At 56.1% G+C, this 102,997-nt stretch overlaps 6 protein-coding genes across 10 annotated transcripts; 4 read left to right on the plus strand and 2 right to left on the minus strand.

The window, feature by feature from the left end:
• The first annotated feature begins 343 nt into the window (after positions 1-343).
• Syngr2 (synaptogyrin 2) lies at positions 344-4,116 on the plus strand. 2 transcript variants are annotated; one of them, XM_026408398.2, is made up of 4 exons: positions 351-508; positions 2,014-2,251; positions 2,783-2,922; positions 3,018-4,116. In XM_026408398.2, exons 1-4 carry the CDS (start codon positions 410-412, stop codon positions 3,213-3,215), a joined length of 675 nt encoding a protein of 224 aa, XP_026264183.2. In that variant the 5' UTR covers positions 351-409; the 3' UTR covers positions 3,216-4,116. The 2 variants fall into 2 exon arrangements, with proteins under 2 accessions (XP_026264184.2, XP_026264183.2); XM_026408399.2 differs by lacking the exon at positions 2,783-2,922 and having other exon boundaries at positions 344-508.
• Positions 4,117-5,120: 1,004 nt separating this feature from the next.
• Tk1 (thymidine kinase 1) lies at positions 5,121-14,454 on the minus strand. The gene is made up of 7 exons (XM_026408426.2): positions 14,233-14,454; positions 14,121-14,152; positions 13,159-13,269; positions 10,538-10,631; positions 6,311-6,400; positions 5,936-6,055; positions 5,121-5,840 (listed from the first exon to the last, which is right to left on the minus strand). Exons 1-7 carry the CDS (start codon positions 14,377-14,379, stop codon positions 5,649-5,651), a joined length of 786 nt encoding a protein of 261 aa, XP_026264211.2. The 5' UTR covers positions 14,380-14,454; the 3' UTR covers positions 5,121-5,648.
• Positions 14,455-14,514: 60 nt separating this feature from the next.
• Afmid (arylformamidase) lies at positions 14,515-25,401 on the plus strand. 3 transcript variants are annotated; one of them, XM_026408422.2, is made up of 11 exons: positions 14,531-14,659; positions 16,624-16,714; positions 21,335-21,439; positions 21,513-21,561; positions 22,717-22,802; positions 22,895-22,967; positions 23,132-23,229; positions 23,420-23,498; positions 23,577-23,718; positions 23,921-24,025; positions 24,393-25,399. In XM_026408422.2, the coding sequence occupies exons 1-11, from the start codon at positions 14,600-14,602 to the stop codon at positions 24,423-24,425; spliced, it is 921 nt and encodes a 306-aa protein (XP_026264207.2). In that variant the 5' UTR covers positions 14,531-14,599; the 3' UTR covers positions 24,426-25,399. The 3 variants fall into 3 exon arrangements, with proteins under 3 accessions (XP_026264208.2, XP_026264209.2, XP_026264207.2); XM_026408423.2 differs by lacking the exon at positions 16,624-16,714 and having other exon boundaries at positions 14,515-14,659; positions 21,331-21,439; positions 24,393-25,401; XM_026408424.2 differs by lacking the exons at positions 22,895-22,967; positions 23,132-23,229 and having other exon boundaries at positions 14,525-14,659.
• A 7,084-nt stretch (positions 25,402-32,485) lies between these two features.
• On the plus strand, positions 32,486-40,979 carry Birc5 (baculoviral IAP repeat containing 5). The gene is made up of 4 exons (XM_026408427.2): positions 32,486-32,638; positions 32,804-32,913; positions 34,811-34,928; positions 40,461-40,979. Exons 1-4 carry the CDS (start codon positions 32,528-32,530, stop codon positions 40,548-40,550), a joined length of 429 nt encoding a protein of 142 aa, XP_026264212.1. The 5' UTR covers positions 32,486-32,527; the 3' UTR covers positions 40,551-40,979.
• A 7,652-nt stretch (positions 40,980-48,631) lies between these two features.
• Tmem235 (transmembrane protein 235) lies at positions 48,632-53,289 on the plus strand. 2 transcript variants are annotated; one of them, XM_026408388.1, is made up of 4 exons: positions 48,632-48,812; positions 50,628-50,708; positions 51,348-51,485; positions 53,048-53,289. In XM_026408388.1, the coding sequence occupies exons 1-4, from the start codon at positions 48,632-48,634 to the stop codon at positions 53,287-53,289; spliced, it is 642 nt and encodes a 213-aa protein (XP_026264173.1). The 2 variants fall into 2 exon arrangements, with proteins under 2 accessions (XP_026264173.1, XP_077657479.1); XM_077801353.1 differs by lacking the exon at positions 50,628-50,708.
• Positions 53,290-58,848: 5,559 nt separating this feature from the next.
• Positions 58,849-64,599, minus strand: LOC113196482 (uncharacterized). Its single transcript, XM_026408430.2, has 7 exons — positions 64,265-64,599; positions 62,491-62,574; positions 61,830-61,918; positions 61,161-61,346; positions 60,257-60,394; positions 59,899-60,091; positions 58,849-59,406 (listed from the first exon to the last, which is right to left on the minus strand). Exons 1-7 carry the CDS (start codon positions 64,464-64,466, stop codon positions 59,123-59,125), a joined length of 1,176 nt encoding a protein of 391 aa, XP_026264215.2. The 5' UTR covers positions 64,467-64,599; the 3' UTR covers positions 58,849-59,122.
• Between the last annotated feature and the right edge of the window lie 38,398 nt (positions 64,600-102,997).

Genomic DNA, 102,997 nt, shown 5'->3' on the forward strand with positions numbered 1-102,997 from the left:
GGAGGGGTCCCGGGCTGTGGCTGCTTTTTGTTTTTTTTCTCGGTCGCGCAGCTGGGCACCGAGCCCGCCCCGCGAGCAACGGCGCGCGCTGTCCCCGCGCGGCGGCGGGGCCCGGGGCGGCGGGGGCGGGGGGGCGCTGGGCGGGGCCAGCGGCGTCCGGCGGGCGTCCTGGAGGAGGGCCCGGGAGGCCGGGGGCGGGCCCTCTTCCTCGGCACTGCGTCGCCTCCGACCCCCGGGGACGCACGGTCGCGCAGCACTCCTCGGCCGTCCAGCGCGCCGCCACCTGCCGCCGCCGCTCGCCGGGGCGGCACTTTGTCCTCGGTCCCCGGCGGCGCGGCCACGCCCCTCGGCCGGGCGGGGCGGGGCCCGGCTGGTTCCTGGCGTTCCGCGGCGCGGCGGCGGCGGCGACATGGAGAGCGGGGCCTACGGCGCGGCCAAGGCGGGCGGCTCCTTCGACCTACCGCGCTTCCTGGCGCAGCCGCAGGTGGTGGCGCGCGCCCTGAGCATGGTGAGCGGGAGCGGGCGGGCGTCGCGCGACCCCCGCCCGGGAGCGCGACAGGTGGCGGCGCCCGGCGTCCCGGGCCTGCGGCGCGCACGGGGCTGGCGTCCAGGGGCCAGCCGTGCCCTCCAGGTTCCCGCCCGCCGTCCCCTGGGGTCCCGGGCCCGTCGTCCCCTCAACCCCTGCCCCCGTCGCCGCGGCGCGGTGCCGGGGAGGCGCCGCGGGGAGCAGGCCTGTCGCCCTGCTGGCAGTGGGAGGGTCTTGGGGCAGCTCCAGAACAGGTGGCCGCGCGCGCGACTCCCAGCTTGGGAGTTCACGGGAGGGGACTTTCTGGAGCCACATGCGGGCAGGGAGGGGGCTGCCTGGTGCCTGGAAACAGTTTCCTCCCCACCCAGGAGCCGGCCCGAGTCCGCTGCCCTCCCCAAGACCCGGGGACTCAAATGTTCGCCCTCCCCGTGGGCCCGGCAGGGGGTCCTCGCCTATGGAACCCGAAGGTGGGAGGCCCCCGCCTGACTGTGAGGTCTGAGTGGTGCTGCGCTGGGAAGTGCCCAAGGAGCAGATGCTCTGCGGGTCGGGATGGCAGTGCCAGGAGGCCTGTGGGCACTCTGCTCCCAGCACCCGGAGATCCGCCTCCATCTCCAGCTGGGATAGGGCTGTGACTTCTAGCCGCAGACGCCTATTGAGAGCTCCCTGAGAGGACCTGCAGGGCTGGGCAGGCCAGGGCTGGGCCATAGGGGTCTCAGGGAGCCAGGTGCCCACTGACTGACCCACATTGTCCTGAGGTGGGGTGGGCATGGGCAGGGGCATTGAAGATTGAGAAGGAGATGGGGTGATGTGGGGCTATTCCCACTGGACTGGAGTCCCTCTGGCAGATCCAGCTGGTCCTTCCCCGTGCTGCCCAATTTCTCCAGAGCACAGGCCTGTGGGTCAGACCACCTGGAGCACCTGGTGCAGGCAAGGCACACTTTGGGGCGGGAGACCAGAGGGCCCCGGGAGGGGAGGGACCAGAATGCTGAAAGGCCAAGACCGGAAGTCCTTGTAGGGAGAAGCCCGCCCACTAGGGAGTTAAGTCTGGACCAGGAAAGAGTTAGAGGGGCCAGGGCTACTGCTGGAGGGGGGCTTAGGGAGGTGGGACCCCCAGGCACTCTGGTGTGGCTTTCCAGAGGTTGGGAGCCCAGGCAAGTTGGCCCAGTGGGGGTACAAGATGATGAGGGGAGGGGTTATGACTCTGTGGAAGTTTTGTTTAAGACTCATTCACAGCCGGGTGGGTGGACTGCCCTTCAGCTTCATTTCCGACTGTTTGAGATGACCCTGTAGGCAGGCAGCTGGGCATGGGTGTTCCCCAGTCCAGGAGTCCTGGGGCAGGGCTGGGGGTGCTAGCCTCAGGGGCCAGCTGTAGTGGGAGAGGCCTATGTCCACACACGCTGCCTGGGTCTCAGAATGGGTCCCCACTGGCTGTGCCCCCAGAGGGGCTCATTGGGGGCCACCCACCGGATGGCCTCTTTCTCCCCTAGGTCTTCGCCTTGATCGTGTTCTCCTGCATCTTCGGCGAGGGCTACAGCAACACCCCCGAGTCCCCGCAGCTGTACTGTGTGTTCAATCACAACGAGGACGCCTGCCGCTACGGCTGTGCCGTCGGTGTGCTGGCCTTCCTGGCCTCCGCCTTCTTCTTCGTGGTTGACATCTATTTTCCCCAGATCAGCAACGCCACTGACCGCAAGTACCTGGTCATTGGCGACCTGCTCTTCTCAGGTATCCGTCTGTAGGAGGGAGAGGCCGTGGTCCTAGGGCTTTAGGATTAAGGGACTTGGGAGAACTGGGCACAGTGGTATCTGCCTGGAATCCCAGCGACTAGGGGATGAGGCAGGGTGGCAAGTTTGAGGCCATAAGCTTCAATTTAGCAAGATCTTATCTCAAAATAAAAGGACTGGAGACAGCTCAGTGGTAGAGCACCCCAGGGTTCAATCTCCAGCACCAGAGAGAGAGACTGGGGAGGGAAAGAGTAGCTCAGGGCACCTAACCCCCCCCCCCCCCAGCAAGCAGGCTTTGCCTGTGTCCTGTGACCCTTGACCTGCACAGAAGGCTTCCAGACTGTCTGCTGAATCCTGTGGGTGATGGGTACAAGGCAGGACTCAGGCACCAGCCCTCGTCCTCTTAGCCCTGCCCCAGCTCCTGGCTCACAGGCCCTGAAGCTTGGGGAGATTCCTGCCTCGGCCTCCCCCTCCCCAGCTCCCTGGAAAGCCCCTGCCACTCCCTGGAGCTCACCCTCCGTCCTCTCCCTAGCTCTCTGGACCTTCCTGTGGTTTGTTGGTTTCTGCTTCCTGACCAACCAGTGGGCAGCCACCAAGCTGGCGGATGTGTTGGTGGGGGCGGACTCGGCTCGGGCAGCCATTGCCTTCAGCTTCTTCTCCATCTTCTCCTGGGTAGGTAGCTGGGCAGCGGGCGGGTCTGGGTCCTCAGTGAAGACTGAGGGGGATCAGGGCCCCCTGTCCTGCCTAAAACTCAGGTCTCCCTGCAGGGCGCACTGGCTTCCCTGGCCTACCAGCGCTACAAGGCCGGAGTAGACGCCTTCATCCAGAACTATGTGGACCCCACCCCAGACCCCAACACGGCCTACGCCTCCTACCCCAGCGCATCAGTGGATAACTACCAGCAGCCTCCCTTCACTCAGAGTGCGGAGACCACTGAAGGCTACCAGCCGCCGGCCGTGTACTGAGTGGCCGCAGGGAGGGCGCCCGGGGCCTCCCCCTGCCCTGGACTTTTCCTCCGGGCTGCCTCCTAGAGCTGCAGTTCCTCCTCTGGCCCACACCTGCTGCCGCTCTCCGGGCCTTCCCACGCCTGCCTGTGCTGGCAGAGCACACCCAAGTGCCTGTGCCCAAGGGCTTTGCAGCCACGCACCCCACGGGCATTTTTTAGGACAGGGTTTTTAGTTAGATGTTTTCTCATTGCTTTTTTTTTTTTGCCGATGCTGGGGCTTGAACCCAGGGCCTTGCTCTTGCTAGGCAAGTGCCCGACCACTGAGCTATACCCCAGCCCTCAATGCTTTTAATGACTTGCTAACCCTGCTAGAGTCGCCAGAAGCAGGAAGGTGTGGATGATGGGCCCTGTTGATAAGGGCCCAGCATCCCCCCATCCTGAAGGAGCCCAGCCCAGCCTAGGGCTGTAGTAGCCAGTGATTTGGGTTTTCTGCCAAAGATGGGTTGGGAGTCCTTATGTCTGTGTTTGGTGCTGGCTCAGGCTCCCTGCCTCCTCACTCAGGTCTGCCACTCTGGTCCCTTGCCTGGCCTCAGGCTGGGCCAAGCTCACTGCTGAACCCTCAGGGTCACCACTGTGCCAACCACTGGGCTGGCTCCCTCCCTGACAGCCGTGGGGTGGGGCTGCTGCCACCCAGGCATGACTGGTAGCACTTCCTGCTGGCCCTACCGGGGCAGCAGGGAGGGACTTTGCCTGATAACACCCAGCTTTATGTAAATATCCTGCAACTTTGGTTTTAAGAGTAGGGGGAGGGCAGGGGCACCCCACAATATTCGAATGTACTAAAAAAGCCTTGGGAGAAGATGCCCTTGCCCTGAGGTTGAGTCTGGATTGGAGATGGAATAAATGTTTTTCTTTCAGTTTCTACTGTCCTTGGTTGGATCTCAGCCTGGGGGAGAATCCCAGTGTGGCACCTGCCCTGGGGGCCTGGGCTGGCATTTTGAGTGAGGCCTGGCAGTGACTCCTGCATGCCTAGTGACACACCCCCTCCACACACTGCCTCCCCAGCACCCAAAATAGCACCTGTGCTCAGCTTGTAAACAAGACAGGTTTTTCTGGACTGCCTTGCCAGTGCTGGGGGTTACCTGGGAGCTGCCCCTTTCCTCCCCTAATCCATGGTGAGGGCTGCCCCAGAAGGGTGATGGACTAGGGCCTCCACTTTCCCACAGGTGAGGGCCGAGCCTCCAGACTCTCCTGGGGAGGGAGCAGGCCTGTCTCTGGCAGGAGACACACGATGCCTAGCTTCCCCTTTTGGGCTGTTAACAGAAGTCAGAAATGGGCCCTGAGAGTTTCAAAATCTCAAGCACAAACCGACAGGGCCCCACTAACAGGGTTTGAGCCACAAGTACTCATGAGCACCCTCACGGGTGGGGCAAAGCAAAGTCCCCTGACACTGGGGACTTGGGTAGAGGTGTGTGGCCCAGACCTAGTAAGAACATTCCAGCTCCAGTGGACCCTGGCCTCCAAAGGAGCCACCCACAGCCTGCTCTCCAGGCAGCTGAGCCACCTTCTTGGCTCCTGAACCGGCAAGTGTCTTGCCTCACAAAGGAAACCTGGCCTCTCAGCCCCAGCACATCACGCTTTCCCAACCTGGGACCCAGGGTCCTGCACCCATTTCTGTGCTGAAACCAGCCAGCCAGCCAGGCAGGCAGGCAGAGCACGAGGACACACTCTGCGGTCAGAGGTAAGCAGGACCGACCGCGGGGGACTCCCCTCCCTGTCATGTGAGAGCTTCTCCACAACCCTGGGGCCCAGGCAGAGATGACTTCAGCCACTGGTGACTTTCTTTGGCTGCGCTGGGTAAGCACCAGGGCCTTGGGCACTCCACCACTGAGCCACACCCAGCCCCCAACTGGTGGGTCTTCATGGTATTTATTTACACTCTGGAGAAAAAATGCGTGGCCCCCTCCCTCCCTCTCTAAGAAACAAGCCCCTGGGGTCTGAGCCCCAGCTGGCCCATGCCACCGTCATTCTGCAAAACATCGGAAGGGCTTTCAGCCCAAAGTGCCGCAGTGGTCAGCAGCGCAGGTGATCCTCAGGAGCAGCCCGGGCTCTGTGGGGTGGGCTGAAGTGTGGTGCAAACTTCCCAAGGAGAACAGAAACCCGCGGTGACGGCACCAAGGAGGAAGCCAGCCCGCAGCACCCATGTCACAACAGCATGCCACTCTGTCCCCAGCTGCAGCAGCCAGATCCCAAACCACCAGACACGCCGGCTCCAGCCCAGGGCAGGCCTTCCCAGCAGCTGGGAGAACTGAGAAAGGGCCCAAGGAGGGAAACCCAGCGAGGACTGTCGCATGGCCAGCCCCACAGGCAGACCCTCCTGCCCTCCCCAGGCTCCTCAGAAGGCCACTCCACGCGCAGGGGCAGCAGCAGGGCCGGGGGCAGGTCCTGGGCCTCAGTTGGTGGGGCTACTCTGCAGGACCAGCTGCGGGGCAAAGAGCTTCCGGACAGCGGCGGCCTCCCCTGCCCTCCCCAGTGCCAGGCAGTTCTCCTTGTTGTCCTGCCCTGCAGGCTGCACCGAGGACTTCTTGAAGTAGCAGAGGCGACACACGGAGTGGTACTTGTCTGCTCCTCCGATCACCTCCACCTGGCAGCAGGGACCAGAAAGGGGGCGAGAGGAGGGGCTGGGACAGGGAGGGGGCGGTCCCACGCCCCCCCCCCCGCAGCAGAGGGCGGGGCTACCTCCTTCTCCAGGCCCAGCCTCTTGGTGTAGGCGGCTTCCCGGAAGCACTCCATGCACACAGCGGTCAGCTTCACCACGCTCTCGGCCAGGGGCACCAGGTTCAGGATGGCACCAAACGCCTGCGACACGCGGACGGGAAGCGCTCAGCCACCTGCCAGGTGCGCGTCGAGGCTCCACCCTTTGACCCGCAGCACTGGGGCCAGGAACCTCGCCCTGACCTTTCTGTCCCCAAGTGCCACACCCCGCGGACCCTCTGCCCACGCAGGGCACCTGCGGCAGCAGAAGCACCACGGCTGGGCAGACCGGCTCTGTGCCCTGTGCCCGCCGAGGCCCTCTCCCCACTCGTCCCACCCGAGACCCGGGCCGGGCCGCACCTTCCTCTGGAAAGTCCCGTCCAGCGCGGCCACGATCACCGTCTTGCCGGCGTTGGCCATGGTCTCACAGAACTCCACGATGTCAGGGAACTGGGGGGACACGGAGAGTGAGCTCGGGCCAGCAGGGCCGCCTCAGCCAGCACTCTCTCCAGGGTCCCCAGGGCAGGGACCAGGTCACCCACACGCCCTCCCAGCTGGGGGTGACGGGCATGCCCACCCACTGCCCAGCCCCCTCCGCAGCAAAGCAGCAGCCGGGTACCAGTACCTGGCCCTGGACTGCTGCACCTGGAAGGGGCACCTCCACATGTCCTTCCCTCATGGCCCTCAGAAGGACCCAGCCCTGCCAACACCTTGCTCTTGGACTCCTGGCCTCCAGAACCACCAGAGAATCAAGCTACTGCGCTGTTTGATCCGGAGGGGCTCCAGGAGTGCAGGCCATGCTTACCGCGGACCTTCAAGGGATGAGCCAGTCGGGCAGCAAGGAGCCCGCCAGGGACAAGCCTGCCCCCTGGGTTCAGTTTCTGCATCTCTGGGGAACCTGCAGCCAGCCAGCCCTTCCTTATTTTTGATAATTCGGTCCTGAGCCCAGAAGGGCTTAACCACTGAGTCACATCCCCTGCCCTTTTATAATTTTTTATTTTGAGACAGGACCTCACTAAATTGCCTAGGGGCCTCACTAAGTTGTTGAGGCTGGCCTCAAACTTGGGATCCTCCTGCCTCAGCCTCCTGAGTCCCTGGGATCACAGGCGGATGGATCCCACCCAGCTCAGCCCACCATTTCTGAGAATCTTGATGGGGGAGGGATTAAGAGTCTGGAGGTGGGTTTTCATATTCTTCCACACCTGCCAAGAGTTGGGTGCTCACAGAAGGGCACTGGCACAGAAGGGCACTGGCACCCAAGGCTCAGGGCAAGGGCCACAAAGGATAGCAGTGGAGGACATGACAAAGAGAAAAAACCAAAAGTCCCCAAATGGCACAAGACTAAATGAAACGCCAGAGACAAAAACCAGGCAGGTGAACAGGAGAGACTCACGGTGGTCAGGAACCAGCCAGCTGCTGCACCTCCACCACCACTACCAATAGGAAAGCGAAATGGGGGGACCTAAAAAGGCACCTCCCGAGAGAAATAAATACAAATGACCAAGAAGCCCGGGAAGTGCCAGCCACGCTGGCCGTCAGCACTGGGAAGCACCGCCGGGGGCCTGCGCACACACCCAGAGGCCCGGCAGGTCCGCCTGTCCTCTGCTCTCCAGGCCACCCTCCAACTCTTGATTCTTTCCAGGTTTAAGGTCCAGGCCTTGGCCAGCAGCTGGCCTGCAGCCACCTAAGCTGCAGCTCCACCCTGATGGCTCTAGTCACACCTCGCTCCCCAGACAGCCCCAGGCTGGGCCTTCCCCAGGGCTGGGCGCCCGGGCTCCTTAGGCCCTCTCTGGCCATCCCCAGAGGGCATGTCCTGCCTTAACTCTCCATGCCCTGAAGGCCCTGTCCCCTTGCTTCCTCACCGCGGTCACCGTCTGACGAGTGTAAGCTCAGGCAGGGGCTGCGGCTTGTGTCCTCAGCACCCAGTGCTGCTGCCCACAGGACAAGCTTAGGAACCGAGTGACACTGGCGTCTTGGCCCAGCGACACACACAACGGGTCACAGCTTGTGATAGGAACCCACTCTGTAGAAACCCGTGCCCTAAAGATCAGAAGGATCTAGGGCAACATGTTTTCTTCTTTTCTGGGCGGTGAGAGAAAGAGCCCTCAGCAGCCAGAAACTGGCCTGGCACTTAGAGGACCCTGGTGGTGGCCACAATCAGTTGTTTTTTTGGGGACTGGGGATCGAACCCAGGGGCACTCCACTGCTGCGCCACACTTCAACCCTTTTTATTTTGAGACAGGATCTAGCTAAATTGCCCAGCCTGACCTGGAATTTGTGATCCTCCTGACTCAGCTTTCCAAGCTGCTGGCATCACAGGTGTGACCGCCCACCTAGCTAAACAGTTGATATTAGGAGCCAAAATTAGGCAAGGCCACTCTGCCCAGGATGAAAGAGACAGACAAGACCCCGCCCCAGCCCTGTCTGAGCAGACAAAACACTATCTAAGCCAGAAAGCAGTGGACGCCCAGCAACTCACCACACACCACAGCTTGGGATAGGAACCGCTCTGTAAAAACATGAACCCACAAAGATCAGAAGGGGACTGGGGCCAACCTAGCCACACAGTGGTGGCCTCCTTCCACACACCCTCACCTCAGCTTCCCGAGGGCACCTGCTCCAGAGGGACCCCGCGGGACCCCAGGTCCCCACCACAGCAGGCAGGAGAGCCAGGCTGTCAGCCCGAGCGCTGTTCCTGGTGGTCTCCGGCTGGAAGACACCCACACAGCAAACGACGGACTCCCATGTATGTGCTTCACTTTTCCTAGATTAAGCCTGTTGTGTGTGTGGCAAATAGAAATAAAACACACAGCGATGAGAAACAGACAGAAACGGTCTCCATATTGCCACGCGGAGCCACGGGCCCTGTGAGCGCAGCACCCTGGCCCTGTGAGCGCAGCACCCTGGCTGGGGCTTCAGCAGACTCACTGCCCTCCACAACCACGGGAAGGTCGCGGGCGGGGGGAGGGCCCTTTTGGTTCTGCTTCACCACAGGAAGCCCCTGGACTTCTGTGGAGAACAAGGGCCCAGCGCTGGGCAGTCTGGACATGTTTTTCTTTTGTTTGTTTATTTCTGTGGCCCTGTGCATGCTAGAGGAGCACTGAGCGGAGCTAGTCTCTGGCCCTGGTGATGGTTTTACACTGGGTGTAATAATTCCTCAAGAGCTGGAATCCAGGCTCTGGAACCCCAGGAGAGCTTCCCAGAGCTGACTCCCGGTCCTCAGCTCCATTCTGAGAACATGGCTGGAGGGGACAGGGAACGTCCACCCTCTGTCCAAACCCAGCTCACCTTCTTGCCGGGAATCACTGTGCTCAAAAGCACATCGAGGATCTGAAATGTGCCTGGCATGCCCAAGGCGGGTGGGCAGATGCCAGCTCCCAGAGGTCAGGAACCCAGAGTGGGCACCAGCAGCTCTGAGAGGCCCCACATGTGTGGGTAGGGAGCCTGTGACTTACCAACCAGCCCAGCTTCTCCCTCCAGGGGACAGAGCAGGCTCTGCCTGGTTGACGGGCCCTGCTCAAGCTGTAGGTCAGCAGAGGTGACATAAGTGACTTCTAGACTGACCCATGAAAACCCACACCCAAAGTGTGTTCTGGATTTTCCTTTCCATTCTGAATGGGACCCCCCTGTGACAGTGGCCAGCCCCACGGGCAGGTTCTCCATCAATCGAGTTGGAGTCACGTAGGACCACGTGAGAAATAAGTTCCGATTGTGTGTCACGCTTTTATCGATCACCATGTGGCATACCTTAAATATATTCCATCTTTACTGGGCGATTACAAAAGAAATGTGTGGGCTGGGGCTGGGGCTCAGTGGTAGAGCACTTGCCTAGAACACACGAGGCCCTGGGTTCAATTCCTCAGCACCTATAGAAATAAATAGTTAACTAAGCTCCATTGAGAGCGGGCTTCAGCTTCATTCATCCAAGATAAACCTGCAACAACAAAACCCCAAAGCACAGGTCAGGAACCGAGACCCAGGACAGCCTGCAAACTCCACCAGGGAACATGCTTCTGAAGCAACAGAAACGCAGTCAGCCGGAGAGACTAACCCAAGACTTTTCAGACAGACTATAGAAGAACAAGGGATTCAAGGCAAAACCAAAAGAGTAGATTGTTAAGCTTCCCCTGGACACCCTGTTCTCCAAGACCAGCCAGATGCCAGCAGCCTTCCCGCGGAACACGGCGGTGCCACGCCTTGCAAAGCAGCAAGGCTGACCGGCCAGGCGCTGGCCACCCAGCCCAAACCAGGAGGCAGGCACATTTTCACCTTCACACCCACACATCCTGGCTGCAAGAACTGCGAACCGACACGCTTCAGCGTCCGTTCAGCGAGGAGAAAGATCAACCCCCAGGAACAAGCAGAAGAGACAAGGAGCCAAACAACACTCCCCACACAGTGTTAGAAACCTAATCTGTTTTGTTCACTAAACTATTTTTAAGGGTTAAAAAAAACCGATATGACCGTGACGTGGAAGCCAGTGAGGGAATCCAAGGTATTCTGACACGAGTCGAGGCACGTTGGCCTCCTGACTGCAGAGAACCTCCAAGCCAGCGCGGGGAGGGGGGGCCAGGACAGGACACTTACGAACTGCCCCTCGTCGATGCCGATGACAGCCGCACCCAGGGCCTCCTGGGCCGTGTCCCGCAGCAGGCAGGCCGGCAGAGCATCCATGGTGTGCCTGGCAAGGGGAAGCCAGGGTGAGCCAGGCCAGGGAGGGGCCTGGGACCAGATGTGTGTGTGTGTGGCCCTCGTCTGGCACCCCCGCCTGCAGAGCAGCCCTGCCGCCTGGCAGAGCTCTAGAAAGCCAGTGATGAGGGGAACAGCTCTGGGAGAATACAGGACCCTGTTCAGAAGAGCATCTGTTTACACAAGTCATCTCAAGGTCCAAGATGAGCCTGCAAAGCTCTTCTCCCCAGTGCCCTGGGGTGGGGGGCAGACAAGGCCAACTTTGGTTTTTGTCTTTTTGCAGTACCGGGATGGAATCCAGGGCCTCATGCATGCTAGGCAAGCACTCTACCACTGAGCCAGCCCAGGGGAGACTTCTCCATCAGGGATAACACCCACAATAGCTTTGGGGCCAACAAGATGTTTTCATTTCTTTTAAAATTCAGAAGAGTCGGGTGTGGTGTCGCGGGCCTATGATCCCAGCCACTTGGGAGGCTGAGACAGGAGGATCTGAGTTCAAAGCCAGCCTCAGCAATAGCGAGGTGCTAAGCAACTCAGTGAGACCCTGTCTCTAATAAAATACAAAAAAGGGCTGGGGAAGTGGCTCAGTGGTTGAGTGTCCCTGAACTTCACTCCCTTGTACTGCCCTCCCCCCCCAAAAAAAAGAAAATAAAAAAGAAAATACAATTCAGATTTTCACATAGGAGCTAGGGGTGTAGTTCAGTGGCAGAGCACATGTCCAGCATATGCAAGACCTCAATCCACAGCACCCCCCCCCCAAAAAAAAAAAAAAGTATTTTCTTTTGGAGGAAAGGGCCTACAAATGCCATGTGGCCCTGGGCAGCCCATAAGCACCAACTCAGGCTAAGAGGTAAGCAGTAGGGCAGTGACCCACAGTTCCCTCCCTCTGGCACCTCCAGAAAACTAAGGAGCCCTCCAGGATCACATGGCTCCTCGCTGGCAGAGCCAGGCTGATCCCAGGCCTGGAGCGTGGACCTGCTGTCATCCGGCGGGGAGGATCCCACCCAGCCGTGCTATGAGAGGCATGTGTGGGAATGTTCCAGTGCCATCAGGCACTGTGCACCTCCCATCCCCCTAGCAGGCCATTTCAGGAATGGAAAGTGGGGCCCTGTCCTCTGCCTTTCCAAATAGTTTCTATGTTTTTCTACAATGTTGTTTTCTTCTGTTCCCATTTCTGCCTAATCTTCTGAACTAGACTTCAGAGAGGGTAGTTTCCTGAAGGCTCAGCAGTTTGTAGCTGTATTTGTAAAAAATAAAGCACTTCATGACTACTACTTAGTTATTATCTTTCAATAATAACAGTCAAGATCTGGGAAGAACATGAAACAACATTTTGTGCATTTCAAATTCCCTCTTCCTGGGCTGGGGTTAGGGTTCAGTGGTAGAGCACTTGCCTAGCATGTGTGAGGCACTGGGTTCAATTCTCAGCACCACACATGAATATGGAAAAAAAGTGAAAATAAATAAATCCCCTCTTCCCTCTCCAAGCACACAAGACCAGAGGGAGGACAGGAGCAAGCCAGCTATGGCTTCGACCAGGGTGGATTCTCTCCTGTGAGAGTGACTTGTGACCCCTGGCAGGGGTCACAAGTGCTTTCACTGTCCTTCTGGATGCTCACCCCATCCTGGCAGTGGACACCATGGTTACGAACCACCAGGAAACAAACATGGAGGAGTACGCGACCACATCAGCTAGCCTGGCCTGGCCAGAAGGGTTGCTTGAACCCTGGCACTGGCTCTAGGCTGGGCCACCGCTCCCTCCACGCCACCTCCCACCCCAGGCTGTGCCCTGGGCAGCTCTGTTCTTCAGACAGCCAAGAGCAACCTGGGGATGTAGGCCCGGGACGCACATGTGGCTCAGCTGTCACTGGGTCAGTTCCAGAGGACTGGGGAAAGGGAGCCTCTGGCTCACAGTACCAGCCCTGCTCTACACCAAGGAACTAAATTTAACCTCGGCCCTGAGGTTGCAGGCGGAAATGTTCACAGGATTTAGGCAGATAAACATAACACCCGGAAGTGTCAAGGCCACAAGATGATAGGGAGCCAGCGAAGGACAGATGACCAAAACACGAAACAAGAATCAATGCACAGGCCAAACAAGGTGTTCAGCCTCTGCACAGGTGCAAGCTCTAGAGCAGGGTTTCCCAATGTTGGGCACAATGGTCATTTGGGGGCCTGGTTTTTCTGGGTGGCAGGGGCTGTCCTGGACAACACAGGATGTTTGGCAGCATTCTTGACCTCTGCCCATCACAGGCTAGAAGCATCCTATCCCTCTTCAGCGGTGACAACTAAGGATGTCTCTAGATTTTGACAAACGGTCTGGGGGTGGGGCAGGAATCTCTTCACCACTGCTGAGAACTACTGGCCCCAGGCCTAGGCCACCTTGCCAGGCACCCTGGAGGGCATGCCAATTTGAAAGCCAAGAATCAGAGTTACTAACAATCCCTGCTAAACAAAGCTGCAGTGTGTTCTGCGCCTTGGGATTTTCCAGGACAGGATCAGAGGGAGCAGTGACTGACCGGTCATGAGTGGAGAAGCTGTTGCTGTAGCGGGTGTCTTTGGCATATTTGATGACAAGGCACTTGTACTGGGCGATCTGGAAGCGTCGGACTCGCCTCATCAGCTCCGTGCTGCAAGAGCAGAAGGTCAGGAAAGGCCAGCCTGCAAGGCAGCTCCCCATCGCCCTCTTGTGGTGCACAGCCTGAATCCCACCACTGTCCAAGAGCAGAGCGTGGGAAGAAAGGGCAGGGAGTCCACGGAGACACCGAGACCAGCCCACAGGGGGTGCTGGGCTTCACTTTGGAGCCCGGCTATCAGTAACACCCGCAGGGGGCTGGAGGCCAGAGTGCTCCGTGGGTGGGGTGGCCAGGAACGGTGCCCAGCCAAATGGTCCCAGGAAGGACTGGAGGTGCAAGGTTCTTAGGGATACTGTGGAGACTGTGGGCAGAGGCTGGCTGCATTCCAGGGTCATCTTACCCCAGAGCTATTCAGAGTGAACACAGGGCTTTTCTGAGTTAACTTTGCAAAGACGTTTTGTGCAACAGCTCTTGCTTCTGGGAAAGAATTCCGACCCCGGGCTCCACCCTCTAGCAAAAGCTTGGGAATGGTCCCTTGCCTGGGGGAGCAAGGCTCCTAGGCTTCCGATCACGCGGAGCAGGAAGTTTCTTTGGCCACATAAGGAAACAGCTATAGAGTGGGGGCGTCCAGACACTCATTGCCTGGCCACAACTGGACGCTCTTGTGAGGACATAGAGGGGTAGGTGCTAAGCTGTGGCCAGCTGTGGCCGGCTGCAGGAAGGCTTGACCTGGCGGGCGGGCACAGGCTTCCTCTGGGACCGGATTCCAGGGAGGACAGGAAAGCGGGCGGGAAGGTGCAGGCCAGGTGGTGCAAGCTGCTCTGGAGCGGACCTTCGAGAGGGGCGGCCGGCCGGGGTCGCGGGGGTCCCAGGGAAAAGGTCTGCCCACCCCGAAGGACTATTACCTTTTTCCCGAGAACATGGGCCCGAGAATCACCTAGGAGGTAAGGAGAAGTCATTGTGGCCCGCTTCACGCGGGCACCACCGCCCCGACCCCCGCATCCCCCGGCCCCGCACCTGGATCTGCCCCCGGGTCTTGCTGGGGGAGCCGGGCAGCACGGTGGGTAGGTTGACACAGCTCATGGCGGCTCGGAGACCCCTTCCACAGGCAGCTGCACTCCCACTACACCCCGCAGGTTCCCGCCGATTCGGCGCCCATACCATTAAACTGCGCACTGGCCAATGAGGAGCCTGCGCCACCAGCGCAGCCAATCAGCGCCCGGCGGAGCCGGCGGGAGAGAGAACCTCAGTAAGTAACTCAAGAATTGGGCCCCCGCGGGGCGGGAACGGGGCGGTGGGCGGGGAGGGGCGTGGCCTGGCCGGAGCCCCGCCCCTCTGCAGGGGGCACTCGCGGGCCGCCGGTCTTTCGTCTGCGGACTGCGGCATGGACCGGGCGGGCGTGGGTGGCGGCGGCGAGGCTGCGTGGAGGAAGCTGTCTGCGGAGGTAGGCGGTCTGAGGGGCGCCCGGGGCCGCGGGGTGCGCCCGGAGACGGGCTGGGAGTCCGAGGAGGGCCCGGGAAGCCGTCGGCAGGTAGCCCAGGCCCGGGTCCCGCCGGGTCAGACTCCTAGGCCGGCGGGAGGCGGGAGCGCCGTGTCGGACTTAGATCTGAGTCTGCGCAAGGGTCGGGTCGGGGTCGGGGTCAGTGCCTGTGAACCCCCAGAAGGGGCCGGGGGGCACCGCGGCTGGTGTGAGGTTAGAGGAGACCTGCCCAGCACGGTGAGTGGCTTTCCTGCAAAGTGTGCTCTTATACCAGTGCGGTAACCGAGGCCAGCGACTGTCCTGCCCAGGGAACAGTAGCCAGCACGTGATGAAGCTCAGATGGCGTTTGATGCTAGGTCCTTCTGTGAGGACACTGTCCTCAGGTTTCCCACGACTGTGGCTTTGAGCCCTTTCTCCAAACCTGGTTCCTTGTTACCTTCTGCATCAAGTCTGGACGTCTTGGCCCTATGGTCAAGACCCTCTGGCTTCTAGCCCCAGCTCTCCAGCCTCCCCTCTGCTCTAGTCTTCTGGCCAGGCAGCATCTACAAACTGACCTTTGTTTCCCTCCTCACCTCCGTCCCTTTGACTGCGGGTCAGCCTCCCACCAGCATTGCCCTCTGTGGCTCTGTCGCAGGCCGCCCTGAACAGGAGCTTTGCGCACATCTCTTGTGTAAAGAGGTACTGGAGTGGCATTGCACCCACTGCTGTGCATGTGGGCTTACCTCTGCGGCTACAAGAGGTGCAGCTCTGGGAGTGGGCGTCACCCTCCTGTTGAGTTACACCCTCCTGTTTGTTGTAATACTACCCCTTGCCCGTTTTTGGATGGAACATTCCATCAAATGGCTCCCCTCAATAAATTGGGCTTTGGAACGTGCTCCAGCGCACTCTCTCTCTCTCCTGCCTCTCTTGTTTTTCTCTTGCCCCCCTTGTGGGAGCTTACATCTGAAGGGGAGAAGGTACTTTCTCTGTATGTCTGTGTGATTATTTTGTGCCAGCCCAAGTTTACCCGAGTGACCCGGTTCAGTGGCCCAAGCTGGATGGGGAGGTGAGCTTCATTTCAGCAGTAGACACCCTGCTGCCTGGCCTCTGTGGTCTCAGTTGCTGGAGGGGTGTGCCAGTGTCTCGGCTGGCACTGAATCACGAGCCACCACACAGCTTTGTAGATTCAAACAGCAATACTTTATTCCCGAACTCACACTGGCCTCCAACAAACACATTCTGGGGCAATCCCAGTTCTGCCCGCACAGTTCACCTCACTCCACGAGGCTATTTCCAAATCCCATTTGACTCTCACGAGAACTCAACAGGAACAAGCAGCAGGAACACCCTAATCCCAGCAGCAATAATCTTCAACCTCCAACTTCCCTAAAACCCCTATTGTCTTAAACCGGGAAACGCCTTAAACCGGGAACACCCTAAACCCAAGGACCGGGATACTTCCTCAAACCTGCAGGATACTTCCTCAAACCTGGATCCACCCTCAATCACCTTGAGCAGGGTCATCTTTCTCAAACACACATGCAAGGTCGCAGCAAATTTCCAAGACAAGTCCATTTAACATGGGGTACGCTGGCAAGGAAATATCGATGCGTCATACCTACTTGGCAATGGCCCTCAGCAATGGTGCCATTAACTGGACACCTTTATGGGACTGCATCTCCCCATGGGGCTGTCAGCTGGCTAAAGGCACAGCTGTCCCCAGGGGATCCAGACCATGGATCCTAGGGTGTCTTCACTGCTTGAAGCACTAATGGGGCAGTAGTGGAGGAGTGAGGAACAGTGGCCAGGCAGAGGTTGGAGGGGCATGAAGGAAGCTGAGGCACCTTCGAGAGCCTGGGGGCTTCTCAAGGAGAGAGGAGCCGGAGGAGTGGGAGGGATAGGGGACACAGTTGAGAACAAGGGTCTCATGGAGTCTGTTTGTCCTATAGGAGCTGGAGAACCAGTATGCGCCCAGCAGATGGGTCATCCGAATGGGAGCAGAGGAAGCCCTGAGGACCTATAAGCAGATAGGAATTGAGGGTACCATATTGTCTCTCTATAGCTGCCTTGGGTGGCTGTTAGCATGTGGGCAGTGGTTTGGTATACTGGGGGAAGGGAGGAGCTGAACCCCAGAGTCTCGAGGGGCACTTCCCAAACACCAGGCATTGGATAGGGGGCAGGTGCCCAGACTCTCACTGCAGGGTGGGTGGAGGCAGGAGCAGCCCAGGTGAGGGCAATGGCTCTGTTGAGCATACTCCCTTCCTGCTCAGCCAACTGTCGTAGGCCCTAAAGTTCACATGCCATGGTTGGCACAGGGAGGTGAGGTGAAAAAAGGAAGGCTCCTACCCCACTGTTGGGCCGGTGGTGTTTATTTATAAAAAGCAACAAGCCTTTTTCTTCTTGAAAGAAATCAGGGTGTGTGGGCTGGGGTCGTTGCTCAGCAGCACAGCGCTTGCCTAGCATGTGAGGCCCTGGGTTTGATCCTCAGCACCACATAAAAACAAATAAATAAATAAAATAAAGGTATTGTGTCCAATTACAACTAAAAAATAAATATATTTAAAAAAAGAAATCAGGGTGTGTCAAAATGAAAAATAGAAAGGGCGGGGATGTGGCTCAGTGATAGCACAGCCCTAGGTTCAATCCCCAGTACTGCAAATCAATCAATAAATGAGGGTGCGGGAACCTGTACACACGTGAGTGTCCCCGTGGACCCTGTCTGCCCTGTGCCTGCATAGTGCTGGGCAGGGGCAGCCCAAGAGGAAGCGTGGCCCGGAGGCATGGCTGCTCAGTGCGGTAAACTGGACTTTGGCAAACCTGCCTGTTCCTGCAGCTGGCCGCAACCTTTCGCAGGATTCTCTCTGCCTTACGGAGGCAGCTATCTGGGATCCCAGGGTGAGTGGTTTTCCATACTGAAATAACCAGGCGGAGAATCGTGCTTCTGGGGAGTTTGTTCCGTACATTCCATCCTCCTCCCTGTCTGTCCTCAGCTTCCTGGGCACATCAGGGTCCTTCACTTCACCTCACACACACCAGCTCTGTGCTGTATGTACCTCAGTTTGCGCAGTAAGAGAGAGAGAGAGAGAGAGAGAGAGAGAGAGAGAGAGAGAGTGTGTGTGAGCTTGAGAAGACCTGTTCGCCTGTCTTAATGGCCTACAGGGATAAAAGAGTTGGCCCTACTGAGAATGGAGTAGGATGTCAAAAGCCAGAGCTAAGCGGAGTGCTGTGCCAGTGATCAGAAACAGCAGGTCTCTCCACAAGCCCTGGGGGGCTGTACCTTGACAAGCTCTTGCTCCCCTTCCTCTTCCAAGGCTCCAGTAGACCCCGCAGAGCTGTGGGTAGGACTAACCCACTTCACAGATGCAGATCCCGAGCCCATGAACAGGTGTGGCGTGTACAGCAGGCTTGTGCATGTGCTGGGTTGCAGCCTGTCTCTATTTTTAAAAAAGAAACAAGATCTTGCTGTGTTTCTCAAGCTGCTCTTGAACTCCTGGGCTCAAGGATCCCCGACTCAGTATCCTGAGTAGCTAGGACTCCAGATGTGGGCTATGCAGTGCTGGGGATGGAACTCAGGCCTTGCTCGTGTTAGGCAAGCACTCTACCTCTGAGCCACATCCTTGGCTCCTAAAATTTTGATAGGTTATTTGGTGTGGGGTTTCCTATTGCTAGGGATTGAACTTGGGGGCACTGTACCACTGAGATATATCTCCAGCCCTTTTTATTTTTTATTTTGAGACAGGGCCTCACTAAATTGCTGAGGCTAGCCTCAAATTTGGCAATCCTCTTGTCTTCACCTCTCCAATTGCTGTGATTACAAGTGTGTGCTCCTGTGCCTGACAAGGGACTTTTTGATTTTTAATAAGTATTTTATTAAGCCCATAATCCTAGTATGCTGAAGGCTAAGACAGGAGGATCACAAGTTCAAGCCCAGCCTGGGCAACTTAATGAGACCTTGTCTCAAAAATTTAAAAAGGGCTGAGGATATTGCTCAGTGGTGCAATACTCCTGGACTCAGTCTCCAGAACCTCACACACACAAAAAGTATTATATTAGAATATTGACCTTGATTACTGAGTTTGGTAGTCTCACCCCCTGCTTAAATTTGGTGCCTGAGACAGGAGGTTGAATGACTTACCCAAGCTGATACAGCCAGTGACGGGGGCCCCTTCCCCAAGCCAAGCTTCCCGTCAGAGTAGGGCACATAGACAAGGGGTGGTGTTGGTCAGGCATGTTAGCTGAGTGCCCAGCCCCAGAAATCAGGTTCCCAGATTGCAGTGCAGTCTGTGGGACGCAGAGACTGCCTCATTGGAATCAAACTTCCAGGAGACGGAAGGAGGATATAAAGCAGACGATATTGGGGAAATGGTGAAAAATAAAGTCTTCCGTCCCAGAAAAACCTCTCCACAAACACAGAAGAAAAGAAGAAGGTTTATTATTGAGTAAGGTTTCAACCCCACTTCACTAGGACTCCCCACAGGTGATCCACCAAAGAGACTGCAGATCCAGGGTGAAACCCCATCCTCCCAGAGCCAGGTAGTGGCACCTCATTGCCCTGCTTCAGAGCCCTGAAACACCATTTGCCGCACTAGTCCACCCTAAATCCACCTGGAAATTAGAGTGGCCATTGTTGTGTTTGCTGGTTGCCTTTATCCAAAGGTGGGGGGAATTCCCTATTTTCAGGAGGAGGAGGGTTTGCAACTTAGAGCTGGGTGCCAGCAGAGGGTGGCCTCCTCTCGCCTTCCCCTGGAGTCTGAGGGATAGACTTTATCCTCCTTGATGATTACAATCCCAAGAGATGGCTCCCAGGCCCTTGAGGTAATGAAACCAGCAAGACTCATTTAACTTTCAAAACTATTTGTATACATTTCAAAGGGGTAAAGATTTATAATGGTAGGTTTCCTAAAATAAATGCTCCACGAAAAGAGAGGGTTAAACTTTTTCTTTTTTGTACCAGGGAGAATTAACCTTTCTCCTCTGTTTATATCCACCCCCACTGCCTTGACCTAGACCTCCAGTGGGGTGTGTTCTTTCGTAATTAGTTGGTTGCCTTCATCCCTCTCCAAGTCCTGGCCTTCTTGGGGCTGGGCACCTGGAGGACAGAGTCAGCTGCCCTGTGACTTGCTAAGACCCCTCAGGGGCAGGAGACTGGCAGATGGGGCTTAAGAACTATTTCCTCACCGATGGTTTTTGAATTTGTTTTACCAGGACCTTCAGTAGAAACACATTTTATGCTAAACAAAACGCAGTATGTACATATTGTCCAGGTGCTAACGGACGCTTACAGCACAATTCCTCCTAAAGGCTCTAGGTTCACAGGACACGAGGGTGGTTGCCAGGCACTGGGGCAGGAAGGAGTGCGGAGGTCATGTTTAATGGGAACATTGTCAATTTAAGGAGGTGGAGAAGTTCCAGAGAGGGCTGCACGGTGTGGAGGAACTTAATGCCACTGAGCTCTGCACTTAGAAACGAAGGGCTGGGCTGGGGCTCAGCGGCAGAGCTCACCTAGTGTGTGTGAGGCACTGGGTTCCATCCTTGGCACCACATAAAATTAAATAAATGAAAAATAAAGGTATTCTGTCCATCTACTAAGAATAAAAAAATTGAAGTGGTAAAAATTATGTATATTTCACCACAATTTAAAAATATTTTACATCATTTTAATACATATGTATAAAAAAAATTACACAAAATACTTTTTGTGTATGTGTGTGTGTGGTTCTAGAGATTGAACCCAGGGCTGTTGTACCGCTGAGCCACAACCCCAGACCTTTTTATTTTTTGATACCAGGGATTGTACCCAGGGGCATTTAACCACTGAGCCACATCCCCAGCCCTTTTTATTTTTTATTTTGAGACAGGGTCTTGTTGAGTTGCCTAGGCAGACCTCTAATTTACAATCCTGCCTCAGCCTCCCCAGTAGCTGAGGTTATAGGTGTGAATCACCACACCTGGCATACAACACTAATTGATGTAGGATACACTGTTCCAAAAATCTGAAATCCAAAATGCTCTAAAACCTGAAGCTTTTTGAGCACCAACATGATGCCACAAGGGGAAAATTCCACACCCAACCTCACATGAGGTGTCACGGTCAAAATGTAGTCACCCTAAAAATACTGTAAAAATTACCTTCAGACTACATGTGTAAAATGCATATGAAACATCAGAGAATTTCGTGTTTAGACTTGGGTCTCGTCACTAAGAAATCTCTTAGTTTTGTCTCTAGTCTTGTTTCTCTATAGGCTTATTTTCCCAAAAGTTTGGGATACTTTGCGCCTCTTATGGTGCGTTGCAAAGCCCAGTGCCTGAGATCAGCACGCAGTACAGTAGAGGGAGAAAGGTGCCCGTCAGAGCCACAGGTCACGGCCAAGACTGGGGAATCCTCTTTCACGGAGGGACTCTCAGCTGATACTTGCTTGTCAACCCAGCCTGACATAGAAATTGCTGCTGCCCACCCAGTGGCATACCCTTGTAACCCTAGTAACTTTGGAGGCTGAGGCAGGAGGATCACAAGTTCAAGGCCAGCCTGGGCAACTCAGCAAGATCTTGTCTCAAAATAAAGAAGGGGCTGGGATATAGCTCCATGTAGGGCACAAATGAGATAGAGAAGAAATTGCTGTGATCTGAGCTTTACTGGCAACTGTCTATTTCCTGAGGCAGCCACTAGGAAAGCCCGTGACACCTGCAGGAACCAGCTGCATGTCCCCTATGGAGATGGTGACGGGGAGAAAATGGACATCTACTTTCCTGACCAGGCATCTGAAGGTGAGCCAGGTGGGCTGGCGGTCCTAAGCAGGCAGCGGTGCCTGGCCCTACCCTGCACTCTTTTGTGTTACAGCCTTGCCTTTCTTCGTGTTTTTTCACGGAGGGTACTGGCAGAGTGGAAGGTGAGTCGGGGATTTGGACAGGGGAGACTCATCTCTCTGGGGACCCAGGATTGCTGCAACAAACTGCTTTCAGCTTGCAGCTTCCAGCAGTGGAAATCCATTCTCAGGCTGCTGGAGGTGGAAGTTGGCATTCAGGGTGGCCCTGGAGTTGGGCGCTCTCTGAGGTTCTAGGGAGGGGAGGAGGATCCTTCCTGGCCTCTTCCCAGTTCTGGTGGCTCCAGGTGTCCCATGGCTTGTGGCTGTATCACCCCAGCCTCTGCCTGCAGCTTCACTTCATTGTTGGTATCCTGTCTCAAATCTCCCTCTGCTTGTTCTTAGAAGGATAACAGTCATTGGATTTAAGGCCCTTCCAGTTCTGTTTGCAAAGATCCTATTTCCAAATAAGGTCATATCTGCAAGTTTTGGGAGTTAGGATTGGTACATGTCTTTTTAGGAAACACAATCCAACCCACTATGCCCAGTGAGAAAAGCGTGTTTGGACAGCTCTCACATCAAGGGAAAATCCAGGGTGACTAACTGTCCCAATTGCTTAGGACAGAAAGATCTCCCAGGATCTGGAGCTTAAAGTGCTGGGGGGGGGGGGGGAGAATGTCCCAGGCCAGCTGGGACAGTGGGTCACCATGAGCTAAGAAGGGTATTTGGAGCTTGGAGCACACTGATGTTCCCTAGCGCCCTGTTACTGTTGTCTGCCAGGATCCACGCCCTTCGCGCCAGTTCTGACCTTCACCTCTCAAAAGCAGTTTAGCTACACGCAGTGGCACAGGCCTGTAATCCCAGCGGCTCTGGAGACTGAGGCAGAAGGATCTCAAGTTCAAGGCCAGCCTTGGCAATTTAGCCCAGCCTGTCTCAAGATAAAATATGAAAGGGCCGAGGGTGTGACTCAGTGGTAGAGGTGCCCTGAACTCAATCCTCAGCACCAAAAAAAAAAAAGAGAAAGAAAGAAAGGCAGCTGCAGCAGCCAAGAGGGAACATATTTGTCCCTATTTTATAGGTGAGGGAACCAGGCTTAGAGGGTGAAGTCCCCAGTTGCGCTCTTCCCCGTCACGCGACGCTCTGCTTGCATGGGACATCTGGCATGAGGTGTGTCCGGGACATAGGAGAAGCAGCGTGGGGGACGAGTGGCCTCCAAGTGTCGCTTTTTGTCTCTTTCTGCAGTAAAGACGAATCTGCCTTCATGGTCAACCCCCTGACAGCACAGGGAGTGGCTGTGGTGATAGTGGCATATGACATTGCCCCCAAAGGTAACAAGGGTGTCCCTGTAGCTCCAAGGCCAGTGGGCTTTGTGGGAGGAGAGCCCCCGATGGATGCTGACCCAGCCTGTGCCCCTGTTCAGGCACTCTGGACCAGATGGTAGACCAGGTGGCCCGCAGCGTTGCCTTTGTTGAGAAGCGGTATCCAAGCAATAAGTGGGTGTCGCTCTTGTTGGATCACACTGGGTGGGAGGACAGTGGATCCAGGCCCACTGGGCACGGCCAGGCTGCCTGCCCCTTTGGCCTATGGAGTGGAAGGCCAATTGGGATCCTGATGCTTTGAGGAAAATGAATGCAAACTCGGCTGTCTGGCACCCCAGGGGAATTTACCTGTGTGGACACTCTGCTGGGGCCCACCTGGCTGCCATGGTCCTCCTGACCAACTGGACCAAGCACGGAGTAACACCCAACCTTAGAGGTATCTGCAGGGACTGCAGCCTAACTGGGCAGCCTTCCCCATTGGTGCTGAGGGTTTGGGCCAGCTGCTCAGAATCCTAATGGCCAGGTGTGGCTTGACTTGGAGGGCTCTGTTCCCCTGGAGCAGGGCGTTCTCAGCTTCCTGTCCACCCCAACCCTGGTCTTGCCCCACCTGAATTCCTCCCTTGCAGGCTTCTTCTTGGTGAGTGGGGTCTATGACCTGCAGCCCCTCGTGTTCACCTCACAGAATGCTCCTCTCCTCATGACCCTGTGAGTTGCTTGCCCTCCTGCTGCCCTGCCAGCCTAGGGCCTGGCTGCCTGTCCTGACCCTGCCCCACCCTGCCCCAGGGAAGATGCTCAGAGGAACAGCCCTCAGCGGCACCTGGAGGTGGCTGGGACACAGCCTGTGGATCCAGCCTGCCCTGTGCTGGTGGCTGTGGGTCAGCATGACTCCCCCGAATTCCACCGCCAGTCCAGGGAGTTTCAACAGGTACTCAGCACCCAGTCTGTCTGGAGGTCATGGGTCACATGGTTCACTCGTTCTCTCTCTCTCTTCATTTTGCCCAAATGGATCCCAAGACCATGTCAATTACCTGACAAGTGTTTACTGAGTACTGCCATGTGCCAGGCGCCTATGTGTCCCCCTCCCCTCCTGCAGCCTCACACCTACTCCTCCTCACTCCCCCGCCCAGGCACTGTGCCGTGGTGGCTGGAGAGCCTCCTTTGAAGAACTGCGTGATGTGGACCACTTTGAAATCATTGAGAACCTAACCCAGAAGGACGATGCACTCACCCAGGTGGGCCACAGCCCTTCCCACTGCTTATACCTCGCTCACTGGGCTGTATGGGTACTGTTGAGGGAGTGGGAGGGGCTGCAGGCAGGAGCCACCTTGCCTGGGTCTCTAGCATCCAAAAGGAACTCCCACCCGAGGAGGGTACTATATTAGTCCCACTTTTTTTTTTTTTTTAAGACTTCTGGTGCTGGGGATGGAGCCCAGGGCCTCTGGCATGCTAGTGCTGTACCACTGAGCTGCTCCCCCAGCCTACTAGCTGCAGACAGAACACCCACCCACACAACCTAAGAAAGCCCACCTGTTTCTTTAATGGAATCCTACAGTAGCCACAACAGTCCTGAGGCTTTTGGGTCTTCTCTTCCTGCAACAGATCATTCTGAAAACCATCTTGCAGGAGTTCTGACCACATCTGGCCCCACCCGCAGAGAGCCCCTGGAGCCATGCTGTCTGCCTGCCGAGGCCCCTCCCTCCTCACTGCTGATAACACTGGCAAAACCCTCCAGGTCCTCCAGCCACCCAGCCTACATTAAGCCCCAGGGAAGTCCCCAGGTCAGTGCTGAGATACCCACAGCCACCTTGTAGCCAAGTCTGGCCCCTTACTTGCTGCAGGATATGACAAAAATGACTTGCCTCTGGCTCACTGTTTTGTACAGCTTGTGACAAGTGTGAGTATCAAATTGGGATAACTGGGACCAGGCGTGTGGCTTAGCTGTAGAGCACCTGCCTGGCATGGATGGGCAAGACCCTGGGTCCCACCCTCAGCACTTCACAAACAGAAACCAGAGTCACTAGGAAGGAACCCTCCCACACATGTGCCTCCAAGGCCACTGTGAGGAATCTCTCAAACTGCATCCTGCACAGGACACCTGTGACACGTGCCCACCACTGAGCAACCTAGCTCCTACAACAAGCCCTGTGGCCTGGGTGCCTCTTTCAGAACAGTCTATGCAGACCCGTCCTTTCTTACTTTTAAATGCTCCCTCACCTGATTCATCTCCAAATCCTAAAATGTGACCTGAAAAGTAGCCTCAACCAGAACCACTGGTGCCAAGATGGAGTGGTTTCTCTCGCCACTGCTTAGTCACTGGACTTTGCTGCAGAATTAAGAAATTTCTTGGGGCTGGGGATGTAGCTTGGTTGATAGAACGCTTGCTTGCCTCACATGCACAAGGCCCTGGGTTCAATACCCAGCATCTCACACACACACACACAAAAGAAATTTCTAAAGCAAAAACATAACCTACAATGAAAACAGCTTTTGCTTAAAGATGACAATAAAATGTTGCAATTTTAAAAAAATGCCTCCCTTCAACCTCTTCAGATGCACCTAGGGTCTACCACAGCCATGTGTCTGGGATTGTAATCCCCGTCTGTTCCCAAATAAACTCTGAAAAAATACTTTTCCTGGGCCTCATACCAAACCTGCAATCTCAGCAACTCTGGAGGCTGAGGTAGGATAACCAAAAGTATGAGGCCAGCCTCAGCAATTTTGTGAAATCCAGTCTCAAAAACAAATTTTAAAAGGGTTGGGGTGTAGCTCAGTGGTGAAGTACCCTGGGTTTAATCCAAACACCACCAAAAAAAAAAGGATGGTCTCTTGTCCCTTTTTTTTTTAAGGGGGGGAGAGAGAGAGAATTTTTTAATATTTTTCAGTTTTTGGCAGGCACAACATCTTTGTTTGTATGTGGTGCTGAGGATCAAACCCAGGCCGCACACATGCCAGGCAAGCGCGCTACCACTTGAGCCACATCCCCAGCCCTCTTGTCATTCATTTCAGACCCACAAAGTGAGAATGGTTTTACATTTTTAGAAGACTGAAAAAGAAAAATAATGAATATAATGCCATGAGATGTAAAAATCACAAAAAGCTTAAATTCCAGCATCCATAAATACATTTGTGTTGGGACCCAGCCCTGCCCATTTACTTTCCCATTGTCCATGGCAGAGTAGGGTGGCTGTGACAAGGAGCCACCTGGCCCTCAAGTCTCTCCCTGACCCCAGAGAGTCTGCAGAGCCCTGGGTAACAGCTTCCCAAACTGCCTTCTGCTCAGTTTTCACTCTGCCCCCAGGGGCCTGTGCAAGGGGCTGGCTAGGTCCCCAGCCACCCTGCACCCTGCCCCACTCCTCTCCTCTCCAAATATCTAGCAGTTCAGGAATGGCCATGTGATGATCTGCAGTTGTGTAGCACCGTGCCCAGCTAGTCTTCCAACTTTTCTTTAAAGTGGAATTGTAAGAGGGGTCCGGCGGAGCGTCGGAGGGAGAGACCACACAAGAGACTTACTCCATGCAATTGGCAAAAGGGGATTTATTGGGGATCCATTCCAGTGCGCTGGGGCCCCGTGCTCACTCAAGAAGGAAGAGCAGCCCGGAGCCCCGAGCTGAGGTCAAGCAGAGCTTAAGTACACTTTCTGGAGAGGGTGGTGGGCTTTGCATACATCAGAACAAATCATCATGAGACGTGGGGAAATTGAACAACATCTCTGAGACGTGATTGGCACATTCATTGGCGGGAACAGGTTGGGCGGGGGTGATTGGTCACTCCTAAGCAGGGTACACATTCAAACTGATTGGTTTGGGCCCTGTGACGAACTGCACAGGGCCCTAGGCTAAATGGCCAGTAGGGCTTTGTTTTAACTATCTCAGGAATCTGGGTGTAACAGAGGAATTTAATAATACCTAATCTTTTACATTCAAGCTTTCCAGCTTAGAAACTTTACCCTTTCAAAATGAAGTTGGTCATGGTAGTGCATGCCTATAATCCCAGTTTCGGGAGACTGAGGCAGGAGGACTGCAAGTTGAGAACCTAAAGCAACTTAGAGAGGCAGTGTCTCAAAATAAAAGAAAAAGCTGGGGATGTAGCTGAGTGGTAGAACTCTCCAAATTAAATCCCCAGTACTTTAATAAAGTGATATCAAAATTGGCTGGGGTGTACCTCAGTGGTAGAGTGTGTGCTTAGCATGTGCAAGGCCCTATGATCAACCCCAGCACCAAAATAATGAATTTTTTAAAAAATTCATAAAAGTTATTACCTTCAAAGAAGAGAAGTCAGCAGCCCAGTGTGGCGCTGGAAGTAACAAGATGTGAGCGGTATCGTCCTTTGCCCTTACTGGAAAATGACTCCCAGACTCCCTGTTCCTAACAGATGAGACAGTGATTTCTCTTTACAGCAGATTTTTTAAAAACTATTTAGTTTTTAGTTATAGGTGGACACAATATCTTTATTTTAATGTGGTGCTGAGGATTGAACCCAGTGCCTCAACACATGCTAGGCGAGTGCTGTACCTCTGAACCACAACCCCAGACCCCTTTACAGCACATTTTTTAAAGTAATGGCAGGATTTACCACTGCTATGAGTAGGGAAGGGGAGCTGGCCCTGTGGATGGGCCCCCATTTTGCCCTGGTCTTTCCCTGACTCTCAGAGCACTGGCCCAGCCCCCATCCCAGGGTCCCACAAGGTGGTCCTCCTGAAAATCCAGGCCTCAGCAGGCAGGGGTGTCTGCTGGGACTCAGGCCTCCACACATCTGGAGTTCTGTTGCAGAGTGGCCCTACAACTCTCCAAATCTGCTGCCAAGAGCTGGTCTGGAGTGACATCTGCACCCTTTCCGCTGCACCCTTCCAGTGCCACACTTCCCAGAGGAGTCAAGACTTCAACACAAAAACCCAAACCAGAAGAAACCTCAGGGAGTATCTTATAAAATCATCTTGGAGTAGAGCCTTTCCAAGCATGACAATAACAACCAACAGCAAAACAAACTAGTTAGAGGTAGAAAACAAAGATCAGACTGAAAGTGATTAATAGGAATGCCAACATTTTACATTTTTGTGGGGGAAAAACAAACATACTACCAAGTCAAAAGACAAACAACAAATGCAGGGATGGGGGCGGCCGTGACAGAACAAGTGAAGCCCAGTCCCTTACCACACAAGGAAACTACCAGGAATCTGGCAAAGGGCAGGCAGGACCTCAGAGTCCCAGAGAGGAAGTGGGGAAGAGGCCATCAGCCTCCCTCCAAGAGATACAAATCAAAAGAAGCACAAGCTGTCTGGGCTCTCAGAGGGCAAAGATCAGGATGCTGGAGGCTATGCCGAACTGTCTCAGCACCTCCAAGTGGCCTTGAGGACACCTGTAATCCCAGTGGCTGGGGAGGCTGATAGACAGGAAGATGGCAAGTTCAAAGCCAGCCTTAGCAAAGCAAGGTGCAAAGCAACTCAGTGAGACCCTGTCTCTAAATAAAATACAAAATAGTGCTGGGGATGTGGCTCAGTGGGCAAGTACCCCTGAGTTCAATCCCCAGTAAAAGTGGTCTTGACCTTTTCACATTAACCAGGGAGATCACTGACCCTGTGAACCCAGCAACCAATAGAAACCCAACAGAAACAACACAGCCTCACCCTTTCCTCCCAGCCATCTGCATCTCTTAATATTTTTTCTTCCAATTCTGTTTCATAAGATTGCTCACAATTTTCTTGTGAATTAAGCTGAGAGATAAATCCAGCCTATCAGTTTCTTTCCTAATTCATGATTGTTACTGGTAGAAATGGATAAAAAAAAAAATTTCTTTGCTAACAAACTGCACACGGTAAATATTTTTACTAAAAGTGGTTTAAACCTCAAAAGACTTTTTAGCTACTAAATTTTTATGTTAAAAAAGTTTTGAGAGGCTGAGGTTGTGGCTTAGTGGGAGAGTGTTTGCCTTGCACATTTGAGGCACTGGGTTCGATCCTCGGCACCACAAAAAAATATGTAAACAAAACAAAGATATATAAAGAAATGAACATTGGGCTTTAAAAAAAAAAAAAAGTTTTGAGCTGGATACAATGGCTTATACCACGTGGGTGTAATCCCAGCAGCTCCAGAAGCTGAGGTAGGAGGATCATTAGTTCAAAGCCAGTCTCAGCAACTCAGTGAGACCCTGTCTCTAAATAAAATATTTTTAAAAAGGGGTGGGGATGTGGCTCAGTAGTTAAGTACCCCTGGGTTCAATCCCAGTACCAGGAAAAAAAAAATTCTTTACTTGAGCTAGGTAGAAATAATGTAGAAAGTTGGAAATAGCAGAAGATATTACTGGTAAAATTTGGTATAATCAAAACCTGGTGATTTAGATACTTGTTATAAAGTCTTAGGGAAAGTGGGGAGTTGTCTAATGGATAGTTTCTGTGAGGAGATTTAAAATATATATTTATTTTTTAGTTGTAGGTGGACACACAATATCTTTATTTCATTGTTTTACACAGTGCTGAGGATTGAACCCAGTGCCTCACGCATGCTAGGCGAGCATTCTACCACTGAGACACAACCCCAGCCCCCTTTTTAATTCTTTTTTTTAAAATATTTTTTAGTTTTAGGTGGACACAGTATCTTTATCTTATTTTTATGTGGTGTTGAGAATCAAACTCAGTGCCTTATGCATGCCAGGCGAGCGTGCTACCACTTGAGCCACATCCCCAGCCCCCCCTTTTTAATTCTTTTTTTTTTTTTAAAGAGAGAGCAAATTTTTTTTTAATATTTATTTTTCAGTTTTCGGTGTACACAACATCATTATTTTTATGTGGTGCTGAGGATCAACCCAGAGCTCCGCACATGCCAGGCGAGCGCGTTACTACTTGAGCCATATCCCCAGCCCCTTTAATTCTTATTTTAAGACAGGGTCTTGCTGAGTTGTTGAAGCTTGCTTTGAGTTTGCAAACATCCGGTCTCAGTCTCTGAGTGGCTGGGATTACAAATATCACCACCACAGAAGTAACAATACAGTATTTTTGAAATCTTAGGGAAAGGATCTCAGCATATGAAGTTTTCAGTAAAATGAAAATTTACATTGAAAAAAGGCTGGAACTTGTTTGTGCTAAATAGAAAATGAATCACAAAAACACAATGGCCTGATGGAGAAGACACCAAAAGATAATGTTTCCTTCCTTTTTTTGGTGGTACTGGGGATTAAGCACAGGGCCTTTTGCCTGCTAGGCAAGTGCTCTCCCACTGAGCAGCTCTTCTTTTTTCTCTGAGATGGAGTCATGCTGTTGCCCAGTGTTATAGTTTGCATCTGAAATGTCTTCCAAAGTCTCAGGTGTTGCAATGCAGCAATGTCCAGAGGTGGAGCAATGTCCAGTTTGTAGAACTGATTAGATCAAGAGGCCTTTGATCTCACTAATGGGCTAAGCCACTGAGGCATCATAACTGAATGGACTGCAAGGTGATGGAAACTTGAGAGGTGGACCCTCACTGCAGAAAGGAGGTCCCCAGCCTAAGAAGTAAGCATCCTTGCTCTGCCACACCCTTACACCATGATGTTCTGCTCAGTCACAGGCCCAGAAACAATGGAAGTGGCTGTAATGGACTGAAACCATAAGCCAAAAAAAAAACAAAAACCCAAACTTTCCTTCATTGAGTTTTCCTAAAATATTCTGTCACAACAACAAAAAGCTGACAAACACACAGGCTAGCCTTGATCTCCTGGGCTCAAGTAAGCCTCCTCTCAGCCTCCCTAGCAGCTGGGACTATAGGTGCATGCCATCACAGCTGGCTGCTAGAGAATAGTTTTCAATGAATATCATCAATATTGGTGGAACTCAGATCCTTGGGGTATCCTAGGTAGGTTCCGTACCCACAGAGACAAAACCACAAATCAAACCATGTTCCCCCAATGACTGAGATGTTTGTGGTAGGGTAGGTTGGCTATGTACACATGTTCTCTGGGGGATCTCACTAGTAGGCACATATCCTACAGACAGAGCTTCACAGGAGCATGTGCCTGTTGGTTACTGTACAGTTCACAGTGGCAAAAAGAATTGAAGCTACCCAGTGGGAAAGTAGGAAAGATCAGGGTATACCATACAGAATACCATGTAGATACAACGGAAGTGTAAGGTCTCTGTGTGATATGCTGCCAGTTGAGAAGGAAGGGCATCAAACAGGGTGTGGGGAAGGTCCCACTTGTCTGCTTTTTAAAAAGGGTTTATAGACACACATGCACCTGGAAGGGCATTTAAGAAATGGCTAAAAAGCTTCCCTCTGAAGAGTACAGCTATGGGAAGACTTCACTGGACCTTTTTTTTTTTTTTTTCGCTTTTACATGCGGATGTGTAAACTTTGTAATACAGGAAAAAAGTGTTCATAAGATGTTTGGATGACTATGATAAGTGAGGTGATGTCTAACACAACCACCTCAAGACTGGTTTGATCAGAACTTGAATTTGTTGTCAACTACTTGAAAACCCAGAGTTCACAAGGATATGCAAATTTTTTCTTGAAAATCCATAGCCCACATGGCTGGGACTGGGTGGTGTACCCTTCAGGAGGCAGGCACTCTGCCTCTGCCTCGACAAAACTCTCCACCTTTATAGTCCCACTCCTGTAGGTGTTTAAGATCCAGAAAAGGCTGAAGGGCCTGCAGAGCCAGGACAAAGTGAGGGGCTTGAACTTCTTTCAGACATGGTGTTGGGGAAGCAAGAAATGCAAGCACAAGTCACCACCTGTGTCACTGGCCAGAGGAATCTCAGGAAACTCAGTCAAGTTGTGCAAACCAAAATAAAAACTTGAGTTAGGCCTTCCAGGTCACGCAGATGTTGCCTTATCATATTGGATGGTAACAGCACTGCCTTGTGCCCCTTAAAAAGCCCCCTGACCCAGTTGTTTGACCAGAGCCCTGCGCCTACCCACAGTCTATGAGACAGGCTTGCCCATATCCCAGCAGCAGGGGACTGATCTAGGAGAGTCGTCGCCCAACACAAGAGCCAGTGCATTTGCTCATAATGCCAACAGGGACATTTGCCCTGGGCCGTGACGCTGAATGCTCAGCGGGCTGCCTCCTGCAAGTGGCTGCTTTGGAGAAGTCACTGCAGACACAGAGGGTGGCCCGGTAGGAACGGACCCCTGGCAAGGGGGGTGGGCTGGAAGGTGCAGCACCTGCTTCAGGCCAAGCCAGCAGCCACACCAGGGCGCTGTGGCCCTGCTCTGGGCCTGGCCTCGTGGGCCACGGGAGTGCCTGCGCCCCTGGACTTCTCTCTGAGCCACTTACTTCTGCGGTCCTGCCTCCGAGACGCCCCCGGTCTACCTCTGTCTCCACAGGGTCCTCCCCCACCGCGGCCGCCCGCCTGCATTTCAGGAAGGGCTCTGAAGGCAGCCTGGGAGGCACGTCAGGGTGCCGGGCCTCCGGGTGGGCGCCGCACGGCACCGGCGAGGACCTACGGCGAGCCGGCAGGGCGTCAAGGCTCACCCGGAGGCGCCGGTAACCACCTGCACCCGCAATCCGGCCTCCGCCCATCCTCAGCTCCAGCAAGGCCTCGGGCAGGGATCCTGAGGCCGGGCGCTCCCGACATGCCCCGCGCCTCCCATTCCCACAAGGCCACGGGCGAGGGTTCCGGGGCGGGGCGTTCCCGGCTTGCCCTGCGCCTCCCACTCCCACAAGGCCGCGGGCAAGGACTGGGGGCGGGGAATTCCCGGCATGCCCCGCATAGCGCCGCTAACCGCGGAATTTGAATCGCGCAAGCAGGCGGCGCCGGCGCCATGGGGGCTCAGTTCTTGCCACCGACCTGGCAGCTCTATCTCAAGGACCACCGCGTCTCCACGTTCAAGAACTGGCCCTTCCTGGAGGGCTGCGCCTGCACCCCGGAGCGGGTAAGACCCCCGGCCTCTCGGCCGCCAGCCCGGCTCGCCCCGCCGCGTCCCTAGCCAGGCCTGTCTGTCCTGGGGCCCCGGAACGACCCCTCCCGGGGACTGCCGGACCTACCCGAGCCTGGGTGCGACCTCGTATCCGCTCACGAGCTGTCCCTGTTCTTGCAGATGGCCGAGGCCGGCTTCATCCATTGCCCCACTGACAACGAGCCCGACTTGGCCAAGTGTTTCTTCTGCTTCAAGGAGCTGGAAGGCTGGGAGCCAAGTGACAACCCCTTGTAAGTCCCTCCAGACGAGCCTCGATGTGGGGGGCGGGGTCTGAGATGCCCAGTTCCATCAGGACGCTTTGATTTGAATTGGGATCCTCCAAAACGGATTGAATAGAGCTGAGATTGTTAGTGCAGGAGCGATGGCCTTCCCAGCTTCATTTTGGCTTTAAACAGCTGTGTAAATGGTTGCGGCTCTGTCTGCTGACACCTTGGTGATACAAACCCTAACCAAATATTGTTTGACCAAAACGTTCTTTAGGGTGGATGTTGAAGGAAATTGGTGTAGGTTGCTTCATGCCTTCCAGGTTCAGCAGAATACAGGATTTGTTTCTGCCCTCAGTACTCCCAGGAATCTCCAAATGCTTTTACTACTTGGGATTTTTTTTAAAAACAGCTTTATAATCCACATACCACAAAAGACACCTTTTTAAAATTACACTTCAGTGTTTAGGAATTTGTTCTTCAAGACGCTGTTATTTTTTTTTTAATATTTATTTTAGTTGTAAATGGACCTTTATTTATATGCGGTTCTGAGACTTGAACCCAGGGCCTCACACATGCTAGGCAAGTGCTCTACCATTGAGCCACAATCCCAGCCCCAAGACACTTATTTTTTAAAAAGTTGTGTAAATATATGTGCCATATTTTTCAGGATTGTTTGTTTGCCATGCTGGGCATCAAACCCCAGGCCTTGTGTATGATAGGCATAGACTCTACTGCTGAGCTCTGTCTCCAGCCCTGGGTAATGTCTTTCCATGTTCTTTTCTCACATCTTCTTGTCAGGATCGATTGTTTCCACAACCTGAATTTTCTTCCCCAGAGAATTACTTGAGTTGTTTCTCTTCTGGGCAGAAGGGTGTTGCTGTTTTTTTCCTATTTCATTCTCTATTGTGACCAAGCATTGAATGAAATAGGCTAGTGGTGGTCACACTAGAGATCAGTGGGAAACATCAGCAGCATTATTCTTTTCTTTTCCTTTTTTTTTTGGGGGGGGGGTGCAGTGCTGTGGATTGAGCCCAGAATCTTGGCCATGCAAGCAAAACACTCTACAAATGAGCCACACACCCCCCACACCAACCCAAAATAACTAACTGTAGTGCCCCATCCCTGAAAAGCATTATTCTTTTAGGGGGGCACCAGGGATTGAACCTGGGCACTTAACCACTAAGCTACATCCCCAGCCCTATTTTGTATTTTATTTAGAGACAGGATCTCACTGAGTTGCTTAGTGACTTACCTTTGCTGAGGCTGACTTTGAACTTGTGATCCTCCTGCCTTAGCAGGGATTAAAGGCGTGCACCACTGTGCCTGACCCAGAATAGCATTATTCTTGAGAGGGGATTTCTTAGTGTTGTGATATTTTTACATTATGGTTACTGTTGACTGTCCTTTTGGACTCTGTGTGGCTGTGTTCTCCTAATCCTAAGCTGGCTACAGTGATTTCCACTTTCCAGGGATATTCCCATTGCAGAGAATGAGGGTGTGAGGAGAGGAGTCCCCCTGGGAAGTTTGGCTAATGCAGCCCTTATCCTGAACTGGTGGACTGTGTAAACATTTCTGTGAAATGAATTTACTTCCAGAAGTACCTTGAGAATTTCAGAGGGTTTTGACATATAATTCCTATGGACAGAAACTAGACAACACTTTTCCTACTAATTGTAAAGAATTCCAGATAAAATCCTCTAGCCACAAGGATGTGGGGCAGACCTCCACAGAGAGAGAAAAGGCAGTAAGCGAGCTGTGTGGTATGTGCCTGGGATGGCGATGGGCCCATCAGCTTTGGGCCCAACCCTTTGCTCTTGAAGCAGAGCAGGGCACATCCTAAGAGATGGCCGGTGGTGATGGGAAATGCTGTTGGTCACGAGGCATTGTTATTTGGTTGACATGCTTGTGTATTGACTTTTAGAGAGGAACATAAAAAGCATTCGTCTGGGTGTGCGTTCCTTTCTGTCAAGAAGAAGCTTGAAGAATTAACCCTTGGTGAATTTTTGAAACTGGACAAAGAGCGAGCCAAGAACAAAATTGTATGTATTGTTGGGAAAAGAACTAAGAGCAAACCCTGTTCAGCATTTGTAGGATTAAAGCAACCAGGTCCTCAGGAGCGTTAGAGGGACCCTCTTCCTCCGGAGGCTGTCCTGGAGTGTGGATCTGGGGTCGTACTGTAGGAAAGGTGTGTTCATTGTGTGCTCCTGAGTGGGTTAAGATTGCCTTTCTGGGGCTGGGGATGTGGCTCAAGCGGTAGCGCGCTCGCCTGGCATGCGTGCGGCCCGGGTTCGATCCTCAGCACCACATACCAACAAAGATGTTGTGTCCGCCAGGAACTGAAAAATAAATATTAAAAAAAAAAATTCTCTCTCTCTCTCTCTTAAAAAAAAAAAAACATTGACTGCGGCATTACAGTCAATTATTATAAAAAAAAAAAAAAAAAAGATTGCCTTCCTGCCCGATAACAGCCGCTGTGTGTAGTCCTTCATGTGGCTGTGTGCCCATGTGGTGGCAGGGGTATAGACAGGTTTCTGGGACTCATGGTGAATGTACAGGAGGAGGTGACAGTTCAGCTAGATGGAGAGGATTTCTACAGCTGAGCTTTGCCACTTAGGCACACACACACAGGGACATCTTGAGTTCACAAAGAGGTGGCTTCTAGCAGCCCAAGGTGTGGAGAATTTGATTTGCCAGAAACCAGGATTCCTAGTTAAATCTGAATTTCAGATAAACAAGGAATAATTTTTGAGTATAAGAATATCCTACATTTGGGTCAGCACTTACTAAAAATTATTATCTGAAGTTCAAATCTAACCAGGCAGCCTGTTTTCTTTTTTTTTTTTTTTTTTTTTTAAGTAAGAGTGAGAGAGAGTGAGAAAGAGGGAGAGAGAGAGAGAACTTTAATATTTATTTTTCAGTATTTGGCGGACACAGCATCTTTGTCTGTATGTGGTGCTGAGGATCGAACCCGGGCCGCACGCATGCCAGGCAAGCGCGCTACCACTTGAGCCACATCCCCAGCCCTTGCCTGTTTTCTTATATGCTGAATTTGGCAGTCCTATAGAGGATAAGTTTGGAGGGAGATTTACTATCCTTGCAGCAAAGTGCTGTCTGTGGTCTGGGAGTGTCCCTGCTGTGTCTACTGCCCAAAGACTTTGAATTTCAGCCAGTCCTGTTCCCACACCCTGCTGCAGGACCGAGGTGAGGCCCCTCCACCTGTGATCTCTTTTTAGCTTGAAAATCATCTGGGTTTTGTGAGTGTGTGTATGTGGTGCTGGGGATGAATCCAAAGCTGTGCACGGGCAGAGACCAGGATGAAATGATTCCTCCCATGTAATAGCTTTGACATGCTGAGGGCAGCAGCAGTTCTGACCTCAGGAAGAGGGAGGAAACCAGTGGTTGGCAAAACACTGATGCACTAGGCCTGGAGAACTGCAGGCTGGGTTGGAGGTGGGCTTAAGAGGCCCTCCTGGTCAGGGGCCAGCTTCCTTTCCGCAAAGTGACCATAGGTAGTAAGTGCCATCCTTCATGGCCACACATACATATTGTGACTCATATTGTTTTTGTTTTTTCCCCAACCATTTAAAAATGTAAAAATAATTCTTAGCTCCTGATGGGCTGACTGGACAGGCCTGCAGTCCTTGCTGTGCTGACCACTGTGGGTTCAAGACCAGCTTGTATTTAGGGACAGTTGGGGAGGACAAGGAGGCTCAGCTTGTCATAAGAATAAAATTATCAATCTATTCATACTTTCCCTTGTTGGTTTATAAAACAAAAATATAATAGGAATTTTTTTGTGTAAGCCAAGTGGCACACAACTATATTGCTGTGAGGTTCTGGAACTGTGCTGTCTAGTACTGTACCCTCTAGCCACCTGTGGCTATTAGACTTAGATTTAAAGTACAGTTCCTCAGTTGCACTCACCATTTGGGGTTCAGGAGAGTGGGGGTGTGACTCAGTGGCAGAACCTGTGTTTGGCAAGAGCAAGACCCTGGGTTCAGTCCCCATCACCACACACACAAAAAAAAGATGGTGGAGGACTTGGCCGATGCATGTGCCCAGTGGACAATGTGGGTAATAGAACCGTTTTTGTCACTGCAGAAAGTTCTATTGGATGGGGCTACTGCAGAGTGTCAGTTATGAGGTTTTTGCAAATAATTTATAGTTAATCCAAAGCCTGCTGTGCCTGCACACTCCTGTGTGAAGGGAAGGGGCTGGTGGGAGCTGCAGTGCAGGGGATGGGTGTGGTCAGTGGTCTGTTTTTTGCAGATCACCAGGCATCCCCCCTTTGGGTCCTGTCACTTGTGGAGGTTCAGTGGCGTAGAAGGGAGGTTGGGAGCATGGTCCTAAACTGCTTATAGCTCATCACATGACTGCAGTTCATAACTGAAGACAGCAGTGTTTTATCAGGTATCCTTTAAAAAAAAACAGATAGGAACTGGGGGTGCAGCTGAACCCTAGAGCACTTGCCTAGTGTGTGCACAGTCTTGGATTCATCCCCAGCACCACACACACACACAAAAAAAAAAAAAAAAACAGATAATGGTGTGTGGCAAGAGTGAGACCCTGGGTTCAGTCCCCATCACCACACACACACAAAAGATGGTGGACAGGTGAAGGGCTGGGGCTGCAGCTCAGTGGTAGAGCACTTGCCTGGCACGTGTGAGGCACTGGGTTTGATCTTCAGCACCACAAAAATAAAGATGTTGTACCAACCACAACTAAAAAAAAATAAAAAATAAATTTTTTAAGAAAAGGAGATAGGAGAAGATGCTGGGAATTTCTAAGGTCCCAGATTCCGGGTGAGGTTGCTGTTCTGGGCTTCTCAGGGTGTCAGCAGGTGCCCTGGAGGCAGAAAGCCAAGCCTACCCTGCCTGGAATGTTCAGCAGATGAATCAGTCCAGGGGGATAAATTTGAATGTGAACGTGTAGGGCAACCCCGACATGAAGGTAGACAGACTCTTCCTTCTTTGCAAGACCTTGAGCTTGTAAAAACCTGGGCTGAGGAAAGTGTTTTGTTTTCCTTCCGTATTGGGGATTGAACTCAGGGGCATTTGACCACTGAGCCATATTCCTAGCCCAATTTTGTATTTTATTTAGAGACAGGGTCTCACTGAGTTGCTTAGCACCTCACTTTCACTGAGGCTGGCTTTGAACTCGCAATCCTCCTGTCTCTGCCTCTCGAGCCACTAGGATTGCAGACGTGGCCACGGCACCTAGCAAGGATAAAGTGAAGCACTAAAAGAAGGGGCACAGCGTTTTAGCCCTGAGAAGTATTGTTTTCCAGTAGTCAATTTCTCGTTTTTCTTCACCCCTCCCTTTATTTTAAAAAAAGGTATAAAATAAGGCTGGGGTTGTGGCTCAGTGGTGGAATGCTCACCTAGCATGCATGAGGCACTGGGTTCAATCCTCAACACCACATAAATGTATAATAAAGATATTGGTCCACCTAAAATTAAAAAATAAATATTAAAAAAAAAGTATAAAGTGGGTATGGAGGTGGATGTCTGAAATCCTAGCCACTTGGGAGGATGACAGCTTGACAAGACCCTGTCTCAAAATTTTAAAAACTATTTAAAAGGGCTGGAGACATAGCTCAGTGGTAGGGCACTTGCATGCGGGAAGCCCTGGGTTCCATCCCCAGCTCTGCAAAGAGGAAAAAAAAGCATAAACATAAAATGCAGATAATGACCTCCCCGTTGTGGCAGTTAAGTTACAGCTGTACAGAAGGGCTTGATTAGTTTTAGGATTGGTTGGGGGGCAGCAAATAAACCATGTTTTTAAGGCCATGGTCACATTTGCATATCAGTAAAGGTGAGGTTCTTGGGGCTGTGGAGCTGTCCATTATAAGGTGGACAGACCATTATGTGTTTGATGCTTTTGTTTTTCTTGTCAGTGTATTTATTTTTGTGTTTATCGTGGTTTGAACTCAGGGGCTTGTGTGTGCTAGGCAAGTACTACACCACTAATCTGCATTCCCAGCTCTTTTTTTTTTTTAAGGGGTGCATGAGAAGAGGGGAATCTTTTATTTATTTATTTTTTGAATGTATATATTTTTAGTTGTAGTTGGACATAATGCCTTTATTTATTTATTTTTATGTGGTGTTGAGGATCGAACCCTAGGGCCTCTCGTGTGCTAGGCAAGGGCTCCAGTGCTGAGCCACAACCCCAGCCCCCACCCCAGCTCTTTTAATCTGGTTTTGTTTTACTTTATTTATTTATAATACTGGGAATTAAGTAAGGGAGCATTCTACCTTTGAGCTGTATTCCCAGCCCTTTTAAATTTTTGTTTGTTTACATTTTGGTACTGAGGATTGAACCCAAGAGCACTTTTTTTACTGAGCTACATCCCCAGCCCTTTTTGGATTCCGAGGTGTGTAGGCCCTTGCTAAGTTACCCAGGTTGGCCTCCAGCTTGCTATCTCCAGCCTTGGCCGCTCGAGCAGCTGGGATTACAAGTGTGTATCACTGAGCCTAGCGCAAAATTTTTAAGTAATTTTTCTTTTAATTAATAATTTTATACTGAGAAGGACTTATACATGAGACAAAGTTTAATATACATTAAAAAGTTATTTGGGGGCTGGGTGATAGAGCACTGGCCTAGCACGTGCAAGGCCCTGATTTCCATCCCCAGCACTGGAGAAAAAAGTCAACCTAAAGTTTAACTCTAAAAAAAGTTGACCTTTAGTCACTTATTCAAAAACAAGTTTAATCCAATAAAGATCTTTTGTTTTTGATATAGCAGAGAAATTAAGGAGAACACAAAACAGGCGAGGGGAAGGGGTCCCCAAACCTGGTACTGTGGTTGCCATTCGCCCCTTCAGAGATAGCAGTGTTGGCAGAATAGGAGGTCTGAAGCCAGATTTGAGGAGGGACTGCCGGTGAAAGGCCTTCCTTCTGGGGGTGAACTGGTGTTGACAGGGTCTGTTGTGGGAGCAGGCCGGGAGGCTCTGGACTCTGCCTGAGGCGTTGAGAAGCTGAGTGGAGGCTGGGCCTGGGGCTCAGAGGCAGAGCGCTTGCCTAGCGTGCATGGGGCACTGAGTTTGATTCTCAGCCCTGCATATAGATAAATACATAAAAATAGAGAAGCTGGAGGATGGTGTCTGGGGATAGAGGTCTGCCCAGGCTGGCCGGGTGGCCTCCACCTGCTTCCTTTCACAACAGATGTGATGGTCCCTGCTGCACTGGAGGACGGGAGGTATAAGCCACCAAGCAGTTCAGTGGCAAGTAGGTGGAAGGGTGCCTCGGTGCTTGCTGTTATAGACCCCATAGGAAGTGGCCTGAATCAGAGTCAGGGAGTTGAATCTGGATGCTGGTCCCCATGTGGCCTCCCCTGGGTGTCTCCCCGAGCAGGAGCCCAGTGCTGGTGGTGCTCGGTCAGAGTTCCCTTTCTGACCTTATCCACGGATGTGATTGAGAAGTGTTAGGTTCCTATGAATGTGCCTTTTCTCGCTTGCTCCCCTTTCTTTTTTTGTGATCCTGGGGCTAAACCCAGGAACTTGCAGGAGGAAAGCAAGTGCTCTACTGCTGAGCCCCAGCCCCCACTTGAGTGTATCTATTCTTTATTTCTAGGCAAAGGAAACCAACAGCAAGCAGAAAGAATTTGAAGACACTGCCAGGAAAGTCCGGCAAGCTATGGAGCAGCTGGCTGCCTTAGAGTGAACCTTGCTGTGGTCACCTGGTCCCAGGGTAACACGACTTTTCCCAGGCCTGGTCCCCCGTGTTACTGCCTTTCTGTGGAACTCCTAGAAGTACCTTAGGAAAGGAGAATGCCAAAATTTTGAAATTGGACGTTTAGACTGAGTTTTGTTTCTCCTGAAGTGGCATCAGCGCCTCTCTGCCTGTGTGGCGGTGCTGCCTGTGACAGTAGCTGTGCCTCTCCCTCGTAGGTGGCTCTTGCTCTGTTGAGCCCTGGCTTGGAGGCGAGAGTGGGGAGGAAGAGGGCAGAGTCCCTGTGACTAGACCTGATGGGCAGCGGAGGAGGGCACATGCCTGCACAGGAGTTGCTGATCTTGGTGTTCCCAATAACCTGTGAGCCTCTGGCTGCCCGTAACTCACCTGTCTTTCTGATGTGACTCCTCCTACAGGGTGATGGAATAAATTAATTTTTAAAAACTTCTCTCAAGGAAACTGGTTATGTTTGTTTTTTAAATAAGTAGCTTGTTTATATTTTTTATTGTAAGGGTCCGGCGAACGACGGAGGAAGAGACCACCAAGAAACCGACTCATGCAATAGCAAAAGGGGGTTTATTGAGGATCCAGCACGCTGGGGCTCCACGCTCACTCAAGAAGGGAGAGTGGCCAAGAGCCCCGAGCAGGGGTTGAGCAGTGCTTAAGTACACTTCTTTAGGGAGGGCAGGGACTTTACATACATCACAGTCCCCTTTAACCAATCACCATACACCTCGAGGGAAAATCAAACAACAATTCTCAAACATGATTAGTACATTCACTGGCGGGAACAGGTCGGGCTGGAGTGATAGGTCAGTCCTTTTTTTTTTTTTTTTTTTATAAAGTGTTTTTATTTAAAGAGAGAGTGAGAGAGGAGAGAGAGAGAGAGAGAGAGAATTTTTAATATTTATTTTTTAGTTTTCGCGGACACAACATCTTTGTTGGTATGTGGTGCTGAGGATCGAACCCGGGCCGCACGCATGCCAGGCGAGCGCGTTACCGCTTGAGCCACATCCCCAGCCCCAATAGGTCATTCCTAAGGAGGGGGATACATTCAAACTGATTGGTTTGGGCCCTGAGGTGCCTACGTGCCTAGCTGCACAGGGTCCAAGTTGTTAAACAACTAAGTGGTCAGGGGGGATTATTTAATGGGCAGTCCCAGGAATTGTCGTAACAGCTACAGGAATTTCAGGCTTTGAATGTAGCATAGAAACTTAACAATACCTGGTCCTTTACATTTTAACTCAGGCTTTGCAGCTTAGAAACTTTACAATACCTGGTCCTTTACATTTTAACTTCAATTTCTTTTATCCTTTCATTATGATCTTATAAGGTCATAATTCAGGGACGCTGGAGCTTCAACCCCAGCATGGACTAAGTGGAGTTTAGCCGATAGAAATAGAGCGTTTCTGGGGACCCTCCTGGCCTGGCTTGGAGCACTCCACTGGGCTGCTCCCAGCCTTCACTTTTTCTTTTTTCCCATAGATACATGCTTTTTGTTTGGTGAGATAAATCGAGACAAAGCCTCGCTCTTCCTAAAGTTTTACTGTGTATTTCTTTTTTAATTTATTTGAATTATTGTTTCACAGATCAAAAACTACAGTTAAAGGTAAGCCCAAGATGGGTGCAGTGGCCCAGGTCTATAATCCCAGCTCCTCAGGAGGCTGAGGCAAGAGGACTGGGCAACGTAGTGAAACTCTGTCTCAAAATAAAAAAATTTAAAAAGTGTTGGTGCCGCAGTCTGGCTGGGCACAAATCACCGAGCCGCCACAAAGTACTTGTATGTTCAAACAGGAAATTTTATTGCCTGAACTCCAACAGCACTCCACGCACACTCCCCAGAACTCTCCCAAATGCCACCCACGCGGCCCCCAGGAACACCACACACCAACCGGAACTCCCTCCGCACTCACTCGGAACCCGTGAGAACTCAAGGGAAACTCCAAAGTAGCGGGCACCTGAGGCCGCCCTATTACCTGACAGTAAAGGTCTAATATACAATTGAATACACAGCCTGTTTCAATCCAGCATCATCCAGTCACAGCAATTATAGACAGCTTAACTTAATATCATCATCTTAATGGCTCACCTCTCAACCATTACTTCTGGCAAAATGCCAGGGGCATTCCGACTTAGCTGTGGCTCTCAGCACGTTGGGGATGTAGCTCAGTGGTGGAACATTTGCCCAGCATGTTTGAGGCCCTGGATTTGATCCTTAGTGTTGTTTAAAAAAATGGAAGCCCAAAGCCATCCTAAGGCCCTGGAGAGACCAGCCTTGAAGAAAAGTGAGACAGACAGGCATGATAGTTTACACCTATAACCCCAGTCACTCGGGAGGCCAAGGCAGGAGGACTCCAAGTTCAAGGCCAGCCTAGGCAATGAGACCCTGTCTCAAAATAATAAAAGGGATAGGCTGTAGGTCAGTGGTAAAGTGCCTCTAGGTATCAAAGGGAAGAAGAAAAGGGACAGTAAGACACCATGTCCCTGAGTGTCGCTTTCTAATCCCAAACACCCAGCTAAACTAAGGGGAGAACAAGAGCAAGTCCGGGCTGCAGTGTGTGGATACGAGTTATCTTGAAGGACATGGGTTTTCTCAGGTGTGCTCAGAACAAAGGCAAGGTGGTACCTGTGGACAGCTGCTGCTTAGGATGCTGTCATACAAGGACCAAAGCTGATTAATGGTGTCCCTGCTTCTGCAGACTGACTTTTCATCTCCTGCCTCTGGTGCTGGGCTTGAACCCAGGGGCACTCCACCACTGAACTATATCCCCAGCCCTTTTTAAACAGGGTCTTGCTAACCTGCAGAGACTGGCCTTGAACTTGCCATCCTTCCTGCCTCAGCCTCCCGAGTTACTGGGATTACAGATGTGGCCACTGCACCCCAGCCTGTAGAGCCTCTCCCTGTGGTAATGAGTGTGGGTCAGAACCCTGTGGAGTGAAAAGTGCTCATTTGGGCAGCTATCCCTGGACAAAGCAACGTAAGGGATAGGAGGCGTGACCATCTGGAGGGGCACCAGACTGCCTGGAAAGCATCTGTCCAGCTGCCACCACTGACCCTCCCCATAAACATTTTTCAATAAACCTTGTTTCTCATCCCATCTCTGGGTGCCTCCCTGGTGTCTCAGCAAACTATCCCACTGCCTTGCACAACTGCAGTGAATATTACCCTGGTGAAACCTCTTTAGGTGGGTCTGGAGACGCCAGAGGCTTGTTCTAAAACTGTTGTCCCACGAGACAGCCGAGTGAACCAAGGGCACATGCTGCTATTCCACCAGCAAGAAAGGCCGCAGCCTGAATCTTTTTTTTTTTTTTTTTTTACTTTGAGTCTTTTTTTTTTTTTTTTTTTTTTGAGTTCTTACAAAAACTGGAACAACAAAACAGAAGCTATAACCAGAGGAATAGGCTTGGGGTCAGCAGAGACCAAGCGCATGGGCCTAGCACACCCTTGGCCTCACTGGGTCTGTGCAGCCTGAATCTTTTTAAGCTGCTTGGCTTAGTGCTCTGGCCCTGCTGGGCCACTGCCTCCCTGAAGCCTATAGTAAGATGCTGGGTTGGTTTCGCCCTCGTGAAACTAACCTGCAGGGTGGGTAGCTGCAATCCTACTGGAGACCTGGAGGTCTTCTTGGTTGTCATTCTAACTGCAGACCCTACTGGGCTTTTAAAATATTGTCTGCTTTTTTTGTGGTAATTCCTTCTTTGCCAACCAAGCTTCCCTGCTGCAGCAGAGGAATGGGCAGCCTGTGCTCTGTAAGAGCCACAGCCCCGCTGGCATGGTCCAGACCCATCCTGAGTGTTCACATGCAGCTATGAGAAAATGGCCCTGAGATTTAGTCATTTTTGCCCATTTCAGTAAGATAGAGGGGTCTGTTTTTCCCTGTAAACTTGGAGAATATTGTAGGGGTTTTTGTTAGAAGAAAAAAAAGCTCCCTTCTCATTCCCTGTTTCTGATATCTGTGCCGGTCTATAAAAGGAGATTTCAATGGGGTCAGTCCTGGCATCTGCTGCTGGTCCCCCGTCCGGCTCACCACACAGCTTCCCTCTGCTGGAAGCTTATTTTCTAAAGCACACTTACCACCAGACTTTAGTGACCACCAATGTCAGCATCTGTCAATAAAGCCTCGGGCCCTCAGAGCAGCCGCCTCAACTTCCAGTTGGGTGTTCACTTGGTTTGGAGTTGGTGGTGACTGGGGAGGTGTAAGGAAGCGTGGGTTGGTGCTGGGCAGGCTGATTCTCAGGTGCCAGGCTGTGGTTCCCACAGGCCCACTGGGCATCAGGGCCTCTACTGACTCCAGGGAGTGGAAACTGCAAGGCGCTGTGAAAAATAAAGTGCTGGCCCTCCCGCTGCGGAAGACTGACATGCCAAATGCAGAGGCGTGGCTCAGTGGGACAGCACTTGCCGGCATGTGTGAGGCCCTGGGTTCCATCTGCAGCACAGACAAAACCCGAAACCCTTGTCCAGGGGTTTGCACCCCCTAAGCACTAGGGCTGCGCTTGAACCCAGGCGGTTCCCCAGAGGTGGGCCCTCAAAGCCAGATGACACTGCCCAGGCTCAGGGGTATGGCTGAGGTCAAATGCCTGGCTCCAGGGAAGAGGAATGGCTAAAAAGTGTCCCCATCCACTTTCAGATGACTTCAATTGTCAGAGTGCTGTGATTACAGGGAACCGACGCCTGCCTCCCAAGGCTTTGCGGTATGATACTTTATTTTTAAATGAAGGTCTGCAGGAAGTTGCAAAGACGGTACAGAGGACTCTGGGGTACCGTTCCCTGCTTGCCCCATAGTAATGACAGGACAGTGTCTATCTGAGCTGAGAAGAGGGCAAGTTGGGTAGCCAGCCTTCTCCAAGCCAGTCTTCCCCCAGGAAGGGCTTCCTGCCTGACTCGGGGCGACTCTCACCCTGAACTGAGCCGAGGACCAGCTAGGCTGGGGGTTTTCTTCCCGCTGGGCTTAGTCCAGTATCTGCATATTTTCTGCTGGATGGGATCAAACCTGGGCCTTGGCCTGCAGAGCTGCTTCCACGTAATCCCCAAGTGGTGACATTTATTCATTCGGTCAGTCACTCAAATATTTGTCTGACACCTACTGAATGCCAGGCACCATTCCCAGGAATTGAGGCCAGAAACCTTTCTCCTAACTGGGGCCTACAGGGTTTCTCCTTGTTTTCTGAAGGTGGGAAGACTAGGGCGGGTGTGAGCCCGGACTCCAGGCAAGGGTGATTAACTGCCTCGGTGGCATCAGGAAAAGACGTCACTGAGCATTCTGTTGTCCAAGCCTAGTGGGAGGCTGCCCAAGGGACTGGGCAGGGACAGCTGCTGGGGGAAGAAACGGCAAGGGCACTGGGGCCCTGCAGGTGTGGGGCAAGGGTGCAGCCCCAGGAGGTCTGGCAACAGCCTCCCAGAGGAGAGCATTTCAATAGGAGGAGACCACCCTGCTATCAACTGCCAGTCACGGCCACGTCTCTCAAAGGACCCTGGCCATCCACGGGAAACACAAAGGCAAGTGTCTGCAACCTACTCCCCGTCATTTAAGAACCCTGTAGAATGTTCTGTGCTGATGAGAACAGAGCCTCCGCTCTGCCAGGATGAATGAGCTCAATTTTGCCCTGAGTGGGTGAGGTGACCTGTTGGGAGGGTGATTTAGGGAGGTTCATTTTCTGTCGCAGAATGCCTGCCAAGTGCCGCGAAATTGGTCTCTGTAGAGCTGATGCCAGGCTGCTCTGAGGGTAATTAGCCCGTGGTTTCAGCTGCTTCCTCAGTCCTGTGTTGGGGACAGTAGCTGGTCATTCTGGAGCCGGAGGCTTGCCTGCCAGCTGGCCATGGATGGGGCCAGCCCTCCCGCTGCTCCCCACAAAGGCCAGTGGTGCTAGGGAGTTGGATGTGGCCTAGAAGAACAGAAGCTTAGATGCAGCCTCATTTTTGTCATTGAAAAATGGAATGTCCCCATCATGAGCCTGCTCCTGCCCCTGATTTCAACCGTGGTGGTCTGACGCTGGCTTTGGAGAGCTGGGAGAGGCTTGGCATCTGCCAGAGTGGGGTCCAAGCTGAGGGAGGAAAGAGGAAAATGGGAGGTAAGGGTCCTTCTAAAGCAGCTCCTCTTCAGCTGGGCTGTAACTGAGTCCACTTCAAGGGAAGTACACTGGCAGGATTCATCAGGTGGCCCCTCAAGGTTGGGTGCCTGCTGTCCAGGGGACAGTCTAATCCAGCTGCTCATCGGGGTTTAAACCCAGAACCCAGGTCTGAAAGCAGAGTGTGTGTGGCCTGCTGACTGGCCACCTCCCAGCCCTGTAGCATGCGGGCGACAGACGTGTGGCTCGGGAACCTCCCTCTGGATCCCACCCTCCTGGCCCTGACAGCTGCTTCCCTTCTTGCCCAAGCTGTGGTAGGTGCAAGAACAGAGATCCTTTCAAACCTCCTCAGCTCAAGGTCGGAGGCTCACTGGGAGGAGGCCTGAAGAGACAAAACAGTTCCTCTAGCTCCCCCCAATCGTCAATTCACATCCACGCGGGCATGTGCGACGCATAGGTTTTGACTCAACCAAAGCCACATTGACTTGAACTGTTTTACTGTGACTGCTGGGGAGCCCCGAGGTAGCACTCTTCACCACTTTTTTTCCCTACTGTAATCAGAGTGGATGGAGGGCTTGAAGGAGGCCTTGGAGCAGGAGAGGCTGCCCCACTCCTCTCTCCTCCCCACTCCTGCTTTAGGAGGCTGCAGTCCTCTGAGCACCTGCTAAATTCTCTCATCTTCGGGGTCCAATTGGCTATGGGCTGCCACATGGCTCCAGAGCAGGGCTGCTCCAGTCTGAGGGGCTGTCAGCACAGTGGGCCCCTTGGCTGATGCAGTGGGTATCAGTCTGGTGGGGTGTGTGGAAGGATGAAGAGCCTACACAATCCCAGAACAATTCTATGCCACTCTGAATTCCTTGTGAAATACTGTTTCCATAACTTTGCTGGAATTGCTTTTACTTCCATGTTCATGTTCTACAAACCAGCAGGAGCCTAGTCAGAAAAAATGGCCCACACACTTGGAGTTGAGAGGCCTGGGCTGACTATAAGTCATGCAGCTGCTGCATTCAGGACGAGGCACAGTCAGTGAAGATGCCAAACTCAACCTCTCCCCTCTCTGCAAGCCCTGTCCAGCCCAGGGGTAGCCACCCAGGGAAAGCCACCCAATCTGTCCTGCCCTCTCAATAGTGCCAGTGCCCATGCCCGGGTTGGGGGACTCTGTGAGTCCTCTGCCTCCTGTGCCCTCTTTTTGCATGCTGAGTGAGTGGTTGAGTGGAGACTGGCTTGCCAGATGTGTCTGCAGCTAGGAGCCCGTCTGGAGCAAGCTACCCCTAGCACTCTCACCCTGGCCCCATTCCAACGATCCCATTTAGTTAGTCCTCAGGACTGATCAAGACCAGAACTCCAGGGCCAGCTGGGGCCAGTGCCCAGCTGAGGCATCTTCTTTTCCAGGCTCAGATGCTTCCAAGAACTTTGGGTGAGTAGTCCAGCAGCCCAGGGGCTTCCTGGGACAGGTCTCAGGCTGACCTGCATCCCTCAATGGCGGGGCAGCCGGGTCAAGCAGGCGTACGCCCACTGATTTGCCGGAAGAACCTGAGTTCAGAAATATGCCCGAGCACTTGTGGCCAGCTCCCCTCCTGGGGACGCTAGGATTTGAATCTGGGTCTGTGGCTCCGCTGCATCCTCAGGCTTTGCGACTTCTTCCTCCTTTCCCTTTGGGACAAACTTGGGGACCACAGAAATGTGGCATCAATTTCCTTGCAAAACTGAGGGCACCACGCGGCCAGCGGCACCGGGAAAGCAGTTCCTTGAAAAAGAGCCTCCAGCAGGGCGACGACCCTCCAGCTGAGTGCGCTGCCCCTGCCGGGTCTGGTCCTGCCCTGCTCCGCCCCCTCCACGCCCATCTGCGGCTCACGGACGCCCCCCACTCCGCCTCCATTTCCCCGACTCTCCCAGCCCCTGCCTGCCCTGTTGCCCTCTCCCAGCTTCCCTGCCCCGCCCCGGCCTCCAGACCCCCGCCCCGCTCCCCGCTGGGCTCGCCCCTGCCCGGCTCCCTCGGCTCCCTCTCCATGGCCCGACTGGCCGCGCTGCTGCTGGCCGCTGCCCTGGGCGCGCTGCTCAGCTTCGCGCTGCTGGCCGCCGCGGTCGCCAGCGACTACTGGTACATCCTGGAGGTGGCGGACGCCGGTGACCGCACCGGCCGCGCCGAGCGGCTGTCCTCGCACTCGGGGCTCTGGCGCACTTGCGAAGGTAAGCGGCGCCCCCGCCACTCCGCGCCCCTTCCCCTCCGAAGTCCCTTCCCCCGCTCGCCCCTCCTCCCAGACCCACCCGCAGAGCAGTCTGCCCCTCAGGGGGTCTCTCAACCCCCTCCCTGTCCCCCTCAAACTTGTGGTGACAGTTGGGCTGTGGAGAGGAAGGGACTGACTCCTCAGGGACACGGAGGGGCAGCGGGGCCAGAGCTGGGAAGAGGAAGGGGGGTTAGCACTCTGCGGCCCCACAAGGACCTCAAGTACCTTCCTCTGGAACCTGCCTTGGCTAGAGATGGGGTGGCACATCGTGTGGGAGATTGCAGGTCACCCCAAGGCACGCATGGTCCTTCGGGTCGCTGGGTAATTTGGGACCTGTCCCTATTCAACCTCCAAGTCTTGGAAACTCAGATGGGAGGAAGCTGAGGCCTCCTCGCGAAGGAGGAGGGAGAGCAGGGAGGCTGGCCCGCCCAGCCCCAGCCGCTGTCCCTGCTCTGTGACTTCTCTGCCAGGTGACCCCCACGGCCTTCCTGGAGGGGAGGGGTGGGGCTGGGTTGGGATGGGGGCCAGTGTGGGAAGCCTGGGTGTGGGTTGCTGGGGTCTCTGGAAAGGCTATGGGTCTAACCCCAAGTGACCAGGAGTTGCTTTTGTAGATGACTGCGCCGGGGCCCTCCCAGCCCCGCCTCACCACTCTGGGGCCAGCCTGGGGTCCCCCCCCCAGGATGAGCCCTGGGTGGCTGGGGCCTTGGGAGGCTGTGAAGCTTGTGTGTATGAATGTGACAGCACGCATCAGTGTATGAATGTGAGTGTATATGTGAGTGTGAGTGTGAGCTTGTGTGAGCACATGCTAGTATGAGCAGGCACATGGGTATGAAGGTGTGTGAATAGAGAGCTTGCGTGCTGTTTGCCCACGCGTGTGGCTGAGCGAGCACTGTGTGTAGGGGTATGTGTGTGTGATGAGGAGAAAGGGCTGAGCTGTGGTCATCCTCTTGACAATGGGTGTGTGTGCACACATACGTGCATTATGTGGGTGTGCATGTGTGTGAGTCAGCGCCCACAGGACCTGAGGAGTCTGGCCTTGTGTTTTTTTTTTTTAGTTGTAGTCGTACACAATATCTTTATTTATTTATTTTTACATGGTGTTGGGGATGGAACCCAGGGCCTTGCCCGTGCTAGGCAAGCGCTCTAAGGCTGAGCCACAACTCCAGCCCCAAGTCTGGCCTTGTTATTGCAGCGTCTCGCAGGAATCTTGCACTGGGCAGTCTGGAAGGGAGCCTGTCCAGATTTTTTTTTTTTTTTTTTGGTACCAGGAATTCAACTCAGGTGCACTTAACCACTGAGCCACATCCCCAGCACTATTTTTTTGTATTTTATTTAGAGACAGGGTCTCACTGACTTGCTTAGCGCCTTGCTTTTGCTGAGGCTGGCTTTGAACTTGCAATCCTCCTGCTTCAGTCTCCCACTGGGATTACAGGCGTGCACCACCGTGCCCCACTGGAGTGTTAGAGATTTAGCAGCTGTGACCTGTTCATTAAAAGAAATTAAATAAGGCTGGGGATATAGCTCAATTGGTAGAGTGCTTGCCTAGCATGCATGAGGCCCTGGGTTCCATTTCCAGCACCACATTAAAATAATAATAATAAAATAAAATAAACCAAACAAGGTCTTGGACCTCTAATCCCATTTAGAGTCCCAGCCCCAAGTTCCAGGGGAGAGATACCAATAGGGAGGGCCCCAGGGCCACAGTTTGTCCACATGGCTCTGGGGGCTGCTGGGTGCCCATTGTCCCCAGCTCCTGCTTTGCACTTTGGCTTTCCAGGGCAGAACAGCTGCATACCCCTGATCGACTCCTTCAGCAGCAAGGGCCTGGATGTCTCCCCCTCAGTGCAGCACCTTCTCTGTGAGTCCAGGCAGTGCCATCTCTGCCATCTCCCTGATTCTTTGAGCAGGGCTGGGACAGAAGCCACCCCACCCCAGCCCACCCAGAACTGCTTCCAATGGCCTGCTGTTACCAGGGGACTTTCCCATCCATAGCTCCTCTCTCTCCAGGTGGCTCCTGACATAGGCACAGCTCAGCCTGCTTGGCCTCCCTGTGCCCACTTCCCTTTCAGTGGTGACTGACACCCCTAGTTGTCGGGGGAAGCAGGCGGCTGTGGCATGACTGGAGCTGGTGAAGCCCGCGAGCTCCCCTTTTTGGACTCTCTGTTATCTTTCCAGATGGACAGTTGGTCAGCCTGGCAAGCATCTCCCACCTGGTGGGTTAGCGGGCACATGTCTGCTGCCCCAGAGAGACCTGAGAGTGGGGGTGGGGAGGGTACTCGGGAGTCTTCCTCACCCTGGCCTCAGGAAGGCTCCACAGGACCACAGGTGACCACTAGGAGGGTCCTGTGGTTGCCATGGAGACAGGCATCAGCTCAACCCACCCCCACCCTGGCCCAAGCTGGTGAAGCAGCATATCACTGTCCTCTGGGCAGGCTGGCCTCCACCTTCCTGGGGGCAGGGTCCCTGTCTGCCTGCCCCTGAGCCCCCTCTCTCACAGCGCTGCACCGAGCTGTCATGGTGGTCCTTCCGTTGAGCCTGATCCTCATTGTGTGCGGCTGGGTCTGCGGCCTGCTCAGCTCCCTGGCCCGGAGTGTCCCTCTGCTGCTACTCACCGGCTGCTACTTCTTGCTGGGGGGTGAGTCCAGGGTTTCTGGGCGAGCCAGCTGGGACTGCAGATGCTGGGATTGGGACTCTGCCTCCCTGCACCCTGCCCATCCTGTTCCCCTCTGGGCTACGCGGAGCCTGGGAACCCCAGGCCACAGAAGTGCAGCAGAGTCTCTGGCTGGGACCTGTATGCAGGGCCAACCAGAGTGGAGCTGGGCTGCTGGAGCCTCCTTACAGTGACTCCAGGACCTGCTTCCCCAGGACAGGTGGTGCTGGGGCTGTGGGATGCCCCCAGCTGCTGTCCTCACACCCAACCTGTCCGGTGGGAGGAGTAGGGGAGGGGGCGGGTTCTGACACAGGTGAGGCAAGGCCAGGCACCAGATGGGGTGAGCAAGGGCATCAGGGTCCTTGGCATTGACCCCAACCTAGGCCCAGATTATACTTTAGTAGTGCTGCAGCTGACAGGTGCTGGGCACTGGGCCCAGCACTCCCCCAGGACCCCCAATGCCACCTTAACAGCTAAGAGTCCTGAGGGTCTGAGAGGCCCCAGGATTCTCTAAGATGAGAAGGAAAATGGTCCTAGGCCCCCTTCACTGTTTTTGGTGTTGTCTGCCCCAGCCACCAAACTCCCCTCCTGCTAGGCTGGTTGTCACTGAAGGTGGCTTCTTGGGGTCAGCCCTCAGTGGCCCCTGTCAGAAGTGTGTTGGGTCTGGTGTCTTAGGCCAGCTCTACTGTCATGGTGACAAAGACCAGACCATATGAGGCTGGGGTTCCCTCCCGGGCAGGCCTGCTTCCCTCCCCAGGGGATGCTGGACTCTGGTGGACCTTTATCAGGAGCAGGTGGTGGGCCTCGCTTGGAGCTGAGGTTGGGGAATCATCAGCCTTGGTTTTGGCCACAGGACGGCAAGGTCTCCTTGACTTGAGAATAAAATTGGAAATAGTCAAAGTGTCAGCTGTGACCTTGACCAGGGTCAGAGTCTGCAAGGGTCCAAGATCCAATTTAGAGGACCTTGGGAACCCCAGAGAGGAGGAGTTGGCTTGGGACTGTACCCAGGAAGCCTTGTGCTGACAAGAAACCTCTGTGCTGTGCCTGGAACAGGGCGCGGGTGCAGGCCAGGCCCTGGAGGCAGCTCCGGCCTCCCAGGGCGGAGGGTGCGCCACTCCAAGGAGGGGGAGTCCAGAGGGGCAAGGGTTTGAGGCTGGATGGCTCCACGGACATCCCGCAGCCCCCTTGCTCAGGGCACTCCAGACTCGCTGCAGGTCTCTTCTGGGAGCCACCCTGAGTCTTGGCGCCAGCTCCTAGCCTGCAGGGCAGAGGATCAGCTATGGACAGCAGTGCTGGGGCTCTGAGACAGGAATGTGACACCATGGGGACCTCCCTGAGGCCAGCTCACCCCCTGCCACCCCATTAGCGCTGTAAGAAGGGGAGGGCAAGGTGGTATCTGGGAGAGAGGGCCCTGCTGAGTGTCCATCAGTGCTGACCAGGAGAGGGGTGGGGTGGTGAGCTGCCTGCTGGGCTCCGTTGACAGGACCTGTGGACCAGGGGTCCCCTAGGGATACCCTGAGCAGCCACCCCGCCCCTTCTCTCTCCAGGTGCCCTGACCCTGGCGGGGGTCAGCGTCTATATCAGCTACTCGCACCTGGCCTTCGCGGAGACTGCCCGCCAGTACGGCCTGCAGCACATGCAGGGCGTCCACATCAGCTTCGGCTGGTCAGTGGCCCTGGCCTGGGGCTCCTGTGCCCTGGAGGCACTCAGTGGCACCCTCCTGTTGGCAGCCGCCCGAACCCTCAGCCTGAGCAGGCTCCCAGGTGCTCCCCACTCTGTGGCCATCTGAGCTGGGGGAGGGGGGCAGTGCTTGGCATCTCCTGGGAGTCCGGTTCTGCAGGCCTGGCTAGAGCCTGGCGTGGAACACCCTGGATGGCACACTGGCCCTGGGCCAGTCATGCGGCTTTGCCCTTCAGATACAGATAGGATTTCCTCCTCTTAGAGACAAGGAAGTGTCTGGACAGAGGAGGCCAGGGCCCCAAGGCACATGGATTCTGGGTGGTACAGTCGGGTGGGGGTACCTTGGGCTCCTGCGTTCTCTGGGGGTGTTCTTGTCTCTTGGGCTATGGCTGGCCCTCCTCAGCTACCCACATTCCTAGTGTCTCGATGAGGGGTGGCTTCAGAGTGCACAGGTGTGTGTTAAATATGAGTACCCCCTGCTCCCTGGCCCTCACAGCCCTGTGCACCTTTCACCCTGTGTTGCTGGGGGAGACCAAGGCCCAGACCACTCAGGAGCCAAGGGCAGGACCCAATGTTCTAGAAGGTTGGTGGGACCCCAGGCCTCTGTTCTGTCCCCATCCTCCAGAGCAGGGTTGGTGGGGAGGAGAGCAAGGACAGGGCCGAGATCCTTTTAGTTTGTAGGCAGACTGGCTCCCACCCCATGTGCCCTGCCCCTCCCTTGTCTTCCCACCAGGTGGGTGGCTCTGCACCACCCAGGTGCGGCATATGCTGCAGGCCATCGCTCCTGCTGGCTCTGACCCTTCCCTTCTGCAGCAACTTGGGGATGCTTGTAACTGCCAAGGGCCCTGGGGCAGCTTGACTGACAGATGTGGAGGTCCCAGAAGGGCAGGGTGGGGATGGGGAACTCTGAGCCATGGTGGGGACATCTCCACCATGGGGTGCGATGTGGTGGGGTGAGCTGGAGCTGTGCCTAGCCCGCCCTGTGAGGGACCTGGATGAAGGGCCTACTCAGCCAGAAGGGCTGGGACTGCCCAGGTGGCAGGGGCCAGGCCTGGAGTTTGGGCTGCAGACTTGTTGAGCAATCGGTAGAGGCTTAGCGGGGTGGGGCCTGCTCACAGGCCCAGGCTGGTCCAAGGTCGAGATGTGAGGACAGGGCCATCCAGCCCCACCTGAGTTGTCTTGGGCCACAGGTAGGGGCAGGCATATTTTTATGTAGGTGGACAGCTGGGCAGATGCAGGAAAAGTGGCCCCAGGGAAGGTCCTGGAAGCCCCATCTCCTGTGCAGGGCCTTCCTGAGCTTTGGGCCATGTGCTAGGAAAGATGACACCTTTAGAGGCTTTGACCTCCTGCCCTATTTGTCCTTATTGCTCCTGAGGACATGGAGCTGGCACAGATTTGGCAGGGCCCACCGAGACAAAGAGCTGGGCAGTCGAGTGGGGCTTCTCTTCCTGCCGTGTTTGTACATTGGCCACTCCCTGTGGGAACACTGTGCCAATCTGTCCTTGAATAAACCAGCTTGTGCTCTGTGCAGACGGAGCTCTGTATTTTTTTTCTTCGAATTTTTCAAAATAGGCCCTATTTGTCCTTGCCTCACAGATATTGTGAAGGTGAACAAGCACTGTTACCAGTGGTGTGTGCATGTCTGTCCATCCAATGATGTCTGTGTGTCTGCTTGCACAGTTGTCAAACTGTCCAGCCAGAGTCCTGTGTGCACATTCGTGTGCATGTGTGTGCACATCCAGCCATGTCTCCTGCAGACCAGGGCCTCCTCCTCCCCAGGTCGGCATGGGCTGGAAGGAGCTGGGCCTGCAGCTGGGTCTGGGCAGCTGTCTTACTCAGTAGGAAAGGTTTCTGAGCCCGTGTTTGCTGGGGAGCTCAGGGCGTGAGTTCAGCCTCAGGCCCCTCTGGTTGCGGAAGGGCTTGGGCTCTGGGGCTAGGACTCTAGGAATACCCCCACAGGTGGCTGCAGGGACACCAGATTTGCTTAAGGATGTGCATGTGGCCTGTAGAGTGTGTGGGTGGGCATGGGGCTTAGCCAGGACACTTGAGCCCTCCACTCTGGAGGGCCAGTCTCTGTGGTGATTGGTTGCACTGTTTCATAGTTCAGTGGCCAAGGTGAGAAGGCAGGTAAATGCCACTAGGGAAGGTTCAGTGGTGCTTCAGGGCTGCTGAGGACAGGTAACCAGTGACAGTCACAGTGCATGTGACTCGGGGCAAGAAGCCAAGGAGGGCAGGAGAGCACACCTCAGTTCCCACAGCCCCGTGCCAGGCCTGACGAGGAAGCCCCTTGGAGGTTCCCCCTCCTCACACCCAGTGAAGCCCCGCCAGCGATGGTCCAGCTCTGCTTCCTTCCTGAGACACATTCGTCCACTCCATCTTGTAGCTGGCTCTGTTCCTCTGATGCCACTTATGCCCTGACCAGGGCCTGAGCTGGGCGTCTAGAGGGTGCCCTGAGCTCAGACCCACAGGTGTAAGAGCAGCCTCATAGTGGCGCCAGGGACCCTGGTGTGCCCCAGCCACACTGAGTCAGGGCTGACGTGTGTCACGTGTGAAGTCACAGTGCACTGCAGCTCCTGCCTCTGAGCTAGCCAGCTTTGCATCATTGTGATCACATACTCGACAAGAACAACTTAGAGGAGGAAACGTTTATTTTGGCCACAGTGTCAGAGGTTCCGTCCGTGGTCAGCTGACTCCATTGCTCTGGGCCCGAGGTGAACAGAGCAGAAGGGCAGCAACTGGGGGAGACTGCTCCACCCCTGGCAGCCAATAAGCAGAGGGAGGGAAGGGGCTGCAGGGAGGATGCACCCCTCCAGGGCACGCCCCAGTGAGCCACCTCCTCCAGCTGCCCCATCTGCCTGACAGGTCACGGCTCTCATAATCTAGTCACTTTACCTCTGAACGATCCTGTACTAACCCAGGAGGTCTTGGGTGGCACCTCATATCCAAACCATAACACTCCATCTCTTAGTTGCTGCTGGTGGTGGTGTTGGGGGGCAGCTGTTGTGTTGGGAGGGTGCTCCAGTAGTCCTGAGCAGATACCACCCACACAGGAACCCAGGACTCCACCAAAGCCAGCTGCAATGTGCCAGCCATGTGGGTGAGCCACCAGGGAAGCAGATTTGTCAGATAGTGTGGTCCAGGTGATGTCCTGCCTGCAGCCTCAGGAGAGCATCCAAGACAGGACCCATTGGCTCAGCTACTTCCCGATTCCTAACCCACAGAGACGGAGAAGTAGTGAATCATTGTACAGAAGGGGCTTCTGTGTTGGGGGGATTTGTTGCACAGCAATGGCGAGCTGACGCTCATCCCGGAGCAGTGCAGAGGTGCGCTGGAAGGCTGGGTGCTGGCTTTCTGTGATTCTCTGAGTTGCTTGTTCCTCAAGCACCAGCAAGCAGTTCGGGGCCCTGGAGAGCTCCAGACGCTGGCTGGGTCTCCAGAATGCAGATTTGGATCTGTCTGAGGGTGGCGGGGACGAGGGACAGTCCTCCGCCGCAGCCCCTGCTCTTCTCCCATTGCACATGCTCACTGCAGTCTAAGATGTGCACCATGCTGCTGTCTCCGGCATATGGGTCTTTGGCCACCTCCTGAGCACTGTGCCTATGTGTCTGGCAGCTTCCTGGCCACCTCCACTTGGGGTCTTGATTGAGCACTACTATTTTTTTTTCTGTGTAAAATGGGTTTATTCATTAGAGATAAGTAAAGGGGGGGACCACAGAAACCTAGGACTTATTACAGCCTGTCCCTCACCAGGGATCAAGGAGGATGGGGTTTCATCTGCACTTACTCCACTCACACCTCAGCTGAGGGACTTGAGAGAGGAGCCCGTACTGGGGTGACATGGGCTACAGTTCCAGAGGCCATCCTGTCTCTGGAGTGGACTGAAGCCTAGCACCAGCTGCTCTGGGTGGCAGTCCTTATCTCCTGTACATCCTCAGGTTGTTCTTGACAACTTGACAGACACCTTTGTCCTCATGAACTCTTGGGTGCAGCACTTCCTAAATGAGCCGCCCAAGGACGATCCTTCAGAGCAATAAGCAGCACACGGTGTAGTCAAGGCTTCAGTCTCATAGCCCAGGGTCTATTTTCTGGGGCATTTTTCCACAAAGAACCTGCAAAGAACACCAGTCCTAAAAACACCCCTACACTGAATTTCTGGCACCTTTATCTTGAACTTTCGGGCCTTCAGAATTTTAAGGAATAGATTTATGTTTACAAGCCACCAGTTTATGGCATTTTGTTATAGCAGCCTGAATGGACTAAGACAACTTTAAAATAAAAGTACTGACTCTAGGGAAGGGATCATTTGAAGGTGGTTTTGAGAAACCCACCCCACTGTTTTTCTCTGTGAAAACATTCCCTAGAGAATGGCCTTCCAGGTCACTGTTTCCATTTCAACATGGTGCTAGAATTTGGTGACTAGTTAATTTTTCTTCTTTAAATATATAATTTTGAAAAGGCTGTCCAAAATTATTTAAGCAGATCACATTTGGTACCTATTTCATACCTTTTTTGGGTGGTAGACTATTAAGAATAAACCATAACATAATTTACAAAAAAAATTCACTTTGCAATCAGCTGTATGTTTGGCATCTGAACAGCAAACTGGCACTCTGAAGCCAACATCACTACTTGATCTTTCCAAAGCCAGTCTCCTCCTGGGTTCCTACTAAGAGGAATGTTACAATTTGTAATGTTACCGTTTGGATCTGAGGTGTCCCCCAAAGATCCAGGTAGTAAAAGCTTCTGTTGCCATAGGTCCAGACAGTCAGGAACTAGAAGTGCAAAACTGGGCGTCAAAATAAACCTCTTCCCCTGATAAGTTGATGATCTCAGGTAACTGTTAGTGATGGGCAGCCAACCACAGATCTCCCTTCTCTCAACACACACACACAGATCCCAGAATGAAGCATGTACAAATATTAGAGGTAGTCATTCTTGGGTATAATACAAGCAATTTAAATTTTATCATTTTTATATTGTCAAAAACTCTCTGTGCTTCCCCCTCTCGTTCTTGGTCAGTTTTACCAGGGTTTTTGATTTGATTACTCTTCACAGAATGACTTTTGGGTCTGTTCACGCAGATATATATTTTTCCTGTTCTTTCTTTCTCTTCCATGCTCTCTCTTGAGCTATGTCTTACCTGCTATCCAACCTATCCACTGACTTTTTTTTTTTTTTTTTCAGGGAGTGAACCCAGGGATGCTTAACCACTGACCCACATCCCCAGCCCTTTTTATCTTTTTCTTATTATTTTTTTATTTTGAGACAGGTCTCGCTAAGTTGCTGAGGCTGGCCTCAAACTTGCAATCTTCCTGCCTCAGCCTCCCATGTTGCTGGGATTCCAGGCATGCGCCATCATGCGCGGCTGAGTTATTATATTTTTCAGTTTTAGAGTTTCCAGGTAGTCTTATGATTTCAAGTTGTCTGTCAAACTTTATGCTTTTAGGGGCTGGTGATGTGGCTCAAGCGGTAGCGCGCTCGCCTGGCATGCGTGCGGCCCGGGTTCGATCCTCAGCACCACATACCAACAAAGATGTTGTGTCCGCCGAGAACTAAAAAATAAATATTAAAAATTCTTTCTCTCTCTCTCTCTCTCCTCTCTCACTCTCTCTTAAAAAAAAACATTTAAAAAAAATAAAAAATAAAAAAACTTTATGCTTTTGCCTTTCTTAAATATTTTATTTTAAAGCCCGTGTATAACAAGTCCATTATTGTGATCCTGTGTCTGTTTCTTTTGTCTGTGTTTTTCTCTTGATTTTCAGTCACATCTTGTCCCATCCCTTGCCTGGTTGTCTCTGAGTGGGGACATCACTGAGAAAACCGTAGGCTCTGGGCGGAGTCATCTTCCCCCAGAGACTGGCCTGTACTTCTCTGCCAGAGGTTGGGGCACTTCCACGCCCCACTTCAATCCCAGCCGGGGCCCAGGACCCAGGGGCCCATCCTCAGGGTCCCAACTGCCTCAGCACAAACTCCCACTTCCTCAGTGCCAGCTCAGTGTCCTGGGTGGAGACATCACGGTGCCACACGGCACGCACAGACTGCTCTGTCCAGGGAAACAGCAGCACGCGCACAGCATGGCCTGTCTGGGCCACCTCGTCGGGGCTCACAGCCTGCAGGAGCCGGCACAGGTCCGCAGCGGGCAGCCCGGCCACCTTTACCAGCACCATGTTGGTCTCCACAGCAGCAGGATCCACAGAGCAGTGGGGCGATGCCAAGGCCTGGAGTCCTGTGCCAGGTCCCACCGTGAGAAAAGCCCCACCCCAGGACCCCGCCACAGCCCTACCACCCAGAATTGTCAGCTGGGGAAGGCGGAGGGGCAAGCAGCTGCCACAGAAGAGCACCAATCCTGACATGGCCTTGGGGATCACAGGGACCTGTTTACTCATGTGACCTTAGATCAGTGGGTCTCTCTGGGCCTGTTTCCTTATTGCTGAAGTGGGTCACCATGAGGACTCAGTTAATGGAGGAAAGACCCGAGTTAGAGGCCACTCTGTGATTCTGCAGAGAACCATGATCCCGGCTCCACCAAGCGCTTCCTAGCGTCAGGCGCCACGTGGAGCAGGGCTGGTGAGGCAACTTGGCCTGGGTCCCACCCTAGAGACTCAGTGGCAAAATCAGTATCCTGGAGGCTAGGGGGGTGCAGACCTGCTGGGGGCTTGGGCCTGCTGCAGGAGATCCCCCCACAGGTTGGAAGGAGTCAAAGGGGGGCACCGAGCACCTCTGGCAAACCTCCGTGCGTTCTCGTGGTCCCTCGGCAGCTCTTCCTCCGCCTCAGCCAGTCCCACGAGGGCGGCCGCGGCGAGCACCCCGGCTTGGCGCATGCCCCCACCCAGGGCTTTACGGAGGCGCCACGCTTCTTGGATGAAGTCCTTGGGCCCCCCGACCAGGGCCCCCACTGGTGCACCCAGGCCCTGTGGGAAGAGAGGAGCCTCCTACTGACCCATCGGTAGGCAGGGGCCATGCAGCATCTGGAGTCCAGGACCAGCTGCCAGGTCAGGAGCTCAGGGAAACTCAGCTCCTTCTGCAAGGCACCCCCACCCCCTCTGTCTGGAAGACCAGCCCAGGGGCTTCCCCACCTTGGAGAGACAGAAGGACACAGAGTCACAATGCTCCACAATGCGGGCGGGGGGGACACGCAGAGCCACAGCTGCATTCATCAGTCGAGCTCCGTCCAGGTGGACACGGGCCCCATGGGACTGGGCCAAGAGGTGTACCTGGGTGAAGTGCAGGCAGAGGTTAATGGGACAGGTGATAGGGCGGGTCTCTAGGAGGCCCCTGGGTATGGCTCTTGAGGAATTGAGGGGTCTGGAACCACCTGAGTGGTTCCGCCGTGCTGCCTGAGCCGCGGTGGTGCTTTAACTTGAGTGGTTTCGGTGCCCGGGATGGAACCCAGGGTGTGCCAGCTTCCTGCAGTACTGGGGACTGAACCCACTCAACTCTTCTTTTTGGAGCACTTGCCAAGGGCCAAGGACATACCGTCTCATTTTGGTTAAGCTGCATGACAGCAGCAGGAGGCCCCAAGGAGTGCAGGACATAGAGGTAGGTGGCGTGCCCGCGCAGTCACTTGGGGAGTAGAACTCAGCTGCGGCAGCCTCCTGGCCCCCTTGCTATTGCTAAGGACCAGGGGAAGTTGGAGGCGCACCCAACACCTGCTCACTCCGCAGCCTCACCAGGAGCGTGTTCCCGGGCCAGGGCAGCTGTCCTCAATGCTGCTTTGGAACTTGGCTCTCAGCAGAGTGAGTGTGTGTGCACATATGTTGATACCTACATGTGCACACAAGTGCAGGGACTAGGGCCCCTCAACTGGACAGTAATCCCCTTTGCATCTTTAGCCTAGGGCCGACACATGCTCCCCCATGATAGCCTGCCCACTAACAGGTGTGTACTAACAGGTACCTGTGACATGTCAGATAGGGGTTCAAAAGACACAGGAAGCCAGGAGCAGGCTGGTAGTGGGGGAAGTGGCGGGGCAGAGCCTACCTGGCGGAGGTAGTCGATAGGGAGGACCCGGCCCCCTGAGCTGCTATGTGTGTTCTCTAGGCATACAAGCTCACAGACTGGGTGATACGGGTTCCCAAGGCCCCGAGTGATCACCCTCTCCAGCTCATCCAGGTCCAGGGTCCCATGGGGCAGGTCTGGGAGCAAGTGAGAGTGCACCCCAGCAATCTGCAGGTGAGGAAAGGGGTGAAGGATCAGGCAGGTCCAGGGGTCCAGCTGTACCTCCTGGTGGATGGGAGGGGTCCTCTGGAATAGGGAGCCAGACCCCAATCTTGTGCCTGCTCCTTCCCATCTCGGGGTTTCAAGGACTTTCCCTTGCTCTGTGCATCCAGACACAGCATCCCAAGTGAGGAGGGTGTGAGGCCCGTTTTCATTTGAGATGTTTCCCCGTTTCCTCTGGCTCCTTCCTGGAGTGCCAGTGTTCCAAGTGCTCACTAGGGGGCAGCAGGGCACCAAGCACCAGGCAGGCAGCCGCTTCTGCCCCTACCTGCAAAGCTGAGACCTGGTTCTCCCTCCCACCTTCCCGCAGCTTCTGTCAGGCTCTCCCCTTTTCTCTGCAGGTTCCAGCCAGGTGCCTGGGAAGCAGCGCTTAGGCCACCTGTACTGGCTAGAGGATGTCCGGGCCCCAGGGGAGTGGTGTCTGGTCCTTACCTGAGCCACCCCGCCCTGCTCATAGACGTGGAGATGGCACTCCTGCCCAAGGAGGAGCTGGGAGCCCCGGCGCCGGCAGTGGCCCATCACTGAGACAAACGGAAGGAGGGTAGGACTTGGCTCTGAGTCCTCGGGTGCCCATGTGCTTCATCTGGGCTGAGCCCCAGGGCCACAGCATATGCCAATTAGGAAACAGCACCCCTTTGAGACACCTTACTGCCACGGGCGGGATAAACAGCTTGGGGATGGGACGCTGTCAATGCCAGGCCACACGTCCATGACCCCACCTGCAGAACCTCCCCTGCAGGGAGAAGCTGGCCACTCTGTTGTTCCTTGGAGACTGGCAGCTCAGGGCACTAGCAGCCACCAGGCCCTGTCAGCAAACTGAGGGCACATGCACACAGGGAACCGGGAGGGGTACCACAGGACAGCCTAAGGGGTGAGGATGGTGTGGTTACAGGAACTGTGGGGCCAGAGCACCCTGGGATGAGAAGCAGGGGAGGAACAGGGGTCAGCCCACCTCAGTCTCTTCTGCTCCCCTCCTCCGCCAGGACACCCCAATGTTGTACCCAGCAAAAATCCAGGAAAGTTGTTCATGAACGTCACAGCCCTGGATACAGAGGGGCAGTGGGTACATGGAGGACCTGGGAGTCAGACTCACCACAGATGAGGTTGGCCATGGTATTGGTGGGCACGAGCAGAGTCTGCTCCACCCCCAGCAGCTGGGCGGCCCTTTCCTGCAGCTCTGAGGAGGAAGGGGAGGGTGGGGCAAGGAAAACTATCAACAGTTACCACCGAGCAGTTGGGCTGGCTGCACAGGCACAGTTCAAAGTACTTTTGTTCAGATGTGAGCCCCTTTGCCGGAGGCCAAGGTGAGTGGCCAAGTGGGTGTGGCTGGAGCTCCAGTCTACCAGCTGCACAGTCTGTGGCCTGGGTAACCACACAGCTGGGTCTGGAGGCTCCTGAGTCAACCCACTGCACCTCACCTCCTCCTCAGCCATGGTTCCCCCCACCAGGCCACTGAAACTCTCTTGTGGTTTGAACCCTGTGTTCCACCCCAACCTCACACCTGTCTTGCTTCCTTTCCCATCAGTTCCAGCAGGTGGGGCCCTGTGGTTTCTTTGCTGACTTCCTCTACCCCTAGGCGGGGAGCCTCTAGGGAGCTGGAGGGGGAACAAAGGGTACAGCTGGAGGACAAGTGGGGCTCCTGCTCTAAAGCCCATGCTGGTTCTCTGACTGTGACATCAGGTCCAAAGCCCTTGGCATGACATTCAAGGCCTCTGCCCCATCGGAAAAAAAAAAAAAAAAAAGTGTGCATGTGCTTCTGAAGCCCTGTGCCTGGGAGTCAGAATTCCCTTCCCTGCCTGGGGCACAGGTGCCATCCTTAAGGAGCACCTCTGGAAAGTCCCCCTTCCCTGTGAACCATGCACTTGCCCCTAACCCCTGGCACCCAAGGAACGCTTCACAGGCTGCTGTCAACACAGCACCTCCCTGGCTCTGATGTGGTGACTGGTTTACACAGCAGGCTGCCTGCTGAGCTCAGCAGTGCCTTGCATCTTTGAAACTCCTGGTAACAGTAGGTGTCTGCCCGATGCATGACCAGTCCCAATTACCCAGTGACCCTACACACAAGCCCTGGGAGTTTAACTGGTGACTAGTTCCTGGCCCAGTGAAGGGCTGTACCCAGCCCAGCAGAACCAATGCAGTGGTTCACTATAAAACAACTCTCAGCTCAGGATGGGTTGTGGGCCCCTATATCCTTAAACCACCCTTTGGATTATTAGATCCCAATCCTAGGGAGGTGTAGCCTATGGAAAACCCCCCTTTCCAGATTGGTTTTGCTTGTCCTCATGGAGGCAGCAGAGGGTGCAGGAGAGTGGTTATGGATTTTAGAGTCAGAAGAACTATATTCAAGCCAGGCATGGTGGCATACACCTGTAATCCTAGCGACTTGGGAGGCTGAGGCAGGAGGATTGCAAGTTTGAGGCCAGCCTGGGCAACTTAGACCTATCTTAAAATAAGAAATAAAAAGGGCTGGGGACATAGCTCAGTGGCAAAGATCCCGGGGGTTCAATCCCCAGTACTGCAAACAAAAAAAAAAAAAAAAAAGAAGAAGAAGAAGAAGAAGAAGAAGAACTGGATTTAAACACTGGTTCTACCATTGACTAGAGATGGCAGCTGGGTGACAATGCACTGTGCAAACAAGTCACTGTGTTATCCTATTAAAATGCAGATTCTAGTTTAGCAGGCCCAGTGTGGGACCTGCATTTCCAACGGGCCGGGGGATGGGCCAACAAGCTCTCAGAGCGCGCAATGCTCCGTCTGAATGTCAGCTGAGGGCCCAGTCCTGGCCGCCCTCCCCGCCAAGCACCATGGACAGCGCCCTGGGGTCATCCAGAGACGACCCCCGCCGCGGGCCTGCATGCCCGGCTCACCGCGGACGGTGGGGTCCTCGCCGTAGTCGTCGTCCCCCACGACCGCCTCGGCCATGGCGCGCCTCATGGCCGGCCCGGGCCTGGTCACCGTGTCGCTACGCAGGTCCACCACGTGGGCTGGGACCCCCGCCCGGCTTCCCAACCATCGTGCGCAGGGCGCCCCGAGCCTCAGGGCTGCGGCCCGGGCCAGTCCGGAGAGCATGGCGGGGGCAGCGCCCGTCTCCCAGCCCGGCGGGAGTGGCTGCCCTCTCTCCTCCTGGGGAGACCGGCTAGGAGAAGCGAGCCGGCTAGCTCGGCGTCCAGACTGCGGCGGCTGGCTGACCCTGGCCCGACAGGCCGCTGGGCACGCTGGGAGTTGTAGTCCACGCTGCTCGCGGCGAGCCCGGGAGGGCCCCGTTGCATGCTGGGAGTTGTGGTTCGCCTCCGTCGCAGAGGAGACCAAAGGAATGGGGCTGCTCCTGTAATTGTCGCAGTGGGCCTGCACCGCTCCAGACACTAGGAGTTTAACTCAGTCAAACCTCCCAACAGCTCTGGGAAACACTTGCCCCCGTTTAACAGATGTGGACACTGAGACTCCAGAGGCTAACGAACATGTCTAAAGTCACTTAGGTCAATTGCTGGGATCCAGGGATCACCCGTCTTCAGAGGACAGCTCTGCAGCTTAGTGTTATGTGGCCCCTAAATAGAAGCCTCATAGGCTGGGGACATAGCTCAGTTGGTAGAGTACTTGCCTCATATGCACAAGGCCCTAGGTTCAATCACCAGCACCACACACACACACACACACACACACAAATAGCTTCTTCTGGTTTACTGTTTTCCATATAGATTTACTGAGCGCCTACTGTGTGCCAAGTACATCTAGGTAGGTGCCAAGCAGGGAACACAAGGGTGGTACTGGGTCCAGGCATACAACCTCACCAGGCATAATGGGTGATTGCCAATGCAATGTCTAGGAAAAAACCCTCTTCCACACACCCCTGCCCTGGGGGACAGGTGCCTCCACAGAGGCAGGGTAGTGCTGAAGGATACCAGTGGCTGTCTGACCGTGTGTGAAGATCAAATCCTTCACTCAGGTCTGGCGTGCAGCTCAGAAGTAGAGCACTTGCCTAGTACACGTGAGCCCTGGGTTCTGTCTCCAGCACTGCGACAAACAAATATCTAAAAACCAACTCGTCTGCCAGCTGTGGGACCTTGAACAAGTCATGCTTCTCTTTTCTCAGCTGAGAAATGGGCTGCTGTGGGTATCAGTGACTGTGTGTGTCTAGCCATGGCCCTTGTGCCGGCTCTTGGGAAGCTTTATGTCAGGAGTGTTCATTCTAGTGTTGTTGTGACTCTGAGACTGTCATTATTGATAATGCTCATGGTCTAGAAGCCCAAGGCTCTGGGGCTAGGTGCTGCTGTTGGGGGGTGCACCCTGACTCAGCTCAGACCATGGGTGACCTTCCCTCACAGGGAGGACAGGGCCCGTCCCGCTCAGCAGCTCCCCTTCCCAGGGCACAGGCCTCGGGTGTTGTCTGTCTCCAATGGGAGAAAGTCCGTCTGTCAGGAGCCCCAGCTGAGCAGAGGCCACACCAGCTGGGGAGCCCCCTCTGCCCCCAGGGTGAAGAGCAGGCTCATCTGCCAGTGGCCCACCAGGCCTCCTCCAAGCCAGGCCTGGAGACTTGAGGAGAGCAGACAGCCTGCCCTGCTCAGGCCCCTGGGGTGGAGGAGTGCCAGGAGGGAGCAGCTGGGGAGGCCTAGTCTTGGCCCTAGAGCAGGCCTCCTGGAGGGAGCAGCGACTCGGTCCAGTTTGAGGACAGAGCAGGGCATTCACCAGAAGAAGGAGGAGGGAGTTCTTTGGGCAGGGAACAGCATGGGCAAAGCCTTGGGCAGGCTGGTGCTGGCGAGACCAAGGCCCCAGAGCAGCTGGAGAGGTGAGAGGGACGGGAGATGGAGCCCAAACCCTACCTCCAGGTTGAGACCAACTCTCAGGGCTCAGGCCTGGCAGGGCCATCCTGAAAGGGTGGGATGGCAAGTCCCTGTGGGTCTGGGACCCCAAGGACCCCTGTAGAAGGAAAGGGATCACTGCCCTCCCTACAGCAGGAGTCCCCCTGGTCTGACCTTAGAAAATGAGGTCCTTATCTCATGGTCTGGCCCAGCCCTTCTGCTGGGAAGTAGGGGGTGGGGAGCAGGGGCCTCTGTGGGAAGGAAGGGAGGTGGATGGGCTGGAGCAGCTCTGCAGCAGCTCTCAGGGGAGCCGGGAGACAAAAGAGTGGGTCCCAGGCACCACCTAGCCAGGGCAGAACCACAGAGTGGCCTCCTGTCTGAAGGTCCTTCCCTGTTTGCAGAACCTTCTGGCTGGCAGCCTCCCTGCTTGCAGGCTTGGGAAAGGGACAGGGCAAGGAGGCAGAGTAATCCTTCCCTCGGACTAGTGGGGACAGAACAGCTTCCATCTGCCAGGTCCTCCAGGTCCCCAGGGCACCCACACCAGCCCCACTGTGGCCCAGTGGGGCCTACAGTGTGAAAGGAGCAGCAAGAGTGGACTGTCATGGGGGAAGGCAGGGGCCTGTGGCTTCCGTGAGGCCTACTGGGGAGGGCTTCCCAGGCTTTTCCCCAGGAGGCCACCTGGGCTCCTGTGGGTGTGTGTGTGTATGTGTATGGCGTGCATATCTGTGGGTTCATACGTGTGGGTTGTGTATATGTGCATGAATGTGGGTGTGGTATATATGTGTGTGCAAGGCATACATGTGTGTATCCCTCTATGTGTGTGTGTGTGTATGTGTGTGTGTCTGTGTGTGTGTGTGTGTGTCCCTGGCTGTACCTGAGATCTGAGTCAGGTTCCGGTGGCAGCTGGGGACAGGTCTCAGCTCCCAGGCTGGCATGAGAAGGCTCCACAGAGCCAGTCTTCTTGTCCTCTTGCTTTGGCTCTGTGCTGACCCCTTCCCCTGTCTCTGTAACTCTGTCCTGTCTTCAGTTCTCAGCAGGAGAATTCCCGCCACCAGAGGTCGAGGGGTCGCCTCCTGCCCCCAGGCACCAGCTGTCCCCTTCTCTCCCCACAGCCAGTGCTTGGCCAGGCCTCCTTGGGCTCTTGCTGGCCCAGCAGGTTCCTGGCCTCAGGGACTGGCCCTGCAGCCCAGCCCACTCCTGCCACTGTTTCTACCCCTTGAAGTTCCATGGCTGTCCCCGGGCCCTGGCCTGTGACATTTCTGTTCCACAGGTCTGCTAGCCTTTCCTCCACACATGGGTCTCTGCACCTGCGTTCCTTCTACCCAGAAACCCCTTCTCAGGCTTCAGGTCTCTGAGAGGCCTCTTCTTCCAGGAAGCTCCTGGCCCCAGCCCAGCAGGGGAGGGAGGTGGCCCACCTGGGGAGGCCTGCCGCTCCTTTGATTCCCACTGCTGGGGACACAGTTGTTGTGGGTTTACTCCTGGGTTTGCTGGGTGAGCTCATGCTCCAGGCACACAGGGCCCAGGGCTTCCATCCTTGAACACAGGGCCTGGCTCCAGGACGTGGTGACCATCAGCTGAGTGGTTGACAAGGGAGGGACACAGCGTCTGACATCCCTGACCCTGGGGGCCCTGCAGCATGAGTGGAGAACTGGTGCAGGCCCTGCTTTGGAGGAAGGTTGGGGACCTTGCGGGTGCTCCCTCGCTGGCCGTCTCCACCTGTTCCTCAGTCCCAGGGCTGGGGGAGACGGGCCCGGGCTCAAGGAGCCTTGAGATAGGAGTCCCGGGTGGGCTGCTTCCACAGCCCCCTGGCTCCCTGGCACCTGCACAGGCGGCCCTGGCTCTGGGGTATGGGCACGAGCGCGCGTGCGCGTGCGCACACACACACACACACACACACACACACACACACACACTCTCACAGGCTGAGTTCAGTGTGCATATTCCTGTAAGGCTGCTGGCAGGAAGTGAGCGGCAGGAGGCTGCTGCTGGGAACGGGGCTGGCCCTGTGGAGATAAGGAGGCAGCAGATGGAGCTGGAGATAGCGGGTCCTGGTAAACAGGGCCAGGGAAATGTCCTTTCCATCCCATCCCCTTGGCTCTGAGCCCTCTATAGGGTGCTGGCCTGCACCCAGACCTGATAGCCTGTGAGTCTGGGGACACTGTCTGTACCACTAGCATCACTTCCAGCCTGGGAGGCTGGCAGGAGGGCAGGGCCCTGGGCCTGGGGGCATGGCTGGGCATGGCGGTGGCATGTGCTGGTGCATGTGGGGGCCACCCCATGTCAAGGCCATCTGCGCTTTGGGAGGGTGGGAGGGGAAAGGACTGGCGCTCCCCAAGCCCCTGCATCTCCCCGCTGGTCAGGGAAGACTGACAGCAGGTCAGAGCGTCTGCCTTGCGCCACCTCGGGAAGTCCACAGAGAGGTGCTCTAAAGCTGGGGGGACTGCAGGGCGCGAGCCGCCGGGCACAGGGCAGGCAGACTACAGACTGGTCACAGCGGGCTTCTGCTCGTGGAGCTGGGGAGCCCCTGCCCCGCTAAGGATGATGACCCCCACCCCATCTGCTGGCGGCAGTGAACTCCAGGCACTGGGCCGGGGAGAGCGCCAGATCCCAGAGTTCTGCACAAACACACTTGTTATTCTTTCTAAATTATGAGATGCAGCACTCCTGCAGAAAAGTGCAGGAAGCATTTTTGTACGGTGTTACAAATAAACATAAATATCAGATGAGCTCCTACACGGTGGCCACTCATATCAAGAATAGACCAGGGCCGGGGTTCCAGAAACTTCCTTCCCATCCAACCCTCCCTCTGCCAGAGTAGCTGCTTGCTCTGATGGACATTCCCTGCCTTTCCCCTCGTGTGTGTGGAGTGTGGCTGGCTTTGAACTCTCTGGGAGCGTGGGTTCTTTTAGGTCTGGCTGCTCTGAGCAGACACTACTTCCCCAAGAGCCATCTGTCAGGGCTGAAGTTCCTGCTTTGCCACCACACGTACCTTTCCACTGTTGTTTGTGACACTCTATTTCTCCATTCTCTGGGCTGTGTCTACACTGGCTCTTTACAAACAATGCAGCCAGGAGCATTCTTTTTGTTTGTTTGTTTGTTTGTTTGTTTGTTTTTGGTACCAGGGATTGAACCCAAGGCCACTTAACCACTGAGCCACATCCCCAGCCCTTTTTATTTTTTATTTGGAGACAGAGTCTCGCTAAGTTGCTTAGGGCCTCACTAAATTGCTGAGACTGACCTTGAACTTGCAGTCCTCCTGCCTCAGCCTCCCAAATTGCTGGGATGACAGGAGTGCACCACCACACTTGGCCACGTTCTTATTCCTGATTCCTGGGCTCAGGTGCCTCAGCTTCTGCTGGGCGCATGCCTGAGGGTAGAACTGGTGTCACAGGACACCTCGTGAGCCATTTCCCAAGGGTAGAAGTGATCTCCTCTCCCACTTCCCCACTGCATGTCTATCTCAGCAACACTTAGCATCGTCAGACTCCTCAGCTCGGGTCAACCTGGTGAGTGTGTGGTCCTTGTTTGTGAAAACCTGTTCATGTCATGTCTCTCCTCTCTCCTGTCTTCTCTCTCTGAGGCTGGCCTTGAACTTTCGATCCTCCTGCCTCAGGCTCCAGGGTTACAGGGATCACAGGTGTGCGCCAGGGCCCGGCATCTTATTGACAAGCCAGACTGAAATCTGCTTATCGGCGCTGCTCACCGCCGCTGGGCCTGTCCTTTGGCTTCTCCAGCATCACTGATGAACAGGAAGCCTTCCTCTCACGTAGTCACAGTGAGCGTGCCCCTGCTCTGTGACCCGAGTCTTGTGAAGGTCGTTCTCCCCGCCTCAAGGTCATGGTGATTCTCTCCTGCGCTGGGGAACGTGTGCCCGACACATGGAGGAGCCATTGCTTGCCCACCTGACACTTCACTGTTGAAGTCTGGCAGCCCAGGAGGCCACCCTCTGTTCTGTGCTGCCCTGGTTCAGGCTGGGGTCACGGGATCAGGGCGGGGGTCAAGGGCGGACAGTCGAGGTCGGTCTGAAGAAGCGTCAGAGGCAATAGGGGTCCAGGGAAGCCAGGGATACCATGAAGACACCACCACCGAAGGGCACTCAGAGGTGGCCTCTGGTCAGCCTGGGGTCCCTGCCCCAGCCTCAGGAAGCCTGGTACGCGACAGGCACTGCCCTGCACCCTCCTCCCAAGAGGCTGGAGCTCTGCATACTGGGATTGGAGCAACTGGTCAGCGCCCACACTTTGGGGTCCAGGGGTGTAGCCACAGAGAGCTGTAGGCTTTGAGGGCCTGAGGGGTGGGGTGGGGCTGGGGGGCAGACTTGGAGCCTAGGAGCCCAGGCTGAAGGCCTGAGAGCAGGGTGGGCGGAGCAGGTGGAACCCTGGGAACCCTCTGGGACCACTGCCGCGGCTCCCCCTGAGCTGCCGGGAAGCAGCCAGCTTCCAGGAACCTGGGCTTTGGTGGGGGGCAGAGAAGACTTGAGGGAGCCCTGCAAGCCCCACAGCTGGGTCCCTGACTCAAGGGCCTCCCTGGGGGGCTGGGAGGCTGTGATGTGCATGGACCCTGGAGGCAGGGGCCTGGGGACTGAGTCCCAGGGGTTCCTGCCAAGCTCTGGAACAGACTGAAGCCCAGGGAGTGTCTAAGCCCCCTGTCCAGGGCCCAGGCTCCAGCTGAGTCCAGGGTACACCCGAGCCCCTGCACCTCACTCCACCTGCCCCGCCCCACAGCCTCAGGCCTGCTGCTGTCGGCTGGGGCCTGTGCTCAGTTTGACATTATTTACCGCCGCAGTTTCCTCCTCCTTCCAGTAACTTGTCCTCCAACTTCAGGCAGCTTCTGATTAGGCAGCAAGACCTCTAATCTCTCTCGGATCTCATTTACCGGCATCAGGGCTCTTGCTTCCTGTTACTGGGCCTGGACCCAGGCACAAGGGTCAGCTCCCTGCCTGCCTATGCCCTTGCCTGTGAGGGGCCCCTGTTCTGGCCCTTCAGCCCTCTGGTCAGGAGGACAGAGGGTCAGATGCTGGCACGTCCTGCGGCAGCCATCTAGGGGTAGATCCAGTTCCACAGGCACTGGCCCAGTGCTGGGCACAGGGGACTGAGGGTGAGTGGGCCACAAGCTCGAGGCCCAGCTCAGGGCAGTGCCTGCGTGGCAGAGTACCCGCGGAGAGCACCCTTCCCCTGAGGCCCTCCCCTTCACCCTCTTCTGCTCCTGCAGCCACAGGGCCAGAGTCTTTGTGGGAAAGAACAAGGAAGGTGCCCGAGACAGACATGAGTGGGATTCGTGTGGACAGAAGCCAAGGCTTTGGTTCTGCCCTGGAGATGCAGAATTCCAGGACTCGCTCACCTGTCACCCTGGGTGGGCTTCCCTGACTACTGCAGTAGGGTCCTGGCATCTCAGTGACAAGGGGTGTGGCAGGAATGGTGCCCAGCCCACAGAGGGCCTGAACCCCTGGACAGGCAGTTTCCCGACAGGGAATACAGGTGGTTCCCGACTTAGGAGTTCAGCTTAGGACTTTGGACTTTGCTGTGGTGTGAAAACATTGGGTAAGAACTGCACTTTGAATTTTATCTTTTCCTAGACTAGCAGTAGGGATGCACACTCTCTTGAGATGCTGGGCAGCAGCAGGGGCCTGAGATGGTGAGAGGAAACCATGGACTCCCCAGTGATGCAGCTCCCCTGTGAAGCTCCTTGGACAGTGTGTGTCTGACTCCCAACATTTCTGATCTATGAGGGGCACCACGACCCATTGTAAACCCGGGGGCACTCACGGCGACTCCGGTGTGCAACCCCAGGGGTGCCCTCCAGCCGCTGGCTCTCTGCTCAGAGAGGCTCTCTGGCTCCAGAGCCAGGATCCAAACCTCAGTTTCCCAGCTCTGCAGAGCGTCCTTCCACATCCCAACCCATCTGTCATCCCGTCCCCGCAGGCAGTTCTAGGTTATCTTCCCTGGAAGTCCTGCGGGGATGGACCATGCCATTGTTGGGGGACATCCTGGACATCCCAGGCCTGACCCCAGCAGCCAAAGAACAGCTGAGACCAGGAGAAGAACGTCTGTCATCGTAGTTTGGGAGGGGAGCTCTGGGAAGAAGGAAGGTTGGAACTCGAGGTGCCAGGAACTGCCATGGCTGGGAAGCACAAGGGGTGTCTCCTTCACATTGTTCTCCAAGACAGGGACGCACAGGGTGGTCCAAGGGGGTGGAGAGCAGTCTACACCTAGTAGTTATCCCTTTTCAAAGGCCTATCTTTTGCAAATAGTTTACAATACAAGTAATCTATATGTACTGCCATGGAAACTTGGGATCTTTAAATAGCTATGCATGTGTTGTCTGTCTGTCTGTATTTTAGTAGCAGGGATGGAACCCAGGGTGTTTTACCACTGAGCTAAATCCCAACTCTTTTTATTTTTTATTTTTAGACAAGGTCTCCCTAACTTGCCCAGGCTGGCCTTGAACTTGGGTCCTCCTGCCTCAGCCTCCTGAGCTGCTGGATGACAGGTGTGCACCCCACACCTGGTTTGTGTGTGTTTCTTATTGGCAGATGCACGATCCAAACTGTGAAGGCCTGCAGGTTGCTGTTTCCTGGCTCTAGGTTTCTTATCCTGAGCAGCTGCCCACTGAGCTTGCTGTCCAGGGGCAGAGGGAAGGAAGGCCCCTCTCTCAGGAGCCTGGAGGGCTGCCTGGAGGGGGAAGTCCCCAGATGGCTTGATGGAGGGTCAGGTGGAGATGAGGGCACAGAGGTACCATGGACATGTGTCCCCACTGGGAGGAGGGAGAAGTCGGGGCCCTGGGGTGTGAGAGAGGGGCAGCCTAGGGTGCAACTTCTGACCAGGACGCCAAGAATCCCTTACTGTGGGACAACATGCAGAACCAGCTGTAGCCTGACCCCTTCCCCAGCCCAGGACCCCTTTGGGAAGTTCATCTCTGGAGAGCTGAATTCCATGGACACACACCGTCCCACTCCTGCCAGGGCCCAGAATGTAGATTGTGCTGCCGAGCCTTCCTGACCTGGTGGGCCGTGGAACAAGACACCAGCAATCCCGGGAGTTCGGGCGCACACCTCGTGTGCCTGGTGAACCGCGGCTGGGGAGGGAGGGCCCTCCAGGGAGGCTGTGGGCCCTCAAGGTCTTGCCCACCCTCCGGGTGCTAGGGTTGGGATGTTTTGTTTCTGGCCAGGGCAGGATCTTGGGCAGACAGCCAGGAGCCAGTATGGCTGGGACCATGACCCCTATTTTACTGGTGAGAAAACTGAGGTCAGGGAGGTAGAGTAACTTGCCAGCAAACAGCACAGCCAAGATTGGAGCCCATGCTTCAGAGATCTCTGCAGGACCCCTGTGACTGCGAGGGCCCCGGTGCAGAGCCAGGAGGAGGCAGAGCCAGAGGACTGGAGGCAAGTGCAGCCCTCTTTCTCTTCTGCACCTGGAGAAGTCCAGTCTGGTTTCCAGCCTCTTCCTCCAGGAAGCCTCCCACTGCAGACCCACCCCTTGGCCAAGATACAACTCCCCTTCCTTTTTGTTTTTACTTTGGTACTGGGGATTTAATCCAGGGGCACTTTACCACTGAGCTACATCCCCAGTCCTTTTTGTTTTTTTTTTTAAGTTTTTATTCCGAGATAGGGTCTTGCTAAGTTGCTTAGAGCCTTGCTAAATTGCTGTGGCTCACCTCAAACTTACGATCCTCCTGTCTCAGCCTCCTGAGCACTGGGATCACAGGTGAATGCCATTGTGCCTGACTCACACTCCCCCTTCTTCCTGCCTCCTTGTACCTGCTTACCTTGGAGCAACCTCTGGTCACTTGCCAGAGTCCCTCACTGGGCTTCTGGGTCCTGAGGGCAGAAACTGTGTTTCTTCTCATTTTGGGATCCCTGACAGCCTGGGCATTCCGAAAATACCTGAATAAATGTGATGGGAAATCTGCCAGCAGAGAGTTGGGAGGAGCTCCCTTGAGAAGATGGGCAGGGAGCATGGGGGGAAGAAGAGGATGGACCCGCAGGGAGCCTGGTGGACCACCAGGGGCAGCTCCAGCAAGCCAGGACTTGGTGGGACAGTGGGTGGGACAGAGGACCATGAACAGGCAGAACGTGGGATTAGACACTGCTGTCAGCAGGACCCTGCCATGTCCTCTAGCAGGGACACGACAGATCAAGCCCTGCAGGGGCAATCTGGTGCTGACCCTGAGCAGAGGAGGAGCAGAGGAGGAGCGTGTGCTGACCGCTGACTCCTGGGTGCTGTGCCCTCATCAAGAGCTCAGGACAGCCTCGCCCCGGGAGCCTGGAGTTGAGTGTTTATTTGACAGTGCTTACTGGGAACCAACTGGCTGCCTAGGGGCTGTCCGGTGTTGGCTTCAGCAAACCCTGCTGGAGGCTGGGCCTGGGGGCTGGGCCTGGGTGCCTGAGGCCACCTCTTGTTGGTGCCAGCGTCCTCCGGGCCACCCCTGGGCTGGAAGTCCCTCTGCCACCCTCTATAGGCGCTCTCTAGGCCACGCAGGGAGGCAGGCCCCTGTCGCTGGGGAGGACCAGGCATCCTCCCCAGGAGCCAGTCGGTGAGGTGGGCCTTAGCAGCCCCGCCCCGGGCCACAGTGAGGCCGCAGTTCCCGGAATGGGGGTTTAAACTTTTTGTTGTTGCTGTTGGCGAGTGTGCATGTGGTCTTAATTATTTATACGCAGCACTTATCTCCCCCAAATGTTTTATCGGGCTTCGGCAGACCCGAGAGCAGGAGCGCAGGCGCGGGGCGGGGAGCAGCGGGTGCGGGAGCGACCCCAAGTCAGCCCCCTGGTGCGGGACCGGTGGTGATCACAGGTTGACTCCGCACCGCGGCCTTGGGAGGCCGCACCTGTGTCTTGGTCACCAGTGCCTCGGTCGCGGGAGTCAACACCGGGCAGGTTTAGTCCTCTCTCCGGCTCTGGTCTGCGCAGACACCGCCGGTAGGGGGCGCCATGGCCAGAGGCCAATGCTCGGGGTGCGTCCCTAGGGAACCGATCCTCCCTGTGCAGCCGCACGTATCAGCAAGAGGCCATAAGACCGGCCGGCTCTTTTCTGGCAGGAGAGGGAGGGAGAGGACGGGGGACTTTGGCATCCTGCGTCCATCGATTTCCCTAGCATCACCTAGTCTCATTTTAGTGACCACTTCCTGGAGACAGGAGTGGTCTTCTCGTGCCCATTTCCTAGATGAGGAAACCAACATTCAGAGGAGTTACCCGTCTAAGGATCTCCAGCAGAGCCGGGGTTGGCGATCACGGCCCTTCAGGGATGGGTGGTCATTCCAGGCGACTTCACAAGAAGCTGAGCACAGTGGACCCTCCTCCATCACTGCACACCCCCTCCCTGCCTGGTCCCCGAGTTTCGGCACCGCCCCCTGGAGATTCCTGGAAGTGTCTTCCGGACACTGTCACTGACACACACACACAGGCCTGACCCTCCCACCAGCCTGCAGGGTTTGCAGGGGCCCAAGTCCAGCCTGGGCCTCTCCTGGCAGGGTCTGCTCTGGTGCACACCATGCACACTTGGCCACATGCCTGGGTCCCATGCGCCCCACACCCAGTAAGCCTCAGGGGTCCGAGGCTGAATCAGCTGCTCTAGTGGGGTGTCGAAGGAGGTCCAGCCTGGGGGAGCCCACAACAGATAGGGCGCTGGGCAGGGTGGCCCCAGGTGCCCACAGCGGGCGTTGGGGTTTGGAGGTGCACCTGAGTCTCGGGTCCTCATCCCTCACCCCTTCCTGGGCACTAGAGGCCGGGGTCTCGCTCCCTGCCAGGGCTGTGCGTGCTGCTGGGGTGGGAAAGAACTTGCTCCTTGGCTGCCATCTGACCCCTCACCCCAGACCCTCGGGTGGGTCAGGCCGGCGCGGGACTCCTGCGGCATCGGCTGAACTTCACCCAGGCCGCGAGCCCAGCGCGGAGGGAAAGCTCTCCAGGAGGGAGACTCCCGCGGGCCCCGGCGGCCTGGTAATTGGCTCATCGATTGACAGATTGACAGCTCGGTGTAGGGGCTCCGATGGGGGCGGGGCGGCCGAGCCAGGGGCCCAGCCCTGGGGAGCCCTTACCGGGCGGGGAGAGCCTCGGCGGCGGCGAGGATCCCTGGGAGGCCTGCGTAGGGTCCCCCGGGCGCCCACGGCCTGCCGGGCCCCCTGGGGCCCCTGGAAGAATTGGTTCCCACTAGCCAACCTGTTCCCACAGCCAGAAGTTGCCATGGTGACCCCCTCCCACCTTCGGCTTCAGCTTTTCCAGTAAAACCACTGCAGAAATCCATACTTCCCGACAGGCACGCCCCCGCCCCCCACCCCCAGCGCGCGGTCGGGAGCGCCGAGTTAACCCTGCGCATGCCGGCCGCGGCTAGTTTGGGGGAGACAGGGGAGCCCCACTGGTGCTGGGGACCTTGGGCAGGAGAGAAGGTGGTCAGGGGACCAGGCCGCCTGCCCAGTCCCTCCGGGCTGTGGCCAAGTGACTTTAGCAACTCCAGGAAGTTGGAGGGGAGAATGGAAGCCCGCTCCGACTTAGCCGCCCGCCCTCCCGCCTGGGAGGAGGCCTTGCTGGGGCGCACGGAGCCTGGGCTCCAGCCCCGGGGAGGAAGAGCAGCGCCCGCAGTCTGTGGGGCACAGGTCCTGCCCAGCCTGGCCACCAGGGCTGCCCAGACTCCCCTGCTCCTCCTTTGCCCCTCCCGCACAGTTGTCCCCCTTTCCTGGGCGGAGTAGACCATGGCCGGGTCGGTGCTCCTGTGGACCACTCAGGGTTCCCTGTCCTCCCTGACAGGACCTGGGCTGCTCACAAGTCTGGGCAAGAGGCTCCTGGAAGGTGGGATCCCACTGGCCCCCAGGGCCAGGCTGCCAGGCTGTCAGGGGAGGGGCCCCTGGGGACACAGAGCAGCCCAGGCGGCTCAGTGCTCCTGCGGGTTGAGTGGGGTGTGCTCTAATTGCTTTTTCTGTAGCCAGGATGAATAATTGAGAGGTCTTTGAAGAGAATTAATTAGCTGCTTATTGACTGTAAATGCTTTGCTGAGATGATAAAGGAAGGCGGGTGGCCTGTGGGGTCCAGTTGGGGCACCACTACACATGTTATTCACAGTTCCCTCAGCCTGACCTGAGGCTCAGCCTCGGCTTGGCCCCTGGTCCCCTGGGGAGGGAGGGGTCTGGCACCCTGCTGTAGTTCTGCCTGGACTTCTGTTTGGGGACCAGCATCCCTGTTCCCTGCTCAGCCACAGCCTGCTCCATCTATCTTCCAGGGGGCAAGATTGGGCTCCCCGCCCCTAAGGAGTGAGTGGTACAGGACCGGTGTCACCTTTGCCAGACCTGGCCCCAGTAGGTCAGGCTCAAGTCCAGAGGCCTGGCTCTGGCAGGATCCCGGAACCTCAGAGAGAGGCAGCCACTCCTGGGGAGCCATCAGTCCCACCCACCTATTGTACCCCTACTCCTTTTTGGGAACTCAGGAATGACAGGAGAATAAGCAAGCGTTCTGCCCCCTGACCCTGGGCTGGGGGATGGGGTGTGTAAACACCCTGTCTTGGTGGGAGAGGGGTCTGCAGACAGGGCTGGCCATCTGGACAGGAAGCACTGCCTTGCGTGGCGGGTGCTCATAATACCAGCCGCTTCTGTCCCCACGGCTCTTCCTCCCTGCCAAGCCCAGCTCTAAGCAGGTCACCTGTGCTAACCAGTGGATCCTTCCACCAACCCCATGTGGACCCCGTGAAGCCAGGCAGGTGGACATGTCTCCAAGCAGGGGCTACAGAGCGCCTGGGTAAGGGTCTGTTGAATAAATGAGTGAGCGAGGGAAGGAGTGGGAGAGAGGAAGGCAAGGGCAAGGCTGGGCGCACCCACCTTCTCACCCGGCTTGAGGACCCACGCTCTGAAGGTCTGCCAGTCCCCAGGAGCGGCCGCCTGGAAGTCATGGGGGACTTGGGCCTGTGGAGGACACGAGGAGGTGGTCCTGAGGGCCATGCTCGAGGTCAGCCCCTGCCTGAAGAGAGAGAGCAGAAACCCCAGGCCTGAGCTGCGGGCGCAGGGGCTAGGGAGGGAGTCCTCGCCCAGGAGCCAGTTAGTGACCATTGCCCCAGAGAGCCCTGACGTGGCCCGGGCTGTGACCACTGCACAGGGGACAGAGAGGCTGTGAGGGGTCCGAGGTGTGTGGAGGAAGGGGGATGGAGCCACAGTGGAGGGGCAGAGGGATGGAGCCCCGTGCTGGCCTCCTGGCCCCCATGGTACTCAGGACACCGGCGTTCTGCTCGCCCTCCCTGCTGGTGCTCGAGGCCACTGCTCCCGGACCCAGGGAGGGCCGAGGCGGCGGGCATCCTTGCCCCGTCAGGCTCGTCGATCTCTGGGCACTGCCGGCATGGGAGGTGGAGAACAGTCGGGGTGCTTCTTCCCCCGCCCCTCCCTCCACGACCCACGTTCCTGGGGGCTAGCCCTCTCCCTGCCTCTCTTCCCAGGTGGCGGTCAGCATCGTGGGCACTCCACGTACCCTGTCCCCAGAGGTCCCCGTGCTCCTTGAGACGGGTCATCACGTGCCTGCCTGGGTTCACAGCTGGACTTAAACAGCTACCCCGAGTCGCCAAGTTAATAAACGTCAGGAGGGAAGACTCAAACCCATGTCTGGGGCTGGGGATGTGGCTCAAGCGGTAGCGCGCTCGCCTGGCATGCGTGCGGCCCGGGTTCGATCCTCAGCACCACATGCCAACAAAGATGTTGTGTCCGCCGAAAACAAACTAAAATAAATAAATAAATTCTCTCTCTCTCTCTCTCTCTCTCTTAAAAAAACAAAAACCAAAAAAAACCATGTCTGCACACTTCAGTGGGAACGGACAGGCTCCTCCCCTGTGGGCCTCTGTCTGGCTTCAGAAGTCAGAACTGGAGCTGAGGGAGGGAGGCCAGTCTCTCCAGGTGGGCGACTCTAGGCACACAGAGCAGCCACAGGAGGCACAGACCGGGAGCAGAGGAGGGTCTTGTTCCCGAGGTGGGGCGAGCCTAGAACTGAAGCCTGGCTTCCTTCCCTCCCTGCATTCCATCTGTCCTGATGGGTGCTTGTTGTCCACGTATCTTCTCTGGAGGAATCCCCAGAGAGCCGGGAGGCAAGACTCCTGCTCCCTCTGCCCGCTAACTCGTGGACATGTCACCAAAGTGACCAAGCAGATGCTTGCTGCTACCTTGAGATATTTGGGATCTGAAACATCTCCAAAGGCTCATGTATTGCAGCTTGGTCCCAAGCTGATGGCTCCATTAGAAGGTGGTGAAAATTCTAGGAGGCAGGGCCTAGTTGGAGGAAGAGGGCCACTGGGGGGCGTGTCCATGAAGGATATATCTTATAGCTGGCACCTTGCAGCTACCGTGGGGTGAGCAGCTCTGCTGCCCCATGCACTCCCTGTCACAATGCTCTGTCTTGCCATAGGCTTACAGCAATGGATCACTGACCGCAGACTGAGACTTCTGCAACCAAGCCAAAATGAATCTTTCCTCCTTTAAGTTGTTTTTCTCAGGTATTTCATCACAGGAACGAAAAGCTGACCGGTACAACCTGAAGTTTCAAATCTTGAGTAGAAATGCCAATAATTTGGGGACTAGAGGTACAGCTCAGTGATAGAGTTGTGTTTACCATGTGCAAGGGTGTGGATTCACTTTGTGAATTAGGAGTATTCACAGGGGCTGTGGCAGCAACTCTGAGTGACAATGAAGGTCCAGCAGTGATATCATATTTAGGTCGTTCTGGGCTAATTAATACACACTAAATTCTTTTTTCTGCCCAAGTCAACTACAGAATGCCTGTCATTTGCAATATTGACTAGTGACTTCCCTTGGATTCCATGTGAAACTTCCTGTATCAGTCAGCTATTGCCATGATTAGGCTGCGTAACAAACATAGCTTTTCCAAAAGGGAGTGAAGAGCAGAATTTAGTCCAATCCCCTCTTTTTTTAAAACTTCTTTTATATTTATTTTTTAGTCATAGGTGGACACAATATCTTTATTTTATGTTTATGTGGTGCTGAGGATAGAACCCAGTGCCTGTGAGATGAGTGCTGTCCCTCTGAGCCACAATCCCAGCCCTCTTTTTTTCTTTTTAATTTTAATCATGAAAATATTTTAATAGGCAGAAGGGTTTTATGAATTCACATAGAACATTGCCTGATTTCACAATTATTCATGTTATCCCATATTTTTTAATCAGTCTTTTTTTTTTTCTTGGTAAAGTATCTTTTAAACTTTGTCTTTCATGGTAAGATAAACATAACAAAATTTACCACTCTAACCATTTTCAAGTGTACAACAGTAAGTAATCCACACTGTTGAACAACGGTCCATGCATAGCCCGAACATCCTCATCTTCCACACCTGCGACCCTGTCCCCAGTGAGGCGGACTGTCCCCTTTGAGCTCTCTTCAGCCCTGGTGACCACTCTTCTACTTTCTGGCTGCTTGGAGGACCTCGGGTAAGAGGACTCGCACTGTGTTTTTTTCCCGTAGCCACTGGCTTGTCTTCCAGGGTCCCTCCACGTCTTAGTGGACGTCTGGATGTCCTTCCTTTCTAAGGCTGAATAAAATGCCATGGTGTGGCTGCCCCGTGTGCTGTGTGTCCACCCTCTGTTGATGGACATTGCTTACATGGCCTTGGGCTGTCGTAGATCATGCTGCTGGGGGGGCACTCAGCTGTACCTGCCTTAGCTCTTCTGGCCGGGACGCTGGCGATCGCTGGCCCTGTGGCAATCCTGTGTCTCCCACAGACTCCCCTCTGCCCTCCAGGGCTCGGGCCTGCCCCCCGACCCCCACCCTCGCAGGCAGGCTGTTTTGTTTTGCTCTTGAGGTCCCAGCTGCCGGGTGCCAGCGGTGGGTTCCTGTGGTTTTGATTTGCAAGTCAGCCTCCTCTTGACCTTGGCGGGTCACTGGGTTTCTGTTTCTCGTAACTGGCACTAGTCAGTGTAGCTGCGAGGCAGGCGCAGATCTGACGATAGCAGCTGTGGCTTATGACAAGTCTGATTCTCTCTGTCCCGGCCCAGGTGGGGGCTAATCTGCCATCTCGACCTGGAGTTTAAGGTGGCTCTGCTGGTCACTGCTCAGCCCCCAGGAGGGAGGCCAGGGCCAGGACGGGGCCCAGGGACAGTTCCTCAGCACACCTTCGGGAGGGTCATGCCCAGGCAGAGGGGCTGTGACAGCCAGTCCCTGGCCGGGCAGCCGCACTCCTTCATGCTTCAGTCTCAGAGGAGCCTGGAGGGGGACCGGCCAGCAGTCCTCCCACAGGACACAGAAGCTCCAGCTGCGAACCAGCGCGGGGTCTTCACTCTTCCACTCCCGCCTGCCCCTCCGGCTCCAGGAGGAGTGAGGACCCGGGACCACCGCTCAGAGTGGGCCCTCGGTGGAGGGAGGCTGGGCAGGGGTGTGGCTGGAGACCCTCCCTCCTGAGGCCCGCGTTGCTCTGGGTGGCTGCACCAGGGGGCAGGGGGACAAAGTGGGTGCCTGGCCCCTGCCTGGCCGTGAGCAGGTGCTGGGTGTTTGCATTTCTCTTTGGACATCGTTGTCCCCGGAGAGGGAAGAGCTGCCCGTGTGGCCACACAGTACCCCTGTAGGAGGAGAGTAGCCCCTGACAAACCAGGCTTTGGTGGCCCCTCTCCATCAAGGAGGTGGCCTCTGGCTCAGAAGGCTGCAGGGCAGTGCTGGTGGTCAGTAGAGTGACCAGCCACTGGGAACGCCAGCTCTGGAGAACGTGGGGCACAGCTCCTCGGGCCTGAGTCCTGGCCTGCCCCCGGACTTCCAGCAGAGCTTCGAGGCTTTTCCGTCTTGCCCATTCCCCACCTCCAGCGTCTGGCCCCGACCCCTACAGGGACCACCGTGACCTGGACCTTCAGTGGGCTCCAGGGTGGAGACAGCAGCCCCTCTGCTCTCTCTGGGGTTACCTGTGATCCTGCAGTGGGTGGCCTGGGGTGGAGGTGGGTGGGTGGACCAGCCCCGGCTGACCCTCGGGCTGGCCGGGGCAGAGCAGGACCACCCTTCTTTTCCCTTCCGTTCATGAAGTGCGTGCGCTTTTGTGCCAGGTCCTGTTCTGGGTGCTGGGGACACAACAGCGAGCCACTCAGAGGTGGGGTTCTTTGGAGCTTGCGGGATTGGGGGTCGGGCAGGTGGCTGGCCGTTAGCACGGGGACTCAGACCACAGCGCTGCCGAGTGACTGTGTCTGGGTTTCCTCTGTTGTTGTGACAAATTGCCACCAGCTTCAAAGGTTAACACAGCACACATTTATCACCTCAGGTGGCTGGGGCTCCGGAGCCCAGCGGGGTCTCCCTGCACTGAAATCAGGCTTCGGCAGGGCTGGTCCCTGGGCCCCCTCCTCCCGCCTCCTTGGCTTGCCAGTTTCTGGAGGCCGCCCGCGTTCCTTGGCTTGTGGCCCCTTCTTGCCTCTCGCAGGTAGGAGAGAGGGCAGGAAGACGATAGGTCAAGGAGACGGGAGGGGAAGGAGGTGGTCACCTCGTGTGAGAAGCTGGAGCCTGTCCTGCCTCTTCTCCCCAGGCTGGTCTTCCCCAGGCCGGTCCATCCCAACCTGCTGGGAAGTCCGCAGACGGTCCCTCACGACCTTAAAGTTACTGGAAATCCACTTCTTGTGAAAATCGCCCGAGGCCCATAACATAGGGTGCCGTCCACCGGTGTCTATTGATCCGGGAATGGAGATGACTTCAAAGATCCTGAGAAGAGCAACCACCAGTGACCCCCAGGGTGATGCCCACCCCCTCCGTTTCCTTGAAAGAGGAGGCCGAGACCCCAGCGCCGTCTCACTCTCCCGATGGCCGGCGTCCTCCCTTGACGGGGACTGTGTCCCAGTAAATCCCCGCTGGGCCCTTCCTGACGTGCCTGGAATCCCGTCTTTTCCTTCCTCTGTTTGCAGCTCTAGGGATGGGACCCCGGGGCCCTTTACACGTCCCCAGAGCTTGTCATTTTCATTTTCAGTCGGCGTCTCCCTATGTCCCCAAGGCTGCTCTTGAATTTTCAATCTCCCTGTTGCAGCCTCCCGAGTTGCTGGGGTTACAGGGTGGGCCATTGTTGTCCTGAGTTGAGGGACATCTCCAGGTCCTCCTCTGACCCTGTCCAGTGACAGGCGGACCAGGACTGCAGTATCTCCCTGTCCCCTCTGCCTGACCTCTGCCTCCGTCCCCTCCTCTAAGGACACTCGTGCCTGCACTGAGCCCACACTGAAAACCCAGGACACCTCCCCATCAAGATCCTTTGGAAAAAAGTTAAAATTAAAAAAAATTTAATTGCAGAGACTGAACCCAGGGCCTTGCACTCGCCGGGTTCTCCCGTCCTGCTGCGTCCCCAGCCCAAGACCTTCTTCATCACAGTGGCAGTCCCTTAGGCCGTGGAGGGGACTGTGGGGCCGTCCGTCTGCCTCTCACAGTTCTAGGGAGAAGTCCCAGGAGTGGGGAGACTGAGCAGGTTGGGGGTACAGGAGGGAGGTGACCCTAAGTCGTGAGGTTCATGGTGGGGCGGGTCTTCAGGGACGAGGGAGGGAGGTTTTGGTAAGGCTCACCCCCAGGGTCCCCCCCCCCCCCGGCTCTCTGTTCTTCTTCCACTGATCTTTCTGAGACTCTGCCCTGGGCCAGCAGAGGGAGAATCCTTACCTGGCCCTCGTGTTGTCCTGCCCGCAGCCAAGAACACAGGCACCTAGAGAGCACACGACCCCCGTGACATTCCTGTGGTGGGGACCGGGCTGTCTGACCCCAGTGACCCTGGGCTAACCACAGGCCCTGGTGGGACTGGTGGTGAGTGGGAGGAGGGGGCCGCGTCTTGTGGAGGGCAGCGCTGCCCTCCCATCCTGGCCCCCAGGGCCTGGGACTTCACGGAAAGTCCTTAGGATGCGCTTGAGCATGAAGCTGGCAGCTCTGGAAGCCGCTGCCCACTTCCCAAACCTCAATTCCCAGCCCTGAAGGGCGGCCTCTCCTGCGCTGGCTGTCCTCAGCTCCCCTCTGGCAGGGCCGGCCTGAGTCCTGCGCTCCAGGGCCTCCACAGCAGCTCCCCAACCAGCCCAGCGGGACCCGGCGCAGGCGTGTGGCCGCCCCCTCTGGGTCCCCGTGCCCCCCAGGACAGGAGTGCTGCTGGTGCTCCCAAACGCTGTTAGAGTGAGTGAACGTGGTGACCTGGGCCCACGTGGTGACGTGGCTCTGGGTTGGCAGGTCGGGAGCTGATCAGATGGGGGAGCCCCAGCGGCTCCCACCCCCACCCGGCCTCCTGACATCCCCGTCCTGGGGACCCTGGAGGGTCTCGGTTTTCACCACGGGCTCCAGCCCTCTGGAGGGCTGATGGGCTGGACAAGTCCACCTACCGGCTCCCCTGGGGTCCTGCCCCAGCCTGGCCCTGCATGTGGAGGAACCCCCCAGCTCTGGACGCCGGGTCCTCTCAGTCGGGCTGAAGGGTGCTGGAAGGTTGGGAAGGCCCAGCTCTGCACATCTGCCAGGGCCCTGACATCATGGGCCCGTGAGGCCCACCCGGGGTTGGGTCATGGAGGTCAGAGGGGACAGGTGGCCTGCCCAGAGGTACCTGCCAGGGTCATGGGGGCACTGCCAGGTCACTGCATGGAAAGACCTGTCCCTTCCCTCTGCCCCAGACTGGAAGGCTGATGTGGCGGGGAGGGCCCCAGGAGTGGGCAGCCCTGGACAGGCCAGTTGGGGAAGAGAGCATATTGGAAAGGCTGACCTTCTTGCCCCAAAGGGCTACTGTGGCACCCACGATAGGGCTCCTCACTTCTGGGAAGGAGTCCCCTCAGCCCCCCGCTGTCTCCGACTGTGGGTCCAGGGAGACTTCAGTGAAGCCTGCTCCTGGGCCTGAGCCCGCAGGGAGGCGGGGCCAGGATGCTGCAGCAGCCAGGCCAGGCTGTCTCCTGGCTTCTTGGACCCTTCTCAGCCAGCACGTGGACAGATTCATGTCCCCTTTCACAGGGAAGGACACTGAGACTCACAGGCTGAGCCACTTCCCAACAGACCTAGGTGACCATCTGCCCTGGCTGAGGGAGGCTGGCTGTGGCCCCCACTCCCGCCTCCTCCCCTGCACCCCACCTGGAGTCTTGCTCCTCCCCCAGGATCTGGTAAGACTGGGTTTGAGGGCAGGGGTGGGTCAGGGAGGAGGCCCCTTCCCCAGGAAGCCCAGGCAGCAGGAGGGCCCTGAGACAGAAGGGCAGAGCTAGCTGGGCATGGGTGCCTCCCTGGCCCACCCCCAGGGCCTCAGGAGGCCACCTGGAACAGGAGCAGGGGTGGGGCCAGGCTGGGCTGGGGCACAGCTGGGCCTGCAGGAGTTGCAGAGGGGCCGCTGGGGAAGGGACTTACCAGCAGGCAGCTCTGGGGACCCCAGGAGGCTTCCTCACTTCCAGGAACACAGGCCGGGTGGGGGAGGCGCTGCCGGGGTGCCAGCTGTGCCTGAGCCAGCCCTGGCCCCTCCCCTCAGCGCCTCCCACCTGCTCGCTCCCTCCCCAGCACCCCGGCCCCCTCCCCTTGCAGCCCAGGCCTTGACACCTCTTCCCCCAAAGGGCCTGAGGAGCTGGACTGATGCAGCTCAGGTGCAGAACTGCGGGGGCCCTGGCACAGCTGGACAGCACAATGGTCACTGCCGGCAGGGTTGGTGCGGCCCACAGAGGGGCTGGGGACACCTAACACCCCCTTCCCAACCTGGCTGCCAGCCCAGGCACCTTTCCAGCTGTCATGAGCATCTGCTGACTGCAGCCTGCTGGCCGGGAGCTGTGGCCCAGCTGCCCTGTTGGCTGGTTGGGGGTGGGGAAGCTGCACCCCACTTGCCTGGGTCCTCCGGAGGTTGATCCGGAGTACTGACAGGGCCTCTGGCCTCCATGCTGGGGGCAGGTTGGCCATCAAAGGTGACATCCCCACCCCACCCTCGGCTCCTCTCCCTGCTGTCACCCAGGGTGGAGGGTGCACTCCAGGGTGTGGGTGGCCTGTGTCCCCAACCCCAACCACTTAGATGCAGGGAGCTGGGGCCTGGGCTGGGAGAGGCCTTGGGCAGGTCCTGGGCCTGCAGGGTGGCCCAGCCTTTCCCAGAAGAAGGAAGGGGTGAGCACATCTGGGGAGTGAAGCCCCCATCCCCACCCTCTGAGCCAGAACTCCAGCCCTGCCCTGGCCTCTGCCAGACTCCAAGGTCCCCCAGGGAGGACACCAGCTGTGGGAGGTCAGCCCTGCCGGGGGCTCAGGGGTCAATCCCCTCTGCGCCTCACCTTCCCAGGCTCTGAGGAGCTTCTCTCCAGGGGCCTCCCAGTGGCCCTCTGCTCGCAATCTTGGGGTGCAGGCCTTGCCCATCTGTGCTTCCGCCCAAGCCCTCCTGCCCCGACTAGGGCCGCAGAAGAAGGCGTTTCCCTGATTTCCATGGGCTCCAAGCTCCTGCAGCAAGAGGAGGGGCCAGAGTGGTTGCAGGTGGGGCCTGGGGGCAAGAGCAAGGGTCTTTAGACCCCTGCTAGGGGCGTGGACTAGTTGAGTTTATGCAAAGAACATGTAGATGAAGTCCCACCCCAACCAGTTAGGGAGGATGAGGAGGATGAGGAGGATGAAGAAGAAGGAGGCTTCAGAGGGTTAATTCCCGTAGAGAGGTAAAAGCCGAGAGAGCTGCACCTCAGACCTGCACAGAAAGGAGAGATGGCTCATGGCAAACCCTACTGGTTCGTCTACTCGCTCATCCATCCACCTATTCATCCATTCATCCATGCATCATTCATTGGCCCATCCATCCATCATCCATCCATCATCCACCCATCACCCATCCACCCATCCATCCATCATCCACCCACCCACCCAGTACTTACTTGGCAAATCCTTGGCTGGTGCCTGTGATGGGCAGATGCTGTTCTGGGGTCTAAGGTAACAGTGCAGACAAGACTCCTGCTCTGTGGACCTGGAGCCCCCGAGGCGGAAGAGCAGAATTGCCGAAGACTCGGCTGCCAGAGCAGGAAGAAGGAAGGAGGATGGTGGCAGGTGAGGGCAGGAAGGGTGGCAGCATGCACCTGTGGAGGTGAGACTGGCACCAGCATGGGGAGGTGGAGGGGGCGAGGCTGCAGGGGCGGGGCCTCTGGTGCTTCCTGAGTGAAGAGGCTGGTGAGGGCCCCGGGTGCAGCCCAGGAGCTGGGGAGGTGGCGGGAGGAGTGGGAGGCCCTGGGCAGGGACTGTTGCCAGGTGGTGGGGCTTTGGCCACGGCAGGCCGTGGAGGTGCTGGGAAGTGGTTGGCTTCCGGGTATGTTTTGGGAATACCGTCACATTTCCATCTTATTTGCATGAAAGGAAGACGATCACCCGTGTGTTCTGTGTTTAGGGACAGGAGCCTGTGGTCACCTGAAAAGGGAGGTGGGAGGTGGTGGGAGAGGACCGAGAGGAGCGTCCTTGGGGCTCTCTGCAGACCCAGAGCTCACCTGTTCTCCTTCAGTGCTGCAGAGCCACCACCCCTTGGCCACCACGGGAACCAAGTGACCCCTTGAGGTGGGACTGTGGTGGGGTCGAGAGGTTGCCGTGGAAGCCATCACCCCCGGCTGGGCCATGGAGGAGGCCCCTGGTGGAGCCGACTCCCAGAGAGCTTCCCTCACCTCCTGGGTCCTTACCTGGTGCTGGGGGGCGGGGGGAAGCCACCCAGCTCTGACGGGGACTTTTTTGGGCAGCTGCAGACAGTCATTTGCCACTGGGCCCAGTGAATAGTGGGCCATCAAAGCAGGACCATGAGTCCTTGTTTGAAAGTCCCGAGCGGAGTTTCTGGGGTCATGGGGAGGCTGGCCAGGAAGCCAGGCCTCCCCGGTTCTGCAGCTGCAGCGGCCCTGACTGGAAGGCCCTCTGCAAACCTCTGCCTGGCCTCCCCTGCGGACAGGGGAGAATTTGGACTCTGCAGTTCCCAGGGCCTCTCCTTCGCCCGTGAGGCCCAGGGCCAGCCTTCCACCCCCTTCACGCCATCGTGATCCCCGTCCAGAGCCTCAGCTGCACTGCGGGCACCCATCTCGGGAGCCAACACCCAGGCAGCCCCACTGAACAGTGTGCACCAAGGCTGTGCAGCACCCGGGACCCCTTTCCCCTCCTCCTTCAAAGTCCTGATATGGGGTTTGATCTGGAGTGTCCCCGAGGTCCAGTATGAAAGCCTGGGTCCCCAGCCTGGTGCTCCTGGGAGGCTGTGGAAGCTCTAAAAGGTGGGCCTGGTGGGAAGTCTTCTGGTCCCTGGGGCGGGGGGTTGGGACAACACCAGCACCTTCCTTTCCGTTTTTTTTTTTTTCTTTTTCTTTTTCTTTCCTGCAGTCTGGCCATGACCGAAGCAGCATTGCTCCACCTCACATTCTAAAACTGTGAGACAAGACAAAATAAAACTTTTCACTCTATAACTTGATGATCTCTGGAGTTTGTTATAGTAATTGAAAGCTGACTAACACACTTGGGGATGTGGTCAAGCTAACTGAGACCACGAGTGCCCTGCCTAGCTGTCTCTGAGCCTGGGAACGTCCCCCAGAGTCCGAGCGGCTCCTCACTCTGAGTCCTCCTACAGGAGTGGGAGGTTTACCCTGGTCCCTCAGGCTTGCCCAATGTTGCCAAGTCTAACAAAGCCAACCAACCCATCTAAAACCAAGACACCCAGTCAAATGTGAATTTCAGATAAGCAATGAATAAAGTATTTAGTATAAGTAGGTCCCACTGAAAGGACCTACTCGTTGTCTATCTGAAATTTAAATTTAGCGGAGCATACTACATTCTGTGGGGCAGCCCTAGTCCTGCCCTCCCTGGTTTCCCATTTTTGCGCGGTACCAGGGACTGAGCTCAGAGGCACTTGACCACGGAGCCACATCCCCAGCCCTATTTCCTATTTTATTTAGAGACGGGTCTCACTGAGTTGTGCCCCACTGTGGCTGAGGCTGGCTTTGAACTCACAATCTTCCTGCCTCAGCCTCCAGAGCCACTGGGGGATAGAAGTGTGTGCCACGTGCCTGGCCTGGTTCCCATTGATGAGAACTGCTCTTCCGTCCCCGGTGTGGATGGGACATCTGCTTCTCCTAGAGGAGAAGGAGTGTTGATCCTTTCATCTCTCCCGGGCTGACGGTTCCTCTTCCTCCCGCATCTCCTCGCTATCGTCTGCAGCAGGTTATTCTCTGTCTATGCTGCAGTTCACTTTCCTGGGAGCAGGGTGGTTGGAAATGTAACTTCTGGGCTGAGGGTGCAGGTCAGTGGCAGGGCGTTTACCAGGACGCCAGGGGCCCTGGGTTCCATCCCTCGCCCTGCAAAAGGAAAAAAAAAAAAAAAAAAACCACCAAGGGAATCATCTGGTTTATTTGTGTCCTCATCAGCCACACAGATGGACTCCACGTCAGTTTTTGAGAACCACCTGAGTGTTTTGGGGTTCCTGACACCACCTATTTATGTTCACCGGCAGGGGACCCCTCTGCCGCCGTGAATGAAATGGTCACTCACGTCCGGGGCCTGGCAGGGACGTTGATCCTCAAGGATCCCGCCGTGGTGGGCTCGTGGGTTCGTGATACTTCACAGTGATTATTGCAGTTGAATTGATAGAGAATTACGACAGTACTCAGCTACTAATGGGATCATGATCCTTGGTTGTGTGTGTTTTCAAGCCATGGAAATAAAATTTGCTTCTAACAATACAGTTGCGATTTTATGTCCCTAAAACTGACCGTAAATAATGAGCGTCATCACAGAATGCCTGTAAACACATGGACGTCTTTCTCGGAAAAAGTGGGCGCCCCGCTTTCACCCTGACGGGACCAGTGGCAGGGCCCAGCCTCGGAGTCGGGGTTCCTGGGCCAACTTCAAAAGGGTGGAGTAACTTCCTGACAGGCCACCCGAGAGCCAGTGACTTAACCCTCCAGAGCCTCGCGGTCTGTGACGCGGGGACAGAGAGACAACTCGGAAGCCTGGACCTGAGTAGGGAAAGACGGTGGCTGCCGTGGTGCCCTCCCTAGATGGTCCCCATGTCCATCACCGGGGGCCACAGCCCAGGTGGCTCGAAACAGCAGAGAGGATTGTCCCGCGGATCTGGGGGCAAAGCCTGGAATCCAGGTGTCCTCGGCACCGCGTCCCTCTGTGGCTCCAGGAGTTGGAGGCTCCTTCCTGCCTCTTCCAGCTCCTGGTGGCCCCGGTGGCCCTTACTCGTGGCCACCTCACTGTGGTCTCTGCCTCTGACCCCAGGTGGGCCTCTTGGGTGTCCCTCAGCTCTGCTGTCTCCTAAAGGGAACCCCCTGGGACGCAGGGCCACCCCGATCCATCCTGCTCTCACTTCAAGACCCTTAACTTGGTTACATCGACAAAGGCCCTGGTCAGGGGTCTGGGGGCCAAGTCAACCCTCTGTGGCCGCTGGAAGGTGACATGGAAAAGTCAAGAAGCACAAGCCCCCGGATGGAACCCACAGGAGATGCCCACAGGGCCCGTCTGCCTCCTGTGGGGCGCTGGGGACACTGATAGAGCCTGGACATCTACTGCCCAGTCCCAGGCCTGCTTGCTGGGCCAGAAGAGCTGCTGCTGGACACTTCTCAGAGGGGCCTCGGGAGGGGTAGGCATGGCAAGGCAGAGACCCGTCGGGCACATTCCTCCCCCAGGGGCTCCGTGTCCTGTCCCCCGCCATCCAGCGCCTTCTCGAGTCAGCATTGACTGGGGAGAGGGACAGAATCCTCTGCCTCTTCCCTTGAGCTTGCTTTGTGCTGCCCCCACGTCCACCACGAAGTGTCGCAACCCTGAAACCAGAAAGACCACTGCGGGCACGTTAGGCAATCTCAGGGGGGACGGCCAGGGAGGGAGGCGCGGCAGCGGCTGCGGAGCACAGAGGAAACAGGACGGAGCCCCACTGATGGGGACACACCAAGGTACAGGCAGCGACGCAGCTAGAGTGGCCACCCTAAGGGCTGTACGTGGACCCCCGTGTTCAGCTCCCAGCTGGGCGTGGTGGGTTCTGCCGAAGCCAGGGGTGGAGCTGGTGGGTGTGGAGCTGGGATTTGAACCCGGTGCCTTCAACCTCCTGCTGCACTGGGACCCTGGGAGGCACGTGCCGAGTGACCAGTCAACAGCTGTGGGCAGGAAAGGACCCAGACCTGCTGCGGGCTGAATCGTGCCCCCAAAATGCCTGTGTTCACAGGAGCCCTGAACCCCCGTGGGATGCTCAGAGATGGGACCACGGGGAGGTGATGGAGTTTGGATGGGGTCGTGAGGGTGAGGCCCTCCTGGTGGGATCAGTGTCCTTCTAAGAAAGACCCAGAGAGCTCAGTGCCCCTCTGTCCTCCCTGTGAGCACATGGCAAGGAAGCACCTCGTGCGCCCAACTCACTGGGTCCCCGACCTTGGACTCCAGCCTCCAGAACTGGGAGAAGTAAGTGTCTGCTGTTCTCACCCGTGACAGAGCCACTGACTCCGACAGGGACCTTGGCAGGCCCGTCCCCTGTCTGGACCGCACACTCCCCTCTGGAGAGAGGACGTGGGCCAGGTCTGGGGGCCAGCGTTCGAGGAGGACGCGACCCGGGACCCTCTTCCCCGAGGAGGCTCAGTCCGACATCCCGCACCGTGGGCGGGTGGCAGTGTTGGGACAGAGCGTCTGGTTGGGACAGAGCGTCTGGTTGGGAAGATGGGGTTCTGGAGATGGACGACTGTGATGTTTGCAATGTCAACATGAGTGAGCTTAAGGCCACCAGGCAGGACACTTAAAAATGGCTAAAATGGCAAATTTCAGTTCTGGGTGTTGACTACGGTTGTTTAAAAATAAAACAGAACTTGGAGAACATGGACGCTGGCAGGCCCACCTGGTGACGCAGCCCCCCGAGCTGCCAGGACTGTGACAGCTGTAGGGCCACAGGTGCCACCCAGCTTCTCTCCAGGCAGCCTGGGGCAGGACGTCCCCTCCGCAGGGAGAGGGGGTCCTCAGTGCCAGGCCCTGACGTTCCCTCTGAGCCACACCCAGTGCGCGCATTGCAGAGGGTGGCAGGATCCGGGGTGCTTACTACACAGGGGGTCCCGGGGCTTACAGCAGCCCTCCCAGCTGCGTCTGGGGCCGGGGACCTGTTTTCCAGTCCCAAGGGTGCCACGGGGAGCCCAGGAAGCTTCCGGACTGGCACATCTCGAACGCCGCTTGTTAGAATGTAGGTTTCCTGGCTTCCCCTAGCTGAGTCCCCCTAGCGGGTCGTGGAGGGGCCCCTGGAACCTAGCGTTAGGAAGTGCCGGGCACTCCTGCCGTCCTTCCCTGGCCACTCACCCTGCACGTGGGACACAGCTAAGACTCCCCACACTGCACAAGCTGCCTGGGGTTGCCACACTTCCCCCCCACACCCCGGCTGCCCTTCTTCCCCACCTGTCCTACACCCGGCTGCAGGCCTTCCTGGCCCTCCCTGCAGCCCCGGCCAGGCCCTGTCCACCAGGACTCCCAGCTCTTGGGGCTCCCGGTCATCTCTGTGGTTTGAGCCTCTGGTTTGGGCTGCCGCGGGCAAGCGTCCAGCTCCTGCTGCTCAGGAGTGAGGGGACAAAGGCAGGTGTCCAGGTGCCATGCAGAGCTGGGGGGGACCCCTGGGACCGTGCTGCTGCCCCCAAGGAGCCTCCCTTGCTGGATCCCCAGGGTGAGTGGACTGCGGCACAGGGGAGCCACTCTACACCTGGGCCGCTAGAGGGCGACCTTGGCAGCTCAGCCCCAGGTTGAGGCTTGGCTAAGGCCACAGAAGCCACAGCACAGCACCAGGGCTGAGGTGGGCGTGTGCATGCGCACTTTCCTGTCCTACCTGGGCAGGGGGCGGGGCCGAGCCCTGCAACACTGCCCCGTGGCCTGGCTTTCTGGGGTGGAGATAACTTGCAGAACTGTAAGGCCAGGCTGAACAGTTCATCCTCAGGCTGAACTGAGACACACGCTACAGAAAGAGAGGCAGACTCCAGGGCCTTTTAGGAGCCTGGCCCCGAGGCCACAGGACCTTTGCATAAGTCATGTGCATGTCAAGGTGCCCATCACGGAGTTCTTGCTCCCCTTTCCATGCCCTTTTCTCCTTTTTCTTCCCTGCTGTAGGGCCAGGTGCAGCAGGCAAGGAGCTGCCCCCTGGGGAAGGAGCCCAGGGGCTGGATGGGCCCAGCCGCTGGTGCCACCTCAGAGGGGACAGACTGACTCTCTCCTTCCTCAGGCACATGCTCGTTTGGCCTCTCGGTCACTTGTTACCCCTAAGTAGTGCTGAAGGTCGCAGGCCTCTGCAGTTCCCATGCGTCCACCCAGATGGTGGGCAGGATCCCCGAGGCAGGGGCCTCACCCAGGCTGGTCAGCCCCCTCCAACCCAGGCCCCTGCACCCCTGTCCTCCCGGGCGGTGGACGCTCTGAGCACACTTCCTGGACCCCGTCTAAGGGCTGCACCCTGGGAGGAAACCCTTGCACCTCAGAGCAGGAGCCCTTGTCCCCCTCAGGGACAGTCGACTCCTCCATCAAGTGGACATTACAGGCAACGGCCCGAGTGGGGGTGGGGGGTGACCTCCCGCTGGCATTTCTCATCCTCGATTCCAGGCTCCGGGACTGGCTGATGTGCCCAACCGAGGTGAACGGCCTCTGGGGCAGGCCCTGTTCTGGGAATGGGCTGTGTCCTGGCCAGCAGGGAGGCCAGGGCCAGAGGTAGCTGGACCTCTTCAGGGTCCAGCCTGGGTCCACCAAGCCCTCCCCAGGGGGGGACACTATTGCCAGTGACCAGGCACTTCAAGGTGGACTGAGAAGGCACCTGGGAAGGATGGCACGCGACTGGTCCCTGCACCTGTGTCCACCCCCCTGGTCCACTGCCATCCTCCCACCTAGCTCACCTGGAGAGCTCCCCTCCTGGCTGGCAGAGCTTGCTGCAGCGAGTGTCCACGGGCCTTGGGGCAGCTGCTCTGCATCAGCCCTGAGCAGCCCGCCCCATCCGCCCTGCGCCAGCCTCACCCTCTTCTCTGACCCCTGACTCAGGGGTCCCAGCGCGGCCTCCCGGGAGCTCGCCCGCTGCTTGATCACTTCCCTGAGGTGGCCTCTCCCTCCAGGGAACAGTGAGTTGGGCCGCTGCTCTCAGAAGGGGCTATTTCCTTGTTGCTGAGACACTTGGCTCCCGACCTGCCCCTGATCCTGTCGGGTGCCTGGGCTCTGCGCCCCTGGACCGGGCTCCCGGACAGCAGGTCGGACCCCCGCTGGCCTCCGGCTTTCTCCTTCCTTCTTCTCCGCTGCGATCGGTCCTTAGCAGCCATTCTGGGAGCGCGTGCTGCTGCCGTGGCCAGCTCCGAGCTTCCAAGGTGGGCTTCGGGGCTCTCTCAGGCCATCTCCTGGGGGGGACACTTGTACTTTCTTCCCCACCATCCACTCCCCCAACCACAGAGGCAGGGTAAGCCTGGACTGAGGCCCATCTGCATGCTGACCCCCCTGGTCACCATCCCACAGGACACGTGTCCCACCCTGGGCCTCAAACCCTTCAGGTGAAGGTAGTGGTTTTCTGCTGGACGTGGACCCAGAGGCACATGGGGCTGAGCACGGGCAGCTGGGGACCCTGAGGCAGAGCCTGCCGGGGTTGGAGCAGGTCCCTGGAGGCCGGGTTGTCTGGTCTCCTCCTTCTCTCCCCCAGAAGAGGCTGCCCAGGACCCCTCAGGAGCAGTAGCCAGGGGAGGCCCCTCCGTGAGTAAGCGGCTCACTGGTTTGGTTCACTCGCCAAGCAGAGCCTTCCGCGGACACAGCGCCCTACCTGGCTGGGCTCCCCCCCGGCTCCAGACACAGAGGCCCACACCGGGGAGACGGCCCCTGATGTCTGGAACATTCTGCCTCAAGAGAGACTGACCATACCCTCCTTCTTGTGTTTCTGCCCTCTCCTCCCTCGGGCCTCCTCGGGCCTCCTCGGGCCAGTTATCCTGGGGCTCACTGTGCTCGAGCCCTGACCACGCGCTCTGCTGTCCCTGCCCAGGAAAACCTCCCCGAGCCCTGGTTTCCAGGAGGTTCCTGTCAGCCTCCTCTGGAGTCCATACACAGTAGTCCTGCTTGATGCTGACCAGCCCTCCAGGCCCTGGCAGGGGCTGAGCTGCGTCAGGTGACCGTGTCTCGAAAGGTTCTCAGGATGCGCCAGGGGCCAGCGGCCTTGCAGGGGTCTGTCCATGAGCAGTGAGTGAGACAGGTAAGGGGCCTGACCACCAAGACGGAGGAGCTGTAGGCCGGTGGGCGCGGAGCCCTCGCCCTCCCCTGGCTGGAGGGACTCTGCTGGGGACAGGAAGGCCTCGGACCCCGGGCCCTGGGAGGCTGAAGGCCAGGGCCTGGGCTCCTGCTGGGGACCAGAGCCATGGCTGAGGTTTGATGTTCACATGCTGGAACTTGAATCCCCACCGTCACGGGTCGGTGGTGTTTGAAGGTGGCCTTTGGGAGGTAACTGGGGTGCATGAGGTCCCCAGGTGGCCCAGGGAGGTATTAGCGGCTGAGTGAATACTGTGCAGGAGATGAAAGGAAGGTGGTCGCTTCCCCGATGCCCTGGGTCGCAACCATCTGCAAAGTGCAGGCTGCTCTGTGTGGCTTTGAGGTGGCCCAGGGACACAGAGTCACCACCTTCACAGGCCTGGGTGATCAGGATTAGGTGTCAGAAAGAACTCCCAGGATGATCTGCAGGTGTCCCGCCAGGGGCTTGGGGGTGGACGCTCCCGAGGCCCCGTGTTAGCTAGGAGGCCCCGTGGTTAGGCCTCAGGGAGGGTGAACAGCTTTCATTTATTTCTTTCTTGGTACTGGAAATTGAACCCAGAGGCATTTAACCCCGGAGTCACATCCCCAGCTCTTTTTATTTTTTTTTTATTTCGAGACAGGGTCTCACTAAATGGCTGAGGCTGGCTTTGAACCTGCAATCCTCCTGCCTCAGCCTCTGAGTCGCTGGGATCACAGGCCTGCACCACCATGCTGGTTTAGAATGAATATCTTAAATTTATGAGTTAATTAACACAGCTCTGAGTGAAAGTGAATATTCATGTGTTAATATTAAAATCAGATTTATAAAAAGAGTGCAAAACTTGTTGGATTTGGATTCCAAGTCGGATTTTGAGGTCCAAGAAAAACTAGGTTTTTAATATTTACAACAACTTAATTTTTTTTTTTTTTTGACCCAGGGGTGTTTTCCCACTGAGCTACATCCTCAGCCTTTTTAAATTTTGAGACAAGGTCTGGCTAAACTGCTGAGGCTGGCCTTCAATTTGTGATCCTCATACCTCAGCCTCCCCAATTGTTGGGATTACAGGCATGGCCACCACACCTGGGCATATATTTATTTTCTTTCTTTCGGTTTTCAGTGCTGGGGATGAGGTCCTGGGCTTCACCCATGCTAGGCACTCTACCACTGAGGTGCACCCCAACACTTTTAATTTATTTCAGAGGCAGGGTCTCCCTCAATTGCCAAGGTTGGCTTCCAATTCGCGCTCTTCCTGCCTGAGCCTCAGCTGGGATTACAAGCCCGTGCCACCACACCCACCAAAACCTAGGGTGATTGTTAATTCTAATTCAAGTCACTAAATCTCCCCTTTCAAGTTACAAAACCCTCCTCACACATTAAAAAATCCAAGTGATACAGAAAGGAAAGAGCCCTCTCCACCGCTGGGCTATGAGGGCTCTGGAGGAGGAGCCAGATTTGGAGTGGGCCTGGAGACCAATGAGAGGGTCTTCTTGGAGCCCGGAGCAAGCAGCACCGCCCAACATGCCCTCCGGGCCCACCTCTGCTGGGGTGGACGCCTCCCGCTGGGCTCCCAGGCTTCCTGGGTAGGTCTGAGCGTCTTACTCACCGAGCCCCAGGGCCCACGGGGTCGACCACCACAGAGCCCCTGGGGCCCTCCAGGTGCCTGGCCAGCCCTGCCGCCCTCTTTCATTGCTCTCCTGTGGGCTCAAGGTTGACGGGCCTCCTCCCCATCCCGCCGCAGTCTGGCGCTCAGAGGGCAGGGTGAGGAGGCAGGGCCTTTGGAGGCCGTTAGGTCACCGGGACTCGCACTGTTTCCAAGATGGAAACGTTCCGCAAGTCGGTGAAGCCTCAGAAGGCCACGGTGGCCACGCGGGGATCCAGCTGCTGGGGAGACGGAGGCAGGAGGACCCCAAGTTCCAGGCCAGCCTGGGCAACTTAGTGAGACCCTGTCTCCAAAAATAAGGGCTGGGATGTGGCTCAGCGGTGGAGCAGCCCTGGGTTCCATCCCCAGTATCCAAAATAAAAAGAGGGGTCACGAGAACGGATTCCTTCTTTGAGGAGTTTGGTTTCCAAGGAGAGCTTGAGGGCTGCGAGCGGAGGGGCTCAGGCACCCGGGAAGGCTCTTGAGATGGAGATGGTCCAGCATGTTTGCCTGGTGGCCTGGCCAGCTGTGCAGCCCAGAGGGAGAAGACCAGGAGGGGCCCTGACAGGGAAGCCGTGATCCAGGGCCCAGAGGGCCTGCGAGGAGGGAGCCGGCGCATGGGGGGCGCAGGCAGGAGGTGAGGAGGGAGCCAGCACATGGGGGGTGCAGGCAGGAGGTGAGGAGGGAGCCAGCGCATGGGGGCGCAGGCAGGAGGTGAGGAGGGAGCCAGCGCATGGGGGGTGCAGGCAGGAGGTGCTGCGGGTGTTGGCTCGTGGGGAGCTGGGTGGTGGGAGGTGGGAGGTGGGCGGTGGGAGCTGGGTGGTGGGAGGTGGGCGGTGGGAGCTGAGTGGTTAGGAGCTAGGTGGTGGGAGGTGAGTGGTGGGAGGTGGGCGGTGGGAGCTGGGTGGTTAGGAGGTGAGTGGTTAGGAGGTGGGAGGTGAGTGGTTAGGAGGTGGGTAGTAGGAGGTGGGAGGTGAGTGGTGGGAGGTGAGTGGTTAGGAGGTGAGTGGAGGGAGGTAGGGAGGTGGGAGGTGGGCAGTGAGGAGCTGAGTGGTTAGGAGGTGGGTGGTGGGAGGTGGGAGGTGAGTGGTGGGAGGTGAGTGGTTAGGAGGTGGGAGGTGAGTGGTGGGAGGTGGGAGGTGGGTGGTGGGAGGTGAGTGGTGGGAGGTGAGAGGTGAGTGGAGGGAGGTGGGAGGTGAGTGGAGGGAGGTGGGAGGTGAGTGGTGGGAGGTGGGAGGTGAGTGGAGGGAGGTGGGAGGTGAGTGGTTAGGAGGTGGGAGGTGGGTGGTGGGAGGTGGGAGGTGAGTGGTGGGAGGTGAGTGGTTAGGAGGTAGGAGGTGGTGGTGGGAGGTGAGAGGTGAGTGGTGGGAGGTGAGTGGTGGGAGGTGAGTGGAGGGAGGTGGGAGGTGGGCAGCAGGGAGCTGAGTGGTTAGGAGGTGAGTGGAGGGAGGTGGGAGGTGAGTGGTGGGAGGTGAGTGGTGGGAGGTGAGTGGTGGGAGGTGGGAGGTGGGTGGTGGGAGGTGGGCAGCAGGGAGCTGAGTGGTTAGGAGGTGAGTGGAGGGAGGTGGGAGGTGAGTGGTGGGAGGTGAGTGGTGGGAGGTGGGAGGTGAGTGGTGGGAGGTGAGTGGTTAGGAGGTGGGTGGTGGGAGGTGGGAGGTGAGTGGAGGGAGGTGGGAGGTGGGTGGTGGGAGGTGAGTGGTGGGAGGTGAGAGGTGAGTGGAGGGAGGTGGGAGGTGAGTGGAGGGAGGTGGGAGGTGAGTGGTTAGGAGGTGGGAGATGGGTGGTGGGAGGTGGAGGTGAGTGGTGGGAGGTGAGTGGTTAGGAGGTGGGTGGTGGGAGGTGGGTGGTGGGAGGTGGGAGGTGGGTGGTGGGAGGTGGGAGGTGAGTGGTGGGAGGTGAGTGGTTAGGAGGTGGGAGGTGGGTGGTGGGAGGTGAGAGGTGAGTGGAGGAATTGAGTGGTGGGAGGTGGGAGGTGAGTGGTTAGGAGGTGGGAGGTGGGTGGTGGGAGGTGAGAGGTGAGTGGAGGAATTGAGTGGTGGGAGGTGGGAGGTGAGTGGTGGGAGGTGGGAGGTGGGAGGTGGGTGGTGGGAGGTGGGCGGTGGGGAGCTGAGTGGTTAGGAGGTGAGTGGAGGGAGGTGGGAGGTGGGTGGTGGGAGGTGAGTGGTGGGAGGTGAGTGGTTAGGAGGTGGGAGGTGAGTGGTGGGAGGTGGAAGGTGGGTGGTGGGGAGCTGAGTGGTTAGGAGGTGAGTTATGGGAGGTGGGTGGTGGGCGGTGGGGAGCTGAGTTGTTAGGAGCTGGGTGGTGGGAGGTGGGTGGTGGGAGGTGGGTGGTGGGAGGTGGGCAGTGGAGGAGCTGAGTGGTTAGGAGGTGGGTGGTGGGAGGTGGGAGGTGGGTGGTGGGAGGTGGGAGGTAAGTGGTTAGGAGGTGGGAGGTGAGTGGTGGGAGGTGGAAGGTGGGTGGTGAGGAGCTGAGTGGTTAGGAGGTGAATTATGGGAGGTGGGTGGTGGGCGGTGGGGAGCTGAGTTGTTAGGAGCTGGGTGGTGGGAGGTGGGTGGTGGGAGGTGGGAGTTGGGCAGTGAGGAGCTGAGTGGTTAGGAGGTGGGTGGTGGGAGGTGGGAGGTGGGAGGTGGGAGGTGGGCAGTGAGGAGCTGAGTGGTTAGGAGCTGGGTGGTGGGAGGTGGGAGGTGGGAGGTGGGCAGTGAGGAGCTGAGTGGTTAGGAGGTGGGTGGTGGGAGGTGGGAGGTGGGAGGTGGATGGTGGGAGGTGGGCAGTGAGGAGCTGAGTGGTTAGGAGGTGGGTGGTGGGAGGTGGGAGGTGGGTGGTGGGAGGTGAGTGGTTAGGAGGTGGGAGGTGAGTGGTGGGAGGTGGGACGTGGGTGGTGGGAGGTGGGAGGTGGGTGGTGGGAGGTGGGAGGTGGGCAGTGAGGAGCTGAATGGTTAGGAGGTGAGTGGTGGGAGGTGGGTGGTGGGAGGTGAGTGGTGGGAGGTGGGCAGTGAGGAGCTGAGTGGTTAGGAGGTGGGTGGTGGGAGGTGGGAGGTGAGTGGTGGGAGGTGAGTGGTTAGAAGGTGGGAGGTGAGTGGTGGGAGGTGGGAGGTGGGCAGTGAGGAGCTGAGTGGTTAGGAGGTGAGTGGTGGGAGGTGGGTGGTGGGCGGTGGGGAGGCCGTGGCAGATGGTAGACTGGCTTTGGTTTTATATTCCCCAGGGATGAGGGGCAGGGCCGAGTGGGGAGAGACATGCCTGCAGGGAGTGAGTTGGCGAGGGAGCAGACATGGAAAGGAATGGGGCTCCTGGGGACCTATGGGCCCCAGGTCTATGGGTCAGCCCCGTCAGCAGCCTTAGGCTCTCCCCAAGCCAGGTCCAGCTGCTCAGGTGCTGAGGGAGCCCCAGAGGGGCTAGGTCCACCCAGGAAGCACAGCAGTGCTGGCTGTCCCCTGAGCCCAGTGGATCCCTGCAGCTGCCCTTGACCTTGCTGGTCAAGGACTGTGGAACTGGTATCTGTCCAGCAGTGGAGTGGACAGCCAGTGCTTGGAACCAGCTGGTCACTATGGGCCATCAGCACTCACCTGATGGTCCCAGGCATCAGGCATCATGCTGGGCCCTGGCTCTGGCTCCAGCTGTCAGTCAATGCCAGGGCTGCTGGTGGCCCTACCCCCTCCAGAGGCAGGGGGAGGGGGGCTTCTCCTGACTGCTGGCTGCCTGGAGCAGGCAAGAGCTGGGTTCCAAGGATGCCCCCAGCCCCTCACTCCTGCTAGAAGGATCTTCAATGTACCTGTGGGTACTAGTCATCCCTCTCACCAGGCTAGGTCCAGGGATGCCGTGATGAACAGCCTCTGGATGATCAGCACTTTTCCACCGATGATGCGCCCAGGCTGGAGCCCTGGGGCCCTGCTTCTCTCTCTCTCTCTCTCTATTGAACCCAAGAGCATTTCCCACTGAGATACACTCCCAGCCCTTTTTGGGACAAGGTCTTATGAAGTTGCTGAAGCTGGCTTTGAACTTGCAATTCCCCTGCCTCAGCTCCCAAGTCTCGGGATTTCAGGTGTGCACCCCTGCACCTGCCCGACTTCAGTGTGGGACATGTTCCAGAAACAGCTGGCTTAGCTATTGACAGTGCTGTTCTAGAACTTCTATAGAGCGTCTGCCAACGGGGTTGCCAGGCAGCATTCCCGGGGAGCTGGGGCCCAGGATCTGTCATTCACCCACTTGCCCGAGGAGCATGCCGAGCGGGAAGCCTGGTGGATATTTGTAAGTGGTGCTAAAGTCCCCTGAGCCCTCCTGGCTGGTAAGGGAGGAAAGGACGAGCCCGGAGTGAAGAAGACCTTAGCACACAAAAAGTGCACATTAGATAGAGGAGGACTCCTAACCATCAGGAAGACAGAAGGCCCCCAGAGGGACAGAAGACTGGAAGAGGCACTTTGCAAAAGAGGACCCCCAGGGCCCAGTAGCACCTAAAAGGGGCTCATGAATTACGGAGTGTGAAGATAAGGAGCAACTGGAGCTCTGGCCTGTGGGGACAGGATACACCGCTCGGACACTGTGTCAAAGCTGCTGTGCAGCCCAACGTGCCTGGGTGGTGATGCGGGATTCCGTTCTGAGGTGCGTACCCAGCAGAAGCTGCACATTGGCCAGAAATCAGGTCCTACAATGTTCGTTGAGACACTGCCCTCCTGTGCTGGTCCCTCGGCTCAGGAGAAAGCTCCTTCCCCATAGCAGCAGCACCCCACCCCGCCCTGCTCCGGCTCCTCCCTTCTTGGCACTCCATCAGCTCTGCCTTCCCAGCACCCACAGCGCCCCTCCCCCCCATGCCTGTCACACCTCTGCCCTGCCCACCTGGCTTCCCTGCCTCCACTCCCAACAGGGATGGGGGTGGCAGCGACCAGGCTCTCCTGGCCACCCCGCACTTGCCCCTGAGCCCACGTGGGATGTGTGGAATGGGCCAGCCCTGCCCCCTGTCCTGGCCTCCCCACCTGGCCTCCAGCCTGGCCCAGCTCAGGTGGCCTCTCTTCTGCCTGCAGCCCCAGCCCCTGGCCTCCTGCAGGTGGCAGCTGAGGCCCCTGAGGGCACCTTCCCTCTCCCAGCACCTCCCCAGCCCCGCCTCAGACACCCTCAGCACCTCCACTGGGGACCCACGGGGACCACTCCCAGACCATCAGTCCGGCTGGGCCCTGCAGGGCTGGGGTGAGGCCCCAGAACTTGTTTCCCAAAATAGGGGAGGCCACCAGTCAGGAAACTATTTATCTTTTCAGCACAAGGTCCTTGGTCCAATCCCCAGGACCCAAATAAATGGACAAACGAAAATTAAAATGATGTTTCTTTTCTTTCTTTTTTCTTTTTTCAAAAAAGTAGAATGTCGAGCTGGGGCTGTAGCTCAGTGGCAGAGTGAGGCACCGGTTCGATCCTCAGCACCACATAAAAAAGAATAATAATAATAATAATTTGTGTCCATTTACAACTAAAAAAAAATTTTTTTTTTAAGTAGAATGTCGGGGGCTGGGGTTGTGGCTCAGTGGTAGAGCACTTGGCTCACATGTTTGAGCTCTGGGTTCCATTCTCAGAACCACATATAAATAAATGAATAGAATAAAGGTCCATCAACACTAAAAAATTTTTTTTTAAAAAGTAGAATGGGGGCTGGGGATGTGGCTCAAGCGGTAGCGCGCTCGCCTGGCATGCGTGCGGCCCGGGTTCGATCCTCAGCACCACATACCAACAAAGATGTTGTGTCCGCCGAGAACTAAAAAATAAATATTAAAAATTCTCTCTCTCTCTCTCTCTCTCTCTCTCTCTCTCTCTCTCTGGTGGTTGTTGTACCAGGGATTGAACTCAGGGGCACTTGACCACTGAGCCACCCCCCAGCCCATGTTTTATTTTGTATTTTGAGACAGGGTCTGGCCGAGTTGCTGAGGAGTCTCGGGGATCACAGGTGTGTGCCCCCGTGCCTGGCTGTGGTCTGCGTATTTTCTGTGTTTCTACAAGGAGCGCGTAATACTTACGAAATTCAGATCAAGCGCCATTTCAGCCGGGCAGGGTGTTGCAATCCCAACAATTTGGGAGGCTCAGGCAGGAGGATTGCAAATTCAAGGCCAGCCTTAGC

The sequence above is a fragment of the Urocitellus parryii genome, chromosome 7, assembly GCF_045843805.1.
Source record: "Urocitellus parryii isolate mUroPar1 chromosome 7, mUroPar1.hap1, whole genome shotgun sequence".
Taxonomy (NCBI): Eukaryota; Metazoa; Chordata; class Mammalia; order Rodentia; family Sciuridae; genus Urocitellus; species Urocitellus parryii.

What these genes read in the sequence shown, in the direction of transcription:
- Syngr2 (XM_026408398.2), top strand. Translation starts at nt 410, where the DNA reads ATGGAGAGCGGGGCCTACGGCGCGGCCAAGGCGGGCGGCTCCTTCGAC. An exon ending in TGGCGACCTGCTCTTCTCAG is followed by an intron (nt 2,252 to 2,782) that starts GTATCCGTCTGT and finishes TCCTCTCCCTAG; the next exon opens with CTCTCTGGACCTTCCTGTGG. An exon ending in TCTTCTCCATCTTCTCCTGG is followed by an intron (nt 2,923 to 3,017) that starts GTAGGTAGCTGG and finishes GTCTCCCTGCAG; the next exon opens with GGCGCACTGGCTTCCCTGGC.
- Tk1 (XM_026408426.2), bottom strand. Translation starts at nt 14,379, where the DNA reads ATGGTATGGGCGCCGAATCGGCGGGAACCTGCGGGGTGTAGTGGGAGT. An exon ending in AGACCCGGGGGCAGATCCAG is followed by an intron (nt 14,153 to 14,232) that starts GTGCGGGGCCGG and finishes CTTACCTCCTAG; the next exon opens with GTGATTCTCGGGCCCATGTT. An exon ending in ACGGGACTTTCCAGAGGAAG is followed by an intron (nt 6,056 to 6,310) that starts GTGCGGCCCGGC and finishes CGCGTGTCGCAG; the next exon opens with GCGTTTGGTGCCATCCTGAA.
- Afmid (XM_026408422.2), top strand. Translation starts at nt 14,600, where the DNA reads ATGGACCGGGCGGGCGTGGGTGGCGGCGGCGAGGCTGCGTGGAGGAAG. An exon ending in ATATGACATTGCCCCCAAAG is followed by an intron (nt 22,803 to 22,894) that starts GTAACAAGGGTG and finishes GCCCCTGTTCAG; the next exon opens with GCACTCTGGACCAGATGGTA. An exon ending in AGTAACACCCAACCTTAGAG is followed by an intron (nt 23,230 to 23,419) that starts GTATCTGCAGGG and finishes CCTCCCTTGCAG; the next exon opens with GCTTCTTCTTGGTGAGTGGG.
- Birc5 (XM_026408427.2), top strand. Translation starts at nt 32,528, where the DNA reads ATGGGGGCTCAGTTCTTGCCACCGACCTGGCAGCTCTATCTCAAGGAC. An exon ending in GCGCCTGCACCCCGGAGCGG is followed by an intron (nt 32,639 to 32,803) that starts GTAAGACCCCCG and finishes CTGTTCTTGCAG; the next exon opens with ATGGCCGAGGCCGGCTTCAT. An exon ending in GAGCCAAGTGACAACCCCTT is followed by an intron (nt 32,914 to 34,810) that starts GTAAGTCCCTCC and finishes ATTGACTTTTAG; the next exon opens with AGAGGAACATAAAAAGCATT.
- Tmem235 (XM_026408388.1), top strand. Translation starts at nt 48,632, where the DNA reads ATGGCCCGACTGGCCGCGCTGCTGCTGGCCGCTGCCCTGGGCGCGCTG. An exon ending in GCTCTGGCGCACTTGCGAAG is followed by an intron (nt 48,813 to 50,627) that starts GTAAGCGGCGCC and finishes TTGGCTTTCCAG; the next exon opens with GGCAGAACAGCTGCATACCC. An exon ending in CTGCTACTTCTTGCTGGGGG is followed by an intron (nt 51,486 to 53,047) that starts GTGAGTCCAGGG and finishes TTCTCTCTCCAG; the next exon opens with GTGCCCTGACCCTGGCGGGG.
- LOC113196482 (XM_026408430.2), bottom strand. Translation starts at nt 64,466, where the DNA reads ATGCTCTCCGGACTGGCCCGGGCCGCAGCCCTGAGGCTCGGGGCGCCC. An exon ending in TGTCCTTCTGTCTCTCCAAG is followed by an intron (nt 60,092 to 60,256) that starts GTGGGGAAGCCC and finishes CTCTTCCCACAG; the next exon opens with GGCCTGGGTGCACCAGTGGG. An exon ending in CGCACGGAGGTTTGCCAGAG is followed by an intron (nt 59,407 to 59,898) that starts GTGCTCGGTGCC and finishes GACCTGGCACAG; the next exon opens with GACTCCAGGCCTTGGCATCG.